Source organism: Scyliorhinus torazame, chromosome 19 (genome assembly GCF_047496885.1).
Source record: "Scyliorhinus torazame isolate Kashiwa2021f chromosome 19, sScyTor2.1, whole genome shotgun sequence".
NCBI classification, from domain to species: Eukaryota; Metazoa; Chordata; class Chondrichthyes; order Carcharhiniformes; family Scyliorhinidae; genus Scyliorhinus; species Scyliorhinus torazame.
This window is the reverse complement of record NC_092725.1, coordinates 25,081,210-25,225,078: the sequence shown is the minus strand read 5'-3', so window position 1 is coordinate 25,225,078 and position 143,869 is coordinate 25,081,210. Positions and strand designations below refer to the sequence as shown.

Genomic DNA, 143,869 nt, shown 5'->3' with positions numbered 1-143,869 from the left:
CCGATGCAACCATCGAACCGGAGACGAGCGAAGAGGGTGACGGGCGGCTTGCGGCGGCTGCAGTCGCAGGTGGAGGAGTCCACCAGCGTCCAGGAGCTGGGAGTGGTGCCGGTCATGCGTGCCACCCAGGCCGACACCGCACGGGTGGCGTCCACGGTGGAGGCAATGGGTGCGACGGTGTCACACATGGGGAACGGTTTGCGAGGCCTGGGGCTTTCCGTGCAGGCGGCGTCTATGGCCCAGGACATGGCTGCCCTCTCACAGGAGGCCATGAGCCAGCGCCAGCGGCAGATGGCAGAGGCGCTCAACGCCATAGCCCAGTCTCAGCAGGCCATGGCCCAGTCTCAGCAGGCCATAGCCCAGTCTCTGCAGGCCATGGCCCAGTCTCAGCAGGCCATAGCCCAGTCTCTACAGGCCATCGCTGAGGGCATCGGCGCCAGTGCCCATGTGCTAGCCGGCGTCGCACAGTCACAGACAAGGATTGCCAACTCCCTGAGCTCCATGGCTGCAAACCTGCAGACCCTTGTCGATACCAGCACGGGCCTCCATGATTGGCAGCGCCAGATGTCGGGGGGGGGGGGGGGCGCGGATGGCTAGTCCGTTCGCATCCCCCACCCATGTAGAGGCCTGGGGGCCATCGGGCACCCCAAGGGAGGAGGAGGTGCTCGGGCCCATTCCGGATCCCATTGTAGGGGAGGTCCCGGAACACCTCAACACCTCGGGCTCCCCCCCTTCTGTCCCAGGTGCATCGGGTGGGCAGGGCAAGAGAGGCTGGCAGCTCGCCATCCCAGTCGCCCGGGCCGCAGCCTGGCCCATCTAGGCCAGGGCGCCCCAGGAAACGGCCGCCAAAGGGATCCAGTGTCAGAGGGCAGGAATCACAGGAGTCCACTTCCAGTTCTGCTGTACCGTCTGGGGAACCACGTAGACGTAGTCAAAGGGCCCGTAAGGCCAAACAATTAGACACTGAGTAAGTTGGCACGGTGCAGGGCACAGATAAGGTTTAGGGGCTAGGGCACGTGCATGAACTCCTTTGGTTATTAAAGTAAATGTTACACCTACCGAAGCTGCCTTTGTGCTCTGTCCAAAGTGTGCGGGCGTGCCATGTACGTTGAGCGCAAGTGTGTGTGTGAGGGGTGGTCTTACCTCAGCCCCAGGTGAGTCTGCCCCCTTCCCCCTGGGCCGCCATCAACATCCCCCCGGGCAGAGGACGGGACCGTGCGCTGCAGTGTCACAGCCGCATGCAGGGATGGTCCGGGTGGATGGTGGTACTGTGGCCATGGGTCAGACATAGTCCAACGATGTGGAGCCAGGAGCTCACCGCAGGGCGGGTTGTCATCATCCTCCATGGCCTGCAATAGACACGCGTCCACCCGCAACTGTGTGAGCCCGTCCGTTGTGCCGCAGGTGGATCGGCAATGGGGGGGGGTGGTGTGCATGCGGGTGGGGTGGGTGGGGTTGGGGAGGGGGGTGAGGGTGCTGGGTGGGAGGATGGGCGTGGGTGGTCTGGTGTTGCCATGGTGTGCGGTCTGTGGCCATACTACCCGATTCCCAGGCCCATCTAGTGTTGCTCTTTTTAGCCTTAGTTTATTAGCTCTGATTATGTCACCTTTGCTCACAAGTCGCCAGGTATCTTTCTGATATCGCCACGTGGTTCAAGCTCAAGTAATGATTAATAAGTCAGCACACCGCTTAGTAAGATTGAAATCAACGGTCATTTATTATGTACAGCAATAGATACTTACACAATAATCCTACTATCTATATCGAAACCTACCACTACTGGCCAATACTTAACTTTAGGAAGGGCCCACCAGGTCAGGGAAACGAATGGCTTATCGAATCGGATCTGGCCCGCGAGATTCAAAAGGCTGATACGGGTCGATGGCTAGGAGTCTTTATCGGGTAGCGATCGCTGGAGTCAGACTTACTGTTTCTGGTCGATGCTCTTGCGAAGGTTGCGAGCAGGAGAAGAAGGGAGAGAGAGAGAGATCGGAACTTGGCCCCTCACTTTATAGGGCCCAGGGGCTTCCCGCCTCTCGGGGCGGACCTTGACCCTGAGTCCCAAGTGATTGGACGTGTTCCCAATCACTGGGTTCGATATGCTCCAATAACGGGCCGATTCCTCGATCGGGGGATGGTCGTTCACTTGTCTTTGTTTTGACCACTGCAGGCGCCGAGAGGTCTGGCCCGGCATTCAATTGCTAATATGTTGCAATTGTTCCCGGGGATAGCCGATTAAACTGCAGATGTCTGGGTTGATGTGCTGCTAATAGTCTTGAGTATCGATCTGGGCCGACTTCCCCAGAGCCGAATACGCTATTCTGTCTGCAGCTGTCCGTTTGTGTCCTGTTGGCTGCTTTTCCCATCAGCCTTTTCGGTTAGCCATTTTAAATCGGGTTTTGGCCAAATTAATAGGGAACCAGCCATTTTAGGTGGCTACAGAACCTCCTTGTGATCCTAATGCGAAGCGTGAAGGATCACATAAATTTTGTCCTTTCCGTTCCCTGACCGGGCGGGGGGGGGGGGGGGGGGGGGGGTGGCGACACCTCCTACATGGCCACTATTCTGACCCTAGCTATGCACAAAAATTTACCTAAACAATTTTTGAGGGCGCTCTGTCAGGCAGGGGCATGTATCTAAAAAATAAAAAATTGGAACCTCTAATTTTACCTAAATACACTCATTACACATTGCATCATCCTATCTCTCTAAAACATACAACAACAATCATAACATTCCATATATTCTTTCCTGGCTTGGCAGTCAAGCTCAGGATCATACATTTTTTCTTGTTATAGGTAGTTTTGTACATCTTTTATTTTCAGGAAAGCGCAAGTGCTTGTTCTTTATTTTTGTATTATAGGTCGCGGGGGTCTGGAGTCTGGTCATACCCGAACATAGGGGATTGGATCCGATATACCGGGTTCGAGCGCGGTACGCTCTCCTTCTCCATTTGCGGAGGCGCATAGTCTGTACTGCACAGCAGAGCATGGCCAACGCTAACAGTGCCTCAATGACGTACGATAAGGAGTACCAAGTTATGAACTTGGCACACCAGGATAGTGCAGCGGCGCTGGTGACTGGGCCCTCGGTACTGCAGGGCAGTGAAACATTAACGGCAGGGGGGGTTTGTAGTGATGGGGTCCGCGTTCCCGCGCAACCAAATGTCCAGTATAAAAATCTTGATCACGATGAAAGAAGTCCTCATGGCTTCTTTTTCTGTCTTTGTGTTCTCTGTTTTCTCCTGGAGCTTCTGGAGTTCTGTAAGACAAGCATAGTATCTGTAACTACCTTGGTATAATATCCGGTGTGTCAGTGTGTCTGTCCTGCGGGGCCAATTATTCCCTTATAATTGGTCACTATATGTGACTCCCTCATTTTTTTTTCCAAAACAAATGTTAGGACACGGCACACTTCCCAATGGTGGACCAGTGCTAGGTTTATCATCCAAATGTCCCTGGATGTAAATAGCATGAGGCAGCAACCCAAGGGTCGCCTAAATAAATAAAACTGTTTTTGAAAGGAAACGGTCGAATGAGGTGCGTATGAGCCGCGACGGGTAAGATTTGGATGAAGTCCCCGGGTAGGACGGCTACCAATACCGTATCTCCCCTACCCAAGCGTTTTTGACCAACGGGGGCTCCCCAGGCAGGGCGGGTCTCACGCCGTTTCTCCACTGCCTGAGCAACCGACAAGAACGGGCAAAAATGTAGTCATCGTGGTGGGGTTGCTGCTGTGATTCTCCCGTCAAATCAGATCGGGCATCTCTATCAGCCTGTCCCGTGCCCGCTAGCCCAGCCGGTAACGGTGGACAGCCACCCGCCCATGTCTAGCCCGTCTGCCCTGACCATTGCCCCCATCCCCCTCATCTGGGGAGGACTGCGCCTCTTCCTGCTGCTCCTCCACTCCGCCCTCCTCTGCCTGCAGCACATCGCCCCTCTGCTGGGCTATGTTGTGCAGGACGCAGCACACCACAATGATGCGGCCGACCCTATCTGACCGGTACTGGAGGGCGCCCCCAGAGAGGTCCAGGCACCTGAAACGCATCTTCAGCACGCCAAAGCACCTCTCTATCACTCCCCTTGTCGCTACATGGGCATCATTGTAGCGGTTCTCCATCTCATTGCGTGGCCTCCGTATCGGCGTCATCAGCCACGATTGCAATGGGTAGCCCCTGTCGCCCAGCAACCAGCCCCTCAGCCAGGGATGGTGTCCCTCGTACATGCCGGGGATGTATGACCGCGACAACACGTATGAGTCGTGTACACTGCCCGGGTAACGGGCGCAGACGTGCAGGATCATCATGCGGTGGTCGCAGACCACCTGTATGTTCATCGAATAGGTCCCCTTCCTATTGGTGAACATGGCCCTGTTATCTGCAGGTGGCCGCACAGCGACGTGCATCCCATCGATCGTGCCCTGGACCATGGGGAACCCGGCCACAGCAGAGAAGCCCACGGCCCGGGCATCTTGGCTGGCCCGGTCCACAGGGAAGCGGATGTAGCGGTGCGCCATGGCATATAGGGCATCTGTCACTGCCCGGATGCACCGATGTCTGCGATATGCCGGACAGGTCCCCACTCGGTGCCTGGAATGACCCCGTGGCATAAAGGTTCAGGGCCACCGTAACCTTGACGGACACGGGGAGAGGGTGCCCCCGCCAGTGCCACGCGGTGACAGGTGTGCCAGCAGGTGGCAGATGTGTGCCACGGTTTCCCGGCTCATCCGGAGTCCCCTCCTGCATTCCCAGTCCGTGAGGTCCTGGTATGACTGCCGGGGCCGGTACACACGGGGCGCCCTCGGGTGCCTCCGTTGCCGTGGGGCCGCGACGTCCTCCTCCCCCTCCTCGTCCTGTCGGTCAGGTGTCCCTCCAGCCTGGGCGGCTGCCGCCTGCCCCTCTAGAACATAGAACATAGAACATAGAACAATACAGCGCAGTACAGGCCCTTCGGCCCACGATGTTGCACCGAAACAAAAGCCATCTAACCTACACTATACCATTATCATCCATATGTTTATCCAATAAACTTTTAAATGCCCTCAATGTTGGCGAGTTCACTACTGTAGCAGGTAGGGCATTCCACGGCCTCACTACTCTTTGCGTAAAGAACCTACCTCTGACCTCTGTCCTATATCTATTTCCCCTCAGTTTAAAGTTATGTCCCCTCGTGCCAGCCATATCCATCCGCGGGAGAAGGCTCTCACTGTCCACCCTATCCAACCCCCTGATCATTTTGTATGCCTCTATTAGGTCTCCTCTTAACCTTCTTCTCTCCAACGAAAACAACCTCAAGTCCATCAGCCTTTCCTCATAAGATTTTCCCTCCATACCAGGCAACATCCTGGTAAATCTCCTCTGCACCCGCTCCAAAGCCTCCACGTCCTTCCTATAATGCGGTGACCAGAACTGTACGCAATACTCCAAATGCGGCCGTACCAGAGTTCTGTACAGCTGCAACATGACCTCCCGACTCCGGAACTCAATCCCTCTACCAATAAAGGCCAACACTCCATAGGCCTTCTTCACAACCCTATCAACCTGGGTGGCAACTTTCAGGGATCTATGTACATGGACACCTAGATCCCTCTGCTCAGCCACACTTTCAAGAACTTTACCATTAGCCAAATATTCCGCATTCCTGTTATTCCTTCCAAAGTGAATCACCTCACACTTCTCTACATTAAACTCCATTTGCCACCTCTCAGCCCAGCTCTGCAGCTTATCTATATCCCTCTGTAACCTGCTACATCCTTCCACACTATCGACAACACCACCGACTTTAGTATCGTCTGCAAATTTACTCACCCACCCTTCTGCGCCTTCCTCTAGGTCATTGATAAAAATGACAAACAGCAACGGCCCCAGAACAGATCCTTGTGGTACTCCACTTGTGACAGAACTCCATTCTGAACATTTCCCATCAACCACCACCCTCTATCTTCTTTCAGCTAGCCAATTTCTGATCCATATCTCTAAATCACCCTCAATCCCCAGCCTCCGTATTTTTTGCAATAGCCTACCGTGGGGAACCTTATCAAACGCTTTGCTGAAATCCATATACACCACATCAACTGCTCTACCCTGGTCTACCTGTTCAATCACCTTCTCAAAGAACTCAATAAGGTTTGTGAGGCATGACCTACCCTTCACAAAGCCATGCTGACTATCCCTGATCATATTATTCCTATCTAGATGATTATAAATCTTGTCTCTTATAATCCCCTCCAAGACTTTACCCACTACAGACGTGAGGCTCACCGGTCTATAGTTGCCGGGGTTGTCTCTGCTCCCCTTTTTGAACAAAGGGACCACATTTGCTGTCCTCTGGCACTATTCCTGTAGCCAATGATGACATAAAAATCAAAGCCAAAGGTCCAGCAATCTCTTCCCTGGCCTCCCAGAGAATCCTAGGATAAATCCCATCAGGTCCCGGGGACTTATCTATTTTAAGCCTGCCCAGAATTGCCAACACCTCTTCCCTACGTACCTCAATGCCATCTAATCTATTTACCTGGAGCTCAGCATTCTCCTCCACAACATTATCTTTTTCCTGAGTGAATACTGACGAAAAATATTCATTTAGTATCTCGCCTATCTCTTCAGACTCCACACACAATTTCCCATCCCTGTCCTTGACTGGTCCTACTCTTTCCCTAGTCATTCGCTTATTCCTGACATACCTATAGAAAGCTTTTGGGTTTTCCTTGATCCTTCCTGCCAAATACTTCTCATGTCCCCTCCTTGCTCGTCTTAGCTCTCTCTTTAGATCCTTCCTCGCTACCTTGTAACTATTCATCGCCCCAACCGAAACTTCACACTTCATCTTCACATAGGCCTCCTTCTTCCTCTTAACAAGAGATTCCACTTCCTTGGTAAACCACGGTTCCCTCGCTCGACGCCTTCCTCCCTGTCTGACCGGTACATACTTATCAAGAACACGCAGTAGCTGATCCTTGAACAAGCCCCACTTATCCAGTGTGCCCAACACTTGCAGCCTACTTCTCCACCTTATCCCCCCAAGTCACGTCTAATGGCATCATAATTGCCCTTCCCCCAGCTATAACTCTTGCCCTGCGGTGTATACTTATCCCTTTCCATCATTAACGTAAACGTCACCGAATTGTGGTCACTGTCCCCAAAGTGCTCTCCTACCTCCAAATCCAACACCTGGCCTGGTTCATTACCCAAAACCAAATCCAACGTGGCCTCGCCTCTTGTTGGCCTGTCAACATATTGTTTCAGGAAACCCTCCTGCACACACTGTACAAAAAACGACCCATCTATTGTACTCGAACTATATCTTTTCCAGTCAATATTTGGAAAGTTAAAGTCTCCCATAATAACTACCCTGTTACTTTCGCTCATATCCAGAATCATCTTCGCCATCCTTTCCTCTACATCCCTAGAACTATTAGGAGGCCTATAAAAAACTCCCAACAGGGTGACCTCTCCTTTCCTGTTTCTAACTTCAGCCCATACTACCTCGGAAGAAGAGTCCCCATCTAGCATCCTCTCCGCCACCGTAATACTGCTCTTGACTAGCAGCGCCACACCTCCCCCTCTTTTGCCTCCTTCTCTGAGCTTACTAAAACACCTAAACCCCGGGACCTGCAACATCCATTCCTGTCCCTGCTCTATCCATGTCTCCGAAATGGCCACAACATCGAAGTCCCAGGTACCAACCCATGCTGCCAGTTCCCCTACCTTGTTTCGTATACTCCTGGCATTGAAGTAGACACACTTCAAACCACCTACCTGAACACTGGCCCCCTCCTGCGACGTCAAATCTGTGCTCCTGACCTCTATACCCTCATTCTCCCTTACCCTAAAACTACAATCCAGGTTCCCATGCCCCAGCTGCATTAGTTTAAACCCCCCCCAAAGAGCACTAACAAATCTCCCCCCCAGGATATTTGTGCCCCTCAGGTTCAGATGTAGACCATCCTGTCTGTAGAGGTCCCACCTTCCCCAGAAAGAGCCCCAGTTATCCAGAAATCTGAATCCCTCCCGCCTGCACCATCCCTGTAGCCACGTGTTTAAATGCTCTCTCTCCCTATTCCTCATCTCACTATCACGTGGCACAGGCAACAACCCAGAGATAACAACTCTGTTTTTTCTAGTTCTGAGCTTCCATCCTAGCTCCCTGAAAGCCTGCCTGACCTCCTTGTCCCCTTTCCTACCTATGTCGTTAGTGCCAATGTGGACCACGACTTGGGGCTGCTCCCCCTCCCCCCTAAGGACCCGGAAAACACGATCCGAGACATCACGTACCCTTGCACCTCTGCGGCAGCCTGCGCCGCCTCTCCGGCACACTCCTCCTCCTCCTCCTCCTCCTCATCCAGGGCAACATGGACATGAGCGGCTGCCACCACGGCGGCCAACATCGCTGGATGATCGGAAAACATGACGGCCTGGTGGGGGGGAGGGGGGTTTGGAAACGACGACATGTCATCATTGCCCATACCCCCTCCTCACCCCAGCCAGGTGCCAGGTGGCATGGACCGCATGGGCGCGACTGTTGGAGTCTGGCACCTGGCCAGGTGGACAAACTCACTTGCCCTCGCACCCCCATTCCCCGGCACGGACCCCGTCTGTCCCGCACCACCCCGTCCCCCTTCCCGGCACACCCCCCCCCCCCCCACGGCCCCATCCCCAACACGCACCTCCCCGTCCCCCTCCCCGGCGCCCCCGTCCCCCCGTCCCCCTCCTTGGCACGCACCCCCCCCCCCACGGCCCCATCCCCGACACGCACCTCCCCGTCCCCCTCCCCGGCGCCCCCGTCCCCCCGTCCCCCTCCTTGGCACACACCCCCCCCCCCCACGGCCCCATCCCCGACACGCACCTCCCCGTCCCCCTCCCCGGCGCCCCCGTCCCCCCGTCCCCCTCCTTGGCACGCACCCCCCCCCCCACGGCCCCATCCCTGACACGCACCTCCCCGTCCCCCTCCCCGGCACCCCCCCGTCCACCCGTCCCCCTCCCCGTCACGCACCCCCCCCCCACGGCCCCATCCCCGACACGCACCTCCCCGTCCCCCTCCCCGGCGCCCCCGTCCCCCCGTCCCCCTCCCTGGCACGCACCCCCCCCCCCGTCCCCCTCCCTGGCACGCACCCCCCCCACGGCCCCATCCCTGACACGCACCTCCCCGTCCCCCTCCCCGGCACCCCCCGTCCACCCGTCCCCCTCCCCGGCACGCACCCCCCCGTCCCCCTCCCTGGCACGCACCCCCCCCACGGCCCCATCCCTGACACGCACCTCCCCGTCCCCCTCCCCGGCACCCCCCGTCCACCCGTCCCCCTCCCCGGCACGCACCCCCCCGTCCCCCTCCCCGGCAACCCCCCATCCACCCGTCCCCCTCCCTGGCACGCACCCCTCCCCCCCCGGGGCCCCATCCCCGCCACGCACCTCCCCATCCCCCTCCCCAGCACGCACCCCCCCCCCGTCCCCCTCCCCGGCACGCACCCCCCCCCCCCCCACGGCCCCATCCCCGACACGCACCTCCCCGTCCCCCTCCCCGGCAACCCCCATCCACCCGTCCCCCTCCCCGGCACGCACCTCCCCGTCCCCCTCCCTGGCACGCACCCCCCCCCCCCCCCCGGGGCCCCATCCCCGCCACGCACCTCCCCATACCCCTCCCCAGCACGCACCCCCCCCCCACCCGGCCCCATCCCCGGCACGCACCCCCCCGTCCCCCTCCCCCGGCACGCACCCCCCCGTCCCCCTACCCGGCACGCACCCCCACCACGGCCGCATCCCCAGCACGCACCCCCATCCCCCCACCTCCCCCCCCCCCCCCCGGCCCCATCCACGGCACCCCCACCCCCAGCCCCATCCCCGGCCCCCTCCCCGGCACGCACCCCCCCCCCCCCCCGGCCCCATCCCCGGCACGCACCCCCCTCCCCCCCGCCCCCCTCCCCGGCACGCACCCCCTCCCCCCCCGTCCCCCTCCCCGGCACGCAGCTCCCCGTCCCCCTCCCCGGCACACACCCCCCCCCCGGCCCCATCCCCGGCACGCACCCCCCTCCCCCCCCCCGTCCCCCTCCCCGGCACGCACCCCTTCCCCCCCCCGCCCCCCTCCCCGGCACGCAGCTCCCCGTCCCCGGCACTCACCCCCCCTCCCGGGACTCCCCCAGAGCCCACCCCACTCTAATCCCCCCCTCCCCCCGCACACTCATACACACACAACCCTACACACACCTCTCCCCCACCCACACAGACTGCGGCCACGCCATCACCTCTCCAGCGCAAACCCCCCAGGTGGGCAGCGGGGGCGGGATTCACGACGGCCCACGGGGATTCTCCGACCCGGTGGGGGGTCGGAGAATCGCGCCCCACATCTCCCAGTTGGGTGTGCGGCCGGATGCGGACAAGGTAGCTGCCATCACCGCCATGAAAACACCAGAGGACAGGAAGGCGGTCCTCCGATTTCTGGGCATGGTCAATCTTTTAGGGAAATTCATCCCTAACCTCGCCTCTCACACCACGGCTCTCAGGAACCTGGAGCGAAATTCTCCTACCCGCCCCGCCACATTTCTGCCCCGACCGGCCGGCGGGAGTCTCCGTTACACCGGCCGACCAATGGGGTTTCCCATTGTGGGGCAGCCCCACGCCGTCGGGAAACCCCCGGGATCCGGCAAAACGGAGACTCCAGCCGGCGGAGAATGACGACCCTGGTCAGGAAGACGACAGGCTTCCAATGGCCCCCTGCCCACGAGCGCGAATGGAGAGAACTCAAAACCAAACTGACCACGGCCCCGGTCTTAGCTTTCTTTGATCCAGCAAAGGAGACCAAAATTTCGACCGATGCCAGTCACTCCGGCATTGGGGCAGTGCTCCTGCAACGTGATGAGGCCTCATCATGGGCCCCCATTGCAGATGCGTCACGTGCGATGACCCCCACGGAGCAGCGCTACGCGCAGATAGAAAAGGAGTGCCTGGGCCTTCTGACCGGTGTGGTTAGGTTTCACGATTATGTCTACGGACTTCCTCAATTCACCGTCGAGACCGACCATCGCCCGCTGGTCAAAATAATACAGAAAGACTTGAACGACATGACGCCTCGCCTCCAGCGTATTCTTCTCAAGCTCCGGCGATACGACATCTAGCTGGTATACACCCCAGGCAAGGACCTCATCATTGCCGACGCTCTCTCCAGGGCAGTCAACACTCCATGTGACCCAGCGGGATTTGTCTGCCAGGTTGACGCCCATGTGGCATTCGCGGCCTCCAATCTACCTGCCTCGGATGAACGCCTCGTCCAAATTCACTGCGAGACGGCGGCTGACCCCTTGCTACAGCGTGTCATGCGCCACCTAACGGACGGGTGGCTCAAGGGCCAATGCCCTCAGTTCTATAACGTCAGAGATGATCTGGCGGTAGTAGACGGGGTTCTTCTAAAACTGGACCGCATTGTCATCCCGCATAGCATGCGCCAGCTTGTCCTGGAACAACTACACGAGGGCCACCTTGGTGTGGAAAAGTGCCGCCGACGGGCCCGAGAGGCAGTGTACTGGCCCGGCATTAATGAGGACATAGCCAACACAGTGCTCAACTGCCCCACTTGTCAGCGCTTCCAGCCGGCCCAACCACGCGAGACCCTGCAACCCCATGAGTTGGCCACGTCACCATGGACCAAGGTGGGCATCGACCTGTTCCACGCGCTGGGCAGGGACTATGTCCTGATCGTGGACTACTTTTCGAATTACGACCTCACCTCGTCTGCAGTCATTCGTGCCTGTAAGGACACCTTTGCTGGACACGGCATCCCGCTCAAGGTTATGTCGGACAATGGCCCCTGCTTCACCAGCCAGGAATGGTCCAACTTTGCCAGGTGGTACAATTTTGCCCATGTGACGTCCAGTCCCCTGTACCCCCAATCCAACGGCAAAGCGGAGAAGGGGGTACATATAGTCAAACGGCTCCTATGCAAGGCTGCCGATGCTGGGTCCGATTTCTACCTTGCCTTGCTGGCCTATCGCTCCGCCCCGCTATCCACTGGCCGGTCGCCAGCCCAGTTACTCATGGGTCGTACCCGGAGGATGACGGTGCCGTCCATCCATGTCCCAGACCTCGACCACGTTCCGGTCCTTCGCCGGATGCAGCTGCCTCGTGCACAGCACAAGGCGGCTCATGACTCCCGTGCAGCTGATCTCCCTGCTCTGGCTCCAGATGACAACGTCCGCGTCCATCTTCCGGGTGGGGGCTGGTCTGCGACTGCTGTTGCCCTTCGGCAGGTGGCCCCCCGCTCGTTCCTGGTTCGGCTACCGGATGGCTCTATTCTGCGCCGCAGTCGACGCGCCCTTCGTCTCGTTCCACGCTCGCTACATGATCCTTCACTGTCGCCTCGCCCTCCTGCTGACCCTGCCACGGACTATGCAGAGCTCCCTGTCACTCTGCCTCCCCCTGACTCTGACGCAGTCCAGCCCGCTCCTGAACCGGCGGCTCTCGCCCCACCCTTGAGGCGGTCAACCAGAATTCGTCGCCCACCTCAGAGACTAAATTTATGAACTTTTCGAACTTATGGACTCTCTGAATTGTTTTGTTGCTTTGTTTGATCGTTTCCCTGGTTTGTATATAGTGTTGATCTCGTTACTCTTGTTGCATACTGCTTCTCTGCACCAGGCACCTTCCCATGTAAATAGCTTAGTTCTCACGTACGTAGTCCTGTAAATATGTCTTCGCACCCCACACGTAGTTAGGAACATTCTCACCACACATTATTTATTGCCACACACATACATTCTTTTATAAAAGGGGGGATGTCATAATATACACCAGTATATCATGGTGCAGACACACACACTGATGGACACACAGCGGGACCAATCAACACACACAACACCGCAGCCAATCACCAGTTAGAGCACACTCACTATAAAGACAGGGGGCATCAGAGTTCCCGCTCAATCGGGATGCAGCCTCCTACAAGGACAGAGCTTACAGCTTACAGCACAGATCTTCACCATGTGCTGAGTGCATAGACTGGTTCGGACAGTGTGGTGATACACCACTGTACTTTCCTACCATTGTACATAGTTATATAATAGTTGTGTGTAACGTGGCCCTGTAATCCTGTGTATGGTACTGTGTATTGTACTGTAGCTCTGTAGAGGTTCGGTCACCTGTATGTAACCTGACCTGGCCACGGAGAGCTCCGCCTTGGCCTCTCCCCCGGGAGTTAGGTATAAGACCCAACTTGTCTGGGGTAGTCTGTGTCGGGTAAGCTTCCTATGTAGTGTATTAAAGCTTGGTTAAAGTCTCACATGTCTTTGTGGTTCTTGACGCTTAGTGCATCAGACAGGCATAGGTCTTTAGTTTAATCTAACATCGTGTTAACCCACAGTGAAAGTATGTTCAACAGTTTCTAACTTAATAAAATAGTGTTGCACTATTTTACGTGTTGGTGGCCGGTATGTGTTCCCCGGATCCAGAGCACCCAACACAACACCGGGGATAGGGTGGAAGTGAGGGTTTAATTGGGTCGGTGCAGACTCAATGGGCCGAATAGCCTTCTTGTGCACTGCGTGTTCTATTCTGAGGCAACACTGTTGATAGGAAACAGGAAGTGAAGGTTGTGGCCAGGGTGTCTCTCAATTAATGCATGTTCTTATTCATAACAGAAATCCCCCTGAGAGAGAGGGGGCTGAGAGACACCAGTCAGTGTACAGATATCTCCCTGAGAGAGAGGGGACTGAGAGACACCAGTCAGTGTACAGATATCTCCCTGAGAGAGAGAGGGGAACGAGAGACAGCAGTCAGTGTACAGATATCTCCCTGAGAGAGAGAGGGGACTGAGAGACACCAGTCAGTGTACAGATATCTCCCTGAGAGAGAGAGGGGACTGAGAGACACCAGTCAGTGTACAGATATCTCCCTGAGAGAGAGGGGACTGAGAGACACCAGTCAGTGTACAGATATCTCCCTGAGAGAGAGGGGACTGAGAGACACCAGTCAGTGTACAGATATCTCCCTGAGAGAGAGGGGGCTGAGAGACACCAGTCAGTGTACAGATATCACCCTGAGAGGGAGGGGGCTGAGAGACACCAGTCAGTGTACAGATATCTCCCTGAGAGAGGGGACTGAGAGACACCAGTCAGTGTACAGATATCTCCCTGAGAGAGAGAGGACTGAGAGTCACCAGTCAGTGTACAGATATCTCCCTGAGAGAGAGAGGGGGGACTGAGAGACACCAGTCAGTGTACAGATATCTCCCTGAGAGAGAGAGGACTGAGAGTCACCAGTCAGTGTACAGATATCTCCCTGAGAGAGAGAGGGGGGACTGAGAGACACCAGTCAGTGTACAGTTATCTCCCTGAGAGAGAGGGGACTGAGAGACAGCAGTCAGTGTACAGATATCTCTCTGAGAGAGAGAGGGGACTGAGAGACACCAGTCAGTGTACAGATATCTCCCTGAGAGAGAGAGGGGACTGAGAGACAGCAGTCAGTGTACAGATATCTCTCTGAGAGAGAGAGGGGACTGAGCGACACCAGTCAGTGTACAGATATCTCCCCGAGTGAGAGAGGACTGAGAGACAACAGTCAGTGTACAGATATCTCCCTGAGAGAGAGGGGACTGAGAGACACCAGTCAGTGTGCAGATATCTCCCTGAGAGAGAGAGGGGACTGAGAGACAGCAGTCAGTGTACAGATATCTCTCTGAGAGAGAGAGAGGGGACGGAGAGACACCAGTCAGTGTACAGATATCTCCCTGAGAGAGAGGGGACTGAGAGACACCAGTCCGTGTACAGATATCTCCCAGAGAGAGAGGGGACTGAGAGACACCAGTCAGTGTGCAGATATCTCCCCGAGTGAGAGAGGACTGAGAGACACCAGTGAGTGTACAGATATCTCCCTGAGAGAGGACTGAGAGACACAAGTCAGTGTACAGATATCTCCCTGAGAGAGAGAGAGGGGACTGAGAGACACCAGTCAGTGTACAGATATCTCCCTGAGAGAGAGGGGTCTGAGAGACACCAGTCAGTGTACAGATATCTCCCTGAGAGAGAGAGGGGACTGAGAGACACCAGTCAGTGTACAGATATCTCCCTGAGAGAGAGGGGACTGAGAGACACCAGTCAGTGTACAGATATCTCCCTGAGAGAGAGAGTGGACTGAGAGACACCAGTCAGTGTACAGATATCTCCCTGAGTGAGAGGGGACTGAGAGACACCAGTCAGTGTACAGATATCTCCCTGAGAGAGAGAGGGGAGTGAGAGACACCAGTCAGTGTACAGATATCTCCCTGAGAGAGAGAGGGGACTGAGAGACACCAGTCAGTGTACAGATATCTCCCTGAGAGAGAGGGGACTGAGAGACACCAGTCAGTGTACAGATATCTCCCTGAGAGATAGAGCGAGAGGGGACTGAGAGACACCAGTCAGTGTACAGATATCTCCCTGAGTGAGAGGGGACTGAGAGACACCAGTCAGTGTACAGATATCTCCCTAAGAGAGAGGGGGGACTGAGAGACACCAGTCAGTGTACAGATATCTCCCTGAGAGAGAGGGGACTGAGAGACACCAGTCAGTGTACAGTCATCTCCCTGAGAGGGAAAGGGGACTGAAAGACACCAGTCAGTGTACAGATATCACCCTGAGAGAGAGTGGACTGAGAGACACCAGTCAGTGTACAGATATCTCCCTGAGAGAGAGTGGACTGAGAGACACCAGTCAGTGTACAGATATCTCCCTGAGAGAGAGGGGGGACTGAGAGACACCAGTCAGTGTACAGATATCTCCCTGAGAGAGAGAGGGGACTGAGAGACACCAGTCAGTGTACAGATATCTCCCTGAGAGAGAGGGGGGACTGAGAGACACCAGTCAGTGTACAGATATCTCCCTGAGAGAGAGGAGACTGAGAGACACCAGCCAGTGTACAGATATCTCCCTGAGAGAGAGAGAGGGGACTGAGAGACACCAGTCAGTGTACAGATATCTCCCTGAGAGAGAGAGGGGTCTGAGAGACACCAGTCAGTGTACAGATATCTCCCTGAGAGAGAGAGAGGGGACTGAGAGACACCAGTCCGTGTACAGATATCTCCCTGAGAGAGAGAGAGGGGACTGAGAGACACCAGTCAGTGTACAGATATCTCCCTGAGAGAGAGAGGGGTCTGAGAGACACCAGTCAGTGTACAGATATCTTCCTGAGGGAGAGGGGACTAAGGACACCAGTCAGTGTACAGATATCTCCCTGAGAGAGAGAGAGGGGACTGAGAGACACCAGTCAGTGTACAGATATCTTCCTGAGGGAGAGGGGTCTAAGGACACCAGTCAGTGTACAGATATCTCCCTGAGAGAGAGAGAGGGGACTGAGAGACACCAGTCAGTGCACAGATATCTCCCTGAGAGAGAGAGAGAGAGGACTGAGAGACAACAGTCAGTGTACAGATATCTCCCTGAGAGAGAGAGAGGACTGAGAGACACGAGTCAGTGTACAGATATCTCCCTGAGTGAGTGGACTGAGAGACACCAGTCAGTGTACAGACATCTCCCTGAGAGAATGAGGGGATCGAGACACCAGTCAGTGTACAGATATCTCCCTGAGAGAGGGAGGGGACTGAGAGACACCAGTCAGTGTACAGATATCTCCCTGAGAGAGTGGGGACTGAGAGACACCAGTCAGTGTGCAGACATCTCCCTGAGTGAGGGAGGGGACTGAGAGACACCAGTCAGTGTACAGATATCACCCTGAGAGAATGAGGGGATCGAGACACCAGTCAGTGTACAGATATCTCCCTGAGAGAGGGAGGGGACTGAGATACACCAGTCAGTGTACACATATCTCCCAGAGAGAGAGAGGGGACTGAGAGACACCAGTCAGTGTACAGATATCTCCCTGAGGGAGGGAGGGGACTGAAAGACACCAGTCAGTGTACAGATATCTCCCTGAGAGGGAGAGGGGACTGAGAGACACCAGTCAGTGTACAGATATCTCCCTGAGAGAGAGAGGGGACTGAGAGACACCAGTCAGTGTACAGATATCTCCCTGAGTGAGAGGGGACTGAGAGACACCAGTCAGTGTACAGATATCTCCCTGAGAGAGAGGGGACTGAGAGACACCAGTCAGTGTACAGTCATCTCCCTGAGAGGGAAAGGGGACTGAAAGACACCAGTCAGTGTACAGATATCACCCTGAGAGAGTGGACTGAGACATACCAGTCAGTGTACAGATATCTCCCTGAGAGAGAGGGAACTGAGAGACACCAGTCAGTGTACAGATATCTCCCTGAGAGAGAGGGGGGACTGAGAGACACCAGTCAGTGTACAGATATCTTCCTGAGGGAGAGGGGACTAAGGACACCAGTCAGTGTACAGATATCTCCCTGAGAGAGAGAAAGGGGACTGAGAGACACCAGTCAGTGTACAGATATCTCCCTGAGAGAGAGAGAGAGAGGACTGAGAGACACCAGTCAGTGTACAGATATCTCCCTGAGAGAGAGAGAGGACTGAGAGACACCAGTCAGTGTACAGATATCTCCCTGAGTGAGGGGACTGAGAGACACCAGTCAGTGTACAGATATCTCCCTGAGAGAGAGAGGGGACTGAGAGACACCAGTCAGTGTACAGATATCTCCCAGAGAGAGAGAGGGGACTGAGAGACACCAGTCAGTGTACAGATATCTCCCTGAGAGAGAGGGGACTGAGAGACACCAGTCAGTGTACAGTCATCTCCCTGAGAGGGAAAGGGGACTGAAAGACACCAGTCAGTGTACAGATATCACCCTGAGAGAGTGGACTGAGAGATACCAGTCAGTGTACAGATATCTCCCTGAGAGAGAGGGAACTGAGAGACACCAGTCAGTGTACAGATATCTCCCTGAGAGAGAGGGGGGACTGAGAGACACCAGTCAGTGTACAGATATCTTCCTGAGGGAGAGGGGACTAAGGACACCAGTCAGTGTACAGATATCTCCCTGAGAGAGAGAAAGGGGACTGAGAGACACCAGTCAGTGTACAGATATCTCCCTGAGGGAGGGAGGGGACTGAAAGACACCAGTCACTGTACAGATATCTCCCTGAGAGAGAGGTGACAGTCAGTGCACAGATATCTCCCTGAGAGAGAGAGAGAGAGGACTGAGAGACACCAGTCAGTGTACAGATATCTCCCTGAGAGAGAGAGAGGACTGAGAGACACCAGTCAGTGTACAGATATCTCCCTGAGTGAGGGGACTGAGAGACACCAGTCAGTGTACAGATATCTCCCTGAGAGAGAGAGGGGACTGAGAGACACCAGTCAGTGTACAGATATCTCCCAGAGAGAGAGAGGGGACTGAGAGACACCAGTCAGTGTACAGATATCTCCCTGAGGGAGGGAGGGGACTGAAAGACACCAGTCACTGTACAGGTATCTCCCTGAGAGAGAGGTGACTGAGAGACACCAGTCAGTGTACAGATATCTCCCTGAGAGAGAGAGGGGACTGAGAGACACCAGTCAGTGTACAGATATCTCCCTGAGAGAGAGGGGACTGAGAGACACCAGTCAGTGTACAGATGTCTCCCTGAGAGAGAGAGAGGACTGAGAGTCACCAGTCAGTGTACAGATATCTCCCTGAGAGAGAGAGAGGGGACTGAGAGACACCAGTCAGTGTACAGATATCTCCCTGAGAGAGAGAGGGGTCTGAGAGACACCAGTCAGTGTACAGATATCTTCCTGAGGGAGAGGGGACTAAGGACACCAGTCAGTGTACAGATATCTCCCTGAGAGAGAGAGAGGGGACTGAGAGACACCAGTCAGTGTACAGATATCTTCCTGAGGGAGAGGGGTCTAAGGACACCAGTCAGTGTACAGATATCTCCCTGAGAGAGAGAGAGGGGACTGAGAGACACCAGTCAGTGCACAGATATCTCCCTGAGAGAGAGAGAGAGAGGACTGAGAGACAACAGTCAGTGTACAGATATCTCCCTGAGAGAGAGAGAGGACTGAGAGACACCAGTCAGTGTACAGATATCTCCCTGAGTGAGTGGACTGAGAGACACCAGTCAGTGTACAGACATCTCCCTGAGAGAATGAGGGGATCGAGACACCAGTCAGTGTACAGATATCTCCCTGAGAGAGGGAGGGGACTGAGAGACACCAGTCAGTGTACAGATATCTCCCTGAGAGAGTGGGGACTGAGAGACACCAGTCAGTGTGCAGACATCTCCCTGAGTGAGGGAGGGGACTGAGAGACACCAGTCAGTGTACAGATATCACCCTGAGAGAATGAGGGGATCGAGACACCAGTCAGTGTACAGATATCTCCCTGAGAGAGGGAGGGGACTGAGAGACACCAGTCAGTGTACACATATCTCCCAGAGAGAGAGAGGGGACTGAGAGACACCAGTCAGTGTACAGATATCTCCCTGAGGGAGGGAGGGGACTGAAAGACACCAGTCAGTGTACAGATATCTCCCTGAGAGGGAGAGGGGACTGAGAGACACCAGTCAGTGTACAGATATCTCCCTGAGAGAGAGAGGGGACTGAGAGACACCAGTCAGTGTACAGATATCTCCCTGAGTGAGAGGGGACTGAGAGACACCAGTCAGTGTACAGATATCTCCCTGAGAGAGAGGGGACTGAGAGACACCAGTCAGTGTACGGTCATCTCCCTGAGAGGGAAAGGGGACTGAAAGACACCAGTCAGTGTACAGATATCACCCTGAGAGAGTGGACTGAGAGATACCAGTCAGTGTACAGATATCTCCCTGAGAGAGAGGGAACTGAGAGACACCAGTCAGTGTACAGATATCTCCCTGAGAGAGAGGGGGGACTGAGAGACACCAGTCAGTGTACAGATATCTTCCTGAGGGAGAGGGGACTAAGGACACCAGTCAGTGTACAGATATCTCCCTGAGAGAGAGCGAGGGGACTGAGAGACACCAGTCAGTGTACAGATATCTCCCTGAGAGAGAGAAAGGGGACTGAGAGACACCAGTCAGTGCACAGATATCTCCCTGAGAGAGAGAGAGAGAGGACTGAGAGACACCAGTCAGTGTACAGATATCTCCCTGAGAGAGAGAGAGGACTGAGAGACACCAGTCAGTGTACAGATATCTCCCTGAGAGAGAGAAAGGGGACTGAGAGACACCAGTCAGTGCACAGATATCTCCCTGAGAGAGAGAGAGAGAGGACTGAGAGACACCAGTCAGTGTACAGATATCTCCCTGAGAGAGAGAGAGGACTGAGAGACACCAGTCAGTGTACAGATATCTCCCTGAGTGAGGGGACTGAGAGACACCAGTCAGTGTACAGATATCTCCCTGAGAGAGAGAGGGGACTGAGAGACACCAGTCAGTGTACAGATATCTCCCAGAGAGAGAGAGGGGACTGAGAGACACCAGTCAGTGTACAGATATCTCCCTGAGAGAGAGGGGACTGAGAGACACCAGTCAGTGTACAGTCATCTCCCTGAGAGGGAAAGGGGACTGAAAGACACCAGTCAGTGTACAGATATCACCCTGAGAGAGTGGACTGAGAGATACCAGTCAGTGTACAGATATCTCCCTGAGAGAGAGGGAACTGAGAGACACCAGTCAGTGTACAGATATCTCCCTGAGAGAGAGGGGGGACTGAGAGACACCAGTCAGTGTACAGATATCTTCCTGAGGGAGAGGGGACTAAGGACACCAGTCAGTGTACAGATATCTCCCTGAGAGAGAGAAAGGGGACTGAGAGACACCAGTCAGTGTACAGATATCTCCCTGAGGGAGGGAGGGGACTGAAAGACACCAGTCACTGTACAGATATCTCCCTGAGAGAGAGGTGACAGTCAGTGCACAGATATCTCCCTGAGAGAGAGAGAGGACTGAGAGACACCAGTCAGTGTACAGATATCTCCCTGAGAGAGAGAGGGGACTGAGAGACACCAGTCAGTGTACAGACATCTCCCTGAGAGAATGAGGGGATCGAGACACCAGTCAGTGTACAGATATCTCCCTGAGAGAGAGGGGACTGAGAGACACCAGTCAGTGTACAGATGTCTCCCTGAGAGAGAGAGGGGACTGAGAGACACCAGTCAGTGTACAGATATCTCCCTGAGAGAGAGAGGGGACTGAGAGACACCAGTCAGTGTACAGATATCTCCCAGAGAGGAGACTGAGAGACACCAGTCAGTGTACAGATATCTCCCTGAGAGAGAGGGGACTGGGAGACACCAGTCAGTGTACAGATATCTCCCTGAGAGTGAGGGGACTGAGAGACACCAGTCAGTGTACAGATATCTCCCTGAGCGAGGGAGGGGACTGAAAGACACCAGTCAGTGTACAGATATCTCCCTGAGAGAGAGCGGACTGAGAGACACCAGTCAGTGTACAGATATCTCCCTGAGAGAGAGGGGACTGAGAGACACCAGTCAGTGTACAGATATCTCCCTAAGAGAGAGGAGACTGAGAGACACCAGTCAGTGTACAGATATCTCCCGGAGAGAGAGGGGACTGAGAGACACCAGTCAGTGTACAGATATCTCCCTGAGAGAGAGTGGACTGAGAGACACCAGTCAGTGTACAGATATCTCCCTGAGAGAGAGAGGACTGAGAGACACCAGTCAGTGTACAGATATCTCCCTGAGAGAGAGGGGACTGAGAGACACCATTCAGTGTACAGATATCTCCCTGAGAGAGAGGGGGGACTGAGAGACACCAGTCAGTGTACAGATATCTCCCTGAGAGAGAGGGGACTGAGAGACACCAGTCAGTGTACAGATATCTCCCTGAGAGAGAGCGGACTGAGAGACACCAGTCAGTGTACAGATATCTCCCTGAGACAGAGGGGACTGAGAGACACTAGTCAGTGTACAGATATCTCCCTGAGAGAGAGGGGACTGAGAGACACCAGTCAGTGTACAGAAATCTCCCTGAGAGAGAGAGGGGACTGAGAGACACCAGTCAGTGTACAGATATCTCCCTGAGAGAGAGGGGGGACTGAGAGACACCAGTCAGTGTACAGATATATCCCTGAGAGAGAGGGGACTGAGAGACACCAGTCAGTGTACAGATATCTCCCTGAGAGAGAGCGGACTGAGAGACACCAGTCAGTGTACAGATATCTCCCTGAGAGAGAGGGGACTGAGAGACACTAGTCAGTGTACAGACATCTCCCTGAGAGAGAGCGGACTGAGAGACACCAGTCAGTGTACAGATATCTCCCTGAGAGAGGGGGGACTGAGAGACACCAGTCAGTGTACAGATATCTCCCTGAGAGAGAGGGGACTGAGAGACACCAGTCAGTGTACAGATATCTCCCTGATAGAGAGGGCACTGAGAGACACCAGTCAGTGTACAGATATCTCCCTGATAGAGAGGGCACTGAGAGACACCAGTCAGTGTACAGATATCTCCCTGATAGAGAGGGGACTGAGAGACACCAGTCAGTGTGCAGATATCTCCCTGAGAGAGAGAGAGAGGACTGAGAGACACCAGTCAGTGTACAGATATCACCCTGAGAGAGAGGAGACTGAGAGACACCAGTCAGTGTACAGATATCTCCCTGAGAGAGAGGGGACTGAGATACACCAGTCAGTGTACAGATATCTCCCCGAGTGAGAGAGGACTGAGAGACACCAGCCAGTGTACAGATATCTCCCTGAGAGAGAGGGGACTGGGAGACACCAGTCAGTGTACAGATATCTCCCTGAGAGAGAGAGGGGACTGAGAGACACCAGTCAGTGTACAGATATCTCCCTGAGAGAGAGAGGGGACTGAGAAACACCAGTCAGTGTACAGATATCTCCCTGAGAGAGAGGGGACTGAGACACCAGTCAGTGTACAGATATCTCCCTGAGAGAGAGGTGACTGAGAGACACCAGTCAGTATACAGATATCTCCCTGAGAGAGAGGACTGAGAGACACCAGTCAGTGTACAGATATATCCCTGAGAGAGGCGGGACTGAGAGACACCAGTCAGTGTACAGATATCTCCCTGAGAGATTGAGAGAGAACTGAGAGACACCAGTCAGTGTACAGATATCTCCCTGAGAGAGAGAGAGGGGACTGAGAGACACCAGTCAGTGTACAGATATCTCCCTGAGAGAGAGGGGTCTGAGTGACACCAGTCAGTGTACAGATATCTCCCTGAGAGAGAGGAGACTGAGAGACACCAGTCGGTGTACAGATATCTCCCTGGGTGAGGGGACTGAGAGACACCAGTCAGTGTACAGACATCTCCCTGAGAGAATGAGGGGATCGAGACACCAGTCAGTGTACAGATATCTCCCTGAGAGAGAGGGGACTGAGAGACACCAGTCAGTGTACAGATGTCTCCCTGAGAGAGAGAGAGGACTGAGAGTCACCAGTCAGTGTACAGATATCTCCCTGAGAGAGAGAGGGGACTGAGAGACACCAGTCAGTGTACAGATATCTCCCTGAGAGAGAGAGGGGACTGAGAGACACCAGTCAGTGTACAGATATCTCCCAGAGAGGAGACTGAGAGACACCAGTCAGTGTACAGATATCTCCCTGAGAGAGAGGGGACTGGGAGACACCAGTCAGTGTACAGATATCTCCCTGAGAGAGAGGGGACTGAGATACACCAGTCAGTGTACAGATATCTCCCCGAGTGAGAGAGGACTGAGAGACACCAGCCAGTGTACAGATATCTCCCTGAGAGAGAGGGGACTGGGAGACACCAGTCAGTGTACAGATATCTCCCTGAGAGAGAGAGGGGACTGAGAGATACCAGTCAGTGTACAGATATCTCCCTGAGAGAGAGAGGGGACTGAGAAACACCAGTCAGTGTACAGATATCTCCCTGAGAGAGAGGGGACTGAGACACCAGTCAGTGTACAGATATCTCCCTGAGAGAGAGGTGACTGAGAGACACCAGTCAGTATACAGATATCTCCCTGAGAGAGAGGACTGAGAGACACCAGTCAGTGTACAGATATATCCCTGAGAGAGGCGGGACTGAGAGACACCAGTCAGTGTACAGATATCTCCCTGAGAGAGAGAGAGAGAACTGAGAGACACCAGTCAGTGTACAGATATCTCCCTGAGAGAGAGAGAGGGGACTGAGAGACACCAGTCAGTGTACAGATATCTCCCTGAGAGAGAGGGGTCTGAGAGACACCAGTCAGTGTACAGATATCTCCCTGAGAGAGAGGAGACTGAGAGACACCAGTCGGTGTACAGATATCTCCCTGGGTGAGGGGACTGAGAGACACCAGTCAGTGTACAGACATCTCCCTGAGAGAATGAGGGGATCGAGACACCAGTCAGTGTACAGATATCTCCCTGAGAGAGAGGGGACTGAGAGACACCAGTCAGTGTACAGATGTCTCCCTGAGAGAGAGAGAGGACTGAGAGTCACCAGTCAGTGTACAGATATCTCCCTGAGAGAGAGAGGGGACTGAGAGACACCAGTCAGTGTACAGATATCTCCCTGAGAGAGAGAGGGGACTGAGAGACACCAGTCAGTGTACAGATATCTCCCAGAGAGGAGACTGAGAGACACCAGTCAGTGTACAGATATCTCCCTGAGAGAGAGGGGACTGGGAGACACCAGTCAGTGTACAGATATCTCCCTGAGAGAGAGGGGACTGAGAGACACCAGTCAGTGTACAGATATCTCCCTGAGCGAGGGAGGGGACTGAAAGACACCAGTCAGTGTACAGATATCTCCCTGAGAGAGAGCGGACTGAGAGACACCAGTCAGTGTACAGATATCTCCCTGAGAGAGAGGGGACTGAGAGACACCAGTCAGTGTACAGATATCTCCCTAAGAGAGAGGAGACTGAGAGACACCAGTCAGTGTACAGATATCTCCCGGAGAGAGAGGGGACTGAGAGACACCAGTCAGTGTACAGATATCTCCCTGAGAGAGAGTGGACTGAGAGACACCAGTCAGTGTACAGATATCTCCCTGAGAGAGAGAGGACTGAGAGACACCAGTCAGTGTACAGATATCTCCCTGAGAGAGAGAGGACTGAGAGACACCAGTCAGTGTACAGATATCTCCCTGAGAGAGAGAGGACTGAGAGACACCAGTCAGTGTACAGATATCTCCCTGAGAGAGAGGGGACTGAGAGACACCAGTCAGTGTACAGATATCTCCCTGAGAGAGAGAGGGGACTGAGAGACACCAGTCAGTGTACAGATATCTCCCTGAGAGAGAGAGGACTGAGAGACACCAGTCAGTGTACAGATATCTCCCTGAGAGAGAGGGGGGACTGAGAGACACCAGTCAGTGTACAGATATCTCCCTGAGAGAGAGCGGACTGAGAGACACCAGTCAGTGTACAGATATCTCCCTGAGAGAGAGGGGACTGAGAGACACCAGTCAGTGTACAGATATCTCCCTGAGAGAGAGGGCACTGAGAGACGCCAGTCAGTGTACAGATATCTCCCTGAGCGAGAGGAGACTGAGAGACACCAGTCAGTGTACAGATATCTCCCCGAGTGAGAGAGGACTGAGAGACACCAGCCAGTGTACAGATATCTCCCTGAGAGAGAGGGGACTGGGAGACACCAGTCAGTGTACAGATATCTCCCTGAGAGAGAGAGGACTGAGAGACACCAGTCAGTGTACAGATATCTCCCTGAGAGAGAGAGGGGACTGAGAGACACCAGTCAGTGTACAGATATCTCCCTGAGAGAGAGAGGGGACTGAGAAACACCAGTCAGTGTACAGATATCTCCCTGAGAGAGAGGGGACTGAGACACCAGTCAGTGTACAGATATCTCCCTGAGAGAGAGGTGACTGAGAGACACCAGTCAGTATACAGATATCTCCCTGAGAGAGAGGACTGAGAGACACCAGTCAGTGTACAGATATATCCCTGAGAGAGGCGGGACTGAGAGACACCAGTCAGTGTACAGATATCTCCCTGAGAGAGAGAGAGAGAACTGAGAGACACCAGTCAGTGTACAGATATCTCCCTGAGAGAGAGAGAGGGGACTGAGAGACACCAGTCAGTGTACAGATATCTCCCTGAGAGAGAGGGGTCTGAGAGACACCAGTCAGTGTACAGATATCTCCCTGAGAGAGAGGGGACGGAGAGACACCAGTCAGTGTGCAGATATCTCCCTGAGAGAGAGAGGGAACTGAGAGACACCAGTCAGTGTACAGATATCTCCCTGAGAGAGAGAGGGGACTGAGAGACACCCGTCAGTGTACAGATATCTCCCTGAGAGAGAGAGTGGACTGAGAGACACCAGTCAGTGTACAGATATCTCCCTGAGAGACAGAGGGGACTGAGAGACACCAGTCAGTGTACAGATATCTCACTGAGAGAGAGAGAGGGGACTGAGAGACACCAGTCAGTGTACAGATATCTCCCTGAGAGAGAGGGGACTGAGAGACACCAGTCAGTGTACAGATATCTCCCTGAGTGAGAGGGGACTGAGAGACACCAGTCAGTGTACAGATATCTCCCTGAGAGAGAGAGGGGAGTGAGAGACACCAGTCAGTGTACAGATATCTCCCTGAGAGAGAGGGGGGACTGAGAGACACCAGTCAGTGTACAGATATCTTCCTGAGGGAGAGGGGACTAAGGACACCAGTCAGTGTACAGATATCTCCCTGAGAGAGAGCGAGGGGACTGAGAGACACCAGTCAGTGTACAGATATCTCCCTGAGAGAGAGAGGGGACTGAGAGACACCAGTCAGTGTACAGATATCTCCCTGAGAGAGAGGGGACTGAGAGACACCAGTCAGTGTACAGATGTCTCCCTGAGAGAGAGAGAGGACTGAGAGACAGCAGTCAGTGTACAGATATCTCCCTGAGTGAGGGGACTGAGAGACACCAGTCAGTGTGCAGATATCTCCCTGAGAGAGAGAGAGGACTGAGAGACACCAGTCAGTGTACAGATATCTCCCTGAGTGAGGGGACTGAGAGACACCAGTCAGTTTGCAGATATCTCCCTGAGAGAGAGAGGACTGAGAGACACCAGTCAGTGTACAGATATCTCCCTGAGAGAGAGAGGGGACTGAGAGACACCAGTCAGTGTACAGATATCTCCCTGAGAGAGAGAGAGGGGACTGAGAAACACCAGTCAGTGTACAGATATCTCCCTGAGAGAGAGGGGACTGAGACACCAGTCAGTGTACAGATATCTCCCTGAGAGAGAGTTGACTGAGAGACACCAGTCAGTATACAGATATCTCCCTGAGAGAGAGGACTGAGAGACACCAGTCAGTGTACAGATATATCCCTGAGAGAGGCGGGACTGAGAGACACCAGTCAGGGTACAGATATCTCCCTGAGAGAGAAAGAGGGGACTGAGAGACACCAGTCAGTGTACAGATATCTCCCTGAGAGAGAGGGGTCTGAGAGACACCAGTCAGTTTACAGATATCTCCCTGAGAGAGAGAGGGGACGGAGAGACACCAGTCAGTGTGCAGATATCTCCCTGAGAGAGAGAGGGAACTCAGAGACACCAGTCAGTGTACAGATATCTCCCTGAGAGAGAGAGGGGACTGAGAGACACCCGTCAGTGTACAGATATCTCCCTGAGAGAGAGAGTGGACTGAGAGACACCAGTCAGTGTACAGATATCTCCCTGAGAGACAGAGGGGACTGAGAGACACCAGTCAGTGTACAGATATCTCACTGAGAGAGAGAGAGGGGACTGAGAGACACCAGTCAGTGTACAGATATCTCCCTGAGAGAGAGGGGACTGAGAGATACCAGTCAGTGTACAGATATCTCCCTGAGTGAGAGGGGACTGAGAGACAACAGTCAGTGTACAGATATCTCCCTGAGAGAGAGGGGAGTGAGAGACACCAGTCAGTGTACAGATATCTCCCTGAGAGAGAGGGGGGACTGAGAGACACCAGTCAGTGTACAGATATCTCCCTGAGAGACAGAGGGGACTGAGAGACACCAGTCAGTGTACAGATATCTCACTGAGAGAGAGAGAGGGGACTGAGAGACACCAGTCAGTGTACAGATATCTCCCTGAGAGAGAGGGGACTGAGAGACACCAGTCAGTGTACAGATATCTCCCTGAGAGAGAGAGAGGGGACTGAGAGACACCAGTCAGTGCACAGATATCTCCCTGAGAGAGAGAGAGGACTGAGAGACACCAGTCAGTGTACAGATATCTCCCTGAGAGAGAGAGAGGACTGAGAGACACCAGTCAGTGTACAGATATCTCCCTGAGTGAGGGGACTGAGAGACACCAGTCAGTGTACAGACATCTCCCTGAGTGAGGGAGGGGACTGAGAGACACCAGTCAGTGTACAGATATCTCCCTGAGAGAGTGGGGACTGAGAGACACCAGTCAGTGTACAGACATCTCCCTGAGCGAGGGAGGGGACTGAGAGACACCAGTCAGTGTACAGATATCTCCCTGAGAGAGAGGGTACTGAGAGACACCAGTCAGTGTACAGATATCTCCCTGAGAGAGGGGACTGATAGACACCAGTCAGTGTACAGATATCTCCCTGAGAGAGAGAGGGGACTGATAGACACCAGTCAGTGTACAGATATCTCCCTGAGAGAGTGGGGACTGATAGACACCAGTCAGTGTACAGATATCTCCCGGAGAGAGAGAGGGACTGAGAGACACCAGTCAGTGTACAGATATCTCCCTGAGAGAGAGGGGACTGAGAGACACCAGTCAGTGTACAGATATCTCCCTGAGAGAGAGGGGACTGAGAGACACCAGTCAGTGTACAGATATCTCCCTGAGAGAGAGGGGGGACTGAGAGACACCAGTCAGTGTACAGATATCTCCCTGAGAGAGAGGGGGGACTGAGAGACACCAGTCAGTGTACAGATATCGTAAAACAGGATAAGACATTAGGGTTTGTTAGAGTGGCAAAGGAAAGCCCAAGGGAAGCGAAGGAGGTGCAAAAGATTGTACAGCCTGTTCAAGAAGTAATTGTTAAGAAGGTGCCAGATGACTTCAAAGAATTTACTTGTGTGGGTCAGGAGGAACAGGTAAAGAAGTCACAATTTTAAGAGATACAGGGGCTAGTCAATCTTTAATGGTAAGAGATGAGGAATTATGTAGTTTGGGAAGAATGTTGCCAGAAAAGGTGGTGATATGTGGAATTCAGGGTGAGAGGTGTAGCTTTCCATTATATAAGGTAAGGTTATTATGTAAGGTTGGAAAGTCCAGTGAAGAGTGGTGAAGTGGTAGTAGGAGTAATAGAGAAACTATCTTGTCCAGGAATACAGTTTATCTTGGGAAATGATACAGCTGGATCGCAGTTGGGAGTGATGCCTACTGTGGTTGATAAGCCAGACAACTGAAGTGTTGAAGGACGAATATCCTGGGATTTTTCCGGATTGTGTAGTAACCCAGTCGCAAAGTCACAGGTTAAGACAAGAGGAGAAATCAAAGGGTGAAGATGCGTTGAAGTGCAATTATCAGAAACGATTTTTGATCAGATTGTTGAAAAAGAACAAGAACAGGTGGAGGATGAGGCGGATATTTTTAGTTCAGGAAAAGTGGCGGAGTTACAACTGAAAGATATAGAAATAAAACGGATATATCAGAAAGCATATACGGCAGAGGAATCTGAGAGTATGCCAGAGTGTTATTAGCGTAAAAATGATGACTTGATGAGAAAATAGGGACCTTTACAGATGCAGGCGGATGAAAAGTGGGCAGAAGTTCATCAAGTAGTATTGCCAGTAGGGTATATAAAGGAGGTGTTGCGAGTTGCACATGAGGTACCAGTGGGAGGTCATTTAGGAATAAGGAAAACTCAGGCTAAAATCCAAAAACATTTTTATTGGCCTGGACGACATAAAGATGTAGTTAAATTTTGTCAATCATGTCACACATGTCAAGTGATAGGGAAACCTCAAGCAGTGATAAAGCCAGCGCCCTTAATACCCATTCCAGCATTTGAGGGACCTTTTACAAGGGTCTTAATTGATTGTGTAGGACTGCTTCCTAAAACAAAAAGTGAGACTCACAGGAGAGACTCAGACAGGTGTAGGTGACAGTCAGGGTAACTGGCGTGGAATAAGGACAACCTCACTGGTTAGACATAAACAGTGAGACTTGTTCCCTCTCTCTTGCGAAGCTGCCCCAGTGCGACACGTCGGGGTATAGTTTCAACACCAAGAGAGACACACGTAGTTATCTGTGACCCCCAACACCAGTCTGTTGTGCCTCCTATGCCTGTGTGAGGGAGAGTCGGAGGGTCAGTACTAAGGCAGCGCAGCACTGTCAGAGGGTCAGTACTGCGGGAGTGCCGCAGTGTCGGAGGGTCAGTACTGAGGGAGCACCGCACTGTCGGAGAGTCAGTACTGAGGGAGCGCCGCACTGTCAGAGGGTCAGTACTGAGGGAGCGCCACACTGTCGGAGGGTCAGTACTGCGGGAGTGCCGCAGTGTCGGAGGGTCAGTACTGAAGAGCACCGCACTGTCGGAGAGTCAGTACTGAGGGAGCGCCGCACTGTCAGAGGGTCAGTACTGAGGGAGTGCCGCACTGTCGGAGGGTCAGTGCTGAGGGAGTGCTGCACTGTCAGAGAGTCAGTACTGAGGGAGTGCCGCACTGTCAGAGGGTCAGTACTGAGGGAGCGCCGCACTGTCAGAGAGTCAGTACTGAGGGAGTGCCGCACTGTCGGAGGGTCAGTACTGAGGGAGCGCCACACTGTCAGAGGGTCAGTACTGAGGGAGCGCCGCACTGTCGGAGCGTCAGTGCTGAGGGAGCGCTGCACTGTCGGAGGGTCAGTGCTGAGGGAGCGCCGCACTGTCAGAGGGTCAGTACTGAGGGAGCGCCGCACTGTCAGAGAGTCAGTACTGAGGGAGTGCCGCCCTGTCGGAGGATCAGTACTGAGGGAGCGCCGCACTGTCAGAGGGTCAGTACTGAGGGAGCACCGCACTGTCGGAGGGTCAGTACTGAGGGAGCACCGCACTGTCGGAGAGTCAGTACTGAGGGAGCGCCGCACTGTCAGAGGGTCAGTGCTGAAGGAGAGCCGCACTGTCAGAGAGTCAGTACAGAGGGAGTGCCGCACTGTCGGAGGATCAGTACTGAGGGAGCGCCGCACTGTCAGAGGGTCAGTACTGAGGGAGCGCCGCACTGCCGGAGGGTCAGTACTGCGGGAGTGCCACAGTGTCGGACGGTCAGTACTGAGCGAGCGCCGCACTGTCAGAGGGTCAGTGCTGAAGGAGCGCCGCACTGTCAGAGAGTCAGTACTGAGGGAGTGCCGCACTGTCGGAGGATCAGTACTGAGGGAGCGCCGCACTGTCAGAGGGTCAGTACTGAGGGAGCGCCGCACTGTCGGAGTGTCAGTACTGCGGGAGTGCCGCAGTGTCGGAGGGTCAGTACTGAGGGAGCGCCGCACTGTCAGAGGGTCAGTGCTGAAGGAGCGCCGCACTGTCAGAGAGTCAGTACTGAGGGAGTGCCGCACTGTCGGAGGATCAGTACTGAGGGAGCGCCACACTGTCAGAGGGTCAGTACTGAGGGAGCGCCGCACTGTCGGAGGGTCAGTGCTGAGGGAGCGCCGCACTGTCGGAGGGTCAGTGCTGAGGGAGCGCCGCACTGTCAGAGGGTCAGTACTGAGGGAGCGCCGCACTGTCAGAGAGTCAGTACTGAGGGAGTGCCGCCCTGTCGGAGGATCAGTACTGAGGGAGCGCCGCACTGTCAGAGGGTCAGTACTGAGGGAGCACCGCACTGTCGGAGGGTCAGTACTGAGGGAGCACCGCACTGTCGGAGAGTCAGTACTGAGGGAGCGCCGCACTGTCAGAGGGTCAGTGCTGAAGGAGCGCCGCACTGTCGGAGGATCAGTACTGAGGGAGCGCCGCACTGTCAGAGGGTCAGTACTGAGGGAGCGCCGCACTGTCGGAGGGTCAGTACTGCGGGAGTGTCGGAGGGTCAGTACTGAGCGAGAGCCGCACTGTCAGAGGGTCAGTGCTGAAGGAGCGCCGCACTGTCAGAGAGTCAGTACTGAGGGAGTGCCGCACTGTCGGAGGATCAGTACTGAGGGAGCGCCGCACTGTCAGAGGGTCAGTACTGAGGGAGCGCCGCACTGTCGGAGGGTCAGTGCTGAGGGAGCGTCGCACTGTCGGAGGGTCAGCGCTGAGGGAGCGCCGCACTGTCAGAGGGTCAGTACTGAGGGAGCGCCGCACTGTCAGAGGGTCAGTGCTGAGGGAGCGCTGCACTGTCGGAGGGTCAGGGCTGAGGGAGCGCCGCACTGTCAGAGGGTCAGTGCTGAAGGAGCGCCGCACTGTCGGAGGGTCAGTACTGAGGGAGTGCCGCACTGTCGGAGGATCAGTACTGAGGGAGCGCCGCACTGTCAGAGGGTCAGTACTGAGGGAGCGCCGCACTGTCAGAGGATAAGTACTGAGGGTGCGCCGCACTGTCGGAGAGTCAGTACTGAGGGAGCGCCGCACTGTCAGAGGGTCAGTGCTGAGGGAGCGCCGCACTGTCGGAGGGTCAGTGCTGAGGGAGCGTCGCACTGTCGGAGGATCAGCGCTGAGGGTGCGCCGCACTGTCAGAGGGTCAGTACTGAGGGAGCGCCGCACTGTCAGAGGGTCAGTGCTGAGGGAGCGCTGCACTGTCGGAGGGTCAGGGCTGAGGGAGCGCCGCACTGTCAGAGGGTCAGTGCTGAAGGAGCGCCGCACTGTCGGAGGGTCAGTACTGAGGGAGTGCCGCACTGTCGGAGGATCAGTACTGAGGGAGCGCCGCACTGTCAGAGGGTCAGTACTGAGGGAGCGCCGCACTGTCAGAGGATAAGTACTGAGGGTGCGCCGCACTGTCGGAGAGTCAGTACTGAGGGAGCGCCGCACTGTCGGAGGATCAGTACTGAGGGAGCGCCACACTGTCAGAGGGTCAGTGCTGAGGGAGCGCCGCACTGTCAGAGGGTCATTACTGAGGGAGTGCCGCACTGTCGGAGGGTCAGTACTGAGGGAGTGCCGCAGTGTCGGAGGGTCAGTGTTGAGGGAGCACCGCACTCTCGGAGAGTCAGTACTGACGGAGTGCCGCACTGTCTGAGGGTCAGTACTGAGGGAGCGCCGCGCTGTCAGAGGGTCAGTACTAAGGGAGCGCCGCACGGTCGGAGGGTCAGTACTGAGGGAGCGCCGCAATGTCGGCGGGTCAGTACTGAGGGAGTGCCGCACTGTCAGAGGGTCAGTACTGAGGGAGTGCTGCACTGTCGGAGGGTCAGTACTGAGGGAGCACCGCACTGTCGGAGGGTCAGTACTGAGGGAGCGCCGCAATGTCGGAGGGTCAGTACTGAGGGAGCGCCGCACCGTCAGAGGGTTAGTACTGAGGGAGCGCCGCACTGTCGGAGGGTCAGTACTGAGGGTGTGCCGCACTGTCGGAGGATCAGTACTGAGGGAGCGCCGCACTGTCGGAGGGTCAGTACTGAGGGAGCGTCGCACTGTCGGAGGGTCAGTACTGAGGGAGCGCCGCACTGTCGGAGAGTCGGTACTGAGGGAGCGCCGCACTGTCGGAGGGTCAGTAATGAGGGAGCGCCACACTGTCAGAGGGTCAGTACTGAGGGAGTGCTGCACTGTCGGTCAGAACTGAGGGAGCGCTGCACTGTCAGAGGGTCAGTACTGAGGGAGTGCCGCACTGTCGGAGGGTCACTACTGAGGGAGCGCCGCAATGTCGGAGCGTCAGTACTGAGGGAGCGCCGCAATGTCGGAGGGTCAGTACTGAGGGAGCGCCGCACTGTCAGAGGGTCAGTACTGAGGGAGTGCTGCACTGTCGGAAGGTCAGTACTGAGGGAGTGCCGCACTGTCAGAGGGTCAGTACTGAGGGAGCACCGCACTGTCAGAGGGTCAGTACTGAGGGAGCGCCGCACTGTCGGAGGGTCACTACTGAGGGAACGCCGCAATGTCGGAGGGTCAGTACTGAGGGAGCACCGCACTGTCAGAGGGTCAGTACTGAGGGAGTGCTGCACTGTCGGAGGGTCAGTACTGAGGGAGTGCTGCACTGTCGGAGGGTCAGTACTGAGGGAGTGTCGCACTGTCCGAGGGTCAGTACTGAGGGAGCGCTGCACTGTCAGAGGGTCAGTACTGAGGGAGCACCGCACTGTCAGAGGGTCAGTACTGAGGGAGTGTTGCACTGTCGAAGGGTCAGTACTGAGGGAGTGTTGCACTGTGGGAGGGTCAGTGCCGAGGGAGCTCCGCATTGTTGGAGGGTCAGTACTGAGAGAGCGCCGCCCTGTCGGAGGGTCAGTACTGAGGGAGCGTCGCACTGTCAGAGGGTCAGTACTGAGGGAACGCCGCACTGTCGGAGGGTCAGCACTGATGGGGTGCCACATTGTGGGAGGGCTAGTACTGATGTAGCACCGCACTGTCGGAGGGTCAGTACTGAGGGAGCGCTGCACTGTCGGAGGGTCAGTACTGAGGGAGCGCCGCACTGTCTGAGGGGCAGTACTGAGGGAGCGCCGCACTGTCGGAGGGGCAGTACTTGATGTGTTGGGTGCTCTGGATCCGTGGAACACATACAGGCCACCAACACTTAAAATAGTACAACACTATTTTATTAAGTTAGAAACTGTTGAACATACTTTCACTGTGGGTTAACACGATGTTAGATTAAACTAAAGACCTATGCCTGTCCGAGCCAGTCTATGCACTCAGTACATGGTGAAGATCTGTGCTGTAAGCTGTAAGCTCTGTCCTTGTAGGAGGCTGCATCCCGAATGAGCGGGAAAACTGATGCCCTCTGTCTTTATAGTGCGTGCGCTCTAACTGGTGATTGGCTGCGGTGTTGTGTGTGTTGATTGGTCCCACTGTGTGTCCATCTATGTGTGTGTCTGGACCGTGATATACTGGTGTATATCATGACATTCCCCCCTTTTTATAAAAGAATGTATGTGTGTGGCAATAAATCATGTGTAGTGAGAATATTCCTACGTGTGGGGTGCGAAGACATATTTACAGGACTATGTACATGAGAACTAAGCTATTTACATGGGAAGGTGCCTGGTGCAGAGAAGCAGTATGCAACAAGAATAACAAGATCAACACTATATACAAACCAGGGAAACGATCAAACAAAGCAACAAAACAATTCAGAGAGTCTATAAGTCCGCAAAGTTCATAAATTAAGTCTCTGAGGTGGGCGACGAATTCTGGTTGACCGCCTCAAGGGTGGGTCGAGAGCCGCCGGTTCAGGAGCGGGCTGGACTGCGTCAGAGTCAGGGGGAGGCAGAGTGACAGGGAGCTCTGCATAGTCCGTGGCAGGGTCAGCAGGAGAGCGAGGCGACACTGGAAGATCGCGTAGCGAGCGTGGAACGAGACGAAGGGCGCGTCGATTGCGGCACAGAATAGAGCCATCCGGTAGCCGAACCAGGAACGAGCGGGGGGCCACCTGCCGAAGGACAACAGCAGTCGCAGACCAGCCCCCATCCGGAAGATGGACACGGACGTTGTCATCTGGAGCCAGAGCAGGGAGATCAGCTGCACGGGAGTCATGAGCCGCCTTGTGCTGTGCACGAGGCAGCTGCATCCGGCAAAGGACCGGAACGTGGTCGAGGTTTGGGACATGAATGGACGGCACCGTCATCCTCAGGGTACGACCCATGAGTAACTGGGCTGGGGGCAGGCCAGTGGACAGTGGGGCCGAGTGATAGGCCAGCAAGGCAAGGTAGAAATCAGACCCAGCATCGGCAGCCTTGCAGAGGAGCCGTTTGACGATATGTACCCCCTTCTCCGCTTTGCCATTGGATTGGTGGTACAGGGGACTGGATGTCACCTGGGCAAAATTGTACCGCCTGGCAAAGTTGGACCATTCCTGGCTGGCGAAGCAGGGGCCATTGTCCGACATGACCATAGCATTTAGAGAGACAAGGACTGATTCGGGGCAGTCAGCATGGCTTTGTGCGTGGAAAATCATGTCTCACAAATTTGATTGAGTTTTTTGAGGGGGTGACCAAGAAGGTAGATGAGGGCAGTGCAGTAGACGTTGTCTACATGGACTTTAGCAAAGCCTTTGACAAGGTACCGCATGGTAGGTTGTTGCAGAAGGTTAAGGGTGATCCAGGGTGAGGTTGCCAATTGGATTCAAAATTGGCTGGACGACAGAAGACAGAGGGTGGTTGTAGAGGGTTGTTTTTCAAACTGGAGGCCTGTGACCAGTGGTGTGCCTCAGGGATCGGTGCTGGGTCCACTGTTATTTGTGATTTATATTAATGATTTGGATGAGAATTTAGGAGGCATGGTTAGTAAGTGATTGGTGGCACAGTGGATAGTGAAGAAGGTTATCTAGGATTGCAACGGGATGTTGATCAATTAGGCCAGTGGGCCGACGAATGGCAAATGGAGTTGAATTTAGATAAATGTGAGGTGATGCATTTTGGCAGATCGAATCAGGCCAGGACCTACTCAGTTAATGGTATGGTGTTGGGGAGAGTTATAGAACAAAAAGATCTAGGAGTACAGGTTCACAGCTCCTTGAAGGTGGAGTCGCAGGTGGACAGGGTGGTGAAGAAGGCATTCGGCATGCTTGGTTTCATTGGTCAGAACATTGAATACAGGAGTTGGGACGTCTTGTTGAAGTTGTACAAGACATTGGTACGGCCACACTTGGAATACTGTGTGCAGTTCTGGTCACCCTATTATAGAAAGGATATTATTAAACTAGAAAGAGTGCAGAAAAGATTTACTAGGATGTTGCCGGGACTTGATGGTTTGAGTTATAAGGAGAGGCTAGATAGACTGGGACTATTTTCCCCTGGAGCGTAGGAGGCTTAGGGGTGATCTTATAGAGGTCTATAAAATAATGAGGGGCATAGATAAGGTAGATAGTCAACATCTTTTCCCAAAGGTAGGGGAGTCTAAAACTAGAGGGCATAGGTTTAAGGTGAGAGGGGAGAGTTTCAGAAGGGCCCAGAGGGGCAATTTCTTCACTCAGAGGGTAGTGAGTGTCTGGAATGTGCTGCCAGAGGTAGTAGTAGAGGCGGGTACAATTGTGTCTTTTAAAAAACATTTAGATAGTTACATGGGTAAGAGGGGTATGGAGGGTTATGGGCCAAGTGCGGGCAACTGGGACTAGCTTAATGGTAAAAACTGGGCGGCATGGACTGGTTGGGCCGAAGGGCCTGTTTCCATGCTGTAAGCTTCTATGATTCTATGATTCTATAACCGTGAGCGGGATGCCGTGTCGAGCAAATGTTTCTTTACAGGCACAAATGACTGCAGACGAGGTTGTGCAACCGTATCACCTCCGGGTAATTCGAAAAGTAGTCCACGATCAGGACATAGTCTCTACCCAGTGCGTGGAACAGGTCGATGCCCACCTTGGTCCATGGTGACGTGACCAACTCATGGGGCTGCAGGGTCTCACGTGGTTGGGCCGGCTGGAAGCGCTGATAAGTGGGGCAGTTGAACACTGTGTTGGCGATGTCCTCATTAATGCCGGGCCAGTACACTGCCTCTCGGGCCCGTCGGCAGCACTTTCCACGCCAAGGTGGCCCTCGTGTAGTTGTTCCAGGACAAGCTGGCGCATGCTATGCGGGATGACAATGCGGTCCAGTTTTAGAAGAACCCCGTCTACTACCGCCAGATCATCTCTGACATTATAGACCTGCGGGCATTGGCCCTTGAGCCACCCGTCCGTTAGGTGGCGCATGACACGCTGTAGCAAGGGGTCAGCCGCCGTCTCGCGGCGAATTTGGACGAGGCGTTCATCCGTGGCAGGTAGATTGGAGGCCGCGAATGCCACATGGGCGTCAACCTGGCAGACAAATCCCGCTGGGTCACATGGAGCGTTGACTGCCCTGGAGAGAGCGTCAGAACATAGAACATAGAACATAGAACAATACAGCGCAGTACAGGCCCTTCGGCCCACGATGTTGCACCGAAACAAAAGCCATCTAACCTACACTATACCATTATCATCCATATGTTTATCCAATAAACTTTTAAATGCCCTCAATGTTGGCGAGTTCACTACTGTAGCAGGTAGGGCATTCCACAACCTCACTACTTTTTGCGTAAAGAACCTACCTCTGACCTCTGTCCTATATTTATTACCCCTCAGTTTAAAGTTATGTCCCCTCGTGCCAGCCATTTCCATCCGCGGGAGAAGGCTCTCACTGTCCACCCTATCCAACCCCCTGATCATTTTGTATGCCTCTATTAAGTCTCCTCTCAACCTTCTCTCCAACGAAAACAACCTCAAGTCCATCAGCCTTTCCTTATAAGATTTTCCCTCCATACCAGGCAACATCCTGGTAAATCTCCTCTGCACCCGCTCCAAAGCCTCCACGTCCTTCCTATAATGCGGTGACCAGAACTGTACGCAATACTCCAAATGCGGCCGTACCAGAGTTCTGTACAGCTGCAACATGACCTCCTGACTCCGGAACTCAATCCCTCTACCAATAAAGGCCAACACTCCATAGGCCTTCTTCACCACCCTATCAACCTGGGTGGCAACTTTCAGGGATCTATGTACATGGACACCTAGATCCCTCTGCTCATCCACACTTTCAAGAACTTTTCCATTAGCCAAATATTTCACATTCCTGTTATTCCTTCCAAAGTGAATCACCTCACACTTCTCTACATTAAACTCCATTTGCCACCTCTCAGCCCAGCTCTGCAGCTCATCTATATCCCTCTGTAACCTGCTACATCCTTCCACACTATCGACAACACCACCGACTTTAGTATCGTCTGCAAATTTACTCACCCACCCTTCTGCGCCTTCCTCTAGGTCATTGATAAAAATGACAAACAGCAACGGCCCCAGAACAGATCCTTGTGGTACTCCACTTGTGACTGAACTCCATTCTGAACATTTCCCATCAACCACCACCCTCTGTCTTCTTTCAGCTAGCCAATTTCTGATCCACATCTCTAAATCACCCTCAATCCCCAGCCTCCGTATTTTCTGCAATAGCCTACCGTGGGGAACCTTATCAAACGCTTTGCTGAAATCCATATACACCACATCAACTGCTTTACCCTCATCTACCTGTTCAGTCACCTTCTCAAAGAACTCGATAAGGTTTGTGAGGCATGACCTACCCTTCACAAAGCCATGCTGACTATCCCTGATCATATTATTCCTATCTGGATGATTATAAATCTTGTCTCTTATAATCCCCTCCAAGACTTTACCCACTACAGACGTGAGGCTCACCGGTCTATAGTTGCCGCGGTTGTCTCTGCTCCCCTTTTTGAACAAAGGGACCACATTTGCTATCCTCCAGTCCTCTGGCACTATTCCTGTAGCCAATGATGACATAAAAATCAAAGCCAATGGTCCAGCAATCTCTTCCCTGGCCTCCCAGAGAATCCTAGGATAAATCCCATCAGGTCCCGGGGACTTATCTATTTTCAGCCTGTCCAGAATTGCCAACACCTCTTCCCTACATACCTCAATGCCATCTAATCTATTTACCTGGAGCTCAGCATTCTCCTCCACAACATTATCTTTTTCCTGAGTGAATACTGACGAAAAATATTCATTTAGTATCTCGCCTATCTCTTCAGACTCTACACACAACTTCCCATCCCTGTCCTTGATTGGTCCTACTCTTTCCCTAGTCATTCACTTATTCCTGACATACCTATAGAAAGCTTTTGGGTTTTCCTTGATCCTTCCTGCCAAATACTTCTCATGTCCCCTCCTTGCTCGTCTTAGCTCTCTCTTTAGATCCTTCCTCGCTACCTTGTAACTATCCATCGCCCCAACTGAAACTTCACACCTCATCTTCACATAGGCCTCCTTCTTCCTCTTAACAAGAGATTCCACTTCTTTGGTAAACCACGGTTCCCTCGCTCGGCACCTTCCTCCCTGCCTGACCGGTACATACTTATCAAGAACACGCAGTAGCTGATCCTTGAACAAGCCCCACTTATCCAGTGTGTCCAACACTTGCAGCCTACTTCTCCACCTTATCCCCCCCAAGTCACGTCTAATGGCATCATAATTTCCCTTCCCCCAGCTATAACTCTTGCCCTGCGGTGTATACTTATCCCTTTCCATCCTTAACGTAAACGTCATCGAATTGTGGTCACTGTCCCCAAAGTGCTCACCTACCTCCAAATCCAACACCTGGCCTGGTTCATTACCCAAAACCAAATCCAATGTGGCCTCGCCTCTTGTTGGCCTGTCAACAAACTGTGTCAGGAAACCCTCCTGCACACACTGTACAAAAAACGACCCATCTAATGTACTCGAACTATATCTTTTCCAGTCAATATTTGGAAAGTTAAAGTCTCCCATAATAACTACCCTGTTACTTTTGCTCTTATCCAGGATCATCCTCGCCATCCTTTCCTCTACATCCCTAGAACTATTTGGAGGCCTATAGAAGACTCCCAACAGTGTGACCTCTCCTTTCATGTTTCTAACCTCAGCCCATACTACCTCGGAAGATGAGTCCCCATCTAGCATCCTCTCCGCCACCGTAATACTGCTCTTGACTAGCAGCGCCACACCTCCCCCTCTTTTGCCTCCTTCTCTGAGCTTACTAAAACACCTAAACCCCGGAACCTGCAACATCCATTCCTGTCCCTGCTCTATCCTTGTCTCCGAAATGGCCCAGGTACCAACCCATGCTGCCAGTTCCCCTACCTTATTTCGTATACTCCTGGCATTGAAGTAGACACACTTCAAACCACCTACCTGAACACTGGCCCCCTCCTGCGACGTCAAATCTGAGCTCCTGACCTCTATACTCTCATTCTCCCTTACCCTAAAACTACAATCCAGGTTCCCATGCCCCTGCTGCATTAGTTTAAACCATCATTAGAAATGATGAGGTCTTTGCCTGGGGTGTATACCAGCTGGAAGTCGTATCGTCGGAGCTTGAGAAGAATACGCTGGAGGCGAGGCGTCATGTCGTTCAAGTCTTTCTGTATTATATTGACCAGCGGGCGATGGTCGGTCTCGACGGTGAATTGAGGAAGTCCGTAGACATAATCGTGAAACTTAACCACACCGGTCAGAAGGCCCAGGCACTCCTTTTCTATCTGCGCGTAGCGCTGCTCCATGGGGGTCATCGCACGGGACACATATGCAACGGGGACCCATGATGAGGCCTCATCACGTTGAAGGAGCACTGCCCCAATGCTGGAGTGACTGGCATCGGTTGAAATTTTGGTCTCCTTTGCTGGATCAAAGAAAGCTAAGACCGGGGCCGTGGTCAGTTTGGTTTTGAGTTCTCTCCATTCGCGCTCGTGGGCAGGGAGCCATTGGAAGTCTGTCGTCTTCCTGACCAGGTTCCTGAGAGCCGTGGTATGAGAGGCGAGGTTAGGGATAAATTTCCCTAAAAAATTGACCATGCCCAGAAATCGGAGGACCGCCTTCTTGTCCTCTGATGTTTTCATAGCTGTGATGGCAGCTACCTTGTCCGCATCCGGCCGCACACCCAACTGGGAGATATGGTCCCCGAGGAACTTCCGTCTGACCAAAAGAGCATTTGGCACTGTTGAGGCGGAGGCCATGCTCATGTATACGTCTGAATACGCGCTGGAGGCGACTAACATGCTCCTGCGGGGTGGTGGACCAAATGATTATGTCATCGACATAGACGCGAACACCTTCAATGCCTTCCATCATTTGTTCCATAATCCTATGGAACACTTCTGATGCAGATATGATCCCGAACGGCATCCTGTTGTAACAATATCTGCCAAAGGGGGTGTTAAATGTGCAAAGTTTCCTGCTGGATTTGTCGAGCTGGATTTGCCAGAATCCTTTTGAGGCATCGAGTTTGGTGAAGAGCTTGGCGCGAGCCATCTCACATGTGAGCTCTTCGCGCTTGGGAATTGGATAATGCTCCCTCATGATATTGCGATTCAGATCCTTGGGATCAATGCAAATTCTCAATTCGCCGGAAGGCTTTTTTACACATACCATGGAACTGACCCAGTCGGTCGGTTCCGTGACTTTGGAAATCACTCCTTGGTTCTGGATGTCCTGCAGCTGCTGCTTGAGGCGGTCCTTAAGGGGTGCTGGGACCCTGCGAGGTGCGTGCACCACAGGCGTGGCATTCTGTTTTAATAAAATCTTGTAGGTGTACGGGAGCGTGCCCATGCCCTCGAAGACGTCGTGGTACTGGTTGATAATGGCATCGAGCTGCGCCCTGAAGTCAGTGTCCTGAAAGGCAGACCCGTCAGCAGGAGAGAGAGAGAGTGAACTCTCTGAACTAGGTTCAACAGCTTGCAGCCTGCGGCCAAGCAGGGAGGCTTTCCAGGAGCCCACGATTTCAAAGGAAAGGATGGCTTTGCGTGACCTGTGCGTCACTTCGAGCTGACACGAGCCGCTGGCAGCAATGGCATTGCCATTATAATCTAATAGCTGGCAGGCTGATGGGAGGATGGCTGGTTTGACACGAAGGCTTTGGAGGTCAGACCGCGCAATGAGATTGGCGGAGGCACCAGTGTCCAGGCAGAATCGTATTTGGGACCGGTTGACCGTAAGGGTGGCACACCACTCATCGTCTGGATCGATGCTGTATACCGGTAGAGGCTGGATTCTTTGCTTCGGGGACACCCTGTTTTTTGTAACCATACCGACTCGAAAAGGCACCTTCGGGTCCTCGGTGTCAATAACGGGTAGTCGGTCCGCATCGGACTCGGTGACCGTGGGTTGAATGGCCCGGACATTCCTGCGAGGCTGGCTGGAGCGACGAGAGTTGGCAGGCTGAGCTGATCTGCATAAAGCAGCAGAGTGGCCAAGTTTGCCCCATCTCGGGCATCGTCGGGATTTGGCAGGACATTGCCGCTTTAAGTGGGCAGAGCCACAGTTGCCGCACGTTGTAACATCAGTACGCTCACTGCGCCACCGCGCATGCACAGTGCGGTCGTACGTGGTGCGAGCCTGCGCAGTACGTTCGTCAACGTCGCCGTCCCGTTCGGTGTGTACAAGCGTGGGAGTCCGCGAAAAGCGGGCGAAATGGCCGCCCTCATCCAGGCTGAGGCCCTGGAGTTACTCGATTGCTTGGACCCGTTCTGCCTTGTGGGGACCTTGCCGCACCGCTTCAGCCGCTTGGATGTGGGAATACCGACTAGTGGCGTGTTCGTGTAGCACGCAGGTCTCGATGGCGGTCGCTAGGGGGAGCTGCTTTACTTTGAGGAGCTGCTGGCGTAGGGGGTCCGACTGAACACCGAAAACGATCTGGTCGCGTATCATGGAGTCGGAGGTGGGCCCGTAATTACAGGACTGCGCAAGGATGCGGAGGTGGGTGAGAAAGGATTGGAAAGGTTCATCCTTACCCTGCAAACGCTGTTGGAATACATAGCGCCCGAAACTTTCATTCACCTCAATGTCGCAGTGACTGTCAAACTTAAGGAGGACCGTCTTGAATTTTGATTTATCTTCATCATCAGCAAAGGAGAGAGAATTGAAAATGTGGATGGCATGTTCCCCGGCCGTGGATAGGAAGAGACCGATCTTCCTGGTGTCTGAGGCAGCTTCCCGGTCTGTGGCTTGCAGGTAGAGTTGGAAGCGTTGTTTGAATATCTTCCAGTTGACCCCGAGGTTACCGGTGATGCGGAGCGATGGCGGCGGCGGGCGGACGCTGTCCATTTTGCAGGATGGCTGTATGCTGGTGGAAGGCAGATCACTTGCAGGTAGGTCTCAGAAGTTCTAATATCCCTCAACTCCTGGTACCATGATGTGTTGGGTGCTCTGGATCCGGGGAACATATACCGGCCACCAACACTTCAAATAGTACAGCACTATTTTATTAAGTTAGAAACTGTTGAACATACTTTCACTGTGGGTTAACACGATGTTAGATTAAACTAAAGACCTATGCCTGTCCTAACCAGTCTATGCACTCAGCACACGGTGAAGATCTGTGCTGTAAGCTGTAAGCTCTGTCCTTGTAGGAGGCTGCATCCCGAATGAGCGGGAACTCTGATGCCCCCTGTCTTTATAGTGAGTGTGCTCTAACTGGTGACTGGCTGTGATGTTGTGTGTGTTGGTTGGTCCCACTGTGTGTCCATCAGTGTGTGTGTCTGCACCATGATATACTGGTGTATATTATGACAGTACTGATGGAGTGACGTTGCGAATTCCTGAGCGTCTCTCTCTCTCTCTTTCTCTCTCTCTCTGTCTCAGTGTCTCTTTCTCTCTCTAAGTATCACTGTCTCTTTCCGTCTCTTTCTCCCTTAATCTCTTTCGGAATGCGTTCCGAAAGCTAGTGATTTAAAACAAACCTGTTGGACTTTAACGTGGTGTTGCAAGACTTCATGCTGTCGTTTGAAAGACTTCGGAAAGTAATGAACCATTGCTTTCCATCAAGGCTGTTTTGTCATCACTTCCTGTGTGGTTACCCCGTCAACTCAGCTTTTCTCCACTCCATCTTCCAGCGAGCGAGAAAGAGAGAGGGGGAAAGAGAGAGAGACAGAGACACAGAGAGGGAGAGGGAGAGAGAAAGGGAGATAGGGAGGGAGGGGTGGAGACAGAGAGAGAGAGACAGAGAGAGAGAGAGACAGAGAAAGACAGAGAGAGAGAGAGAGAGAGACAGAGAGAGAGAGAGACCACTGAGAAAGGGACACAGGGAGGGAGAGAGAGAGACAGAGAGAGAGAGAGAGAGAGAGACAGAGAGAGAGGCCAGAGAGAGAAAGGGAGACAGAGAGGAAGGGATAGAGACAAGAGAGAGAGAGAGAGATGGAGAGAGAGAGAATCAATGCAAACAATTGAATGACAGACCGGAGTTCAATCCCTGCTTTGCCCCTGGCCATCTCTCCCTCTCTCTCAGTAGACTGCTCCCTCCGCTCCTTCGCTGGGCCTGCCCCCCGGAGACTGCCCTCTCTACCAGGTGATGTATATCAGTGTTGTCAGTGAGCACCCGGGCCCTGGGCTGTGAGGTGCAGCAGTCGGCCAGGTCTGGGCTGGGACACACTCACACACTCACTCACACACACACTCACTCACACTCACACACACTCACACTCACACACTCACTCACGCTCACACACACACTCACTCACACACACACTCACACACACTCACACTCACACACACACTCACTCACTCACAAACTCACTCACACAGTCACTCACTCACTTTCACACACACACACTCTCAAACTCAATCTTTCTCACACACTCACACTCAATCTCTCACACTCTCTCTCACACACGCTCACACTCATGCCTTTGCTCACACTGTCTTTCACTCACACTCTCTCGCACACTCTCACAGGCTCTCAAACTCACTAATTTTCTCCCACTCTCACTCACACATTCACTCACACCCTCTGAAACTCACGCATTCCCTCACACTCTCTCACGCACACTCTCACTCACACACACTCTCTCTCACACACTCTCTCACTCACACACACACTCTCACTCACACACACTCTCTCACACATACTCTCACTCACACACACTCTCACTCACACACTCTCTCACTCACACACACACTCTCACTCACACACACTCTCACTCACACACACTCTCTCTCACACACTCTCTCACTCACACACACACTCTCACTCACACACACTCTCTCACTCACACACACTCTCTCTCACACACACTCTCTCTCACACTCACACTCTCACACACACACTCTCACTCTCACACTCTCTCACTCACACACACTCTCACTCACACACACTCTCTCTCTCACACATACTCTCACTCACACACACTCTCTCACACACACACTCTCACTCACACACACACTCTCACTCACACACACTCTCACTCTCACTCACACACACTCTCACTCACACACACTCTCTCACACATACTATCACTCACACACACTCTCTCTCACACACACACTCTCTCTCACGCACACTCTCACTCACACACACTCTCTCTCACACACTCTCTCACTCACACACACTCACACTCACACACACTCTCACACACACACTCTCACTCACACACACTCTCTCTCTCACACACACACTCTCACTCACGCACACTCTCTCACTCACACACACTCTCTCTCACACTCACACTCTCTCACACACACTCTCACTCTCACACACTCACTCACTCATACACTCACTCACACACACTCTCACTCTCACACACTCTCTCACTCACACACACTCACTCACTCATACACTCACTCACACACACTCTCACTCTCACACACTCTCTCACTCACACACACTCTCTCTCACTCACACACACACTCTCACTCACACACACACTCTCACTCACACACACTCTCACTCTCACACACTCTCACTCACACACACTCTCACTCACACACACTCTCTCTCACACATACTATCACTCACACACACTCTCTCTCTCACACACACACTCTCTCTCACGCACACTCTCACTCACACACACTCTCTCTCACACACTCTCTCACTCACACACACTCACACTCACACACACTCTCACACACACACTCTCACTCACACACACTCTCTCTCTCACACACACACTCTCACTCACACACACTCTCTCACTCACACACACTCTCTCTCACACTCACACTCTCTCACACACACTCTCACTCTCACACACTCTATCACTCACACACTCTCACTCTCACACACTCTCTCACTCACACACACTCACTCACTCATACACTCACTCACACACTCTCTCACTCACACACACTCACTCACTCATACACTCACTCACACACACTCTCACTCTCACACACTCTCTCACTCACACACACACTCTCTCACTCACACACTCTCTCTCACTCACACACACACTCTCACTCACACACACTCACTCTCACACACTCACGCACACTCTCTCTCACACACACTCTCTCTCTCACACACTCTCTCTCACTCATACACACACTCACACTCACACACTCTCTCTCACTCACATACACACTCTCACTCACACACACTCACTCTCACACACTCTCTCTCACTCACACACACTCTCTCTCTCACACACACTCTCTCTCACTCACACACTCTCACTCACTCACACACACACTCTCTCACTCTCACACACTCACACTCACACTCATACTCTCTCAGACTAATGCATTTCCTCACACTCACTTTCGCCCACACACCACGTTCTCATACACTCACACTCACTCATACTCTCTCTCACACACACTCTCATACACTCTCAAACTCACTAATACTCTCACACACAGACACTCATTCTCTCACACACACACTCTCTGACACACACACAGATGCACTCTCATGCACTCTCACACAAAGTCTCATACACACTCAAACTCACTCATTCTCTTTCACTCACACACGCATTCACACTCAGACACACACTCACACACTAACTTATACACACATTCATACACACACTCTCACTCACATACACACATTCTCACACATACTCTCACGTACTCTCAAACTCACTCATTCGCTCACCAACTCACTTATTCTCTCATACTCACACACAGATTCCCAAATACACATAAACACTCAATCTCTCACACTCACACAGTCACACACACTCACACATGCTCTCATACTCTCTCAAACTCACGCATTCCCTCACACTCTCCTTCACTCTCACACATTCTCTGCCACACTCACAGTCTCATGTATTCCCTCAAACACTCTTTCACTCACACACTCAATCCCTCACACTCACACACACTCTCTCACACACTCATACACACGCTCTCACTCACATAGTCACACACACTCACATATACTCTCTCAGACTAACGCATTCCCTCACACTCTCTTTCACCCACACACTCCCCACGCACTCTGAAACTCACTCTCACACACACTCTCACACTCCGGCTTTCTCTCACACTCTCGTTCACACACTCTCACTCACAGGCTCTCACTCAAACAAACTCTCACTCCCCCCTCACACACATGCTAATTCACACCCTCACACACTCTAATTCACACGCACACACACTCGAATTCACGCACGCACTCTCTAATTCACACCTTCACACACACTCTCATTCACACACACACTCACACCCTCACACACACACATTCTAATCACTCTATTTCACACACACAGATTCCTGGCCGTTCAGACGGAGTGAATTATTCCCTTTGCGTGGTTGTGTATTCCGAGGGTCTCGATCACGATTGGTTTGATAATTCCTTTCAGAGAGTGATCTCAAGGAAGGAAGAGGACGTCGATTGAACGGACACAGACATACATCCAGGCGCGTGGATACTCCCCGACACTGATCATGGTTGCTCAGCAGGGGCAGGTGTACCTGGTGACTGGGGGCTGTGGATTCCTGGGCAGGCACCTGGTGAAGATGTTAGCCGAGCGGGAAGAGGGAATCTCAGAGATCCGGGTCTTTGACGTGCAGCTGGACAGAGAGCTGGAACGCTGGAGCACCGGTATGTACAAATCTCTGATTTCAGGATGGATACAGGGCCATGGGGAGAGAGCGGGACAGTGGGATTAGTTTGGGATTGATACAGGGCTACAGGGAGAGAGCGGGGCAGAGGGATTAGTTTGGGATTGATACAGGGCTATGGGGAGAGAGCGGGGCAGTGGGATTAGTTTGGGATTGATACAGGGCTATGGGGAGAGAGCGGGGCAGTGGGATTAGTTTGGGATTGATACAGGGCTACAGGGAGAGAGCGGGGCAGTGGGATTAGTTTGGGATTGATACAGGGCTATGGGGAGAGAGCGGGGCAGTGGGATTAGTTTGGGATTGATACAGGGCTACAGGGAGAGAGCGGGGCAGTGGGATTAGTTTGGGATTGATACAGGGCTATGGGGAGAGAGCGGGGCAGTGGGATTAGTTTGGGATTGATACAGGGCTATGGGGAGAGAGCGGGGCAGTGGGATTAGTTTGGGGATTGATACAGGGCTATGTGGAAAGAGCGGGGCAGTGGGATTAATTTGGGATTGATACAGGGCTATGGGGAGAGAGTGGGCAGTGGGATTAGTTTGAGTTTGATACAGGGCTACAGGGAGGGAGCGGGGCAGTGGGATTAGTTTGGGGATTGATACCGGGCTATGTGGAAAGAGCGGGGCAGTGGGATTAGTTTGGGATTGATACAGGGCTATGGGGTGAGAGTGGGGCAGTGGGATTAGTTTGGGGTTGATACAGGGCTATGGGGAGAGAGCGGGGCAGTGGGATTAGTTTGGGATTGATACAGGGCTATGGGGAGAGAGCGGGGCAGTGGGATTAGTTTGGGGTTGATACAGGGCTATGGGGAGAGAGCGGGGCAGGGGGATTAGTTTGGGGATTGATACCGGGCTATGTGGAAAGAGCGGGGCAGTGGGATTAGTTTGGGATTGATACAGGGCTATGGGGAGAGAGCGGGGCAGTGGGATTAGTTTGGGATTGACACAGGGCTACAGGGAGAGAGCGGGGCAGTGGGATTAGTTTGGCGTTGATACCGGGCTATGTGGAAAGAGCGGGGCAGTGGGATTAGTTTGGGGATTGATACAGGGCTATGGGGAGAGAGTGGGGCAGTGGGATTAGTTTGGGATTGACACAGGGCTATGGGGAGAGAGCGGGGCAGTGGGATTGATTAGTTTGGGATTGATACAGGGCTACGGGGAGAGAGCGGGGCAGTGGGATTAGTTTGGGATTGATGCAGGACTATGGGGAGAGAGCGGGACAGTGGGATTAGTTTAGGGATTGATACAGGGCTATGGGGAGAGAGCGGGGCAGTGGGATTAGTTTGGGGATTGATACAAGGTTATGGGGAGAGAGTGGGGCAGGGGGATTAGTTTGGGGATTGATACAGGGCTATGGGGAGAGAGTGGGGCAGTGGGATTAGTTTGGGATTGATGCAGGACTATGGGGAGAGAGCGGGGCAGTGGGATTAGTTTGGGATTAACACAGGGCTACGGGGAGAGAGTGGGGCAGTGGGATTAGTTTGGGGATTGATACAAGGTTATGGGGAGAGAGTGGGGCAGTGGGATTAGTTTGGGATTGATACAGGGCGATGGGGAGAGAGCGGGGAAGTGGATTCGTTTGGGATTGTTACAGGGCTACGGGGAGAGAGTGGGGCAGTGGGATTAGTTTGGGTATTGACACAGGGCTACAGGGAGACGGTGAGGCAGTGGGATTAGTTTGGGATTGATACAGGGCTATGGGGAGAGAGTGGGGCAGTGGGATTAGTTTGTGATTGACACAGGGCTACGGTGAGAGAGCGGGACAGTGGGATTAGTTTGGGATTGACACAGGGTTATGGGGAGAGAGCGGGGCAGTGGGATTAGTTTGGGGATTGACACAGGGCTATGGGGAGAGTGGGGCAGTGGGATTAGTTTGGGATTGTTACAGGGCTACGGGGAGAGAGTGGGGCAGTGGGATTAGTTTGGGGATTGACACAGGGCTATGGGGAGAGAGTGGGGCAGTGGGATTAGTTTGGGGATTGATACAGGGCGATGGGGAGAGAGCGGGGCAGTGGGATTAGTTTGGGATTCTTACTGGGCGATGGGGAGAGAGCGGGGCAGTGGGATTAGTTTGGGATTGTTACAGGGCTATGGGGAGAGAGTGGGGCAGTGGGATTAGTTTGGGGATTGACACAGGGCTATGGGGACGGAGTGGGACAGTGGGATTAGTTTAGGATTGACACCGGGCTATGGGGAGAGAGTGGGGCAGTGGGATTAGTTTGGGGATTGATACAGGGCGATGGGGAGAGAGCGGGGCAGTGGGATTAGTTTGGGATTGTTACAGGGCTATGGGGAGAGAGCGGGGCAGTGGGATTAGTTTGGGGATTTACACAGGGCTATGGGGAGAGAGTGGGGCAGTGGGATTAGTTTGGGGATTGATACAGGGCGATAGGGAGAGAGCGGGGCAGTGGGATTAGTTTGGGATTGTTACAGGGCTACGGGGAGAGAGCGGGGCAGTGGGATTAGTTTGGGGATTGATACAAGGTTATGGGGAGAGAGTGGGGCAGTGGGATTAGTTTGGGATTGGTACAAGGTTATGGGGAGAGAGTGAGGCAGTGGGATTAGTTTGGGATTGATTCAGGGCTATGGGGAGAGAGTGGGGCAGTGGGATTAGTTTGGGATTGATACAGGGAGAGAGTAGGGCAGTGGGATTAGTTTGGGATTGATACAGGGCTATGGCGAGAATGGGTCAGTAGGATTAGTTTGGGGATTGATACAGGGCTATGGGGAGAGAGCAGGACAGTGGGATTAGTTTGGGATTGATACAGGCCTTTGGGGAGAGTGGAACAGTGGGATTAGTTTGGGGATTGGTACAGGGCTATGGGGAGAGAGCGGGGCAGGGGGATTAGTTTGGAGATTGATACAGGGCTATGGGGAGGGTGCGGGAGAGTGGGATTAGTTTGAGATTGATACAGGGCTGTGGGGAGAGAGGGGGCAGTGGGATTAGTTTGGGATTGACACAGGGCTATGAGAGAAAGGGGGACAGTGGGATTAGTTTCAGGATTGATACAGGGCTATGGGGAGAAAGTGGGGCAGTGGGATTAGTTTGGGGATTGATACAGGGCTATGGGGAGAGAGTGGGGCAGGAAGATTAGTTTCGGGATTGATACAGGGCGTGAGGAGAGTGGGGCAGTGGGATTAGTTTGGGGATTGGTACAGAGCTGTGGGGAGAGGGCGAGGCAGTAGGATTAGTTTGGGGATTGGTACAGGGCTGTGGGGAGAGAGCGGGGCAGTGGGATTAGTTTGGGGATTGATACAGCGCTATGGGGAGAGAGCGGGGCAGTGGGATTAGTTGGGATTTATATGGTGCTATGGGGAGAGAGTGGGGCAGTGGGATTAGTTTGGGATTGATACAGGGCTATGGGGAGAGAGCGGGGCAGTGGGATTAGTTTGGGGATTGATACAGCGCTATGGGGAGAGAGCGGGGCAGTGGGATTAGTTGGGATTTATATGGCGCTATGGGGAGAGAGTGGGGCAGTGGGATTAGTTTGGGATTGATACAGGGCTATGGGGAGAGAGCGGGGCAGTGGGATTAGTTTGGGATTGCTACAGGGCTAAGGGGAGAAAACGGGGCAGTGGGATTAGTTTGGGGATTGATGCGGGGCTATGGGGAGAGCGGGACAGTGGGATTAGTTTGGGATTGATACAGGTGTTATGGGCGAGGCGTTTTCAGAGCTGCAAAATGTATCATGGAGTTCAACCAACCTCCCCCTTTAATGCTATTGTTGCTTTACCGAGCACACGGCTTGTTCTCCAGGTGTGGGATTACAATTATGGACACGTGGGTTTTTAAACACAAAACAATTCCCTGAACTCAATTTAACCTTTTAAATAAACATTGGATCATTTAACACCCCTTACTTCAAAGATAATCCCCCAAAATAATACAACACTAAATAATCCTTCAGTTATTCAGAGAGATCTGGGAGTTCAGGTCCATTGTACCCTGAAGGTAGCAACGCAGGTCGATAGAGTGGTCAAGAAGGCATACAGCATGCTGGCCTTCATCGGACGGGGTATTGAGTACAAGAGTCGGCAGGTCATGTTACAGTTTTGAGGACTTTGGTTAGGCCACATTTGGAATACTGCGTGCAGTTCTGGTCGCCACATTACCAGAAGGATGTGGATGCTTTCGGGAGGGTGCAGAGGAGGTTCACCAGGATGTTGCCTGGTATGGAGGGTGCTAGCTATGAAGAAAGGTTGAGTAGATTAGGATTGTTTTCGTAGGAAAGATGGAGGTTGAGGGGGGACCTGATTGAGGTCTACAAAATTATGAGAGGTATGGACAGCGTGGATAGCAACAAGCTTTTTCCAAGAGTAGGGGTGTCAATTACAAGGGGTCACGATTTCAAGGTGAGAGGGGGAAAGTTTAAGGGAGATGTGCGTGGAAAGTTTTTTATGCAGTGGGTGGCGGGTGCCTGGAACGCTTTGCCAGCGGAGGTGGTAGAGGCGGGCACGATAGCATCATTTAAGATGCATCTAGACGGATATATAAACGGGCGGGGAACAGAGGGAATTGATCTTTGGAAAATAAGTGACAGGTTTAGATAAAGGATCTGGATCAGCGCAGGCTGGGAGGGCCGAAGGGCCTGTTCCTGTGCTGTAATTTTCTTTGTTCTTTGTTCTTTTGTTCTTATTCCTTTCAACATTCAAGAGACTTCACACCTTTAAACATAAACACATCTGGTTAAAGGCATTACTGTTATGAGTTTAAATCACCCAAATGATCCAGAGATAGTCTTTCATGGCAGAGATCACAGCAGATCCAGCTCACTGCAAACACAGACACACCCAAGCTCTTTTCCTCAAAACTGCAACTAAAACTGCAAAATGGCTGAGCTAAAAACCCAGCTCCACCCACACTCTGACATCATTGCATTTCTTAAAGGTACATTGCGTAAACATCCATTTCTTAAAGGCACTCTCACATGACACCTCCCCCCAAGAAAAAAAATAAACCATCAACTTCAAGATGGTTTCATTTTCACTTTTGCACCATCCACTAAGAAATGTACACAGTAAATATGCCTGTTCATTTTTAGAGAAAATCAACACATGCAAACAGGTATGATAATATAGTCCATTTTTCTTTGTTCTTCTTCCTCCAACCGAAATCCTTCTCGATTGACAGTCTCTTTGAACAAAGTCTCTGCACAATCAATCCATTCCTCTACTCCTCGGCATTTCTCTTTAGAATCAGATACTTTAGTTCAATCTGACCACAGAGTCCCTTGCAATTCTCCAATACAGGAACATTGGTTATCACAGCCTTCAGGCAGTCAAATGCCTGTTGAAAGTCCGCTGTCCATTGAAATTTTTTACGTTTCTTCAGCAATTCCATCAGTGGAGTAATCACGCAACAAAACTTTTGCACAGCTGTTCGATCAAATTCACTCATGTTAAGAAATCGTATTATTTCCCTTCGCTTGGAGGGTATCGGAAACTCCTCAAGGAAAGTGATTTGGGATTCTCCAAATTCATTTTCGCCTCGGTTCATCACCAAAGCCTGAAGTCGATCGAAGAACTCCACATGATGTTTTAAATGTTCTTTCCATGTCTGGAAGTTGTAAATAAAAGCAGATTTTCCCAATTTCTCAATGCAATCCTTCAAATGCGGGATTGGATATGAGTCCGTTCTTGTAACTGCATTCACCTTTCGATAGTCCACACACAACCGTTGGGTACCGTCTGGTTTAGGTACCATCGCTATGGGTGAGCTCCATTGGCTGCAACCCACTTCAATTATGCCATTTTTAAGCATACTCTCAATCTCTCTGTTAACCTGTGCCAATTTCAAAAGGTTAAGTCTATATGGATGTTGTTTGATTGGAACAGCATTTCCCACATCTACATCATGTATAGCCATTTTAGTACTTCCCAATTTATCTCCACAAACTTGCCCATGTGATATCAATAACTCTTTCAGGTCAGTTCGTTTTTCCTCTGGAAGGTAACTTAACAATTTTTAAGAACATCCTCATCTTCCAATTTAATTTGAGGTATGTCAAATTCACAGTCATCTGGATTTGGTTCGTCACTTTGAGTTAGAATCATTAAAACCTCCTTTTTCTCTCCTTCCCTTTCAAAGTATCTTTTAAGCATATTCACATGACACACTCGGTGAGTCTTCCTTCTATCTGGTGTTTTTACCACATAATTCATCTCACTTAATTTCCATTCAATCTGATACGGTCCACAAAACCTAGCTTTTAAAGGCTCCCCTACCACTGGTAACAACACTAAAACTTTATCCCCACTGGCAAAACTACAAACTTTCGATTTCTTGTCCGCTACCTGTTTCATCACATTTTATGCAACTTTCAAATGTTGTCGAGCCAATTCACCTGCTCTATTTAATCGTTTCCTCAAATTTGACACGTAATCCATTAGTGTAATTTCCGATTTCTCACCCACCAATTTTTCCTTAATCAATTTAAGTGGTCCTCTTACCTCATGACTAAAAATTAGTTCAAAAGGACTAAATTTGGTGGACTCATTAGGTGCATCCCTAATTGCAAACAATACGAATGGAATTCCTTTCTCCCAATCCTCTGGATAATCTTGACAATACGCCCTCAACATTGTCTTTAATGTCTGATGCCACCTTTCTAACGCTCCCTGCGATTCTGGATGGTACACAGTTGATTTAAATTGTTTTATTCCTAAGCTATCCATAACTTCTTTGTATAACTTTGAAGTAAAATTCGATCCTTGATCCGATTGTATTTCTGTGGGTAGTCCATAGCTAGTAAAGAATTTAAGTAACTCCTCCACAATCCTTTTAGCTGTAATATTACGTACTGGAATGGCCTCTGGAAACCTAGTAGACACATCCATTATAGTCAAAAGATATTGATTCCCACTTTTTGTTTTAAGAAGCGGTCCTACACAATCGATTAGGACCCTTGTAAAAGGTTCCTCAAATGCTGGGTTTCCCTATCACTTGACATGTGTGACATGATTGACAAAATTTAACTACATCTTTATGTAGTCCAGGCCAATAAAAATGTTTCTGAATTTTAGCTTGAGTTTTCATTATTCCCAAATGACCTCCCACTGGTACCTCATGTGCAACTCGCAACACCTCCTTTCTATACCCTACCGGCAATACTACTTGATGAACATCTGCCCACTTTTCATCCGCCTGCATATGTACAGGTCTCCATTTTCTACATCTTTCTGTTGTAACTCCGCCAATTTTCCTGAACTAAAAATATCCGCCTCATCCTCCACTTCTTGTTCTTTTTCAACCATCTGATCAAAAATTGTTTCTGATAATTGAACTTCAACTTCATCTTCACTCTTTGATTTCTCCTCTTGTTTTAACCTGTGACTTTGCGACTGGGTTACTACACAATCCGGAAAAATCCCAGGATATTCGTCCTTCAACCCTTCAGTTGACTGATTTTCCATTGGCTTATCAACCACAGTAGGCATCACTCCCAACTGCGATCCAGTTATATCATTACCCAAGATAAACTGTATTCCTGGACAAGATAGTTTGTCTATTACTCCCACTACCACTTCACCACTCTTCACTGGACTTTCCAACCTTACCTTATGTAATGGAACGCTACTCCTCTCACCCTGAATTCCACATATTACCACCTTTTCTGGCAACATTTTTCCCAAACTACATAATTCCTCATCTCTTACCATTAAAGATGGACTAGCCCCTGTATCTCTTAAAATTGTGACTTCTTTACCTGCTCCTCCTGATACTCATGTAAACTTTACCCACACAAGTAAATTCTTTAAAGACATCTGTCACCTTCTTAACAATTACTTCTTGATCAGGCTGTACAATCGTTTGCACCTCCTTCGCTTCCCTTGGGCTTTCCTTTACCACTCTAACAAACCCCACTTATCCTGTGTTACCACATCAGCCTTCCCAGTGCTTTTCTTCAACCACCAACACTGTGACTTTACATGGCCTAGTTTATTGCAGTGAAAACATCTGAAACTTTTCATTTCTTTTCCACCCTCCTGGATTTCATTTTTAATCTGAGGTACACTCTCTTTGTTGTCTCCCATCAGATCACCTTTACCTTTACCACGTGAGTATTTCTCATGTCCCCAGTTTCTATCCCTCACCGGCTGAAACTGATGTCGGAAACCAATCTTTGATTGATGAACCTTTCATAACCTTTTCTAAACCTTTGTCTGTAAGCTTCAGGCACTAGCTCACATGCACTTAAGATGGATTTCTTCACCTCCTCATACGTCCCAGATACCTCCTCCGGTAGTGATGCAAACACTTCACTAGCTCTACCTACCAGCTTTGTTTGAATCAGTAACACCCACATGTCCTGTGGCCATTTCATTTGTTTAGCTACCTTCTCAAATGAAATGAAAAAGGCTTCCACTTCCTTCTCGTCAAACCTTGGCAATGCTTGGACATATTTAAATAGATTCCCACCAAGCCTTCGACTATGACGCTCTTTCTCACTATCCTCATAACTATCATCCAACTGTACGTTTCCCTTTACGTCTGCCAATTTTAACTGATTGTCATGTTTCAGGGCCATTTTCTGAAGTTCAAACTCCCTCTCTTTATCTTTTTCCCTGATCTGTATCTCCCTTTCTTTTTCTTTTTGTTCTGCTAGGGCTATTCTTTCTTTTCTCCTCTCTTCTCTCTCCTTTTCTTTTTCCTCTCTCTCTCTTTCTCTCTCTTTTTCCCCTCTCTCTTTCTCGTATTGAAGCCGCTTTAATTCTTTCTCATGTTCCATTTGTTTAATTTGCAACTGAATTTTTGCCATTTCCAATGAGTCAAACTCTATCTCAGGCAACTTTAAATGCTTCGCCACTGCCATAACTACCTCATCTTTTTGCATTTTGTCAGGTAATGTTAACTGCAGTGTTTTTGCCAGACCCAACAGCCTGCATTTAGTCTCTGCCCGTAAGGTACTGCGTGTGACAGTCTCCACCCCCAAAAACGTCTGAGCCTCTGAAAGAGCAATTGTCCACAACAGTCTCCCCACTTAAACTAAAATATCACACCGTAAAAGCAACAATCCTTCACTGTCTTTAAGTTCACAAAAGCCAATCCAATAGATAGACTTTTATCCCGGACGAGCCCCCAATTGTTATGGGAGAGGCGTTTTCCGAACCCCAAAATGTATCATGGAGTTCAACCAACCTCCCCCTTTAATGTATTGTTGCTTTAGAAGCACACTGCTTGTTCTCCAGGTGTGGTATTACAATTATGGACACGTGTTTTTTTAAACACAAAACAATGTTTATTTCATGAACTCAACTTAACCTTTTAAATAAACATTGGATCACTTAACACCCCTTACTTCAAAGATAATCCCTTATAATAATACAACACTAAATAATCCTTCAGTTATTCCTTTCAACATCCAAGAGACTTAACACCTTTAAACATAAACACATCAGGTTAAAGGCTTTACTATTATGAGTTTAAATCACCCAAATGATCCTGAGATAGTCTTTCATGGCAGAGATCACAGCAGATCCAGCTCACTGCAAACACAGGCACACCCAAGCTCTTTTCCTCAAAACTGCAACTAAAACTGCAAAATGGCTGAGCTAAAAACCCAGCTCCACCCACACTCTGACATCACTGCATTTCTTAAAGGTACATTGCGTAAACATCCAATTCTTAAAGGCACTCTCACATGATACAGGTCTGTGGGGAGAGCGGGACAGTGGGATTAGTTTGGGATTGATACAGGGCTGTCGGGAGAGCGGGACAGTGGGATTAGTTTGGGATTGATACAGGGCTGTGGGGAGAGCGGGACAGTGGGATTAGTTTGGGGATTGATACAGGGCTATGGGGAGAGAGCGGGGCAGTGGGATTAGTTTGGGATTGATACAGGGCTGCGGGGAGAGCGGGACAGTGGGATTAGTTTGGGGATTGATACAGGGCTGTGGGGAGAGCGGGACAGTGGGATTACTTTGGGATATGGACTCCTGTTTTGCAGTTTATCTTTTTCTTTCTCTCTGCCCTGATAAGACACAGTCACCGTGACAATGATACAGGGAGATGTCACAGACCGTGACCAATTGATAAGAGCGACTGCGGGTGTTGATGTCATCATGCACGTGGCCAGTATAGTCGATGTGTTCAACAGCATTCCAGAGGCCACAATGCAGAAGGTGAATGTCCAAGGTAAGACCCTGAGGGAGCGCCGCACTGTCAGAGGGTCAGTACTGAGGGAGTGCCGCACTGTCAGAGGGTCAGTACTGAGGGAGCACCGCACTGTCAGAGGGCCAGTACTGAGGGAGCACCGCACTGTCAGATGGTCAGTACTGAGGGAGTGCCGCACTGTCAGAGGGTCAGTACTGAGGGAGTGCCGCACTGTCAGAGGGTCAGTACTGAGGGAGTGTCGCACTGTCAGAGGGTCAGTGCTGAGGGAGCACCGCACTGTCAGAGGGTCAGTACTGAGGGAGTGCCGCACTGTCAGAGGGTCAGTACTGAGGGAGTGCCGCACTGTCAGAGGGTCAGTACTGAGGGAGTGCCGCACTGTCAGAGGGTCAGTAGTGAGGGAGCGCCGCACTGTCGGAGGGTCAGTACTGAGGGAGGTCTGCACTGTCGGAGGGTCAGTACTGAGGGAGCTCTGCACTGTCAGAGGGTCAGTACTGAGGGAGCTCTGCACTGTTGGAGGGTCAGTAGTGAGGGAGTGTTGCCCTTTCCGAGGGTCAGTAATGAGGGAGCGCCGCACTGTCAGAGGGTCAGTACTGAGGGAGCTCTGCACTGTCAGAGGGTCAGTACTGAGGGAGAGCCGCACTGTCAGAGGGTCAGTACTGAGGGAGCTCTGCACTGTCGGAGGGTCAGTAATGAGGGAGTGTTGCCCTATCCGAGGGTCAGTAATGAGGGAGCGCCGCACTGTCAGATGGTCAGTACTGAGGGAGCTCTGCATTGTCGGAGGGTCAGTACTGAGGGAGTATTGCCCTATCTGAGGGGCAGTACTGAGGGAGTGCCGCACTGTCAGAGGATCAGGGCTGAGGGAGAGCCACACTGTCGGAGGGTCAGTACTGAGGGAGCGCCGCACTGTCGGAGGGTCAGTACTGAGGGAGCGCCACACTGTCGGAGGGTCAGTACTGAGGGAGTGCCGCACTGTTGGAGAGTCAGTATTGAGGGAGCGCCACACTGTCGGAGGGTCAGTGCTGAGGGAGCGCCGCACTGTCGGAGGGCCAGTTCTGAGGGAGAGCCGCACTGTCGGAGGGTCAGTGCTGAGGGAGCGCCGCACTGTCAGATGGTCAGTACTGAGGGAGTGCCGCACTGTCAGAGGGTCAGTACTGAGGGAGTGCCGCACTGTCAGAGGGTCAGTACTGAGGGAGTGTCGCACTGTCAGAGGGTCAGTGCTGAGGGAGCACCGCACTGTCAGAGGGTCAGTACTGAGGGAGTGCCGCACTGTCAGAGGGTCAGTACTGAGGGAGTGCCGCACTGTCAGAGGGTCAGTACTGAGGGAGTGCCGCACTGTCAGAGGGTCAGTAGTGAGGGAGCGCCGCACTGTCGGAGGGTCAGTACTGAGGGAGGTCTGCACTGTCGGAGGGTCAGTACTGAGGGAGCTCTGCACTGTCAGAGGGTCAGTACTGAGGGAGCTCTGCACTGTTGGAGGGTCAGTAGTGAGGGAGTGTTGCCCTTTCCGAGGGTCAGTAATGAGGGAGCGCCGCACTGTCAGAGGGTCAGTACTGAGGGAGCTCTGCACTGTCAGAGGGTCAGTACTGAGGGAGAGCCGCACTGTCAGAGGGTCAGTACTGAGGGAGCTCTGCACTGTCGGAGGGTCAGTAATGAGGGAGTGTTGCCCTATCCGAGGGTCAGTAATGAGGGAGCGCCGCACTGTCAGATGGTCAGTACTGAGGGAGCTCTGCATTGTCGGAGGGTCAGTACTGAGGGAGTATTGCCCTATCTGAGGGGCAGTACTGAGGGAGTGCCGCACTGTCAGAGGATCAGGGCTGAGGGAGAGCCACACTGTCGGAGGGTCAGTACTGAGGTAGCGCCGCACTGTCGGAGGGTCAGTACTGAGGGAGCGCCACACTGTCGGAGGGTCAGTACTGAGGGAGCGCCGGACTGTCGGAGGGTCAGTGCTGAGGGAGTGCCGCACTGTTGGAGAGTCAGTACTGAGGGAGCGCCACACTGTCGGAGGGTCAGTGCTGAGGGAGCGCCGCACTGTCGGAGGGTCAGTGCTGAGGGAGCGCCGCACTGTCGGAGGGTCAGTGCTGAGGGAACACCGCACTGTCGGAGGGTCAGTACTGAGGGAGTGCCGCACTGTCGGAAGCTCAGTGCTGAGGGAGCGCTGCAGTGTCGGAGGGTCAGTACTGAGGGAGCGCCGCACTGTCCGAGGGTCAGTACTGAGAGAGTGCCGCACTGTCGGATAGTCAGTACTGAGGGGGCACCACACTGTTGGAGGGTCAGTACTGAGGGAGCGCTGCACTGTCGGAGAGTCAGTACTGAGGGAGCGCCGCACTGTCGGATGGTCAGTACTGAGGAAACGCAGCACTGTCGGAGGGTCAGTACTGAGGGAGTGCCATACTGTCGGAGGGTCAGTACTGAGAGAGTGCCGTACTGTCGGAGGGTCAGTGCTGAGGGAACGCCGCACTGTCGGAGAGTCAGTATTGAGAGAGTGCCGCACTGTCGGAGAGTCAGTACTGAGGGAACGCCGCACTGTCGGAGGGTCAGTACTGAGGAAACGCAGCACTGTCGGAGGGTCAGTACTGAGGGAGTGCCGCACTGTCCGAGGGTCAGTACTGAGGGAGTGCCGCACTGTTGGAGAGTCAGTATTGAGGGAGCGCCGCATTGTCGGAGGGTCAGTGCTGAGGGGGCGCCACACTGTCCGAGGGTCAGTACTGAGGGAGTGGTGCACTGTCCGATGGTCAGTACTGAGGGAGTGGTGCACTGTCCGAGGGTCAGTGCTGAGAGAGTGTTGCACTGTCCGAGGGTCAGTGCTGAGGGAGTGCCGCACTGTCGGAGAGTCAGTACTGAGGGAACGCCGCACTGTCGGAGGGTCAGTACTGAGGAAACGCAGCACTGTCGGAGGGTCAGTACTGAGGGAGTGCCGCACTGTCCGAGGGTCAGTACTGAGGGAGTGCCGCACTGTTGGAGAGTCAGTATTGAGGGAGCGCCGCATTGTCGGAGGGTCAGTACTGAGGGAGTGCCGCACTGTCCGAGGGTCAGTACTGAGGGAGTGGTGCACTGTCCGATGGTCAGTACTGAGGGAGTGGTGCACTGTCCGAGGGTCAGTGCTGAGAGAGTGTTGCACTGTCCGAGGGTCAGTGCCTAGGGAGTGTTGCACTGTCCGAGGGTCAGTACTGAGGGAGCGCCGCACTGTCGGAGAGTCAGTACTGAGAGAGTGCCGCACTGTCGGAGGTCAGTACTGAGGGAGCCCCGCACTGTCCGAGGGTCAGTACTGAGGGAGTGTTGCACTGTCGGAGGGTCAGTACTGAGGGAGCGCCGCATTGTCAGTGGGTCAGTACTGAGGGAGCCCCGCACTGGCCGAGGGTCAGTACTGAGGGAGTGTTGCACTGTCGGAGGGTCAGTACTGAGGGAGTGTTGCACTGTCTGAGGGTCAGTACTGAGGGTGCGCCTCACTGTCCGAGGGTCAGTACTGAGGGAACGCCGCATTGTCAGAGGGTCAGTACTGAGAGTTATGGGCCAGGGCATAGAAACTCCAAAGTATATTATGACGTCTACCTGACCTACAACCTCTTTGTTGAATTTGGCTGGGATGAGCACGAGCCTTTCCTTCAGGTGTGATTCATCAGTCTCCCCACTTGAATCAAAACAAGCTTTATTCTATGAACTTAGTTAACAAATATATATATCAACAAACAGAAACATATTTCATCAATTACAAACATACCCCAGAGTAGAGGGGTCAATTACTAGGGGGCATAGGTTTAAGGTGAGAGGGGCAATGTTTAGAGGAGATGTACGAGGCAAGTTTTTTACGCAGAGGGTAATGGGTGCCTGGAACTCGCTGCCGGAGGAGGTGGTGGAAGCAGGGACGATAGTGACATTTAAGGGGCATCTTGACAAATACATGAATAGGATGGGATTAGAGGGATACGGACGCAGGAAGTGTAGAAGATTGTAGTTTAGTCGGGCAGTATGGTCGGCACGGGCTTGGAGGGCCGAAGGGCCTGTTCCTGTGCTGTACATTTCTTTGTTCTTTGTTATAAAGACCCGACACAGCTGCAGTAATCTATGTATAACACTTAATGAATTCCCCCTTAACTGTTCCAATTCATAAACAAATCCAATAAACCAAAAACCTCTATTCCAGGGGGTGGCCCAGCACTCTGCATTCTCACTTGCATAAGACTGGCTTTTCCTGAGATTCTGATCCCGTCTCACCAGCAGGTTTAAACCCTTCTGGAAAGCAAACTATATCTTTTAAATTACCAAAGCAGGTGGCTATAACCAATGGTTCTTTTACTGCAACAACTCTTAAAACAAAAATATAGAGAGGCAGGAAAAAACACTTCTTTCTACTTCGGAGACCACAGCAGTCAAACTGAAAATGAAACTTAAAAAAAAACAACTCAGACACAGCTCAGCTCCACCCACGCAATGACATCACTGAACCAATGTAATAAGACAAAAACCTTTCTTAAAGGGGTACTCCCATGTCTTGAGGGAGTGTCGCACTGTCGGCGGGTCAGTAGGTCGGAGGGTCAGTACTGAGGGCGTGCCGCACTGTCAGAGGGTCAGTACTGAGGGAGTGTCGCACTGTCAGAGGGTCAGTACTGAGGGAGCGCCGCACTGTCGGTGGGTCAGGGCTGAGGGAGCAACGCACTGTCAGAGGGTCAGTACTGAGGGAGTGCCGCACTGTCAGAGGGTCAGTACTGAGGGAGCACCGCACTGTCAGAGGGCCAGTACTGAGGGAGCACCGCACTGTCAGATGGTCAGTACTGAGGGAGTGCCGCACTGTCAGAGGGTCAGTACTGAGGGAGTGCCGCACTGTCAGAGGGTCAGTACTGAGGGAGTGTCGCACTGTCAGAGGGTCAGTACTGAGGGAGCACCGCACTGTCAGAGGGTCAGTGCTGAGGGAGCACCGCACTGTCAGAGGGTCAGTACTGAGGGAGTGCCGCACTGTCAGAGGGTCAGTACTAAGGGAGTGCCGCACTGTCAGAGGGTCAGTACTGAGGGAGTGCCGCACTGTCAGAGGGTCAGTAGTGAGGGAGCGCCGCACTGTCGGAGGGTCAGTACTGAGGGAGGTCTGCACTGTCGGAGGGTCAGTACTGAGGGAGCTCTGCACTGTCAGAGGGTCAGTACTGAGGGAGCTCTGCACTGTTGGAGGGTCAGTACTGAGGGGGTGTTGCCCTTTCCGAGGGTCAGTAATGAGGGAGCGCCGCACTGTCAGAGGGTCAGTACTGAGGGAGCTCTGCACTGTCAGAGGGTCAGTACTGAGGGAGAGCCGCACTGTCAGAGGGTCAGTACTGAGGGAGCTCTGCACTGTCGGAGGGTCAGTAATGAGGGAGTGTTGCCCTATCCGAGGGTCAGTAATGAGGGAGCGCCGCACTGTCAGATGGTCAGTACTGAGGGAGCTCTGCATTGTCGGAGGGTCAGTACTGAGGGAGTGTTGCCCTATCTGAGGGTCAGTACTGAGGGAGTGCCGCACTGTCAGAGGATCAGGGCTGAGGGAGAGCCACACTGTCGGAGGGTCAGCACTGAGGGAGCGCCGCACTGTCGGAGGGTCAGTACTGAGGGAGCGCCACACTGTCGGAGGGTCAGTACTGAGGGAGTGCCGCACTGTTGGAGAGTCAGTATTGAGGGAGCGCCACACTGTCGGAGGGTCAGTGCTGAGGGAGCGCCGCACTGTCGGAGGGCCAGTTCTGAGGGAGAGCCGCACTGTCGGAGGGTCAGTGCTGAGGGAGCGCCGCACTGTCGGAGGGTCAGTACTGAGGGAGCGCCGCACTGTGGGAGGGTCAGTACTGAGGGAGTGCCGCACTGTCGGAGGGTCAGTACTGAGGGAGCGCCGCACTGTCCGAGGGTCAGTACTGAGGGAGTGCCGCACTGTTGGAGAGTCAGTATTGAGGGAGCGCCACACTGTCGGAGGGTCAGTGCTGAGGGAGCGCCGCACTGTCGGAGGGTCATTGCTGAGGTAGCGCCGCACTGTCGGAGGGTCAGTACTGAGGGAGTGCCGCACTGTCGGAGGGTCAGTACTGAGGGAGCGCCGCACTGTCGGAGGGTCAGTACAGAGGGAGTGCCGCACTGTCGGGGGGTTAGTTCTGAGGGAGAGCCGCACTGCCGGAGGGTCAGTGCTGAGGTAGCGCCGCACTGTCGGAGGGTCAGTACTGAGGGAGTGCCGCACTGTCGGAGGGTCAGTACTGAGGGAGCGCCGGACTGTCGGAGGGTCAGTGCTGAGGGAGTGCCGCACTGTTGGAGAGTCAGTACTGAGGGAGCGCCACACTGTCGGAGGGTCAGTGCTGAGGGAGCGCCGCACTGTCGGAGGGTCAGTGCTGAGGGAGCGCCGCACTGTCGGAGGGTCAGTGCTGAGGGAACACCGCACTGTCGGAGGGTCAGTACTGAGGGAGTGCCGCACTGTCGGAAGCTCAGTGCTGAGGGAGCTCTGCAGTGTCGGAGGGTCAGTACTGAGGGAGCGCCGCACTGTCCGAGGGTCAGTACTGAGAGAGTGCCGCACTGTCGGATAGTCAGTACTGAGGGGGCGCCGCACTGTCGGAGGGTCAGTACTGAGGAAACGCAGCACTGTCGGAGGGTCAGTACTGAGGGAGTGCCATACTGTCGGAGGGTCAGTACTGAGAGAGTGCCGTACTGTCGGAGGGTCAGTGCTGAGGGAACGCCGCACTGTCGGAGAGTCAGTATTGAGAGAGTGCCGCACTGTCGGAGAGTCAGTACTGAGGGAACGCCGCACTGTCGGAGGGTCAGTACTGAGGAAACGCAGCACTGTTGGAGGGTCAGTACTGAGGGAGTGCCGCACTGTCCGAGGGTCAGTACTGAGGGAGTGCCGCACTGTTGGAGAGTCAGTATTGAGGGAGCGCCGCACTGTCGGAGGGTCAGTGCTGAGGGGGCGCCACACTGTCCGAGGGTCAGTACTGAGGGAGTGGTGCACTGTCCGATGGTCAGTACTGAGGGAGTGGTGCACTGTCCGAGGGTCAGTGCTGAGAGAGTGTTGCACTGTCCGAGGGTCAGTGCTGAGGGAGTGTTGCACTGTCCGAGGGTCAGTACTGAGGGAGCGCCGCACTGTCGGAGAGTCAGTACTGAGAGAGTGCCGCATTGTCGGAGGGTCAGTGCTGAGGGAGCGCTGCACTGTCAGAGGGTCAATGCTGAGGGAGAGCCGCACTGTCTGAGGGTCAGGGCTGAGAGAGCGCCGCACTGTCGGAGGGTCAGTGCTGAGGGAACGCCGCACTGTTGGAGAGTCAGTACTGAGGGAGCGCCGCACTGTCGGAGGGTCAGTACTGAGGGAGTGCCGCACTGTCGGAGGTCAGTACTGAGGGAGCCCCGCACTGTCCGAGGGTCAGTACTGAGGGAGTGTTGCACTGTCGGAGGGTCAGTACTGAGGGAGCGCCGCATTGTCAGTGGGTCAGTACTGAGGGAGCCCCGCACTGTCCGAGGGTCAGTACTGAGGGAGTGTTGCACTGTCGGAGGGTCAGTACTGAGGGAGTGTTGCACTGTCTGAGGGTCAGTACTGAGGGAGCGCCTCACTGTCCGAGGGTCAGTACTGAGGGAACGCCGCATTGTCAGAGGGTCAGTACTGAGAGTTATGGGCCAGGGCATTGAAACTCCAAAGTATATTATGACGTCTACCTGACCTACAACCTCTTTGTTGAATTTGGCTGGGATGAGCACGAGCCTTTCCTTCAGGTGTGATTCATCAGTCTCCCCACTTGAATCAAAACAAGCTTTATTCTATGAACTTAGTTAACAAATATATATATCAACAAACAGAAACATATTTCATCAATTACAAACATACCCCAGAGTAGAGGGGTCAATTACTAGGGGGCATAGGTTTAAAGTGAGAGGGGCAATGTTTAGAGGAGATGTACGAGGCAAGTTTTTTACGCAGAGGGTAATGGGTGCCTGGAACTCGCTGCCGGACGAGGTGGTGGAAGCAGGGACGATAGTGACATTTAAGGGGCATCTTGACAAATACATGAATAGGATGGGAATAGAGGGATACGGACGCAGGAAGTGTAGAAGATTGTAGTTTAGTCGGGCAGCATGGTCGGCACGGGCTTGGAGGGCCGAAGGGCCTGTTCCTGTGCTGTACATTTCTTTGTTCTTTGTTATAAAGACCCGACACAGCTGCAGTAATCTATGTATAACACTTAATGAAGTCCCCCTTAACTGTTCCAATTCATAAACAAATCCAATAAACCAAAAACCTCTATTCCAGGGGGTGGCCCAGCACTCTGCATTCTCACTTGCATAAGACTGGCTTTTCCTGAGATTCTGATCCCGTCTCACCAGCAGGTTTAAACCCTTCTGGAAAGCAAACTATATCTTTTAAATTACCAAAGCAGGTGGCTATAACCAATGGTTCTTTTACTGCAACAACTCTTAAAACGAAAATATAGAGAGGCAGGAAAAAACACTTCTTTCTACTTCGGAGACCACAGCAGTCAAACTGAAAATGAAACTTAAAAAAAAACAACTCAGACACAGCTCAGCTCCACCCACGCAATGACATCACTGAACCAATGTAATAAGACAAAAACCTTTCTTAAAGGGGTACTCCCATGTCTTGAGGGAGTGTCGCACTGTCGGCGGGTCAGTAGGTCGGAGGGTCAGTACTGAGGGCGTGCCGCACCGTCAGAGAGTCAGTACTGAGGGAGTGCCGCACTGTCGGAGAGTCAGTACTGAGAGAGTGCCGCACTGTCGGAGGGTCAGTGCTGAGGGAACGCCGCATTGTCGGAGAGTCAGTACTGAGGGAGTGCCGTACTGTCAGAGTCAGTACTGAGGGAGCGCCGCACTGTCGGAGGGTCAGTACTGAGGGAACGCCGCACTGTCGGAGGGTCAGTACTGAGGGAGTGCCGCACTGTCCGAGGGTCAGTACTGAGGGAGTGCCGCACTGTTGGAGAGTCAGTATTGAGGGAGCGCCGCACTGTCGGAGGGTCAGTGCTGAGGGGGCGCCACACTGTCCGAGGGTCAGTACTGAGGGAGTGGTGCACTGTCCGATGGTCAGTACTGAGGGAGTGGTGCACTGTCCGAGGGTCAGTGCTGAGAGAGTGTTGCACTGTCCGAGGGTCAGTGCTGAGGGAGTGTTGCACTGTCCGAGGGTCAGTACTGAGGGAGCGCCGCACTGTCGGAGAGTCAGTACTGAGAGAGTGCCGCACTGTCGGAGGGTCAGTGCTGAGGGAGCGCTGCACTGTCAGAGGGTCAATGCTGAGGGAGAGCCGCACTGTCTGAGGGTCAGGGCTGAGAGAGCGCCGCACTGTCGGAGGGTCAGTGCTGAGGGAACGCCGCACTGTTGGAGAGTCAGTACTGAGGGAGCGCCGCACTGTCGGAGGGTCAGTACTGAGGGAGTGCCGCACTGTCGGAGGTCAGTACTGAGGGAGCCCCGCACTGTCCGAGGGTCAGTACTGAGGGAGTGTTGCACTGTCGGAGGGTCAGTACTGAGGGAGCGCCGCATTGTCAGTGGGTCAGTACTGAGGGAGCCCCGCACTGTCCGAGGGTCAGTACTGAGGGAGTGTTGCACTGTCGGAGGGTCAGTACTGAGGGAGTGTTGCACTGTCTGAGGGTCAGTACTGAGGGAGCGCCTCACTGTCCGAGGGTCAGTACTGAGGGAACGCCGCATTGTCAGAGGGTCAGTACTGAGAGTTATGGGCCAGGGCATAGAAACTCCAAAGTATATTATGACGTCTACCTGACCTACAACCTCTTTGTTGAATTTGGCTGGGATGAGCACGAGCCTTTCCTTCAGGTGTGATTCATCAGTCTCCCCACTTGAATCAAAACAAGCTTTATTCTATGAACTTAGTTAACAAATATATATATCAACAAACAGAAACATATTTCATCAATTACAAACATACCCCAGAGTAGAAGGGTCAATTACTAGGGGGCATAGGTTTAAGGTGAGAGGGGCAAAGTTTAGAGGAGATGTACGAGGCAAGTTTTTTACGCAGAGGGTAATGGGTGCCTGGAACTCGCTGCCGGAGGAGGTGGTGGAAGCAGGGACGATAGTGACATTTAAGGGGCATCTTGACAAATACATGAATAGGATGGGAATAGAGGGATACGGACGCAGGAAGTGTAGAAGATTGTAGTTTAGTCGGGCAGCATGGTCGGCACGGGCTTGGAGGGCCGAAGGGCCTGTTCCTGTGCTGTACATTTCTTTGTTCTTTGTTATAAAGACCCGACACAGCTGCAGTAATCTATGTATAACACTTAATGAATTCCCCCTTAACTGTTCCAATTCATAAACAAATCCAATAAACCAAAAACCTCTATTCCAGGGGGTGGCCCAGCACTCTGCATTCTCACTTGCATAAGACTGGCTTTTCCTGAGATTCTGATCCCGTCTCACCAGCAGGTTTAAACCCTTCTGGAAAGCAAACTATATCTTTTAAATTACCAAAGCAGGTGGCTATAACCAATGGTTCTTTTACTGCAACAACTCTTAAAACGAAAATATAGAGAGGCAGGAAAAAACACTTCTTTCTACTTCGGAGACCACAGCAGTCAAACTGAAAATGAAACTTAAAAAAAAACAACTCAGACACAGCTCAGCTCCACCCACGCAATGACATCACTGAACCAATGTAATAAGACAAAAACCTTTCTTAAAGGGGTACTCCCATGTCTTGAGGGAGTGTCGCACTGTCGGCGGGTCAGTAGGTCGGAGGATCAGTACTGAGGGCATGCCGCACTGTCAGAGAGTCAGTACTGAGGGAGTGCCGCACTGTCGGAGGGTCAGTACTGAGGGAGTGCCGCAATGTCAGAGAGTCAGTACTGAGGGAGTGCCGCACTGTCGGAGGGTCAGTGCTGAGGGAGCGCCGCACTGTCAGAGGGTCAGTGCTGAGGGAGCGCCACACTGTCAGAGGGTCAGTACTGAGGGAGTGCCGCATTGTCGGAGGGTCAGTGCTGAGGGAGCGCCGCACTGTCCGAGGGTCAGTACTGAGGGAGCGCTGCACTGTTGGAGGGTCAGTGCTGAGCAAGAGCCGCACTGTCTGAGGGTCAGTACTGAGGGAGCGCCGCACTGTAGGAGGTTCAGTACTGAGGGAGCACCGCACTGTTGGAGGGTCAGTACTGAGGGAGCGCCGCACTGTCAGAGGGTCAGTACTGAGGGAGCGCCGCACTTTCAGAGGGTCAGTACTGAGGGAGTGCTGCACTGTTGGAGGGTGAATACTGAGGGAGCGCAGCACTGTCAGAGGGTCAGTACTGAGGGAGTGCCGCACTGTCAGAGGGTCAGTACTGAGGGAGTGCTGCACTGTCAGAGGGTCAGTACTGAGGGAGCGCCGCACTGTCAGAGGGTCAGTACTGAGGGAGCGCTGCACTGTTGGAGGGTCAGCACTGAGGGAGCGCCGCACTGTCGGAGGGTCAGGGCTGAGGGAGCGCCGCACTGTCAGAGGGTCAATACTGAGGGAGGGCCGCACTGTCGGAGGGTCAATACTGAGGGCGCGCCACACTGTCGGAGGGTCAGGGCTGAGGGAGTGTCGCACTGTCAGAGGGTCAGTACTGAGGGAGTGTTGCACTGTCAGAGGGTCAGTACTGAGGGAGGGCCACACTGTCAGAGGGTCAGTACTGAGGGTGCGCTGCACTGTCCGAGGGTCTGTACCGAGGGAGCGCCGCACTGTCGGAGGGTCAGTGCTGAGGGAGTGCCGCACTGTCGGAGGGTCAGTACTGAGAGAGCGCCGCACTGTCAGAGGGTCAGTGCTGAGGGAACGCCGCATTGTCAGAGGGTCAGTACTGAGAGTTATGGGCCAGGGCATAGAAACTCCAAAGTATATTATGACGTCTACCTGACCTACAACCTCTTTGTTGAATTTGGCTGGGATGAGCACGAGCCTTTCCTTCAGGTGTGATTCATCAGTCTCCCCACTTGAATCAAAACAAGCTTTATTCTATGAACTTAGTTAACAAATATATATATCAACAAACAGAAACATATTTCATCAATTACAAACATACCCCAGAGTAGAAGGGTCAATTACTAGGGGGCATAGGTTTAAGGTGAGAGGGGCAAAGTTTAGAGGAGATGTACGAGGCAAGTTTTTTACGCAGAGGGTAATGGGTGCCTGGAACTCGCTGCCGGAGGAGGTGGTGGAAGCAGGGACGATAGTGACATTTAAGGGGCATCTTGACAAATACATGAATAGGATGGGAATAGAGGGATACGGACGCAGGAAGTGTAGAAGATTGTAGTTTAGTCGGGCAGCATGGTCGGCACGGGCTTGGAGGGCCGAAGGGCCTGTTCCTGTGCTGTACATTTCTTTGTTCTTTGTTATAAAGACCCGACACAGCTGCAGTAATCTATGTATAACACTTAATGAATTCCCCCTTAACTGTTCCAATTCATAAACAAATCCAATAAACCAAAAACCTCTATTCCAGGGGGTGGCCCAGCACTCTGCATTCTCACTTGCATAAGACTGGCTTTTCCTGAGATTCTGATCCCGTCTCACCAGCAGGTTTAAACCCTTCTGGAAAGCAAACTATATCTTTTAAATTACCAAAGCAGGTGGCTATAACCAATGGTTCTTTTACTGCAACAACTCTTAAAACGAAAATATAGAGAGGCAGGAAAAAACACTTCTTTCTACTTCGGAGACCACAGCAGTCAAACTGAAAATGAAACTTAAAAAAAACCAACTCAGACACAGCTCAGCTCCACCCACGCAATGACATCACTGAACCAATGTAATAAGACAAAAACCTTTCTTAAAGGGGTACTCCCATGTCTTGAGGGAGTGTCGCACTGTCGGCGGGTCAGTAGGTCGGAGGATCAGTACTGAGGGCATGCCGCACTGTCAGAGAGTCAGTACTGAGGGAGTGCCGCACTGTCGGAGGGTCAGTACTGAGGGAGTGCCGCAATGTCAGAGAGTCAGTACTGAGGGAGTGCCGCACTGTCGGAGGGTCAGTGCTGAGGGAGCGCCGCACTGTCAGAGGGTCAGTGCTGAGGGAGCGCCACACTGTCAGAGGGTCAGTACTGAGGGAGTGCCGCATTGTCGGAGGGTCAGTGCTGAGGGAGCGCCGCACTGTCCGAGGGTCAGTACTGAGGGAGCGCTGCACTGTTGGAGGGTCAGTGCTGAGCAAGAGCCGCACTGTCTGAGGGTCAGTACTGAGGGAGCGCCGCACTGTAGGAGGTTCAGTACTGAGGGAGCACCGCACTGTTGGAGGGTCAGTACTGAGGGAGCGCCGCACTGTCAGAGGGTCAGTACTGAGGGAGCGCCGCACTTTCAGAGGGTCAGTACTGAGGGAGTGCTGCACTGTTGGAGGGTGAATACTGAGGGAGCGCAGCACTGTCAGAGGGTCAGTACTGAGGGAGTGCCGCACTGTCAGAGGGTCAGTACTGAGGGAGTGCTGCACTGTCAGAGGGTCAGTACTGAGGGAGCGCCGCACTGTCAGAGGGTCAGTACTGAGGGAGCGCTGCACTGTTGGAGGGTCAGCACTGAGGGAGCGCCGCACTGTCGGAGGGTCAGGGCTGAGGGAGCGCCGCACTGTCAGAGGGTCAATACTGAGGGAGGGCCGCACTGTCGGAGGGTCAATACTGAGGGCGCGCCACACTGTCGGAGGGTCAGGGCTGAGGGAGTGTCGCACTGTCAGAGGGTCAGTACTGAGGGAGTGCCGCACTGTCAGAGGGTCAGTACTGAGGGAGGGCCACACTGTCAGAGGGTCAGTACTGAGGGTGCGCTGCACTGTCCGAGGGTCTGTACCGAGGGAGCGCCGCACTGTCGGAGGGTCAGTGCTGAGGGAGTGCCGCACTGTCGGAGGGTCAGTACTGAGAGAGCGCCGCACTGTCAGAGGGTCAGTGCTGAGGGAGTGCCGCACTGTCGGAGGGTCAGTACTGAGGGAGCGCCGCACTGTCAGAGGGTCAGTACTGAGGGACCATTGTACTGCTGAGGGTCATGTTCACCCCTGTTTACTCATGTACTGAATAATGCTCTCGCTTTCAGGCACGCATCATGTGATTGAGGCTTGTGTAGCCAATGGCGTCCGGCGCTGTGTCTACACGAGTAGTATGGAGGTTGTCGGTCCGAACAGTCGACGGGAGCACTTTGTAAGGTAATAGAGTGGGAGTTAACCTAGGTAGACGTCTAAGCTTTGAGATGCTCAGTACTGACCCTCTGACAGTGCAGCGCTCCCACAGTACTGACCCTCCGACAGTGCGGTGCTCCCTCAGTACTGACCCTCTGACAGTGCGGCGCTCCCTCAGTACTGACCCTCTGACAGTGCGGCACTCCCTCAGTACTGACCCTCCGACAGTGCGGTGCTCCCTCAGTACTGACCCTCTGACAGTGCGGCGCTCCCTCAGTACTGACCCTCCGACAGTCCGGCGCTCCCTCAGTACCGACCCTCCGACAGTGCGGCACTCCCTCAGCACTGACCCTCCGACAGTGCAGCGCTCCCTCAGTACTGACCCTCCGACAGTGCAGCGCTCCCTCAGTACTGACCCTCTGACAGTGCGGTGCTCCCTCAGTACTGACCCTCTGACAGTGTGGCACTCCCTCAGTACTGACCCTCCGACAGTGCAGCGCTCCCTCAGTACTGACCCTCTGACAGTGCGGCGCACCCTCAGTACTGACCCTCTGACAGTGCGGCACTCCCTCAGTACTGACTTTCTGACAGTGCGGCACTCCCTCAGTACTGACCCTCTGACAGTGCGGCAATCCCTCAGCAGTGACCCTCCGACAGTGCGGCACTCCCTCAGTACTGACCCTCTGACAGTGCGGCACTCCCTCAGTACTGACCCTCTGACAGTGCGGCACTCCCTCAGTACTGACCCTCTGATAGTGCAGCGCTCCCTCAGTACTGACCCTCTGACAGCGCGGCACTCCCTCAGTACTGACCCTCTGACAGTGCGGCACTCCCTCAGTACTGGCCCTCCGACAGTGCGGCGCTCTCTCAGTACTGACCCTCTGACAGTGCGGCACTCCCTCAGTACTGGCCCTCCGACAGTGCGGCGCTCTCTCAGTACTGACCCTCTGACAGTGCAGCGCGCCCTCAGTACTGACCCTCTGACAGTGCGGCGCTCCCTCAGTACTGACCCTCTGACAGTGCGGCACTCCCTCAGTACTGGCCCTCCGACAGTGCGGCGCTCCCTCAGTACTGACCCTCTGACAGTGCGGCACTCCCTCAGTACTGACCCTCTGACAGTGCGGCACTCCCTCAGTACTGACCCTCTGATAGTGCAGCACTCCCTCAGTACTGACCCTCTGACAGTGCGGCACTCCCTCAGTACTGACCCTCTGACAGTGCGGCACTCCCTCAGTACTGACCCTCTGACAGTGCGGCGCTCTCTCAGTACTGACCCTCTGACAGTGCGGCGCTCCCTCAGTACTGACCCTCCGACAGTGCGGTGCTCTCTCAGTACTGACCCTCTGACAGTGCAGCGCTCCCTCAGTACTGACCCTCTGACAGTGCGGCACTCCCTCAGCACTGACCCTTATGCAGTCCAGACCAATAAAAATATTTTAATAATATTAATCTTTATTAGTGTCACAAGTAGGCTTACATTAACACTGCAATGAAGTTACTGTGAAAAGCCCCTCGTCGCCACATTCCGGCGCCTGTTCGGGTACACGGAGGGAGAATTCAGAATGTCCAAATTACCGAACAGAACGTCTTTCGGGACTTGTGGGAGGAAACAGGAGCTCCCGGAGGAAACCCACACAGACACGGGGAGAATGTGCAGACTCTGCACAGACAGTGACCCAAGCAGGGAATCAAACCTGGGACCCTGGTGCTGTTAAACAACAGTGCTAACCACTGTGTTTTGTATATTCGCTTGAGTTTTCCTTACTCCTCAATGACCCCCTACTGGAACCTCATGCACTATCCGCAAAATCTGCTTTCTATAACCCAATGATAATACCAGTTGATTAACTTCTGCCCATCCCATCTGTAAAGATTTCCATTTTCTCATTAATACATTATTTTTAATGTAATACCACTCTGTATGCACTCAGATTCTATTTCAGTATATGCTTTCTGATACAACTGCTTTATCTCTGAATCTTTCAGGTGTAATTCAACCAACTTTCTTGAACTAAAGATATCCACTTCATCCACCACCCTATCCTTGTTGTTTCCTAACCATTTGATCTAACCTGGTTTCCAACAATTAACCTCAGCCTCCCTATCGTTACTCCTCAAGTTCTCTTCCTCCTGTCTCAACTTGTGGCTTTGTGATCTTGTCACTGCACATTCAGGAAACACCCAGGATATACTTCTGGCAACACCTCCGTTTTCTGAATTTCCACTGGCTTTTCAACCACGGTAGGCTGCACTTCCACCTGTGATCCAGCTATATCATTACCCAGGATAAATTGTAGCTCTGAAAAATGCAATTTTTCTATTACTCGAACCACCACTTCACCACTTTTCACCGGACGCTCTAACCTTACCTTCAGTAATGGCACACTACTGATCTCCCCACTAATTCCACATATTACCACCTTTTCTGGCAATACTTCTTCCAAACTATTTATCTCCTCATCTCTCACCATTAAAGACTGACTTGCTCCTGGATCCCTTAAGATATTAATCTCCATACCGACACATGAGTAAACCTTACTCTCACAATAAAATCCTTAAACAGTTCTGGTACCTGCTTATTCACCAACCTCTGAACAGTTTGTACGCTCTGTGGAATGTCTTCACATCGGAAAATGGTTTATTTCTCCCACTTTAATAAACCCCACTGGCGTATCCTGTTTTACTGATTCTGTGTTCCCAGTACTTTTCTTAAGCCTCCTACACTGCGACTTTACATGTCCAACTTTATTACAATGGAAACATTTAAGTTTTATTATCTCTCTTCCAATATCATAGGTTTCCTTTTTAACCTGAGAAAAACCCTCCTCAAGATCACCAACTAAATCTCCTTTAGGTGGCACAGTACCACAGTGGTTAGCACAGTTGGTTCACAGCTCCAGGGTCCCAGGTTCGATTCCCGGCTTGGGTCACTGTCTGTGCGGAGTCTGCACGTTCTCCCCGTGTCTGCGTGGGTTTCCTCCCACAGTCCAAAACACATGCAGGTTAGGTGGATTGACCACGATAAATTGCCCTTAGTGTCCAAAAAAGGTTAGATGGGGTTACTGGGTTACGGGGATAGGATGAGGTGTGGGGTGCTCATTCCAAGGGTCGGTGCAGACTCAATGGGCCGCATGGCCTCCTTCTGCATTGTAAATTCTATATCTATGTCTTTGCCTTGACCACCTATGGATTTCTCATTTCCCCAGTTTCTATCCTTCGCAGATTGAAACTGATGTTGAAAATCAGACTTTGCTTTGTGGCCAAATTCAAAATCATCTGCCTTTTCTGCTGCTGGTCTAGCAGTTTCAATTCTTTGCTGTTCCACATGAGTTCTCGTTACTGCGTGAAGTGAACCTTTAAACCCTTCCAAAATACTCGTTTCCCTAACAGCGTCATACGTTTTGTCTGTTTTAAATGCTCTTACCCACCTATTAAAATTATTTTGCTTAATCCTTTCGAATTCTATACATGTCTGACCAGGTTCTTTCCTTCGATTTCTAAACATCTGTCTGTGAATGTCTGGCATTAGTTTGTATGCGCTTAATATGGTTGTTCTCGCCTCATCATCATCCATAGATACCTCCTCTGATAGTGATGCAAACATTTCATTTGCGCTATCTACTAACTTTGTTTGAACTAATATTACCCACACGGTCTTTGGCCAATTCAATTGTTTAGCCACTTTCTCAAATTAGATTTTTTTAAAAGGCTTCAACATCTTTCTCATCAAATCCTGGCAGTGCTTGGATATATTTAAACATATCCTGGCTAAGCTTTTCCCTCGGAAGGGTTTCTCATCCCTCTAGACTTTCCTCAGCTTCTACCTTTAAATCCAACATTTCCCGTTGATGTTCTCTTTGCCGTTCCAGTTTCCGAAGTTCAAATTCTCTCTCCTTTTCCTTTGCTTCTGCCAATTGCCAATCTCTCTTTTCCCTTATCCCTTTCTTCCTTTGCTAATCTCTTCATTTCTAACTCGAGGGTCATCATTTCCATTCCCTTTTGAAAAGTCCTCTCTCTCTCTTTCCTTTTCTTCTATTTCCAATTCCTTCAGCTCTATTTCTTTCTCTTTATCTTTTGCTTGCGTTTCTAATTGTTTAATTTGTCGTTGAATTTTAGCAAATTCTCATGATTCAGGCTGTGTCTCCAGGAAATTTAAACGCTGAGCTCTTGCTTGTAGTATATCTACCTTCTCCACTCCTTCATATTCATTCAACTGCAGCTGCTCCTCCAAACCGAAGTGTTGACTTCAGTCTCCCTTTCCAAACCTGCCCGAGTAATCTCTTCCACAACCAGGAAAAGCTTTACAACTGACAGAGCCATTTACAGACACTCCCTGTTTAACCTTCAAAACCTGAAATAAAGCAACCACTCCACACACACTCACTGTCTTTGAGTTGAATAATCTCAAACCAAACAAGGAATTCTACTTTAAAATCCCGGACGAGCCCCCAATTTTATTGCGATCCCAGACCAGACTTTAACAGCGGCTAGGATACTGGGCAGAATCCCCAAGATATTATTTTATTTTGTCAGACTATCAGGAAAGGATTCCTGAGTGAGAAATCAGGAGTGATTTCAGGAAGCAATAGGGATATGGTAGATTAAAATAAACTTTATTTCTAACACAGTATTAAAATATATTTAACGTGCAGTTCTGGTCGCCACATTATCAGAAGAATGTGGATGCTTTAGCGAGAGTGCAGAGGAGGTTCACCAGGATGTTGCCTGGTATGGAGGGTGCTAGCTATGAAGAAAGGTTGAGTAGATTGGGATTGTTTTTGTTGGAAAGACAGAGGTTGAGGGGACCTGATTGAGGTCTACAAAATTATGAGAGGTATGGACAGGGTGGATAGCAACAAGCTTTTTCCAAGAGTGGGGGTGTCAATTACAAGGGGTCGCGATTTCAAGGTTAGAGGGGGAAAGTTTAAGGGAGATGTGCGTGGAAAGTTTTTTACGCAGAGGGTGGTGGAACGCTTTGCCAGCGGAGGTGGTTGAGGCGGGCACGATAGCATCATTTAAGATGCATCTAGACAGATATATGAACAGGCGACTTCCGGGTGCGGAGATGACCAGCTAAGTCGCACGTTTCAGCAGCTCCCGGTGGAACAGACTTTTGGGCTCTTAATAAGAGCCCCAATGGCAATTTTAACGGCTAAAAGTACTGTGCGGTAAACCAGAAGGGAATCCCCCCTGGATACGGATGGAAAAAGGAGAGGAAAGTGGCCGGATTGCGGTGGATCCTTTAGAGCAGCGGCAAGGAAGGCAAGCAAAAACCAAGATGGCGTCGGAAGGTGGCAGTTTAATATGGGGCCCTGAACAACACGAGTTTTTGAAACGCTGCGTGGAAGAGCTTAAAAAGGAAATGAAGAAGGAGCTGTTGGCCCCGATATTACAGGCGATTGAAGGGCTAAAAGATGAGCAAAAGACCCAGGAGCGGGAGCTTCGGGTCGTGAAGGCAAAGGCTGCCGAGAACGAGGACGATATACAGGGCCTGGTGGTGAAGATGGAGATGCACGAGGCACACCATAAACGATGTGTGGAAAGGCTGGAGGTGCTGGAGAATAATGCGAGGAGGAAGAATTTAAGGATTCTTGGTCTTCCTGAAGGTGCAGAAGGGGCGGACGTCGGGGCATATGTGAGCACGATGCTGCACTCATTAATGGGAGCGGAGGCCCCGACGGGTCCGTTGGAGGTGGAGGGAGCATACCGAGTGATGGCGCGAGGACCGAGAGCAGGAGAAATTCCCAGAGCCATAGTGGTGAGATTCCTCCGTTTTAAGGACAGAGAGATGGTCCTCAGATGGGCAAAGAAAACTCGGAGCAGTAGGTGGGAGAACGCGGTGATCCGCGTTTATCAAGACTGGAGTGCGGAGGTGGCGAGAAGGAGGGCAAGCTTTAATCGGGCCAAGGCGGTGCTTCATAAAAAGAAGATCAAATTTGGAATGCTGCAGCCGGCAAGACTATGGGTCACATATCAAGGGAAGCACCACTACTTTGAAACGGCGGACGAGGCGTGGACTTTTATTGTGGAAGAGAAATTGGAATAAGCGGGTTATTAAAAAAGAACGTTTGAGACAAAGTGGTGGGGCGAATATGGGGGGCGAAGAGGGGGGAAAAAGGGGGGAGAGATGATTTTTATGTTGTTAATCCTGCGACCCGGTAACTTTTCTCTCTTCCACAGGTTGTGGGGGAGGGAGGAAGGGAGGTGGAGGAGCTGGGGGCGTTGGCCATTGGGGGCGAGGCCAAAAGGGAAGCGCGGGCTTTGTTCCCGCGCTATGGTAATCATGGCGGGAATAGGGAAGCAGGAAGGAGGGGGCGTCGCACGGTGCGAGCCGAGGTCACGGGGGGAAGCCGAGATCGGCCAGAGTTTGCTGACTTCTGGGAGCAACATGGGGGGTGTAACTACGCTAGTAGGGGATCTAGTGGGGGGGGGGGAGGGGGGATTTACTGGGTAAAAATCCCCCATCCCAGCATGCTGCTGGGGAGAAGGGGGAGCTGGTATGGGATGGGGTGGGCGGGGAGGGAGGGCACCGCCTGGGGGGGACACAGCTGCGTGGGAACCGGGTGAGGAGCTGGATAAAAGGGGATGGCTAATCGACAAGGGGGGGGGGGGGTAAAGAGCCCCCCAACCCGGCTGATCACGTGGAATGTGAGAGGGCTGAACGGGCCGATAAAGAGGGCACGGGTACTCGCACACCTTAAGAAACTTAAGGCAGACGTGGTTATGTTACAGGAGACGCATTTGAAACTGATAGACCAGGTTAGACTACGCAAAGGATGGGTGGGGCAGGTGTTTCATTCGGGGCTAGATGCGAAAAACAGGGGGGTGGCTATACTAGTGGGGAAGTGGGTAATGTTTGAGGCAAAGACCATAGTGGCGGATAGTGGGGGCAGATACGTGATGGTGAGTGGCAAATTACAGGGAGAGGCGGTGGTCTTAGTGAACGTATATGCCCCGAACTGGGATGATGCCAACTTTATGAGGCGCATGTTAGGACGTATCCCGGACCTAGAGGTGGGGAAGTTGGTAATGGGTGGAGATTTTAACACTGTGCTGGAACCAGGGCTGGACAGATCGAGGTCCAGGACTGGAAGGAGGCCGGCAGCAGCCAAGGTGCTTAAAGACTTTATGGAGCAGATGGGAGTAGTAGACCCCTGGAGATTTAGTAGACCTAGGAGTAAGGAGTTTTCGTTTTTCTCCTATGTCCACAAAGTTTATTCGCGAATAGACTTTTTTGTTTTGGGAAGGGCGTTGATCCCGAAGGTGAGGGGGACGGAGTATATGGCGATAGCTATTTCGGATCACGCTCCACACTGGGTGAACTTGGAGATAGGGGAGGAAAAAGAACGGCGTCCACCCTGGAGAATGGACATGGGACTAATGGTGGATGAGGGGGTGTGTCTCAGGGTGAGAGGGTGTATTGAAAAGTACTTGGAACTCAATGATAATGGAGAGGTCCAGGTGGGAGTGGTCTGGGAGGCGCTGAAGGCAGTGGTTAGAGGGGAGCTGATATCAATCAGGGCACATAAAGGAAAGCAGGAGAGTAGGGAACGGGAGCGGTTGCTGCAAGAACTTCTGAGGGTGGACAGGCAATATGCGGAGGCACCGGAGGAGGGACTGTACAGGGAAAGGCAAAGGCTACACGTAGAATTTGATTTGCTGACAACGGGTACTGCAGAGGCACAGTGGAGGAAGGCACAGGGTGTACAGTACGAATATGGGGAGAAGGCGAGCAGGTTGCTGGCCCACCAATTGAGGAAAAGGGGAGCAGCGAGGGAAATAGGGGGAGTGAGGGATGAGGAGGGAGAGATGGAGCGGGGAGCGGAGAGAGTGAATGGAGTGTTCAAGGCATTCGATGAAAGATTATATGAAGCTCAGCCCCCGGATGGGAAGGAGAGAATGATGTGTTTTCTGGACCAGCTGGAATTTCCTAAGGTGGAGGAGCAGGAGAGGGTGGGACTGGGAGCACAGATCAAAATGGAGGAAGTAGTGAAAGGAATTAGGAGCATGCAGGCGGGGAAGGCCCCGGGACCGGATGGATTCCCAGTTGAATTTTACAGGAAATATGTGGACTTGCTCGCCCCGCTACTGATGAGAACCCTTAATGAGGTTAGGGAAAGGGGACAGCTGCCCCCGACTATGTCGGAGGCAACGATATCGCTTCTCCGAAAGAAGGAAAAAGGCCCGCTGCAATGCGGGTCCTATAGGCCTATTTCCCTCCTGAATGTAGACGCTAAGATTCTGGCCAAGGTAATGGCAATGAGGATAGAGGATTGTGTCCCGGGGGTGGTCCATGAGGACCAAACTGGGTTTGTGAAGGGGAGACAGCTGAATACGAATATACGGAGGCTGCTAGGGGTAATGATGATGCCCCCACCAGAGGGGGAAGCGGAGATAGTGGAGATGGATGCCGAGAAAGCATTTAATAGAGTGGAGTGGGATTATTTGTGGGAGGTGTTGAGGAGATTTGGCTTTGGAGATGAGTATATTAGATGGGTACAGCTGCTGTATAGGGCCCCGATGGCGAGCGTGGTCACGAATGGACGGGGGTCTGCGTATTTTCGGCTCCATAGAGGGACAAGGCAGGGATGTCCTCTGTCCCCATTATTGTTTGCACTGGCGATTGAGCCCCTGGCAATAGCATTGAGGGGTTCCAGGAAGTGGAGGGGAGTACTCAGGGGAGGAGAAGAACACCGGGTATCTCTGTCTGCGGACGATTTGTTGTTGTATGTGGTGGACCCGGCGGAGGGGATGCCGGAGATAATGCGGATACTTGGGGAGTTTGGAGAATTTTCAGGATATAAACTGAACATGGGGAAAAGTTAGTTGTTTGTGGTGCATCCAGGGGAGCAGAGCAGAGAAATAGAGGACTTACCGCTGAGGAAGGTAACAAGGGACTTTCGCTACTTGGGGATCCAGATAGCCAAGAATTGGGGTACATTGCATAGGTTAAATTTAACGCGGTTGGTGGAACAGATGGAGGAGGACTTCAAGAGATGGGACATGGTATCCCTGTCGCTGGCAGGGAGGGTGCAGGCGGTTAAAATGGTGGTCCTCCCGAGATTCCTCTTTGTGTTTCAGTGCCTCCCGGTGGTGATCACGAAGGCTTTTTTCAAAAGGATTGAGAAGAGTATCATGAGTTTTGTGTGGGCCGGGAAGACCCCGAGAGTGAGGAAGGGATTTTTGCAGCGTAGTCGGGATAGGGGGGGGGCTGGCACTACCGAGCCGAAGTGAGTACTACTGGGCCGCCAATATCTCAATGGTATGTAAGTGGATGGGAGAAGAGGAGGGAGCGGCGTGGAAGAGATTGGAGAGGGCGTCCTGCAGGGGGACTAGCCTACAAGTTATGGTGATGGCCCCATTGCCGTTCTCACCAAAGAAATACACCACAAGCCCGGTGGTGGTGGCTACTCTGAAAATTTGGAGGCAGTGGAGACGGCATAGGGGAAAGACGGGAGCCTCGGTGCTGTCCCCGATAAGAAATAACCATAGGTTTGCTCCGGGGAGAATGAATGGGGGATTTGGAACATGGCAAAGAGCAGGAGTAACACAATTGAGAGCTCTGTTTGTAGATGGGACGTTTGCGAGTCTGGGAGCGCTGACTGAAAAATATGGGTTGCCCCAAGGGAATGCATTCCGGTATATGCAACTGAGGGCTTTTGCGAGGCAACAGGTGAGGGAATTCCCGCAGCTCCCGACGCAGGAGGTGCAGGACAGAGTGATCTCAAAGACATGGGTGGGGGACGGTAAGGTATCAGACATATATACGGAAATGAGGGACGAGGGGGAGATTATGGTAGATGAGCTGAAAGGGAAATGGGAAGAAGAGCTGGGGGAGGAGATTGAGGAGGGGCTGTGGGCTGATGCCCTAAGTAGGGAAAACTCATCGTCCTCGTGTGCCAGGCTAAGCCTGATACAATTTAAGGTGTTACACAGGGCGCATATGACTGGAGCACGGCTCAGTAAATATTTTGGAGTAGAGGATAGGTGTGCGAGATGCTCGAGAAGCCCAGCGAATCACACCCACATGTTCTGGTCATGTCCGGCACTACAGGGGTTTTGGGTGGGGGTGACAAAGGTGCTTTCGAAGGTGGTGGGGGTCCAGGTCGAACCAAGCTGGGGGTTGGCTATATTTGGGGTTGCACAAGAGCCGGGAGTACAGGAGGCGAGAGAGGCCGATGTTTTGGCCTTTGCGTCCCTAGTAGCCCGGCGCAGGATACTGTTGATGTGGAAGGAAGCCAAGCCCCCGGGTGTGGAGACCTGGATAAATGACATGGCAGGGTTTATAAAGCTGGAACGGATTAAGTTCGTCCTAAGGGGATCGGCTCAAGGGTACACCAGGCGGTGGCAACCGTTCGTCGAATACCTCACAGAAAGATAGAGGGAATAGAAAAGAGGAAGACAGCAGCAGCAACCCAGGGCCGGGGGGGGGGGGGGGGGGGGGGGGGAACCAGAAGGATTCTCAGGGATGTTAGTGTATAAGTATAATATGTATAGCTTGTTGTTATAGGTAATTGTATACTGGACTGCTGAATTGTATTTTTGGAGGGTATTTATTTGGGACAAGGCAGTTGCCATTTAGTTTTGTTTTTTAATTTTGATGTTGTTTATATATTATTTATTTCTTGTTTAAAAAACTGGCCATTGTTATTTATATTGTTATATTACTGTGTAAAAGATACACAATGTACTGTTATGGTTGGCCAAAAATTTTGAATAAAATATATTATTAAAAAAAAGATATATGAACAGGCGGCGAACAGAGGGAAGTAGATCCTTGGAAAATAGGCGACATGTTTAGATAAATGATCTGGATCGGCGCAGGCTGTGGGGGCCGAAGGGCCTGTTCCTGTGCTGTCATTTTCTTTGTTCTTTCTTTGTTCTATCACACCAGAAAATAATTACCCCTTAATCAATACTACTCAACACAGTGAATATAATACCCTTAATTGCTATCTTTATTCCTACTTAAAAAACAAGAAATAAACCCATTCATCTCTCAATGCACATTAACTGCCAATGACACATGGGAATACTTGCTTCGCTGAGATGTTCTGTGAGAAAGAAAGATCTTTTGACACTGGTTTTAAGACAAGATCTGACTCCTGCCAGACCCATGCAGAAACTCTGGCTGTATGTCTACAGAAGATGCTTTTCAGCTTGTTTTAGCCCCCTCTTGTCCTCAGACAGGTCTGCACAGCTTGAAAGATTGTTCATCTCTTTTTAACTGAACTGCAGTAAGAAAAGAACTGCTCAATTTCTGGTCATAGCTTCATTCAGCTCACAACTGAACTGTTTCCTGCAAAATGCCTGATGCCTTAACTCCACCCAGCAATTCCATCATCTTACCATGAAATCTAATCAACGCCACAGGGAATTCCCTTTAACCATAGAAACCTTCATTAGCCCACGTCTTTTACGGTGGTTTAATTGCACCAAAATATACTTACCTTTCAAACTAAGATTTCTTCTCAAACATGCCTGCGGCAATCACACACACTAACCCAGGATTCTAACCCTGACTTCACCAAATCCCAACAATACAATATATCTGAACTTCCGCTCTTAATCACACCGGTGTTTAGAGATCTTTGGGCTCTCGGGGAATTGAGGGATAATGGGGGCGGGCGGTAGAGTGAGTTGAAACAAAAGGAAAGCCTTGAATGCATTGATTAACAGAGCAGGATCGAGGGACTGAATGGCCTCCCCCGACCCTATTTCTTGCAATTTACTCTTTGTCTGGTTCAGAGGGAATGAAGAAAGCAGCTACAACACCCTCCACGAGGTTCCCTACACCCGGACCAAGGCAGCGGCTGAGAAGGTCATCCTGGAAGCTAACGGGATTCAGGTGAGTCACTTCAACGCAGCAGCGGGAGAGCCCTCACGAGTCTCCCCTTCTCTTTCAAAGGGGTCCCTGACGTAGAGACTCCCTCTTTAACAGGGTCCCTGACGGAGAGACTCCCTCTTTATCAGGGTCCCTGACGGAGAGACTCCCTCTTTAACAGGGTCCCTGACGGAGAGATTCCCTCTTTAACAGGGGTCCCTGACAGAGAGACTCCCTCTTTAACAGGGGTCCCTGACGGAGAGACTCCCTCTTTAACAGGAGTTCCTGATGGAGAGACTCCCTCTTTAACAGGGGTCCCTGACGGAGAGACTCCCTCTTTAACAGGGGTCCCTGACGGAGAGACTCCCTCTTTAACAGGGGTCCCTGACGGAGAGACTCCCTCTTTAACAGGGGACCCTGACGGAGAGACTCCCTCTTTAACAGGGGTCCCTGACGGAGAGTCTCCCTCTTTAACAGGGTCCCTGACGGAGAGACTCCCTCTTTAACAGGGGTCCCTGACGTAGAGACTCCCTCTTTAACAGGGTCCCTGACGGAGAGACTCCCTCTTTAACAGGGTCCCTGACGGAGAGACTCCCTCTTTAACAGGGTCCCTGACGGAGAGACTCCCTCTTTAACAGGGGTCCCTGACAGAGAGACTCCCTCTTTAACAGGGTCCCTGCCGGAGATACTCCCTCTTTACTCCCTGTGCCACGTGCCAGTGAGGCTAGAAATAGGAAGATAGAGCAGCTAAACACGTGGCTAAACAGCTGGTGTAGGAGGGAGGGTTTCCGTTATCTGGACCACTGGGATCTCTTCCGGGGCAGGTGTGACCTGTATAAGAAGGACGGGTTGCATCTAAACTGGAGAGGCATAAATATCCTGGCCGCGAGGTTTGCTAGTGTCACACGGGAGGGTTTAAACTAATATGGCAGGGGGGTGGGCACGGGAGCAATAGGTCAGAAGGTGAGAGCATTGAGGGTGAACTAGGGAATAGGGACAGTGGGGCTCTGAGGCAGAGCAGACAGGGTAAAGTTGCTGAACACAGCGGGTCTGGTGGCCTGAAGTGCATATGTTTTAATGCAAGAAGTATTATGGGTAAGGCAGATGAACTTAGAGCTTGGATTAGTACTTGGAACTATGATGTTGTTGCCATTACAGAGACCTGGTTGAGGGAAGGGCAGGATTGGCAGCTAAACATTCTAGGATTTAGATGTTTCAGGCGGGATAGAGGGGGATGTAAAAGGGGTGGCAGAGTTGCGCTACTGGTTAGGGAGAATATCACAGCTGTACTGCGGGAGGACACCTCAGAGGGCAGTGAGGCTATATGGGTAGAGATCAGGAATAAGAAGGGTGCAGTCACAATGTTGGGGGTTTACTACAGGCCTCCCAACAGCCAGCGGGAGATAGAGGAGCAGATAGGTAGACAGATTTTGGAAAAGAGTAAAAACAACAGGGTTGTGGTGATGGGAGACTTCAACTTCCCCAATATTGACTGGGACTCACTTAGTGCCAGGGGCTTAGACGGGGCGGAGTTTGTAAGGAGCATCCAGGAGGGCTTCTTAAAACAATATGTGGACAGTCCAACTAGGGAAGGGGCGGTACTGGACCTGGTATTGGGGAATGAGCCCGGCCAGGTGGTAGATGTTTCAGTAGGGGAGCATTTCGGGAACAGTGACCACAATTCAGTAAGTTTTAAAGTGCTGGTGGACAAGGATAAGAGTGGTCCTAGGATGAGTGTGCTAAATTGGGGGAAGGCTAATTATAACAATATTAGGCGGGAACTGAAGAACCTAGATTGGGGGTGGATGTTTGAGGGCAAATCAACATCTGACATGTGGGAGGCTTTCAAGTGTCAGTTGAAAGGAATTCAGGACCGGCATGTTCCTGTCAGGAAGAAGGATAAATACGGCAATTTTCGGGAACCTTGGATAACGAGAGATATTGTAGGCCTCGTCAAAAAGAAAAAGGAGGCATTTGTCAGGGCTAAAAGGCTGGGAACAGACAAAGCCTGTGTGGAATATAAGGAAAGTAGGAAGGAACTTAAGCAAGGAGTCAGGAGGGCTAGAAGGGGTCACGAAAAGTCATTGGCAAATAGGGTTAAGGAAAATCCCAAGGCTTTTTACACGTACATAAAAAGCAAGAGGGTAGCCAGGGAAAGGGTTGGCCCACTGAAGGATAGGCAAGGGAATCTATGTGTGGAGCCAGAGGAAATGGGCGAGGTACTAAATGAATACTTTGCATCAGTATTCACCAAAGAGAAGAAATTGGTAGATGTTGAGTCTGGAGAAGGGTGTGTAGATAGCCTGGGTCACATTGAGATCCAAAAAGACGAGGTGTTGGGTGCCTTAAAAAATATTAAGGTAGATAAGTCCCCAGGGCCTGATGGGATCTACCCCAGAATACTGAAGGAGGCTGGAGAGGAAATTGCTGAGGCCTTGACAGAAATCTTTGGATCCTCACTGTCTTCAGGTAATGTCCCGGAGGACTGGAGAATAGCCAATGTTGTTCCTCTGTTTAAGAAGGGTAGCAAGGATAATCCAGGGAACTACAGGCCGGTGAGCCTTACTTCAGTGGTAGGGAAATTACTGGAGGGAATTCTTCGAGACAGGATCTACTCCCATTTGGAAGCAAATGGACATATTAGTGAGAGGCAGCATGGTTTTGTGAAGGGGAGGTCGTGTCTCACTAACTTGATAGAGTTTTTCGAGGAGGTCACTAAGATGATTGATGCAGGTAGGGTAGTGGATGTTGTCTATATGGACTTCAGTAAGGCCTTTGACAAGGTCCCTCATGGTAGACTAGTACAAAAGGTGAAGTCACATGGGATCAGGGGTGAGCTGGCAAGGTGGATACAGAACTGGCTAGGTCATAGAAGGCAGAGAGTAGCAATGGAAGGATGCTTTTCTAATTGGAGGGCTGTGACCAGTGGTGTTCCACAGGGATCAGTGCTGGGACCTTTGCTGTTTGTAGTATATATAAATGATTTGGAGAAAAATGTAACTGGTCTGATTAGCAACTTTGCAGACGCCACAAAGGTTGGTGGAATTGCGGATAGCGATGAGGACTGTCAGAGGATACAGCAGGATTTAGATTGTTTGGAGACTTGGGCGGGGAGATGGCAGATGGAGTTTAATCCGGACAAATGTGAGGTAATGCATTTTGGAAGGTTTAATGCAGGTAGGGAATATACAGTGAATGGTAGAACCCTCAAGAGTATCAAAAGTCAGAGAGATCTAGGAGTACAGGTCCACAGGTCACTGAAAGGGGCAACACAGGTGGAGAAGGTAGTCAAGAAGGCATACGGCATGCTTGTATTCATTGGCCGGGGCATTGAGTATAAGAATTGGCAAGTCATGTTGCAGCTGTATAGAAGCTTAGTTAGGCCACACTTGGAGTATAGTGTTCAATTCTGGTCGCAACACTACCAGAAGGATAGGGGTCTCTGGTGGAGGCTTTAGAGAGGGTGCAGAAGAGATTTACCAGAATGTTGCCTGGTATGGAGGGCATTAGCTAAGAGGAGCGGTTGAATAAACTCGGTTTGTTCTCACTGGAACGAAGGAGATTGAGGGGCGACCTGATAGAGGTCTACAAAATTATGAGGGGCATAGACAGAGTGGATAGTCAGAGGCTTTTCCCCAGGGTAGAGGGGTCAATTACTAGGGGGCATAGGTTTAAGGTGAGAGGGGCAAGGTGTAGAGTAGATGTACGAGGCACGTTTTTTACGCAGAGGGTAGTGGGTGCCTGAACTCGTTACCGGAGGAGGTGGTGGAAGCAGGGACGATAGTGACATTTAAGGGGCATCTTGACAAATACATGAAAAGGATGGGAATAGAGGGATACGGACCCAGGAAGTGTAGAAGATTGTAGTTTAGTCGGGCAGCATGGTCGGCACGGGCTTGCAGGGCCGAAGGGCCTGTTCCCGGGCTGTATTTTTCTTTGTTCTTTGTTCTTTGTTTAACAGGGGTCCCTGACGGAGAGACTCCCTCTTTAACAGGGGTCCCTGACGGAGAGACTCCCTCTTTAACAGGTGTCCCTGACGGAGAGACTCCCTCTTTAACAGGGGTCCCTGACGGAGAGACTCCCGCTTTAACATGGGTCCCTGACGGAGAGACTCCCTCTTTAACAGGGGTCCCTGACGGAGAGACTCCCTCTTTAACAGGGGTCCCTGACGGAGAGACTCCCTCTTTAACAGGGGTCCCTGACGGAGAGACTCCCCCTTTAACAGGGGTCCCTGACGGAGAGACTCCCTCTTTAACAGGGGTCCCTGACAGAGAGGCTCCCTCTTTAACAGGGGTGTCTGATGGAGAGACTCCCTCTTTAACAGGGGTCCCTGACGGAGAGACTCCCTCTTTAACAGTGTCCCTGACGGAGAGACTCCCTCTTTAACAGGGGTCCCTGACGGACAGACTCTCTCTTTAACAGGGGTCCCTGATGGAGAGACTCCCTATTTAACAGGGGTCGCTGACGGAGAGCCTCCCTCTTTAACAGGGGTCCCTGCCGGAGAGACTCTCTCTTTAACAGGGGTCCCTGACGGAGAGACTCCCTCTTTAACAGGGGACCCGGACGGAGAGACTCCCTCTTTAACAGGGGTCCCTGACGAAGAGACTCCCTCTTTAACAGGGGACCCAGACGGAGAGACTCCCTCTTTAACAGGGGTCCCTGACGGAGAGACTCCCTCTTTAACAGGGGTTCCTGATGGAGAGACTCCCTCTTTAACAGGGGTCCCTGATGGAGAAACTTCCTCTTTAACAGGGGTCCCTGACAGAGAGAATCCCTCTTTAACAGGGGTCCCTGACAGAAAGGCTCCCTCTTTAACAGGGGTCTCTGATGGAGAGACTCCCTCTTTAACAGGGGTCCCTGACGGAGAGACTCCCTCTTTAACAGGGTCCCTGAAGGAGAGACTCCCTCTTTAACAGGGCCCCTGACGGAGAGACTCCCTCTTTAACAGGGGTCCCTGACAGAGAGACTCCCTCTTTAACAGGGGTCCCTGACGGAGAGACTCCCTCTTTAACAGGTGTCCCTGACGGAGAGACCCCCTCTTTAACAGGGGTCCCTGATGGAGAGACTCCCTCTTTAACAGGGGTCCCTGACAGAGAGGCTCCCTCTTTAACAGGGTCCCTGACGGAGAGACACCCTCTTTAACAGGGGTCCCTGACGGAGAGACTCCCTCTTTAACAGGGATCCCTGAAGGGGAGACTCCCTCTTTAACAGGGATCCCTGATGGGGAGACTCCCTCTTTAACAGGGGTCCCTGATGGGGAGACTCCCTCTTTAACAGGGGTCCCTGACGGAGAGACTCCCTCTTTAACAGGGGTCCCTGATGGAGAGGCTCCCTCTTTAACAGGGGTCCCTGACGGAGAGACTCCCTCTTTAACAGGGCCCCTGACGGAGAGACTCCCTCTTTAACAGGGCCCCTGACGGAGAGATTCCCTCTTTAACAGGGGTCCCTGACGGAGAGACTCCCTCTTTAACAGGGGTCCCTGACGGAGGGACTCCCTCTTTAACAGGGGTCCCTGACAGAGAGACTCCCTCTTTAACAGGGGTCCCTGACGGAGAGGCTCCCTCTTTAACAGGGGTCCCTGACGGAGGGACTCCCTCTTTAACAGGGTCCCTGACGGAGAGACTCCCTCTTTAACAGGGGTCCCTGACGGAGAGACTCCCCCTTTAACAGGGGTCCCTGACGGAGAGACTCCCTCTTTAACAGGGGTCCCTGACGGAGAGACTCCCTCTTTTTCAAGGGTCCCTGCGGAGATAATCCCTCTTTAACAGAGGTCCCTGACAGAGAGACTCCCTCTTTAACAGGGGTCCCTGACGTAGAGACTCCCTCTTTAACAGGGTCCCTGACGGAGAGACTCCCTCTTTATCAGGGTCCCTGACGGAGAGACTCCCTCTTTAACAGGGTCCCTGACGGAGAGACTCCCTCTTTAACAGGGGTCCCTGACAGAGAGACTCCCTCTTTAACAGGGGTCCCTGACGGAGAGACTCCCTCTTTAACAGGAGTTCCTGATGGAGAGACTCCCTCTTTAACAGGGGGCCCTGACGGAGAGACTCCCTCTTTAACAGGGGTCCCTGACGGAGAGTCTCCCTCTTTAACAGGGTCCCTGACGGAGAGACTCCCTCTTTAACAGGGGTCCCTGACGGAGAGACTCCCTCTTTAACAGGGGTCCCTGACGTAGAGACTCCCTCTTTAACAGGGTCCCTGACGGAGAGACTCCCTCTTTAACAGGGTCCCTGACGGAGAGACTCCCTCTTTAACAGGGTCCCTGACGGAGAGACTCCCTCTTTAACAGGGGTCCCTGACAGAGAGACTCCCTCTTTAACAGGGTCCCTGCCGGAGATACTCCCTCTTTACTCCCTGTGCCACGTGCCAGTGAGGCTAGAAATAGGAAGATAGAGCAGCTAAACACGTGGCTAAACAGCTGGTGTAGGAGGGAGGGTTTCCGTTATCTGGACCACTGGGATCTCTTCCGGGGCAGGTGTGACCTGTATAAGAAGGACGGGTTGCATCTAAACTGGAGAGGCATAAATATCCTGGCCGCGAGGTTTGCTAGTGTCACACGGGAGGGTTTAAACTAATATGGCAGGGGGGTGGGCACGGGAGCAATAGGTCAGAAGGTGAGAGCATTGAGGGTGAACTAGGGAATAGGGACAGTGGGGCTCTGAGGCAGAGCAGACAGGGTAAAGTTGCTGAACACAGCGGGTCTGGTGGCCTGAAGTGCATATGTTTTAATGCAAGAAGTATTATGGGTAAGGCAGATGAACTTAGAGCTTGGATTAGTACTTGGAACTATGATGTTGTTGCCATTACAGAGACCTGGTTGAGGGAAGGGCAGGATTGGCAGCTAAACATTCCAGGATTTAGATGTTTCAGGCGGGATAGAGGGGGATGTAAAAGGGGTGGCAGAGTTGCACTACTGGTGAGGGAGAATATCACAGCTGTACTGCGGGAGGACACCTCAGAGGGCAGTGAGGCTATATGGGTAGAGATCAGGAATAAGAAGGGTGCAGTCACAATGTTGGGGGTTTACTACAGGCCTCCCAACAGCCAGCGGGAGATAGAGGAGCAGATAGGTAGACAGATTTTGGAAAAGAGTAAAAACAACAGGGTTGTGGTGATGGGAGACTTCAACTTCCCCAATATTGACTGGGACTCACTTAGTGCCAGGGGCTTAGACGGGGCGGAGTTTGTAAGGAGCATCCAGGAGGGCTTCTTAAAACAATATGTGGACAGTCCAACTAGGGAAGGGGCGGTACTGGACCTGGTATTGGGGAATGAGCCCGGCCAGGTGGTAGATGTTTCAGTAGGGGAGCATTTCGGGAACAGTGACCACAATTCAGTAAGTTTTAAAGTGCTGGTGGACAAGGATAAGAGTGGTCCTAGGATGAGTGTGCTAAATTGGGGGAAGGCTAATTATAACAATATTAGGCGGGAACTGAAGAACCTAGATTGGGGGTGGATGTTTGAGGGCAAATCAACATCTGACATGTGGGAGGCTTTCAAGTGTCAGTTGAAAGGAATTCAGGACTGGCATGTTCCTGTCAGGAAGAAGGATAAATACGGCAATTTTCGGGAACCTTGGATAACGAGAGATATTGTAGGCCTCGTCAAAAAGAAAAAGGAGGCATTTGTCAGGGCTAAAAGGCTGGGAACAGACAAAGCCTGTGTGGAATATAAGGAAAGTAGGAAGGAACTTAAGCAAGGAGTCAGGAGGGCTAGAAGGGGTCACGAAAAGTCATTGGCAAATAGGGTTAAGGAAAATCCCAAGGCTTTTTACACGTACATAAAAAGCAAGAGGGTAGCCAGGGAAAGGGTTGGCCCACTGAAGGATAGGCAAGGGAATCTATGTGTGGAGCCAGAGGAAATGGGCGAGGTACTAAATGAATACTTTGCATCAGTATTCACCAAAGAGAAGAAATTGGTAGATGTTGAGTCTGGAGAAGGGTGTGTAGATAGCCTGGGTCACATTGAGATCCAAAAAGACGAGGTGTTGGGTGTCTTAAAAAATATTAAGGTAGATAAGTCCCCAGGGCCTGATGGGATCTACCCCAGAATACTGAAGGAGGCTGGAGAGGAAATTGCTGAGGCCTTGACAGAAATCTTTGGATCCTCACTGTCTTCAGGTAATGTCCCGGAGGACTGGAGAATAGCCAATGTTGTTCCTCTGTTTAAGAAGGGTAGCAAGGATAATCCAGGGAACTACAGGCCGGTGAGCCTTACTTCAGTGGTAGGGAAATTACTGGAGGGAATTCTTCGAGACAGGATCTACTCCCATTTGGAAGCAAATGGACATATTAGTGAGAGGCAGCATGGTTTTGTGAAGGGGAGGTCGTGTCTCACTAACTTGATAGAGTTTTTCGAGGAGGTCACTAAGATGATTGATGCAGGTAGGGTAGTGGATGTTGTCTATATGGACTTCAGTAAGGCCTTTGACAAGGTCCCTCATGGTAGACTAGTACAAAAGGTGAAGTCACATGGGATCAGGGGTGAGCTGGCAAGGTGGATACAGAACTGGCTAGGTCATAGAAGGCAGAGAGTAGCAATGGAAGGATGCTTTTCTAATTGGAGGGCTGTGACCAGTGGTGTTCCACAGGGATCAGTGCTGGGACCTTTGCTGTTTGTAGTATATATAAATGATTTGGAGGAAAATGTAACTGGTCTGATTAGCAACTTTGCAGACGCCACAAAGGTTGGTGGAATTGCGGATAGCGATGAGGACTGTCAGAGGATACAGCAGGATTTAGATTGTTTGGAGACTTGGGCGGGGAGATGGCAGATGGAGTTTAATCCGGACAAATGTGAGGTAATGCATTTTGGAAGGTTTAATGCAGGTAGGGAATATACAGTGAATGGTAGAACCCTCAAGAGTATCAAAAGTCAGAGAGATCTAGGAGTACAGGTCCACAGGTCACTGAAAGGGGCAACACAGGTGGAGAAGGTAGTCAAGAAGGCATACGGCATGCTTGTCTTCATTGGCCGGGGCATTGAGTATAAGAATTGGCAAGTCATGTTGCAGCTGTATAGAAGCTTAGTTAGGCCACACTTGGAGTATAGTGTTCAATTCTGGTCGCAACACTACCAGAAGGATAGGGGTCTCTGGTGGAGGCTTTAGAGAGGGGGCAGAAGAGATTTACCAGAATGTTGCCTGGTATGGAGGGCATTAGCTATGAGGAGCGGTTGAATAAACTCGGTTTGTTCTCACTGGAACGAAGGAGATTGAGGGGCGACCTGATAGAGGTCTACAAAATTATGAGGGGCATAGACAGAGTGGATAGTCAGAGGCTTTTCCCCAGGGTAGAGGGGTCAATTACTAGGGGGCATAGGTTTAAGGTGAGAGGGGCAAGGTGTAGAGTAGATGTACGAGGCACGTTTTTTACGCAGAGGGTAGTGGGTGCCTGAACTCGTTACCGGAGGAGGTGGTGGAAGCAGGGACGATAGTGACATTTAAGGGGCATCTTGACAAATACATGAAAAGGATGGGAATAGAGGGATACGGACCCAGGAAGTGTAGAAGATTGTAGTTTAGTCGGGCAGCATGGTCGGCACGGGCTTGCAGGGCCGAAGGGCCTGTTCCCGGGCTGTATTTTTCTTTGTTCTTTGTTCTTTGTTTAACAGGGGTCCCTGACGGAGAGACTCCCTCTTTAACAGGGGTCCCTGACGGAGAGACTCCCTCTTTAACAGGTGTCCCTGACGGAGAGGCTCCCTCTTTAACAGGGGTCCCTGACGGAGAGACTCCCACTTTAACATGGGTCCCTGACGGAGAGACTCCCTCTTTAACAGGGGTCCCTGACGGAGAGACTCCCTCTTTAACAGGGGTCCCTGACGGAGAGACTCCCTCTTTAACAGTGTCCCTGACGGAGAGACTCCCTCTTTAACAGGGGTCCCTGACGGACAGACTCTCTCTTTAACAGGGGTCCCTGATGGAGAGACTCCCTCTTTAACAGGGGTCGCTGACGGAGAGACTCCCTCTTTAACAGGGGTCCCTGACGGAGAGACTCCCTCTTTAACAGGGTCCCTGACGGAGAGACTCCCTCTTTAACAGGGGACCCGGACGGAGAGACTCCCTCTTTAACAGGGGTCCCTGACGTAGAGACTCCCTCTTTAACAGGGTCCCTGACGGAGAGACTCCCTCTTTAACAGGGTCCCTGACGGAGAGACTCCCTCTTTAACAGGGTCCCTGACGGAGAGACTCCCTCTTTAACAGGGGTCCCTGACAGAGAGACTCCCTCTTTAACAGGGGTCCCTGACGGAGAGACTTCCTCTTTAACAGGGGTCCCTGACGGAGAGACTCCCACTTTAACATGGGTCCCTGACGGAGAGACTCCCTCTTTAACAGGGGTCCCTGACGGAGAGACTCCCTCTTTAACAGGGGTCCCTGACGGAGAGACTCCCTCATTAACAGGGGTCCCTGACGGAGAGACTCCCCCTTTAACAGGGGTCCCTGACGGAGAGACTCCCTCTTTAACAGGGGTCCCTGACAGAGAGGCTCCCTCTTTAACAGGGGTGTCTGATGGAGAGACTCCCTCTTTAACAGGGGTCCCTGACGTAGAGACTCCCTCTTTAACAGGGTCCCTGACGGAGAGACTCCCTCTTTAACAGGGTCCCTGACGGAGAGACTCCCTCTTTAACAGGGTCCCTGACGGAGAGACTCCCTCTTTAACAGGGGTCCCTGACAGAGAGACTCCCTCTTTAACAGGGGTCCCTGAAGGAGAGGCTCCCTCTTTAACAGGGTCCCTGACGGAGAGACTCCCTCTTTAACAGGGGTCCCTGACGGAGAGACTCCCTCTTTAACAGGGATCCCTGATGGGGAGACTCCCTCTTGAACAGGGATCCCTGATGGGGAGACTCCCTCTTTAACAGGGGTCCCTGATGGGGAGACTCCCTCTTTAACAAGGGTCCCTGACGGAGAGACTCCCTCTTTAACAGGGGTCCCTGATGGAGAGGCTCCCTCTTTAACAGGGGTCCCTGACGGAGAGACTCCCTCTTTAACAGGGTCCCTGACGGAGAGACTCCCTCTTTAACAGGGTCCCTGACGGAGAGACTCCCTCTTTAACAGGGTCCCTGACGGAGAGACTCCCTCTTTAACAGGGGTCCCTGACAGAGAGACTCCCTCTTTAACAGGGTCCCTGCCGGAGATACTCCCTCTTTACTCCCTGTGCCACGTGCCAGTGAGGCTAGAAATAGGAAGATAGAGCAGCTAAACACGTGGCTAAACAGCTGGTGTAGGAGGGAGGGTTTCCGTTATCTGGACCACTGGGATCTCTTCCGGGGCAGGTGTGACCTGTATAAGAAGGACGGGTTGCATCTAAACTGGAGAGGCATAAATATCCTGGCCGCGAGGTTTGCTAGTGTCACACGGGAGGGTTTAAACTAATATGGCAGGGGGGTGGGCACGGGAGCAATAGGTCAGAAGGTGAGAGCATTGAGGGTGAACTAGGGAATAGGGACAGTGGGGCTCTGAGGCAGAGCAGACAGGGTAAAGTTGCTGAACACAGCGGGTCTGGTGGCCTGAAATGCATATGTTTTAATGCAAGAAGTATTATGGGTAAGGCAGATGAACTTAGAGCTTGGATTAGTACTTGGAACTATGATGTTGTTGCCATTACAGAGACCTGGTTGAGGGAAGGGCAGGATTGGCAGCTAAACATTCCAGGATTTAGATGTTTCAGGCGGGATAGAGGGGGATGTAAAAGGGGTGGCAGAGTTGCACTACTGGTGAGGGAGAATATCACAGCTGTACTGCGGGAGGACACCTCAGAGGGCAGTGAGGCTATATGGGTAGAGATCAGGAATAAGAAGGGTGCAGTCACAATGTTGGGGGTTTACTACAGGCCTCCCAACAGCCAGCGGGAGATAGAGGAGCAGATAGGTAGACAGATTTTGGAAAAGAGTAAAAACAACAGGGTTGTGGTGATGGGAGACTTCAACTTCCCCAATATTGACTGGGACTCACTTAGTGCCAGGGGCTTAGACGGGGCGGAGTTTGTAAGGAGCATCCAGGAGGGCTTCTTAAAACAATATGTGGACAGTCCAACTAGGGAAGGGGCGGTACTGGACCTGGTATTGGGGAATGAGCCCGGCCAGGTGGTAGATGTTTCAGTAGGGGAGCATTTCGGGAACAGTGACCACAATTCAGTAAGTTTTAAAGTGCTGGTGGACAAGGATAAGAGTGGTCCTAGGATGAGTGTGCTAAATTGGGGGAAGGCTAATTATAACAATATTAGGCGGGAACTGAAGAACCTAGATTGGGGGTGGATGTTTGAGGGCAAATCAACATCTGACATGTGGGAGGCTTTCAAGTGTCAGTTGAAAGGAATTCAGGACTGGCATGTTCCTGTCAGGAAGAAGGATAAATACGGCAATTTTCGGGAACCTTGGATAACGAGAGATATTGTAGGCCTCGTCAAAAAGAAAAAGGAGGCATTTGTCAGGGCTAAAAGGCTGGGAACAGACAAAGCCTGTGTGGAATATAAGGAAAGTAGGAAGGAACTTAAGCAAGGAGTCAGGAGGGCTAGAAGGGGTCACGAAAAGTCATTGGCAAATAGGGTTAAGGAAAATCCCAAGGCTTTTTACACGTACATAAAAAGCAAGAGGGTAGCCAGGGAAAGGGTTGGCCCACTGAAGGATAGGCAAGGGAATCTATGTGTGGAGCCAGAGGAAATGGGCGAGGTACTAAATGAATGCTTTGCATCAGTATTCACCAAAGAGAAGAAATTGGTAGATGTTGAGTCTGGAGAAGGGTGTGTAGATAGCCTGGGTCACATTGAGATCCAAAAAGACGAGGTGTTGGGTGTCTTAAAAAATATTAAGGTAGATAAGTCCCCAGGGCCTGATGGGATCTACCCCAGAATACTGAAGGAGGCTGGAGAGGAAATTGCTGAGGCCTTGACAGAAATCTTTGGATCCTCACTGTCTTCAGGTAATGTCCCGGAGGACTGGAGAATAGCCAATGTTGTTCCTCTGTTTAAGAAGGGTAGCAAGGATAATCCAGGGAACTACAGGCCGGTGAGCCTTACTTCAGTGGTAGGGAAATTACTGGAGGGAATTCTTCGAGACAGGATCTACTCCCATTTGGAAGCAAATGGACATATTAGTGAGAGGCAGCATGGTTTTGTGAAGGGGAGGTCGTGTCTCACTAACTTGATAGAGTTTTTCGAGGAGGTCACTAAGATGATTGATGCAGGTAGGGTAGTGGATGTTGTCTATATGGACTTCAGTAAGGCCTTTGACAAGGTCCCTCATGGTAGACTAGTACAAAAGGTGAAGTCACATGGGATCAGGGGTGAGCTGGCAAGGTGGATACAGAACTGGCTAGGTCATAGAAGGCAGAGAGTAGCAATGGAAGGATGCTTTTCTAATTGGAGGGCTGTGACCAGTGGTGTTCCACAGGGATCAGTGCTGGGACCTTTGCTGTTTGTAGTATATATAAATGATTTGGAGGAAAATGTAACTGGTCTGATTAGCAACTTTGCAGACGCCACAAAGGTTGGTGGAATTGCGGATAGCGATGAGGACTGTCAGAGGATACAGCAGGATTTAGATTGTTTGGAGACTTGGGCGGGGAGATGGCAGATGGAGTTTAATCCGGACAAATGTGAGGTAATGCATTTTGGAAGGTTTAATGCAGGTAGGGAATATACAGTGAATGGTAGAACCCTCAAGAGTATCAAAAGTCAGAGAGATCTAGGAGTACAGGTCCACAGGTCACTGAAAGGGGCAACACAGGTGGAGAAGGTAGTCAAGAAGGCATACGGCATGCTTGTCTTCATTGGCCGGGGCATTGAGTATAAGAATTGGCAAGTCATGTTGCAGCTGTATAGAAGCTTAGTTAGGCCACACTTGGAGTATAGTGTTCAATTCTGGTCGCAACACTACCAGAAGGATAGGGGTCTCTGGTGGAGGCTTTAGAGAGGGGGCAGAAGAGATTTACCAGAATGTTGCCTGGTATGGAGGGCATTAGCTATGAGGAGCGGTTGAATAAACTCGGTTTGTTCTCACTGGAACGAAGGAGATTGAGGGGCGACCTGATAGAGGTCTACAAAATTATGAGGGGCATAGACAGAGTGGATAGTCAGAGGCTTTTCCCCAGGGTAGAGGGGTCAATTACTAGGGGGCATAGGTTTAAGGTGAGAGGGGCAAGGTGTAGAGTAGATGTACGAGGCACGTTTTTTACGCAGAGGGTAGTGGGTGCCTGAACTCGTTACCGGAGGAGGTGGTGGAAGCAGGGACGATAGTGACATTTAAGGGGCATCTTGACAAATACATGAAAAGGATGGGAATAGAGGGATACGGACCCAGGAAGTGTAGAAGATTGTAGTTTAGTCGGGCAGCATGGTCGGCACGGGCTTGCAGGGCCGAAGGGCCTGTTCCCGGGCTGTATTTTTCTTTGTTCTTTGTTCTTTGTTTAACAGGGGTCCCTGACGGAGAGACTCCCTCTTTAACAGGGGTCCCTGACGGAGAGACTCCCTCTTTAACAGGTGTTCCTGACGGAGAGGCTCCCTCTTTAACAGGGGTCCCTGACGGAGAGACTCCCACTTTAACATGGGTCCCTGACGGAGAGACTCCCTCTTTAACAGGGGTCCCTGACGGAGAGACTCCCTCTTTATCAGGGGTCCCTGACGGAGAGACTCCCTCTTTAACAGTGTCCCTGACGGAGAGACTCCCTCTTTAACAGGGGTCCCTGACGGACAGACTCTCTCTTTAACAGGGGTCCCTGATGGAGAGACTCCCTCTTTAACAGGGGTCGCTGACGGAGAGACTCCCTCTTTAACAGGGGTCCCTGACGGAGAGACTCCCTCTTTAACAGGGTCCCTGACGGAGAGACTACCTCTTTAACAGGGGACCCGGACGGAGAGACTCCCTCTTTAACAGGGGTCCCTGACGTAGAGACTCCCTCTTTAACAGGGTCCCTGACGGAGAGACTCCCTCTTTAACAGGGTCCCTGACGGAGAGACTCCCTCTTTAACAGGGTCCCTGACGGAGAGACTCCCTCTTTAACAGGGGTCCCTGACAGAGAGACTCCCTCTTTAACAGGGGACCCTGACGGAGAGACTCCCTCTTTAACAGGGGTCCCTGACGGAGAGACTCCCACTTTAACATGGGTCCCTGACGGAGAGACTCCCTCTTTAACAGGGGTCCCTGACGGAGAGACTCCCTCTTTAACAGGGGTCCCTGACGGAGAGACTCCCTCATTAACAGGGGTCCCTGACGGAGAGACTCCCCCTTTAACAGGGGTCCCTGACGGAGAGACTCCCTCTTTAACAGGGGTCCCTGACAGAGAGGCTCCCTCTTTAACAGGGGTGTCTGATGGAGAGACTCCCTCTTTAACAGGGGTCCCTGACGTAGAGACTCCCTCTTTAACAGGGTCCCTGACGGAGAGACTCCCTCTTTAACAGGGTCCCTGACGGAGAGACTCCCTCTTTAACAGGGTCCATGACGGAGAGACTCCCTCTTTAACAGGGGTCCCTGACAGAGAGACTCCCTCTTTAACAGGGGTCCCTGACGGAGAGACTCCCTCTTTAACAGGGGTCCCTGACGGAGAGACTCCCACTTTAACATGGGTCCCTGACGGAGAGACTCCCTCTTTAACAGGGGTCCCTGACGGAGAGACTCCCTCTTTAACAGGGGTCCCTGACGGAGAGACTCCCTCTTTAACAGGGGTCCCTGACGGAGAGACTCCCCCTTTAACAGGGGTCCCTGACGGAGAGACTCCCTCTTTAACAGGGGTCCCTGACAGAGAGGCTCCCTCTTTAACAGGGGTCCCTGACGGAGAGACTCCCTCTTTAACAGTGTCCCTGACGGAGAGACTCCCTCTTTAACAGGGGTCCCTGACGGAGAGACTCCCTCTTTAACAGGGGTCCCTGACGGAGAGACTCCCTCTTTAACAGGGGACCCGGACGGAGAGACTCCCTCTTTAACAGGGGTCCCTGACGGAGCGACTCCCTCTTTAACAGGGGACCCGGACGGAGAGACTCCCTCTTTAACAGGGGTCCCTGACGAAGAGACTCCCTCTTTAACAGGGGACCCAGACGGAGAGACTCCCTCTTTAACAGGGGTCCCTGACGGAGAGACTCCCTCTTTAACAGGGGTTCCTGATGGAGAGACTCCCTCTTTAACAGGGGTCCCTGATGGAGAGACTCCCTCTTTAACAGGGGTCTCTGACGGAGAAACTTCCTCTTTAACAGGGGTCCCTGACGGAGAGAATCCCTCTTTAACAGGGGTCCCTGACAGAAAGGCTCCCTCTTTAACAGGGGTCTCTGATGGAGAGACTCCCTCTTTAACAGGGGTCCCTGACGGAGAGACTCCCTCTTTAACAGGGTCCCTGAAGGAGAGACTCCCTCTTTAACAGGGTCCCTGACGGAGAGACTCACTCTTTAACAGGGGTCCCTGACGGAGAGACTCCCTCTTTAACAGGTGTCCCTGACGGAGAGACCCCCTCTTTAACAGGGGTCCCTGACGGAGAGACTCCCTCTTTAACAGGGGTCCCTGATGGAGAGGCTCCCTCTTTAACAGGGGTCCCTGACGGAGAGACTCCCTCTTTAACAGGGGACCCGGACGGAGAGAATCCCTCTTTAACAGGGGTCCCTGACAGAAAGGCTCCCTCTTTAACAGGGGTCTCTGATGGAGAGACTCCCTCTTTAACAGGGGTCCCTGACGGAGAGACTCCCTCTTTAACAGGGTCCCTGAAGGAGAGACTCCCTCTTTAACAGGGTCCCTGACGGAGAGACTCACTCTTTAACAGGGGTCCCTGACGGAGAGACTCCCTCTTTAACAGGTGTCCCTGACGGAGAGACCCCCTCTTTAACAGGGGTCCCTGACGGAGAGACTCCCTCTTTAACAGGGGTCCCTGATGGAGAGGCTCCCTCTTTAACAGTGGTCCCTGACGGAGAGACTCCCTCTTTAACAGGGGACCCGGACGGAGAGACTCCCTCTTTAACAGGGGTCCCTGACGGAGCGACTCCCTCTTTAACAGGGGACCCGGACGGAGAGACTCCCTCTTTAACAGGGGTCCCTGACGAAGAGACTCCCTCTTTAACAGGGGACCCAGACGGAGAGACTCCCTCTTTAACAGGGGTCCCTGACGGAGAGACTCCCTCTTTAACAGGGGTTCCTGATGGAGAAACTTCCTCTTTAACAGGGGTCCCTGACGGAGAGAATCCCTCTTTAACAGGGGTCCCTGACAGAAAGGCTCCCTCTTTAACAGGGGTCTCTGATGGAGAGACTCCCTCTTTAACAGGGGTCCCTGACGGAGAGACTCCCTCTTTAACAGGGTCCCTGAAGGAGAGACTCCCTCTTTAACAGGGTCCCTGATGGGGAGACTCCCTCTTTAACAGGGGTCCCTGACGGAGAGACTCCCTCTTTAACAGGGTCCCTGACGGAGAGACTCCCTCTTTAACAGGGGTCCCTGACAGAGAGACTCCCTCTTTAACAGGGGTCCCTGACGGAGAGACTCCCTCTTTAACAGGAGTCCCTGACGGAGAGACTCCCTCTTTAACAGGGATCCCTGATGGGGAGACTCCCTCTTGAACAGGGATCCCTGATGGGGAGACTCCCTCTTTAACAGGGGTCCCTGATGGAGAGGCTCCCTCTTTAACAGGGGTCCCTGACGGAGAGACTCCCTCTTTAACAGGGTCCCTGACGGAGAGACTCCCTCTTTAACAGGGGTCCCTGACGGAGAGACTCCCTCTTTAACAGGGGTCCCTGACGGAGAGACTCCCTCTTTAACAGGGGTCCCTGACGGAGAGACTCCCTCTTTAACAGGGGTCCCTGAAGGAGAGGCTCCCTCTTTAACAGGGTCCCTGACGGAGAGGCTCCCTCTTTAACAGGGGTCCCTGACGGAGAGACTCCCTCTTTAACAGGGTCCCTGACGGAGAGACTCCCTCTTTAACAGGGGTCCCTGACGGAGAAACTCCCTCTTTAACAGGGATCCCTGATGGGGAGACTCCCTCTTGAACAGGGATCCCTGATGGGGAGACTCCCTCTTTAACAGGGGTCCCTGATGGCGAGACTCCCTCTTTAACAGGGGTCCCTGACGGAGAGACTCCCTCTTTAACAGGGTGCCCTGACGGAGAGGCTCCCTCTTTAAAAGGGGTCCCTGACGGAGAGACTCCCTCTTTAACAGGGCCCCTGACGGAGAGATTCCCTCTTTAACAGGGGTCCCTGACGGAGAGACTCCCTCTTTAACAGGGGTCCCTGACGGAGGGACTCCCTCTTTAACAGGGGTCCCTGACAGAGAGACTCCCTCTTTAACAGGGCCCCTGACGGAGAGACTCCCTCTTTAACAGGGGTCCCTGACGGAGAGACTCCCTCTTTAATAGGGTCCCTGACAGAGAGACTCCCTCTTTAAAAACTGTCCCTGACGTAGAGACTCCCTCTTTAACAGGGGTCCCTGACGGAGAGACTCCCTCTTTAACAGGGGTCCCTGAAGGAGAGACTCCCTCTTTAACAGGGGTCCCTGACAGAGAGACTCCCTCTTTAACAGGGCCACTGACGGAGAGACTCCCTCTTTAACAGGGTCCCTGATGGAGAGACTCCCTCTTTAACAGGGTCCCTGATGGAGAGACTCCCTCTTTAACAGGGGTCCCTGACGGAGAGACTCCCTCTTTAACAGGGGTCCCTGACAGAGAGACTCCCTCTTTAACAGGGTCCCTGACAGAGAGCCTCCCTCTTTAACAGGGGTCCCTGACGGAGAGACTCCCTCTTTAACAGGGCCACTGACAGGGAGACACCCTCTTTAACAGGGATCCCTGACGGAGAGGCTCCCTCTTTAACAGGGATCCCTGACGGAGAGGCTCCCTCTTTAACAGGGGTCCCTGCGGAGATACTCCCTCTTTTTCAAGGGTCCCTGCGGAGATACTCCCTCTTTAACAGAGGTCCCTGACAGAGAGACTCCCTCTTTAACAGGGGTCCCTGCGGAGATACTCCCTCTTTTTCAAGGGTCCCTGCGGAGATACTCCCTCTTTAACAGAGGTCCCTGACAGAGAGACTCCCTCTTTAACAGGGGTCCCTGCGGAGATACTCCCTCTTTTTCAAGGGTCCCTGCGGAGATACTCCCTCTTTAACAGAGGTCCCTGACGGAGAGACTCCCTCTTTAACAGGGGTCCCTGACGGAGAGACTCCCTCTTTAACAGGGGTCCCTGACAGAGAGACTCCCTCTTTAACAGGGGTCCCTGCGGAGATACTCCCTCTTTTACAAGGGTCCCTGCGGAGATACTCCCTCCTTAACAGAGGTCCCTGACAGAGAGACTCCCTCTTTAACAGGGGTCCCTGACGGAGAGACTCCCTCTTTAACAGGGGTCCCTGACAGAGAGACTCCCTCTTTAACAGGGGTCCCTGACGGAGAGACTCCCTCTTTAACAGGGGTCCCTGACGGAGAGACTCCCTCTTTAACAGGGGTCCCTGCGGAGATACTCCCTCTTTTTCAAGGGTCCCTGACGGAGAGACTCCCTCTTTAACAGCGGTCCCTGACGGAGAGACTCCCTCTTTAACAGGGGTCCCTGACGGAGAGACTCCCTCTTTAACAGGGGTCCCTGACTGAGAGATTCCCTCTTTAACAGGGGTCCCTGACGGAGAGACTCCCTCTTTAACAGGGGTCCCTGACGGAGTGACTCCCTCTTTAACAGGAGTTCCTGACTGAGAGACTCCCTCTTTAACAGGGTCCCTGACGGAGAGACTCCCTCTTTAACAGGGATCCCTGATGGGGAGACTCCCTCTTTAACAGGGTCCCTGACGGAGAGACTCCCTCTTTAACAGGTGTCCCTGACGGAGAGACTCCCTCTTTAACAGGGATCCCTGATGGGGAGACTCCCTCTTTAACAGGGTCCCTGACGGAGAGACTCCCTCTTTAACAGGGGTCCCTGACAGAGAGACTCCCTCTTTAACAGGGGGTCCCTGACGGAGAGACTCCCTCTTTAACAGGGGTCCCTGACAGAGAGACTGCCTCTTTAACAGGGGTCCCTGACGGAGAGACTCCCTCTTGAACAGGGATCCCTGACTGAGAGACCCCCGCTTTAACAGTGTCCCTGACGGAGAGACTCCCTCTTTAACAGGGGTCCCTGACGGAGAGACTCCCTCTTGAACAGGGATCCCTGACTGAGAGACCTCCGCTTTAACAGTGTCCCTGACGGAGAGACTCCCTCTTTAACAGGGGTCCCTGACGGAGACTCCCTCTTTAACAGGGGTACCTGACGGTGAGACTCCCTCTTTAACAGGGGTCCTTGCGGAGATACTCCCTCTTTAACATGGGTCCCTGACGGAGAGACTCCCTCTTTAACAGGGTCCCTGACGGAGAGACTCCCTCTTTAACAGGGGTCCCTGACGGAGTGACTCCCTCTTTAACCGGAGTTCCTGACTGAGAGACTCCCTCTTTAACAGGAGTTCCTGACGGAGAGACTCCCTCTTTAACAGGGGTCCCTGATGGGGAGACTCCCTCTTTAACAGGGGTCCCTGACGGAGAGACTCCCTCTTTAACAGGGGTCCCTGACGGAGAGACACCCTCTTTAACAGGTGTCCCTGACGGAGAGACTCCCTCTTTAACAATGTCCCTGACGGAGAGACTCCCTCTTTAACAGGGGTCCCTGACTGAGAGACTCCCTCTTTAACAGGGGTGCCTGACGGAGAGACTCCCTCTTTAACAAGGGTCCCTGACAGAGAGACTCCCTCTTTAACAGGGGTCCCTGACTGAGAGACTCCCTCTTTAACAGGGTCCCTGACGGAGAGACTCCCTCTTTAACAGGGGTCCCTGACTGAGAGATTCCCTCTTTAACAGGGGTCCCTGACTGAGAGACTCCCTCTTTAACAGGGTCCCTGACGGAGAGACTCCCTCTTTAACAGGTGTCCCTGACAGAGAGACTCCCTCTTTAACAGGGGTCCCTCACAGAGAGACTGCCTCTTTAACAGGGGTCCCTGACGGAGTGACTCCCTCTTTAACAGTGTCCCTGACGGAGAGACTCCCTCTTTAACAGGGGTCCCTGACGGAGACTCCCTCTTTAACAGGGGTACCTGACGGAGAGACTCCCTCTTTAACAGGGGTCCTTGCGGAGATACTCCCTCTTTAACATGGGTCCCTGACGGAGAGACTGCCTCTTTAACAGGGGTCCCTGACGGAGAGACTCCCTCTTTAACAGGGTCCCTGACGGAGAGACTCCCTCTTTAACAGGGGTCCCTGACGGAGAGACTCCCTCTTTAACAGGGTCCCTGACGGAGAGACTCCCTCTTTAACAGGGTCCCTGACAGGGAGACTCCCTCTTTTACAGGGGTCCCTGACGGAGAGTCTCCCTCTTTAACAGGGGTACCTGACGGAGAGACTCCCTCCTTAACAGGGGTCACTGACGGAGAGACTCCCTCTTTAACAGGGGTCCCTGACGGAGAGACTCCCTCTTTAACCGGGTCCCTGACGGAGAGACTCCCTCTTTAACAGGGTCCCTGACGGAGAGACTCCCTCTTTAACAGGGGTCCCTGACGGAGAGACTCCCTCTTTAACAGGGGTCCCTGACTGAGAGACTCCCTCTTTAACCGGGTCCCTGACGGAGAGACTCCCTCTTTAACAGGGTCCCTGACGGAGAGACTCCCTCTTTAACAGGGGTCCCTGACGGAGAGACTCCCTCTTTAACAGGGGTCCCTGACGGAGAGACTCCCTCTTTAACAGGGTCCCTGACGGAGAGACTCCCTCTTTAACAGGGTCCCTGACGGGGAGACTCCCTCTTTAACAGGGGTCCCTGACGGAGAGACTCCCTCTTTTACAGGGGTCCCAGATGGAGAGACTCCCTCTTTAACAGGGGTCCCTGACTGGGAGACTCCCTCTTTCACAGTGGTCCCTGACAGAGAGATTCCCTCTTTCACAGGGTCCCTGACAGAGAGACTCCCTCTTTAACAGGGGTCCCTGACGGAGAGACTCCCTCTTTAACAGGGGTCCCAGACTGAGAAACTCCCTCTTTAACAGGGTCCCTGACGGAGAGACTCCCTCTTTAACAGGGTCCCTGACGGAGAGACTCCCTCTTTAACAGGGGTCCCTGATGGAGAGGCTCCCTCTTTAACAGGGGCCCCTGACGGAGAGACTCCCTCTTTAACAGGGTCCCTGATGGAGAGACTCCCTCTTTAACAGGGGTCCCTGACTGAGAAACTCCCTCTTTAACCGGGTCCCTGACGGAGAGACTCCCTCTTTAACAGGGGTCCCTGACTGAGAGATTCCCTCTTTAACAGGGGTCCCTGACGGAGAGACTCCCTCTTTAACAGAGGTCCCTGACGGAGAGACTCCCTCTTTAACAGGGTCCCTGATGGAGAGACTCCCTCTTTAACAGGGGTCCCTGACGGAGAGACTCCCTCTTTAACAGGGGTCTCTGACGGAGAGACTCCCTCTTTAACAGAGGTCACTGACGGAGAGACTCCCTCTTTAACAGGGGTCCCTGACGGAGAGACTCCCTCTTTAACAGGGGTCCCTGACGGAGTGACTCCCTCTTTAACAGGAGTTCCTGACTGAGAGACTCCCTCTTTAACAGGGTCCCTGACGGAGAGACTCCCTCTTTAACAGGGGTCCCTGATGGGGAGACTCCCTCTTTAACAGGGGTCCCTGACGGAGAGACTCCCTCCTTAACAGGGGTCCCTGACTGAGAGATTCCCTCTTTAACAGGGGTCCCTGACTGAGAGACTCCCTCTTTAACCGGGTCCCTGACGGAGAGACTCCCTCTTTAACAGGGGTCCCTGACTGAGAGATTCCCTCTTTAACAGGGGTCCCTGACTGAGAGACTCCCTCTTTAACAGGGTCCCTGACGGAGAGACTCCCTCTTTAACAGGTGTCCCTGACAGAGAGACTCCCTCTTTAACAGGGGTCCCTGACAGAGAGACTGCCTCTTTAACAGGGGTCCCTGACGGAGAGACTCCCTCTTTAACAGTGTCCCTGACGGAGAGACTCACTCTTTAACAGGGGTCCCTGACGGAGACTCCCTCTTTAACAGGGGTACCTGACGGAGAGACTCCCTCTTTAACAGGGGTCCTTGCGGAGATACTCCCTCTTTAACATGGGTCCCTGACGGAGAGACTGCCTCTTTAACAGGGGTCCCTGACGGAGAGACTCCCTCTTTAACAGGATCCCTGATGGAGAGACTCCCTCTTTAACAGGGGTCCCTGACGGAGAGACTCCCTCTTTAACAGGGTCCCTGACGGAGAGACTCCCTCTTTAACAGGGTCCCTGACAGGGAGACTCCCTCTTTTACAGGTGTCCCTGACGGAGAGTCTCCCTCTTTAACAGGGGTACCTGACGGAGAGACTCCCTCCTTAACATGGGTCACTGACGGAGAGACTCCCTCTTTAACAGGGGTCCCTGACGGAGAGACTCCCTCTTTAACAGGGGTCCCTGACGGAGAGACTCCCTCTTTAACAGGTGTCACTGACGGAGAGACTCCCTCTTTAACAGGGGTACCTGACGGAGAGACTCCCTCTTTAACAGGTGTCCCTGACGGAGAGACTCCCTCTTTAACAGGGGTCCCAGACGGAGAGACTCCCTCTTTAAACACTGTCGCTGACGGAGAGTCTCCCTCTTTAACAGGGGTCCCTGACTGAGAGACTCCCTCTTTAACCGGGTCCCTGACGGAGAGACCCCCTCTTTAACAGGGTCCCTGACGGAGAGACTCCCTCTTTAACAGTCGTCCCTGACGGAGAGACTCCCTCTTTAACAGTGGTCCCTGACGGAGAGACTCCCTCTTTAACAGGGTCCCTGACGGAGAGACTCCCTCTTTAACAGGGTCCCTGACGGGGAGACTCCCTCTTTAACAGGGGTCCCTGACGGAGAGACTCCCTCTTTTACAGGGGTCCCAGATGGAGAGACTCCCTCTTTAACAGGGGTCCCTGACTGGGAGACTCCCTCTTTCACAGTGGTCCCTGACAGAGAGATTCCCTCTTTCACAGGGTCCCTGACAGAGAGACTCCCTCTTTAACAGGGGTCCCTGACGGAGAGACTCCCTCTTTAACAGGGGTCCCAGACTGAGAAACTCCCTCTTTAACAGGGTCCCTGACGGAGAGACTCCCTCTTTAACAGGGTCCCTGACGGAGAGACTCCCTCTTTAACAGGGGTCCCTGATGGAGAGGCTCCCTCTTTAACAGGGGCCCCTGACGGAGAGACTCCCTCTTTAACAGGGTCCCTGATGGAGAGACTCCCTCTTTAACAGGGGTCCCTGACTGAGAAACTCCCTCTTTAACCGGGTCCCTGACGGAGAGACTCCCTCTTTAACAGGGGTCCCTGACTGAGAGATTCCCTCTTTAACAGGGGTCCCTGACGGAGAGACTCCCTCTTTAACAGAGGTCCCTGACGGAGAGACTCCCTCTTTAACAGGGTCCCTGATGGAGAGACTCCCTCTTTAACAGGGGTCCCTGACGGAGAGACTCCCTCTTTAACAGGGGTCTCTGACGGAGAGACTCCCTCTTTAACAGAGGTCACTGACGGAGAGACTCCCTCTTTAACAGGGGTCCCTGACGGAGAGACTCCCTCTTTAACAGGGGTCCCTGACGGAGTGACTCCCTCTTTAACAGGAGTTCCTGACTGAGAGACTCCCTCTTTAACAGGGTCCCTGACGGAGAGACTCCCTCTTTAACAGGGGTCCCTGATGGGGAGACTCCCTCTTTAACAGGGGTCCCTGACGGAGAGACTCCCTCCTTAACAGGGGTCCCTGACTGAGAGATTCCCTCTTTAACAGGGGTCCCTGACTGAGAGACTCCCTCTTTAACCGGGTCCCTGACGGAGAGACTCCCTCTTTAACAGGGGTCCCTGACTGAGAGATTCCCTCTTTAACAGGGGTCCCTGACTGAGAGACTCCCTCTTTAACAGGGTCCCTGACGGAGAGACTCCCTCTTTAACAGGTGTCCCTGACAGAGAGACTCCCTCTTTAACAGGGGTCCCTGACAGAGAGACTGCCTCTTTAACAGGGGTCCCTGACGGAGAGACTCCCTCTTTAACAGTGTCCCTGACGGAGAGACTCCCTCTTTAACAGGGGTCCCTGACGGAGACTCCCTCTTTAACAGGGGTACCTGACGGAGAGACTCCCTCTTTAACAGGGGTCCTTGCGGAGATACTCCCTCTTTAACATGGGTCCCTGACGGAGAGACTGCCTCTTTAACAGGGGTCCCTGACGGAGAGACTCCCTCTTTAACAGGATCCCTGATGGAGAGACTCCCTCTTTAACAGGGGTCCCTGACGGAGAGACTCCCTCTTTAACAGGGTCCCTGACGGAGAGACTCCCTCTTTAACAGGGTCCCTGACAGGGAGACTCCCTCTTTTACAGGTGTCCCTGACGGAGAGTCTCCCTCTTTAACAGGGGTACCTGACGGAGAGACTCCCTCCTTAACATGGGTCACTGACGGAGAGACTCCCTCTTTAACAGGGGTCCCTGACGGAGAGACTCCCTCTTTAACAGGGGTCCCTGACGGAGAGACTCCCTCTTTAACAGGTGTCACTGACGGAGAGACTCCCTCTTTAACAGGGGTACCTGACGGAGAGACTCCCTCTTTAACAGGTGTCCCTGACGGAGAGACTCCCTCTTTAACAGGGGTCCCAGACGGAGAGACTCCCTCTTTAAACACTGTCGCTGACGGAGAGTCTCCCTCTTTAACAGGGGTCCCTGACTGAGAGACTCCCTCTTTAACCGGGTCCCTGACGGAGAGACCCCCTCTTTAACAGGGTCCCTGACGGAGAGACTCCCTCTTTAACAGTCGTCCCTGACGGAGAGACTCCCTCTTTAACAGTGGTCCCTGACGGAGAGACTCCCTCTTTAACAGGGTCCCTGACGGAGAGACTCCCTCTTTAACAGGGTCCCTGACGGGGAGACTCCCTCTTTAACAGGGGTCCCTGACGGAGAGACTCCCTCTTTTACAGGGGTCCCAGATGGAGAGACTCCCTCTTTAACAGGGGTCCCTGACTGGGAGACTCGCTCTTTCACAGTGGTCCCTGACGGAGAGACTCCCTCTTTCACAGTGGTCCCTGACGGAGAGACTCCCTCTTTTACAGGGGTCCCAGATGGAGAGACTCCCTCTTTAACAGGGGTCCCTGACTGGGAGACTCCCTCTTTCACAGGGTCCCTGACAGAGAGACTCCCTCTTTCACAGTGGTCCCTGACGGAGAGACTCCCTCTTTCACAGGGTCCCTGACAGAGAGACTCCCTCTTTAACAGGGGTCCGTGATGGAGAGACTCCCTCTTTAACAGGGGTCCCAGACTGACAAACTCCCTCTTTAACAGGGGTCCCTGACAGAGAGACTCCCTCTTTAACAGGGCCCCTGATGGAGAGACTCCCTCTTTAACAGGGCCCCTGATGGAGAGACTCCCTCTTTAACAGGGTCCCTGATGGAGAGACTCCCTCTTTAACAGGGGTCCCAGACTGAGAAACTCCCTCTTTAACAGGGTCCCTGACGGAGAGACTCCCTCTTTAACAGGGGTCCCAGACTGAGAAACTCCCTCTTTAACAGGGGTCCCTGACAGAGAGATTCCCTCTTTAACAGGGTCCCTGATGGAGAGACTCCCTCTTTAACAGGGCCCCTGACGGAGAGATTCCCTCTTTAACAGGGTCCCTGATGGAGAGACTCCCTCTTTAACAGGGGTCCCTGACGGAGAGCCTCCCTCTTTAACAGGGGTCTCTGACGGAGAGACTCCCTCTTTAACAGGGCCCCTGACGGAGAGACTCCCTCTTTAACAGGGGTCCCTGACGGAGAGACTCCATCTTTAACAGGGGTCCCTGACGGAGAGACTTCCTCTTTAACAGGGGTCCCAGACTGAGAAACTCCCTCTTTAACAGGGTCCCTGATGGAGAGACTCCCTCATTAACACGGGTCCCTGACGGAGAGACACCCTCTTTAACAGGGGTCCCTGACGGAGAGACTCCCTCTTTAACAGAGGTCCCTGACGGATAGACTCCCTCTTTAACAGGGTCCCTGATGGAGAGACTCCCTCTTTAACAGGGGTCCCTGACGGAGAGACTCCCTCTTTAACAGGGGTCTCTGACGGAGAGACTCCCTCTTTAACAGAGGTCACTGACGGAGAGACTCCCTCTTTAACAGGGGTCCCTGACGGAGAGACTCCCTCTTTAACAGGGGTCCCTGACGGAGTGACTCCCTCTTTAACAGGAGTTCCTGACTGAGAGACTCCCTCTTTAACAGGGTCCCTGACGGAGAGACCCCTCTTTAACAGGGGTCCCTGATGGGGAGACTCCCTCTTTAACAGGGGTCCCTGACGGAGAGACTCCCTCTTTAACAGGGGTCCCTGACTGAGAGATTCCCTCTTTAACAGGGGTCCCTGACTGAGAGACTCCCTCTTTAACAGGGTCCCTGACGGAGAGACTCCCTCTTTAACAGGGGTCCCTGACTGAGAGATTCCCTCTTTAACAGGGGTCCCTGACTGAGAGACTCCCTCTTTAACAGGGTCCCTGACGGAGAGACTCCCTCTTTAACAGGTGTCCCTGACAGAGAGACTCCCTCTTTAACAGGGGTCCCTGACAGAGAGACTGCCTCTTTAACAGGGGTCCCTGACGGAGAGACTCCCTCTTTAACAGTGTCCCTGACGGAGAGACTCCCTCTTTAACAGGGGTCCCTGACGGAGACTCCCTCTTTAACAGGGGTACCTGACGGAGAGACTCCCTCTTTAACAGGGGTCCTTGCGGAGATACTCCCTCTTTAACATGGGTCCCTGACGGAGAGACTCCCTCTTTAACAGGGGTCCCTGACGGAGACTCCCTCTTTAACAGGGGTACCTGACGGAGAGACTCCCTCTTTAACAGGGGTCCTTGCGGAGATACTCCCTCTTTAACATGGGTCCCTGACGGAGAGACTGCCTCTTTAACAGGGGTCCCTGACGGAGAGACTCCCTCTTTAACAGGGTCCCGGATGGAGAGACTCCCTCTTTAACAGGGGTCCCTGACGGAGAGACTCCCTCTTTAACAGGGTCCCTGACGGAGAGACTCCCTCTTTAACAGGGTCCCTGACAGGGAGACTCCCTCTTTTACAGGGGTCCCTGACGGAGAGTCTCCCTCTTTAACAGGGGTACCTGATGGAGAGACTCCCTCCTTAACAGGGGTCACTGACGGAGAGACTCCCTCTTTAACAGGGGTCCCTGACGGAGAGACTCCCTCTTTAACAGGGGTCCCTGACGGAGAGACTCTCTCTTTAACAGGTGTCACTGACGGAGAGACTCCCTCTTTAACAGGGGTACCTGACGGAGAGACTCCCTCTTTAACAGGTGTCCCTGACGGAGAGACTCCCTCTTTAACAGGGGTCCCAGACGGAGAGACTCCCTCTTTAAACACTGTCGCTGACGGAGAGTCTCCCTCTTTAACAGGGGTCCCTGACTAAGAGACTCCCTCTTTAACCGGGTCCCTGACGGAGAGACTCCCTCTTTAACAGGGTCCCTGACGGAGAGACTCCCCCTTTAACAGGGGTCCCTGACGGAGAGACTCCCTCTTTAACAGTGGTCCCTGACGGAGAGACTCCCTCTTTAACAGGGTCCCTGACGGAGAGACTCCCTCTTTAACAGGGTCCCTGACGGGGAGACTCCCTCTTTAACAGGGGTCCCTGACGGAGAGACTCCCTCTTTTACAGGGGTCCCAGATGGAGAGACTCCCTCTTTAACAGGGGTCCCTGACTGGGAGACTCCCTCTTTCACAGTGGTCCCTGACGGAGAGACTCCCTCTTTCACAGGGTCCCTGACAGAGAGACTCCCTCTTTAACAGGGGTCCGTGATGGAGAGACTCCCTCTTTAACAGGGGTCCCAGACTGAGAAACTCCCTCTTTAACAGGGGTCCCTGACAGAGAGCTTCCCTCTTTAACAGGGTCCCTGATGGAGAGACTCCATCTTTAACAGGGGTCCCTGACGGAGAGACTCCCTCTTTAACAGGGGTCCCTGACGGAGAGTCTCCCTCTTTAACAGGGGTCCCTGACGGAGAGACTCCCTCTTTAACAGGGTCCCTGATGGAGAGACTCCCTCTTTAACAGGGGTCCCTGACGGAGAGAATCCCTCTTTAACAGGGTCCCTGATGGAGAGACTCCCTCTTTAACAGGGGTCCCTGACGGAGAGAATCCCTCTTTAACAGGGGTCTCTGACGGAGAGACTCCCTCTTTAACAGAGGTCCCTGACGGAGAGACTCCCTCTTTAACAGGGGTCCCTGACGGAGAGACTCCCTCTTTAACAGGGGTCCCTGACGGAGAGACTCCCTCTTTAACAGGGGTCCCTGACGGAGAGACTCCCTCTTTAACAGAGGTCCCTGACGGAGAGAATCCCTCTTTAACAGGGTCCCTGATGGAGAGACTCCCTCTTTAACAGGGTCCCTGATGGAGAGACTCCCTCTTTAACAGGGGTCCCTGACGGAGAGAATCCCTCTTTAACAGGGGTCCCTGACGGAGAGACTCCCTCTTTAACAGGGGTCCCTGACGGAGAGACTCCCTCTTTAACAGGGGTCCCTGACGGAGAGACTCCCTCTTTAACAGGGGTCCCTGACGGAGAGAATCCCTCTTTAACAGGGGTCCCTGACGGAGAGACTCCCTCTTTAACAGGGGTCCCTGACGGAGAGACTCCCTCTTTAACAGGGGTCCCTGACGGAGAGACTCCCTCTTTAACAGGGGTCCCTGACGGAGAGACTCCCTCTTTAACAGAGGTCCCTGACGGAGAGACTCCTTCTTTAACAGGGGTCCCTGACGGAGAGACTCCCTCTTTAACAGGGGTCCCTGACGGAGAGACTCCCTCTTTAACAGGGGTCCCTGACGGAGAGACTCCCTCTTTAAACTGGATCGTTGATATATCTGCTCCTCCTTTCACGCACCCATCTGTGGTTCGGCCAGCAGTGGGAAGACACCAGCCAGTAATTACCAATGGTTACCGGGAGTTGTCGAAGCCTGAGCTTCAGGCCCCAGGAGGCCCTGCCAGGCTGTGAAAGGAGTGAGAGAGATTGTGGAGGCGGGGAGGTTGTATGGGGTGGGTGGCAGAGGGTGGTGGGGGGGGCGGGCGTTGGGTGATCATGACTGCTGAAGCTCTCCCGAACTTTTCCCCAGGTTTCAGGAGGTGGCAAGCTGGCTAGCTGTGCACTAAGACCAATGGGAATCTACGGCGAAGGGTGTGCCTTGCTGAGGGGGATTTACGGAAAGGCCTTGAAGCTTGGAGGCCGCCTGTTTCGACTTGGGCCGCGCACTGTGCAATCAGGGCGAGTGTATGTGGGTAAGTCCCAGGAATAATGCCCAGCAGCATCGGGAAATGTGCAGGACCACTTTACTATGTTACTATATACACCCTGACACACAGCCTCTGCACCCCCTCCTCCAAAATGTTCTTACAATGGCATTCATGCAGCTGCTGTTTGTGGATGGGCTGAGTGGCCTTCTCCTGTCCCACATCTACCTGTGGAACAGAAAGGTGTTTGAGGACCTCGATGGGCAGGGTGTGGGTGGGGCTGTAGTATGTGGGCATCAGGGGCTATGTGCTGACATCTCTTGCTCCCCCATTTCCTCCCTCTAGGGAATGTGGCCTGGATGCATCTGCTAGCTGCCAGAGGCCTGAAGGAGAAGCCAGGGCTGGTGGGCGGCCAGGTCTATTATTGCAGTGACGGGTCGCCAGACAGGAGTCACATGGATTTCAACATGGAGCTGCTGGGGCCATGCGGGGTGCGGCTGATCGGCCAGAAGAGGCCGGTGCTGCCCTACATCTTCATCTACATGCTGGCGGCCCTGGCCGAGCTCCTCCAGCTGGTCCTGCGGCCCTTCTGCACATTTGCACCTTATCTCAACCGCTACACACTGGCCCTGGGCTCGACCACCTTCACTGTCTGCACGGACAAGGCGACCCGGCACTTTAGCTATCGCCCCCTGTACTCCTGGGAGCAGAGCAAGGATCGGACTGTCCGGTGGCTGCTGTCACTCCCTCAGGCGGATCAGGAAGCAAAACGCTGCTGAGGGTGAGCGCCTTATATCGGACTCTCTCTCTCTACTGACTCCGCTCTGTGTTTTCGATCAGACTCTCTCTCTGTACTGTCTAGGGGTAGACACGTAAACGACTGTGTGTAATTATGACATTCTCCACTCAGGGTAGATTGGTAAAGGTGTGTGTGTAATTCTGATATTCTCCACTAGGGGTAGATTGGTAAAGGTGTGTGTGTAATTCTGACATTCTCCATTAGGGGGGGGGATTGGTAAAGATTTGTGTGAAATTCTGACAATCACCACTAGGGGGGGTTGGTAAAGGTGTGTGTGTAATTCTGACATTCCCCACTAGAGGGGGGGGGGATTGGTAAAGATTTGTGTGACATTCTGATATTCTCCACTAGGGGGGAGATTGGTAAATGCGTGTGTGTGATTCTGACATTCTCCATTAGGGGGGGATTGGTAAAGATTTGAGTGAAATTCTGACATTCTCCACTGGGGGGAGATTGGGAAAGATGTGTGTGTGATTCTGACATTCTCCACTAGGGGGTAGATTGGTAAAGGTGTGTGTGTAATTCTGACATTCCCCACTAGAGGGGGAGATTGGTGAAGGTGTGTGTAATCCTGACATTCTCCACTAGGGCATAGATTGGTAAAGGGGTGTGTGTGATTCTGACATTCACCACTCGGGGGAGATTGGTAAAGATCTGTCTGTAATTCTCACATTCCCCACTAGGGGGTAGATTGGTATATGTGTGTGTGTAATTCTGACATTCCCCACTGGAATGGGAGATTGGTAAAGGTGTGTGTGTAATTCTGACATTGCCCACTAGAGGGGAGATTGGTGAAGGTGTGTGTGTGATTCTGACATTCTCCACTCGGGGAGATTGATAAAGATCTGTCTGTAATTCTGACATTCCCCACTAGGGGGTAGATTGGTAAATGTGTGTGTGTATTTCTGACATTCCCCACTAGAGGGGGAGATTGGTGAAGATGTGTCTGTAATTCTGACATTCTCCATTAGGGGGAGATTGGTACAGGTGTGTGTGTAATTCTGAAATTCCCCACTAGAGGGGGAGATTGGTGAAGGTGTGTGTGTGATTCTGACATTCTCCATTAGGGGTAGATTGGTAAAGGTGTGTGTGTGATTCTGACATTCTCCACTCGGGGGGGGGGGATTGGTAAAGTTGTGTGTGTGATTCTAACATTCCCCACTAGGGGGGGATTTTGGTAAAGGTGTGTGTGTAATTCTGACATTCTCCACTAGGGGGGAGATTGGTAAAGGTGTGTGTGTAATTCGGACATTCTGCAGTGGAGTTGATTGGTAAAGGTGTGTGTGTGATTCTGACATTCTCCACTAGGGGGGGAGATTGGTAAAGTTGTGTGTGTGATTCGAACATTCCCCACTTGGGGGAGATTTTGGTAAAGGTGTGTGTGTAATTCTGACATTCTCCACTCGGGGGGAGATTGGTAAAGGTGTGTGTGTGATTCTGACATTCTCCACTAGGGGGGAGAGTGGTAAAGGTGTGTGTGTGATTCTGACATTCTCCACTAGGGGGGAGATTGGTAAAGGTGTGTGTGTGATTCTGACATTCTCCACTCGGGGGGGAGATTGGTAAAGTTGTGTGTGTGATTCTAACATTCCCCACTAGGGGGGGATTTTGGTAAAGGTGTGTGTGTAATTCTGACAATCTCCACTAGGGGGGAGATTGGTAAAGGTGTGTGTGTAATTCGGACATTCTGCAGTGGAGTTGATTGGTAAAGGTGTGTGTGTGATTCTGACATTCTCCACTAGGGGGGAGATTGGTAAAGTTGTGTGTGTGATTCGAACATTCCCCACTTGGGGGAGATTTTGGTAAAGGTGTGTGTGTAATTCTGACATTCTCCACTAGGGGGGAGATTGGTAAAGGTGTGTGTGTGATTCTGACATTCTCCACTAGGGGGGAGAGTGGTAAAGGTGTGTGTGTGATTCTGACATTCTCCACTAGGGGGGAGATTGGTAAAGGTGTGTGTGTGTTTCTCTTCTTTTCTTTACAAATTTAGAGTACCCAATTATTTTTTTCCCAATGAAGGGGGAATTTAGCGTGGCCAATCCACCTCACCTGCACATCTTTGGGTTGTGAGGGTGATACCAACGCAAACAGGGGGAGAATGTGCAATCTCCACACGGACAGTGACCCCAGGGCCGGGATTAGAACCCAGATCGTCAGCGCCGCAGTCCCACTGCTAATCATTGCACCACGTGCCGCCCCGTGTGTGTGTAATTCTGACATAACCAACTAGGGGGAAGTTTGGCAAAAAGTCTGTGTGTGACTCTGACATTCCCCACTAGGGGGCAGATTGGTAAAGGTGTGAGTGTAAATCTGACGTTCTCCAGTAGGGGGGGGGAAGTTTGGTAAAGGTGATTTTGATATTCTCCACTCGGGGGGAGATTGGTAAATGCGTGTGTGTGATTCTGACATTCTCCACTAGGGGGGGGGGGGAGATTGGTAAAGGTGTGTGAGTGTGTGTGTGATTCTGATATTCTCCACTAGGGGGGAGATTGGTAAATGTGTGTGTGTAACTTTGACATTCTCCACTAGGGGGGAAATTGGTAAAGGTGTGTGTGTGTGATTCTGATATTCTCCACTAGTGGGTAGATTGGTAAAGGTTTGTGTGTGATTCTGACATTCTCCACTAGGGGGGAGATTGGTAAAGTTGTGTGTGTAATTCTGACATTCTCCACTAAGGGTGAGATTGGTAAAGGTGTGTGTGTAATTCTGACATTCTCCACTAGGGGGGAGATTGGTAAAAGTGTGTGTGTAATTCTGACATTCTCCACTAAGGGGGAGATTGGTAAAGGTGTTTGTGTGTGATTCTGATATTCTCCACTAGGGGGGAGATTGGTAAAGGTGTGTGTGTGATTCTGACATTATCCACTAGGGGGAGATTGGTAAAGGTGTGTGTTATTCTGACATTCTCCACTAGGGAGAGATTGGTAAAGGTGTGTGTGTGATTCTGACATTCTCCACTCGGGGGAGATTGTTAAAGGTCTGTCTGTAATTCTGACATTCCCCTCTAGGGGGTAGATTGGTAAACATGTGTGTGTAGTTCTGACATTCCCCACTAGAGGGGGAGATTGGTGAAGATCTGTCTGTAATTCTGACATTCCCCACTAGGGCGTAGATTGGTAAACGTGTGTGTGTAATTGTGACATTCTCCATTAGGGGTAGATTGGTAAAGGTGTGTGTGTGAGTCTGACATTCTCCACTAGGGGGGAGATTGGTAAAGGTGTGTGTGTAATTCTGACATTCTCCATTAGGGGGAGATTGGTAAAGGTGTGTGTGTGATTCTGAAATTCTTCACGAGGGAGGAGATTTTTTAAACGTTTGTGTGTGATTCTGACATTCTCCACTCGGGGGAGATTGTTAAAGGTCTGTCTGTAATTCTGACATTCCCCACTAGGGGGTAGATTGGTAAACGTGTGTGTGTAATTCTGACATTCCCCACTAGAGGGGAGATTGGTGAAGGTGTGTGCGTGATTCTGACATTCTCCACTAGGGGTAGATTGGTAAAGGTGTGTGCGTGATTCTGACATTCTCCACTAGGGATGATTGGTAAAGGTGTGTGCGTGATTCTGACATTCTCCACTAGGGGTAGATTGGTAAAGGTGTGTGTGTGATTCTGATATTCTCCACTAGGGGGGAGATTGGTAAAGGTGTGTGCGTGATTCTGACATTCTCCACTAGGGGTGATTGGTGAAGGTGTGTGTGTGATTCTGACATTCTCCACTAGGGGGGAGATTGGTAAAGGTATATGTGTAATTCTGACATTCTGCAGTGGAGCCGATTGGTAAAGGTGTGTGTGTGATTCTGAAATTCTCCTTTAGGGGGAGGTTGGTAAAGGTGTGTGTGTAAGTCTCTTCTTTTCTTATAAATTTAGAGTACCCAATTATTTTTTTCCCAATTAAGGGGGAATTTAGCGTGTCCAATCGACCTCACCTGCACATCTTTGGGTTGTGGGGGTAAAAGCAATGCAAACGGGGAGAATGTGCAACCTCCACACGGACAGTGACCCCAGGGCCGGGATTAGAACCCAGATCGTCAGCGCCGCAGTCCCACTGCTAACCATTGCACCACATGCCGCCCCGGTTGTGTGTAATTCTGACATTCCCCACTAGGGGGTAGTTTGGTAAAAGTCTGTGTGTGATTCTGACATTCCCCACTAGAGGGGCAGATTGGTAAAGGTGTGTGTGTGATTCTGACATTCTCCACTAGGGGGTAGATTGGTAAAGGTGTGTGTGTAAATCTGACGTTCACCACTAGGGGAGCGGGGGACTGGTAAAGGTGTGTGTGTGATTCTGATATTCTCCACTAGGGGGAGATTGGTAAAGGTGTGTGTGTGATTCTGACATTCTCCACCGGGGGGGGAGATTGGTAAATGTGTGTGTGTAATTCTGACATTCTCCACTCGGGGGGAGATTGGTAAAGGTGTGTGTGCGATTCTGATATTCTCCACTGGGGGGAGATTGTAAAGGTGTGTGTGTGATTCTGACATTCTCCACTAGGGGGGAGATTGGTAAAGATGTGTGTGTGATTCTGACATTCTCCACTAGGGGGAGATTGGAAAATGTGTGTGTGTGATTCTGACATTCTCCACTACGGCGGAGGTTGGTAAAGGTGTGTGTGTGATTCTGACATTCTCCACTAAGGGGGAGATTGGTAAAGGTGTGTGTGTGATTCTGATATTCTCCACTAGGTGGGAATTTGGTAAAGGTATGCGTGTGATTCTGATATTCTCCACTGGGGGGGAGATTGGTAAAGGTATGCGTGTTATTCTGACATTCCCCACAAGGGGGGAGATTGGTAAAGGTGTGTGTGTGATTCTGACATTCTCCACTAGGGGGGGAGATTGGTAAAGGTGTGTGTGTGATTCTGACATTCTTCACTGGGGGGGAGATTGGTAAAGGTATGCGTGTGATTCTGACATTCCCCACAAGGGGGGGAGATTGGTAAAGGTGTGTGTGTGATTCTGACATTCTCCACTAGGGGGGGAGATTGGTAAAGGTGTGTGTGTGATTCTGACATTCTCCACTCGGGGGAGATTGTTAAAGGTCTGTCTGTAATTCTGACATTCCCCACTAGGGGGTAGATTGGTAAACGTGTGTGTGTAATTCTGACATGCCCCATTAGAGGGGAGATCGGTGAAGGTGTGTGCGTGATTCTCACATTCTCCACTAGGGGGGGAGATTGGTAAAGGTGTGTGTGTGATTCTGACATTTTCCACTAGGGGGAGATTGGTAAAGGTGTGTGTGTGATTCTGACATTCCTCACTAGGGGGGAGATTGGTAAAGGTGTGTGTGTGATTCTGACATTCTCCAGCAGAAGACAGTGTTGAACAAAATCTGGATGTGTTGATCTTTGCAACGTCTGCACAGTGAGTTTAGAATAGAGACATGCGTACAGAATAGAAGCAGGAGGAGGCCATTCGGCCCTTCGAACGTCCCCGCCATTCATTATGATCATGGCTGATCATCAAATTCAATTCCCTGATCCCGCCTTCCCCCCAAATCCCTTGATCCCTTTAACCCCAAGAGCTATATCTAATTCCTTTTTGAAATTACACAACATTTTGGCCTCAACTACTTTTTGTGGGAGTGAATTCCACAGATTCACCGCTCGCTGGGTGAAGAAATTTCTCCTCATCTCAGTCCTAAAAGGTTTACCCCTTATCCTCAAACAATGACCCCTAGTTCTGGACTCCCCCACCATCGGGAACATTCTTTCTGAATCTGCCCTGTCTAACCCTGTTAGCGTTGAATAAGTTTCTATGAGATCCCCTCTCACACGGGCGGGACAATGGCGCAGTGGTTAGCACTGCTGCCTCGCGGCCTGGATTCGATCCCGGCCCCGGGTCACTGTCCATGTGGAGTTTGCACATTCCCCTCATGTCTGTGGTGGATCTCATCAACACAACCCAAAAAGATGTGCAGGGTCGGTGAATTGGCCACGCTAAATTGCCTTAATTGGAAAATAAGAATTGGGTACTCTAAATTTATAAAAAATAAAAGACATCCCCTCTCACGCTTCTAAACCCCAATGAATATAATCCTAACTGAATTTGTTCCTTTCCTACTTCCTGCACAGTGCTAAGTCTATCCTCTTCGTTCTCACTTCTCAATGATCATTGTGGAAATGTGCACTCCTTTTGGGAACTTAGGAACATAGGAATTAGGAGCAGAGGTTGGCAATTGAGCACCTTGAACCTGCTCCGCCATTTAATCAGATCATGGCTGATGTCTTCCTGGTCTCAAATCCACTTCCCTACCTCTTCCCCATCTCCCTTAAACCTGTTTTTTAAATCGGAAACGTATCTGTCTCCTTCTTGAAACCATTTAACGGCTCTGATTCCACCGCACTATAGGGGCAGCAAGTTCCTCAAATTCACCACCCTCTGCGAGAAGTAGTTCCTCCTTGAAGAGGTAGAATTCCGAACGGACTACAGAAGATACAAAATGGATGCCGCCTGATATAAAATGGACTCTGTCAATGATCTTGACCCTATGTCATTATCAGTGTCTGCTGCTGAAGTAGTGAAGCTTTGTGCAAAACAAGTGATCCACAACTAGATACACCCGGAGAGACAATGAGCCGTTGGCAACCTTTGCCCAATGTCGGTATTCTTAGCTATTTGTAACTGACAAAGGGGCCCCAAGTTAAGGAACTAGCAAGGAATGAGGAAGGACATGTTTCAACGTGGCTGGACTATTGACCCCATGACTTTATGTAACCATTATCTATGTAATGAATTGATTGGGTAAGGCAAACTGCCAATTAGAGGCTATAGGAGCTAACTTGAAGCCATTTATGGCATTGAAGATGCATGTTATGAGTTGTGACGCGAACAGAATTGATTGGGTATATGTAAATGTGAATGCAAATTGATTCCGCTTCCCTTCTGTATATTAACCCAGTGCGACCTCAGCTCAGGCGAGAAAAGATGATGCACAGACCGTGGGGGTCAAAGGCCTTTTCTCCCAGACCTCTGAAAATTAATAAATTGCTTCTTTACTCACTCAAAGGTCTATTCCTGAATATTTTCACCTACGTCCTCATCTCCGTTTTAAATCTACCGCCTTTCAACTTCTACCTGTGGCCTCTGGTTGCCTCACAAGGGGGAACATTTGGTCCACGTTTACTTTATCAATCCTTCTTTGTATTTTATACACCTCGATCAGATCCCCGCTCATCCTTCTAAACTCCAGCGAGTATAATCCCAAACTGTTTAATCTCTCCTCAAACGCCAACCCGTTCATCCCCGGAATCAATCTGGTGGACCTCCTCTGAACTGCCTCCAATGCCACCACATCCTTCCTCAAATAAGGAGACCAAAACTGGACACAATCCTCCAGATGTGGTCTCACCAACACCCTATACAATGTTAAGTAATACATAGAACATAGAACATAGAAAATACAGCACAGAACAGGCCCTTCGGCCCACGATGTTGTGCCGAACCTTTGTCCTAGATTAATCATAGATTATCATTGAATTTACAGTGCAGAAGGAGGCCATTCGGCCCTTTGAGTCTGCACCGGCTCTTGGAAAGAGCACCCTACCCAAACTCAACACCTTCACCCAACACCAAGGGCAATTTGGACATTAAGGGCAATTTATCATTGGCCAATTCACCTAACCTGCACATCTTTGGATTGTGGGAGGAAACCGGAGCACCCGGAGGAAACCCACGCAGACACGGGGAGGACGTGCAGACTCCGCACAGTCAGTGACCCAAGCCGGAATCGAACCTGGGACCCTGGAGCTGTGAAGCAATTGTGCTATCCACAATGCTACCGTGCTGCCCTTGAGAACAAATAAATCTACACTATATCATTTAACCGTAATCCATGTACCTATCCAATAGCTGCTTGAAGGTCCCTAATGTTTCCGACTCAACTACTTCCACAGGCAGTGCATTCCATGCCCCCACTACTCTCTGGGTAAAGAACCTACCTCTGATATCCCTCCTATATCTTCCACCTTTCACCTTAAATTTATGTCCCCTTGTAATGGTTTGTTCCACCCGGGGAAAAAGTCTCTGACTGTCTACTCTATCTATTCCCCTGATCATCTTATAAACCTCTATCAAGTCGCCCCTCATCCTTCTCCGTTCTAATGAGAAAAGGCCTAGCACCCTCAACCTTTCCTCGTAAGACCTACTCTCCATTCCAGGCAACATCCTGGTAAATCTTCTTTGCACCTTTTCCAAAGCTTCCACATCCTTCCTAAAATGAGGCGACCAGAACTGTACACAGTACTCCAAATGTGGCCTTACCAAAGTTTTGTACAGCTGCATCATCACCTCACGGCTCTTAAATTCAATCCCTCTGTTAATGAACGCGAGCACACCATAGGCCTTCTTCACAGCTCTATCCACTTGAGTGGCAACTTTCAAAGATGTATGAACATAGACCCCAAGATCTCTCTGCTCCTCCACATTGCCAAGAACTCTACCGTTAACCCTGTATTCCGCATTCATATTTGTCCTTCCAAAATGGACAACCTCACACTTTTCAGGGTTAAACTCCATCTGCCACTTCTCAGCCCAGCTCTGCATCCTATCTATGTCTCTTTGCAGCCGACAACAGCCCTCCTTACTATCCACAACTCCACCAATCTTCGTATCATCTGCAAATTTACTGACCCACCCTTCAACTCCCTCATCCAAGTCATTAATGAAAATCACAAACAGCAGAGGACCCAGAACTGATCCCTGCGGTACGCCACTGGTAACTGGGATCCAGGCTGAATATTTGCCATCCACCACCACTCTCTGACTTCTATCGGTTAGCCAGTTCGTTATCCAACTGGCCAAATTTCCCACTATCCCATGCCTCCTTACTTTCTGCATAAGCCTACCATGGGGAACTTTATCAAATGCCTTACTAAAATCCATGTACACTACATCCACTGCTTTACCTTCATCCACATGCTTGGTCACCTCCTCAAAGAATTCAATAAGATTTGTAAGGCAAGACCTACCCCTCACAAATCCGTGCTGACTATCCCTAATCAAGCAGTGTCTTTCCAGATGCTCAGAAATCCTATCCTTCAGTACCCTTTCCATTACTTTGCCTACCACCGAAGTAAGACTAACTGGCCTGTAATTCCCAGGGTTATCCCTAGTCCCTTTTTTGAACAGGGGCACGACATTCGCCACTCTCCAATCCCCTGGTACCACCCCTGTTGACAGTGAGGACGAAAAGATCATTGCCAACGGCTCTGCAATTTCATCTCTTGCTTCCCATAGAATCCTTGGATATATCCCGTCAGGCCCGGGGGACTTGTCTATCCTCAAGTTTTTCAAAATGCCCAACACATCTTCCTTCCTAACAAGTATTTCCTCGAGCTTACCACTCTGTTTCACACTGTCCTCTCCAACAATATCGCCCCTCTCATTTGTAAATACAGAAGAAAAGTACTCATTCAAGACCTCTCCTATCTCTTCAGACTCAATACACAATCTCCCGCTACTGTCCTTGATCGGACCTACCCTCGCTCTAGTCATTCTCATATTTCTCACATATGTGTAAAAGGCCTTGGGGTTTTCCTTGATCCTACCCGCCAAAGATTGTTCATGCCCTCTCTTAGCTCTCCTAATCCCTTTCTTCAGTTCCCTCCTGGCTAACTTGTATCCCTCCAATGCCCTGTCTGAACCTTGTTTCCTCAGCCTTACATAAGTCACCTTTTTCCTCTTAACAAGACATTCAACCTCTCTTGTCAACCATGGTTCCCTCACTCGACCATCTCTTCCCTGCCTGACAGGGACATACATATCAAGGACACGTAGCACCTGTTCCTTGAACAAGTTCCACATTTCATTTGTGTCCTTCCCTGCCAGCCTATGTTCCGAACTCATGCACTTCAATTCTTGTCTGACAACATCGTATTTACCCTTCCCCCAATTGTAAACCTTGCCCTGTTGCACGTACCTATCCCTCTCCATTACTAAAGTGAAAGTCACAGAATTGTGGTCACTATCTCCAAAATGCTCCCCCACTAACAAATCTATCACTTGCCCTGGCTCATTACCCAGTACTAAATCCAATATTGCCCCTCCTCTGGTCGGACAATCTACATACTGCGTTAGAAAAGCTTCCTGGACACACTGCACAAACACCACCCCATCCAAACTATTTGATCTAAAGAGTTTCCACTCAATATTTGGGAAGTTAAAGTCGCCCATGACTACTACCCTATGACTTCTGCACCTTTCCAAAATCTGTTTCCCAATCTGTTCCTCCACATCTCTGCTACTATTGGGGGGCCTATAGAAAACTCCTAACAAGGTGACTGCTCCTTTCCTATTTCTGACTTCAACCCATACTACCTCAGTAGGCTGATACTCCTCGAACTGCCTTTCTGCAGCTGTTATACTATCTCTAATTAATAATGCCACCCCCCCACCTCTTTTACCACCCTCCCTAATCTTATTGAAACATCTATAACCAGGGACCTCCAACAACCATTTCTGCCCCTCTTCTATCCAAGTTTCCGTGATGGCCACCACATCGTAGTCCCAAGTACCGATCCATGCCTTAAGTTCACCCACCTTATTCCTGATGCTTCTTGCGTTGAAGTATACACACTTCAACCCCTCTCCGTTCCTGCAAGTCCTCTCCTTTGTCAGTGTTCCCTTCCCCACTGCCTCATTACACGCTTTCGCGTCCTGAATATCGGCTACCTTAGTTGCTGGACTACAAATCCGGTTCCCATTCCCCTGCCAAATTAGTTTAAACCCTCCCGAAGAGTACTAGAAAACCTCCCTCCCAGGATATTGGTGCCCCTCTGGTTCAGATGCAACCCGTCCTGCTTGTACAGGTCCCACCTTCCCCAGAATGCGCTCCAATTATCCAAATACCTGAAGCCCTCCCTCCTACACCATTCCTGCAGCCACGTGTTCAACTGCACTCTCTCCCTATTCCTAGCCTCGCTATCACGTGGCACCGGCAACAAACCAGAGATGACAACTCTGTCTGTCCTGGCTTTTAACTTCCAGCCTAACTCCCTAAACTTGTTTATTACCTCCACACCCCTTTTCCTACCTATGTCGTTGGTACCAATGTGCACCACGACTTCTGGCTGCTCCCCCTCCCCCTTAAGGATCCTGAAGACACGATCCGAGACATCCCTGGCCCTGGCACCCGGGAGGCAACATACCTTCCGGGAGTCTCGCTCGCGACCACAGAATCTCCTATCTATTCCCCTAACCATTGAATCTCCTACAACTATTGCTTTACTATTCTCCCCCCTTCCCTTCTGAGCCCCAGAGCCAGACTCAGTGCCAGAGACCTGGCCACTAGGGCCTTCCCCCGGTAGGTCATCCCCCCCAACAGCATCCAAAACGGTATACTTGTTTTGAAGGGGAACGGCCACGAGGGATCCCTGCACTTTCTGCCTGTTTGTTTTTTTCCCCCTGACTGTAACCCAGCTATTCTTGTCCTGTACCTTGGGTGTGGTTACCTCCTTGTAACTCTTCTCAATCACCCCCTCTGCCTCCCGGATGATCCGAAGTTCATCCAGCTTCAGCTCCAGTTCCCTAACACGGTCTTTGAGGAGCTGAAGTTGGGTGCACTTCCCGCAGGTATAGTCAGCGGGGACACCGGTGGTATCCCTCACCACCCACATCCTACAGGCGGAGCATGTAACTGGCCTAGCCTCCATCCCCTCTTACCTGACAGAATATAGCTGTCCTGTGGACTAACTAGATCTCCGCCCACCGACCCTGCTCCCAGTCAGCTACACTTTCTGTAAACTCCTGGCTCTCTTCGCACTCTTTGCGGAAATGTCGGAAACAAAATGAAAGGAGCGCCTTACTCCCTCCTCACCTAACTCCCTTGGTCACCAAACTCTCACTATCACACTCAAATGCACCAAATTCAGCACTCAGTGCAATTTGAAAACCCTCTTAATGGGTTAAGAGGCATTGCAATTAGTTGTCTCATTTATGTTAAGTATCCATTAATTGACACTGATATGTAAAGGGGCTTCAGGTGGCCTCTGGCAGGTGATGTATAGTTAGAGTTTTGTGCAAAGTCTGTTGGAATGAAATAAATGTGTGTTTGTGAAAAAGGAACAGAACTTTAGACTCTTCATATCACAGCAACTAAAATGTCTAACATACAATTGCAACAACACTTTTCTACCTTTATACTCCAGTCCTTTTGCAACTAACACTCCTGAACAGCCAGCATTCCAGACTGCCAACAATGCGCTGCGTGTGGTATAACCAGGGGAACATGGCAGGTTGTTCTAATATCCAAACTGCTTGGCAGTGAGAGTACCTTTAAGAAATGGGTGTTTATAAATGGGTGCGCATATAAATATCTGTAGTGTGTGTACCTTTAAGAACCTTTACTCCTGAAGTGATGTCAGAGAGGGGGTGGAGCTGGGTTGTCTGTCAGCTTTTTACTTTCGTTTTAGGCTGTTTGCTGCAGGGTGTGCTTTCGTTTTTTTTCAGTGTTGGAGCTGAAGCCAGACAGAGCAGGTGCACTGTTGTTCTCTCTGCCATGAAAAGACTATCTCTTGATCATTTGGTGAATTCAGAATTATAAATGTTCTCAGTAGTGAATGTAAACCTAATGTGCTTCTGGTAAAAGGTGTTTTAAGTCTTATGGATGTTAAAAGGAAAGCTTAAAGGATTACTTAGTGTTGTATTCTTTGGGGGTTGTATTTGAATTGATGGTTGCTAAGATGTTCACTGTATGTTTCAAAAAGGTTAACTTGAGTTCATAGGATAAACATTGGTTTGCTTTAAAAAAATACTTTTCCATTTCTGCTGTACCGCACCTGTAGAGTGGGCCGTGTGCTCCCCATACCACAATCTAGTAAAAGTTGTGGGTCAGGTGAACTCCATGATACACTTTGGGGTGCTCTAAACCCTGGCCCATAACATGTTCCATACATGTTTGCAATGGCCTCTTTAACCTGGCTGGAATTCAAAATGATTTATTAACCTGTCCCGATGGGATCCAGGGTTCCAATTAGTATACTTGACCAATTGTCTCCCACGTTACAACTTAAATGTTTGCAATGTCTTTGAATTGTTTCACTTATTGTATAACAGTTGTGTCTATATGATTGCAGCAAATAAAGTGAATTAAAGACAATCTTGTTGTGAGTTTGCTTAGCTAGTGTGTGAATCTTACTCCACATTTCCAATCAGAGATACAGATTGAGATAATAATAATCTTTCTTAGTGTCACAAGTAGGCTTACATTAACACTGCAATGAAGTTACTGTGAAAAGCCCCTAGTCGCCACATTCCGACACCTGTTCGGGTACACAGAGGGAGAATTCAGAATGTCCAATTCACCTGACAGCACATATTGGGGACTTGTGGGAGGAAACCGGAGCACCCGGAGGAAATCCACGCAGACACGGGGAGAACGTGCAGACTCCGCACAGCCAGTGACCCAAAGCGGAAATAGAACCTGGGACCCAGGTGCTGTGAAGCAACAGTGCTAACCTCTGTGCTACCGTGCTGACACCCCAGAACATTTTTGTATTGAACACCTCTTGTGGAGTGGAGAGAAGTGGGAAAGTTCTGATGTTAATTAATCTTTGATTCGTTCCTAAATATCTTCAAAATGTTTGCAGGTTCCAGCAGCCAGACTCCATCACATTGAAACGATTGGAAGGTGAGAAGGGACTGGAGATTAATCTCCAAATGAGACTTTGTGTCACTCCTCCTGGGTCGCCAGATCCTGGGGAAGTTGCTCTTTTTGTGGGATACATTTTAAAATCTGTGATGGAACAATTTTTCACAGGAAGTGCTCTGCCTGTGTGCAGAGAAGGATTTGTGCCGACAGAGGTTAGAGATTGCTGGTGTGCATGCGTGTGTTTCTGTGCATGTGTGTGTGTGTGTGTGTGTGTGTGTTTCTCATTGTGTGTGAGGCTGTGCGTGTGTGTGAGGCTGTATGTGTACATGCAAGGCTGTGTGTGCGTGCGAGGCTGTGTGTCTGTGTGTGTGAGGCTGTGTGTGTGTGTGTATGTGAGTGTGTGTGTGGGCATGTATATGTGTGTGTGTTTGTGTATATATGTGTGTGAGTGTATGCATGCGTGAGAGTGTGTTTGTGTGAGTGTGTGTGTGAAAGAGGGTGTATGTATGTGTGTGATGTGATTGTGTGTATGTTTTATGAGTGTGTGTATGTGAGTGTGTGTGTTTTTGCGTGTGAGTGTGTGTGTGTGTTTTTGAGTGAGTGTGTGTGAGTGAGGGTGAGTGAGTGTATGAGTTAGTCTGTGAGTGAGTGTGTGAGTAAGTGAGCATATGAGTGAGTGTGTGTGTGAATGAGTGAGAGAGAGTGTGTGTGAGTCAGTGTAAGTGAATGTGTGAGTGTGTGTGAGTGAATGTGTGTGTGAAAGAGTGTGTCTATGTGTGAGTGTGTGTGATGTGATTGTGTGTGTTTTTATGAGTGTGAATGTGTGTGAGTTAGTCTGTGAGTGAGTATGTCTGAGTGTGTGAGTGAATGTGTGTGTGTGAGTGAGTGTGTGAGTGAGTGTGAATCAATATGTAAGTGAGTGAGTGTGTGTGAGTAAGTGTAAGTGAATGTTTGAGTGAGTGAGAGTGCGAGTGAGTGAGCATGAGTGAGTGTGTGAGTGAAAGTGTGTGTGTGAGTGAGTGTGAGTGAGTGTGAATCAAAGTGTGAGTGAGTGAGTGTGTGTGTGAGTAAGTGTGAGTGAATGTTTGAGTGAGTGAGCGTGAGTGAGTGAGTGAGAGTGCGAGTGGGTGAGTGTGTGTGTGAGTAAGTGTGAGTGAGTGAAAGTGTGAGTGAGTGAGTGTGTGAGTGTGAGTGAATGTGCGTGAGTGAGTGAATTTTTGAGTGAGTGAGTGTGTGTGAGTGAACGTGTGAGTGAGTGAGTGTGTGAGTCAGTGTGTGTGTGAGTGTGAGTGAGTGTGAGTGAGTGTGTGAGTGTGAGTGAGTGTGAGTGAGTGTGAGTGAGTGTGTGAGTCAGTGTGTGTGTGAGTCAGTGTGTGTGTGAGTGTGAGTGAGTGTGAGTGAGTGTGAGTGAGTGTGTGTGAGTGTGTGAGTGAGTGTGTGAGTCAGTGTGTGTGTGAGTGTGAGTGAGTGTGTGAGTGTGAGTGAGTGAGTGTGAGTGAGTGTGTGAGTCAGTGTGTGTGTGAGTGAGTGTGTGAGTCAGTGTGTGTGTGAGTGTGAGTGAGTGTGAGTGAGTGTGTGAGTGAGTGCAATAATGAAAATTGCCAGTAACAGCTAATAGAATTGTGCAATAACTGTTGACCCATCCGGAGAGACACCCCCACCCCCCACCACCCCCGCCATCATGTTAACAAATAAAAAGCAAGTGAGTGTCCTTCCTCCTGTTCTTGTGTTTGTTCTGTATATTGTTCTGTGTATTATTCTGTGTATTGTTCTGTGTATTGTTCTGTTTATTGTTGTGTATATTGTTCTGTGCGTTGTTCTGTGTATTGTTCTGTATATTGTTCTGTATATTGTTCTGTGCGTTGTTCTGCGTATTGTTCTGTATATTGTTCCGTGTATTGTTCTGTGTATTGTTCTGTGTATTGTCCTGTATATTGTTCTGTGCGTTGTTCTGTGTATTGTTCTGTATATTGTTCTGTTTGTTGTTCTGTGCGTTGTTCTGTATATTGTTCTGTGTATTGTTCTGTATATTGTTCTGTGCGTTGTTCTGTGCATTGTTCTGTATATTGTTCTGTTTGTTGTTCAGTGCGTTGTTCTGTGTATTGTTCTGTATATTGTTCTGTGTATTGTTCTGTATATTGTTCTGTTTGTTGTTCTGTGTATTGTTCTGTGTATTGTTCTGTATATTGTTCTGTGCGTTGTTCTGTTTATTGTTCTGTATATTGTTCTGTTTGTTGTTCTGTGCGTTGTTCTGTGTATTGTTCTGTGTATTGTTCTGTATATTGTTCTGTGTATTGTTCTCTATATTGTTCTGTGCGTTGTTCTGTGTATTGTTCTGTATATTGTTCTGTTTGTTGTTCAGTGCGTTGTTCTGTGTATTGTTCTGTGTATTGTTCTGTATATTGTTCTGTGTATTGTTCTGTGTATTATTCTGTTTGTTGTTCTGTGCGTTGTTCTGTATATTGTTCTGTTCGTTGTTCCGTGTATTGTTCTGTATATTGTTCTGTTCGTTGTTCTGTGTACTGTTCTGTATATTGTTCTGTGCGTTGTTCCGTGTATTATTCTGTATATTGTTCTGTTTGTTGTTCTGTGCGTTGTTCTGTGTATTGTTCTGTATATTGTTCTGTTCATTGTTCCGTGCTTTGCTCTGTATATTGTTCTGTGCGTTGTTCTGTATATTGTTCTGTTGGTTGTTCAGTGCGTTGTTCTGTATATTGTTCTGTTTGTTGTTCTGTATATTGTTCTGTTCGTTGTTCCGTGTATTGTTCTGTATATTGTTCTGTGAGTTGTTCTGTATATTGTTCTGTTTGTTGTTCTGTGCGTTGTTCTGTGTATTGTTCTGTATATTGTTCTGTTCGTTGTTCTGTATATTGTTCTGTATATTGTTCTGTTCGTTGTTCTGTGTATTGTTCTGTATATTGTTCTGTTCGTTGTTCTGTATATTGTTCTGTTCGTTGTTCTGTGTATTGTTCTGTATATTGTTCTGTGCGTTGTTCTGTATATTGTTCTGTTCGTTGTTCTGTGTATTGTTCTGTATATTGTTCTGTGCGTTGTTCTGTATATTGTTCTGTTTGTTGTTCTGTGCGTTGTTCAGTGTATTGTACCGTGAATTGTTCTGTGCGTTGTTCTGTATATTGTTCTGTTTGTTGTTCTGTGCGTTGTTCTGTGTATTGTTCTGTTCGTTGTTCTGTATATTGTTCTGTTTGTTGTTCTGTGCGGTGATCTGTGTATTGTTCTGTGTATTGTTCTGTATATTGTTCTGTGTATTGTTCTGTATATTGTTCTGTATATTATTCTGTGCGTTGTTCTGTGTATTGTTCTGTATATTGTTCTGTTTGTTGTTCTGTTGGTTGTTCTGTGCGTTGTGCTGTGTTTTGTTCTGTGTATTATTCTGTATATTGTTCTGTATATTGTTCTGTATATTGTTCTGTGCGTTTTTCTGTGTATTGTTCTGTATATTGTTCTGTGCGTTGTTCTGTGCGTTCTGTGTATTGTTCTGTGTATTGTTCTGTGTATTGTTCTGTGTATTGTTCTGTATATTGTTCTGTATATTGTTCTGTGCGTTGTTCTGTGTGTTGTTCTGTGTATTGTTCTGTATATTGTTCTGTGCGTTATTCTGTGCGTTGTTCTGTGTATTCTGTGTATTGTTCTGTGTGTTGTTCTGTGTATTGTTCCGTGCATTGTTCCGTGTATTGCTCCATGCATTGTTCCGTGCATTGTTCCATGCGTTGTTCCGTGCATTGTTCCGTGTATTGTTCCGTGTATTGTTCCGTATATCGTTCCATGCATCGTTCCGTGTATCGTTCCGTGTATCGTTCCGTGTATCGTTCCTTGTATTGTTCCGTCTATTGTTCCGTGTTTTGTTCTGTGGATTGTTCTGTGTATTGTTCCATATATTGTTCCGTGTATTGTCCCATGTATTGTTCCCTGTATTGTTCCGTGTATTGTTCCGTGTTTTGTTCCGTGTTTTGTTCCCTGTATTGTTCCGTGTATTGTTCCCTGTATTGTTCCGTGTATTGATTCCTGTATTGTTCCGTGTATTGTTCCATCTATTGTTCCGTGTATTGTTCCGTGTATTGTTCCTTGTATTGTTCCATGTATTGTTCCGTGTATTGTTCCATGTATTGTTCCATGTATTGTTCCATGTATTGTTCCGTGTAGTGTTCCGTGTAGTGTTCCGTCTATTGGTCCGTGTTTTGTTCCGTGTATTGTACCGTCTATTGTTCCGTGTATTGTTCCGTGTATTGTTCCGTGTATTGTTCCGTGTATTGTTCCGTCTATTGGTCCGTGTTTTGTTCCGTGTATTGTTCCGTGTACTGTTCCATGTATTGTTCCGTGTATTGTTCCGTGTATTGTTCCATGTATTGTTCCATATATTGTTCCATGTATTGTTCCGTGCATTGTTACGTGTATTGTTCCGTGTATTGTTCCCTGTATTGTTCCGTGTATTGTTCCCTGTATTGTTCTGTGTAATGTTCCGTTATTGTTCCATGTATTGTTCCGTGTATTGTTCCGTGTATTGTTCCGCCTATTGGTCCGTGTTTTGTTCCGTGTATTGTTCCGTGTATTGTACCGTGTATCGTTCCGTGTATTGTTCCGTGTATTGTTCTGTGTACTGTTCCGAGTATTGTTCCGTGTATTGTTCCGTGCATTGTTCCGTGTATTGTTCCGTGTATTGTTCCATATATTGTTCCGTGTATTGGTCTGTGTATTGTTCGTGTATCGTTCCCTGTATTGTTCCATGTATTGTTCGCTGTATTGTTCCGTGTATTGTTCTCCCTACTGTTCCGTGTATTGTTCCCTTAATTGTTCCCTGTATTGCTCCGTGTATTGTTCTGTGTATTGTTCCCTGTATTGTTCCGTGTATTGTATCCTATATTGTTCCCTGTATTGTTCCGTGTATCGTTCCCTGTATTGTTCCCTGTATTGTCCCCTGTATTGTTCCGTGTATTGTTTCCTATATTGTTCCCTGTATTGTTCCGTGTATCGTTCCCTGTATTGTTCCCTGTATTGTTCCCTGTATTGTTTCGTGTATTGTTTCCTGTATTGCTCCATGTATTGTTCCGTGTATTGTTCCCTGTATTGTTCCGTGTATTATTCCCTGTATTGTTCCGTGTATTGTTCCCTGTATTGTTCCCTGTATTGTTCCGTGCATTGTTCCCTGTATTGTGCCCTGCATTGTTCCCTGTATTGTTCCCTGTATTGTTCCGTGTATTGTTCCCTGTATTGTTCCCTGTATTGCTCCGTGTATTGTTCCGTGTATTGTTCCCTGTATTGTACACTGTATTGTTCCCTGTATTGCTCCCTGTATTGGTTCGTGTATTGTTCCCTGTATTGTTCCCTGTATTGTTCCCTGTATTGCTCTGTGTATTGTTCCGTGTATTGTTCCGTGAATTGTTCCCTGTATTATTCCCTGTATTATTCCCTGTATTGTTCCGTGTATCGTTCCCTGTATTGTTCCGTGTATTGCTCCGTATTGCTCCCTGTATTGCTCCCTGTATTGGTTCGTGTATTGTTCCCTGTATTGTTCCGTGTATTGTTCCGTGTATTGTTCCCTGTATTGTTCACTGTATTGTTCCGTGTATTGTTCCCTGTATTGTTCCCTGTATTATTCCCTGTATTGTTCCGTGTATTGTTCCCTATATTATTCCCTATATTGTTCCCTGTATTATTCCCTGTATTGTTCTGTTTATTGCTCCCTGTATTGTTCCCTGTATTGCTCCCTGTATTGTTCCGTGTATTGTTCCCTGTACTGTTCCCTGTATTGCTCCCTGTATTGTTCCCTGTATTGTTCCCTGTATTGTTCCGTGTATTGTTCCGTGTATAGTTTCCTGTATTGGTTCGTGTATTGTTCCCTGTATTGTTCCGTGCATTGTTCCCTGTATTGTTCCCTGTATTGTTCCCTGTATTGTTCCGTGTATTGTTCCCTGTATTGTTCCCTGTATTGTTCCGTGTATTGTTTCCTATATTGTTTCCTGTATTGTTCCCTGTATTGTTCCCTGTATTGTTCCGTGTATTGTTCCGTGTATTGTTCCCTGTATTGTTCCATGTATTGTTCCCTGTATTATTCCCTGTATTGTTCCCTGTATTGTTCCCTGTATTATTCCCAGTATTGTTCCCTGTATTGTTCCCTGTATTATTCCCTGTATTGTTCCCTGTATTATTCCCTGTATTGTTCCCTGTATTGTTCCCTGTATTATTCCCAGTATTGTTCCCTGTATTGTTCCCTGTATTGTTCCCTGTATTTTTCGCTGGATTGTTCCCTGTATTGTTCCTTGTATTGTTCCCTGTATTGTTCCGTGAATTGTTCCCTGTATTGCTCCCTGTATTGTTCCCTGGATTGTTCCATGTATTGCTCCCTGTATTGTTCCTTGTATTGTTCCCTGTATTGTTCCCTGATTTGCTCCCTGTATTGTTCACTGGATTGTTCCGTGTATTGTTCCGTGTATTGTTCCCTGTATTGTTCCGTGAATTGTTCCCTGTATTGCTCCCTGTATTGTTCCCTGGATTGTTCCATGTATTGCTCCCTGTATTGTTCCGTGTGTTGTTCCATGTATTGTTCCCTGTATTGTTCCCTGTATTGTTCCCTGTATTGTTCCATGTATTGTTCCCTGTATTGTTCCGTGTAATGTTCCCTGTATTGTTCCGTGTATTGTTCCCTGTATTGTTCCGTGTAGTTCCCTGTATTGTTCCCTGTATTGCTCCCTGTATTGCTCCCTGTATTGTTCCCTGTACTGTTCACTGTGTTGTGCCCTGTATTGTTCCGTGTATTGTTTCCTGTATTGTTCCGTGTAATGTTCCCTGTATTGTTCCGTGTATTGTTCCCTGTATTGTTCCGTGTAGTTCCCTGTATTGTTCCCTGTATTGCTCCCTGTATTGCTCCCTGTATTGTTCCCTGTATTGTTCCCTGTATTGTTCCCTGTATTGTTCCATGTATTGTTTCCTGTATTGTTCCCTGTATTGCACCCTGTATTGCTCCCTGTATTGTTCCCTGTGTTGTTCACTGTATTGTTCCGTGTATTGTTCCGTGTATTGTTCCCTGTATTGTTCCCTGTATTGTTCCCTGTATTGTTCGTGTATTGTTCCCTGTATTGCTCCCTGTTTTGTTCCGTGTATTGTTCCCTGTATTGTTCCCTGTATTGTTCCGTGTATTGTTCCGTGTATTGTTCCCTGTATTGTTCCCTGTATTGTTCCGTGTATTGTTCCCTGTATTGTTCGGTGTATTGTTCCCTGTATTGGTCCCTGTATTGTTCGCTTTATTGTTCCGTGTATTGTTCCCTGTATTATTCCGTGTATTGTTCCCTGTATTGTTCCCAGTATTGTTCCGTGTATTGTTCCCTGTATTGCTCCCTGTATTGTTCCCTGTATTGTACCCTGTATTGTTCCCTGTATGATTCCCTGTATTGTTTCGTGTATTGTTCCCTAAATTGTTCTCTGTATTGTTCCGTGTGTTGTTCCCTGTACTGTTCCCTGTATTGTTCCATGTATTGCTCCCTGTATTGCTCCCTGTATTGTTCCCTGTACTGTTCACTGTGTTGTTCCCTGTATTGTTCCCTGTATTGTTCCCTGTATTGTTCCGTGTATTGTTCCGTGTATTGTTCCCTGTATTGTTCCCTGTATTGTTCCCTGTATTGTTCCGTCTATTGTTCCCTGTATTGCTCCCTGTATTGTTCCCTGTATTGTTCCCTGTATTGTTCCCTGTACTGTTCTCTGTATTGCTCCCTGTATTGTTCCCTGTATTGTTCCGTGTATTGTTCCCTGTATTGTTCCATGTATTGTTCCGTGTATTGTTCCGTGTATTGTTCCCTGTATTGTTCCCTGTATTGTTCCCTGTATTGTTCCGTGTATTGTTCCGTGTATTGTTCCCTGTATTGTTCCCTGTATTGTTCCCTGTATTGTTCCGTCTATTGTTCCCTGTATTGCTCCCTGTATTGTTCCCTGTATTGTTCCCTGTACTGTTCTCTGTATTGCTCCCTGTATTGTTCCCTGTATTGTTCCGTGTATTGTTCCCTGTATTGTTCCATGTATTGTTCCGTGTATTGTTCCGTGTATTGTTCCATGTATTGTTCCCTGTATTGTTCCCTGTATTGTTCCCTGTGTTGTTCCGTGTGTTGTTCCCTGTATTGTTCCCTGTATTGTTCCCTGTATTATTCCCTGTATTGTTCCCTGTATTGTTCCCTGTATTGTTCCCTGTATTGTTCCCTGTATTGTTCCGAGTATTGTTCCCTGTATTGTTCCATGTATTGCTCCCTGTATTGTTCCCTGTATTGTTCCGTGTATTGTTCCCTGTATTGTTCCCTGTATTGTTCCGTGTATTGTTCCGTGTATTGTTCCCTGTATTGTTCCGTGTATTGTTCCATGTATTGTTCCCTGTATTGTTCCGTGTATTGTTCCCTGTATTGTTCCATGTATTGCTCCCTGTATTGTTCCCTGTATTGTTCCTTGTATTGTTCCGTGAATTGTTCTGTATATTGTTCTGTGCGTTGTTCTGTGTATTGTTCTGTTTATTGTTCTGTGCGTTGTTCTGTGTATTGCTCCATGCATTGTTCCGTGCGTTGTTCCGTGCATTGTTCCGTGTATTGTTCCTTGTATTGTTCCGTGTATTGTTTCCTATATTGTTTCCTGTATTGTTCCCTGTATTGTTCCCTGTATTGTTCCGTGTATTGTTCCGTGTATTGTTCCCTGTATTGTTCCATGTATTGTTCCCTGTATTATTCCCTGTATTGTTCCCTGTATTGTTCCCTGTATTATTCCCAGTATTGTTCCCTGTATTGTTCCCTGTATTGTTCAGTGTATTGTTCCCTGTATTGTTCCGTGTATTGTTTCCTGTATTGTTCCCTATATTGTTCCGTGTATTGTTCCATGTAGTTCCCTGTATTGTTCCCTGTATTGCTCCCTGTATTGCTCCCTGTATTGTTCCCTGTACTGTTCCCTGTATTGTTCCCTGTATTGTTCCCTGTATTGTTCCGTGTATTGTTCCCTGTATTGTTCCCTGTATTGTTCCCTGTGTTGTTCCCTGTATTGTTCCGTGTATTGTTCCGTGTATTGTTCCCTGTATTGTTCCCTGTATTGTTCCCTGTATTGTTCCCTGTATTGTTCCCTGTATTGCACCCTGTATTGCTCCCTGTATTGTTCCCTGTGTTGTTCCCTGTATTGTTCCGTGTATTGTTCCGTGTATTGTTCCCTGTATTGTTGCCTGTATTGTTCCCTATATTGTTCGTGTATTGTTCCCTGTATTGCTCCCTGTTTTGTTCCGTGTATTGTTCCCTGTATTGTTCCGTGTATTGTTCCGTGTATTGTTCCCTGTATTGTTCCCTGTATTGTTCCGTGTATTGTTCCCTGTATTGTTCCCTGTTATTGTTCCCTGTATTGGTCCCTGTATTGTTCGCTTTATTGTTCCGTGTATTGTTCCCTGTATTGTTCCGTGTATTGTTCCGTGTATTGTTGCCTGTATTGTTCCCTGTATTGTTCCGTGTATTGTTCCGTGTATTGTTCCCTGTATTGTTCCGTGTATTGTTCCCTGTATTATTCCCTGTATTATTCCCTGTATTGTTCCGTGTATCGTTCCCTGTATTGTTCCGTGTATTGCTCCCTGTATTGCTCCCTGTATTGGTTCGTGTATTGTTCCCTGTATTGTTCCGTGTATTGTTCCGTGTATTGTTCCCTGTATTGTTCACTGTATTGTTCCGTGTATTGTTCCCTGTATTGTTCCCTGTATGATTCCCTGTATTGTTTCGTGTATTGTTCCCTAAATTGTTCTCTGTATTGTTCCGTGTGTTGTTCCCTGTACTGTTCCCTGTATTGTTCTATGTATTGCTCCCTGTATTGCTCCCTGTATTGTTCCCTGTACTGTTCACTGTGTTGTTCCCTGTATTGTTCCCTGTATTGTTCCCTGTATTGTTCCGTGTATTGTTCCGTGTATTGTTCCCTGTATTGTTCCCTGTATTGTTCCCTGTATTGTTCCGTCTATTGTTCCCTGTATTGCTCCCTGTATTGTTCCCTGTATTGTTCCCTGTATTGTTCCCTTCTCTGTATTGCTCCCTGTATTGTTCCCTGTATTGTTCCGTGTATTGTTCCCTGTATTGTTCCATGTATTGTTCCGTGTATTGTTCCGTCTATTGTTCCCTGTATTGCTCCCTGTATTGTTCCCTGTATTGTTCCCTGTATTGTTCCCTGTACTGTTCTCTGTATTGCTCCCTGTATTGTTCCCTGTATTGTTCCGTGTATTGTTCCCTGTATTGTTCCCTGTATTGTTCCCTGTATTGTTCCGTGTATTGTTCCGTGTATTGTTCCCTGTATTGTTCCCTGTATTGTTCCGTGTATTGTTCCGTCTATTGTTCCCTGTATTGCTCCCTGTATTGTTCCCTGTATTGTTCCCTGTATTGTTCCCTGTACTGTTCTCTGTATTGCTCCCTGTATTGTTCCCTGTATTGTTCCGTGTATTGTTCCCTGTATTGTTCCATGTATTGTTCCGTGTATTGTTCCGTGTATTGTTCCATGTATTGTTCCCTGTATTGTTCCCTGTATTGTTCCCTGTGTTGTTCCGTGTGTTGTTCCCTGTATTGTTCCCTGTATTGTTCCATGTATTGTTCCCTGTATTGTTCCGTGTATTGTTCCCTGTATTGTTTCATGTATTGCTCCCTGTATTGTTCCCTGTATTGTTCCGTGTATTGTTCCGTGTATTGTTCCCTGTATTGTTCCGTGTATTGTTCCGTGTATTGTTCCCTGTATTGTTCCGTGTATTGTTCCATGTATTGTTCCCTGTATTGTTCCGTGTATTGTTCCCTGTATTGTTCCATGTATTGCTCCCTGTATTGTTCCCTGTATTGTTCCTTGTATTGTTCCGTGAATTGTTCTGTATATTGTTCTGTGCGTTGTTCTGTGTATTGTTCTGTTTATTGTTCTGTGCGTTGTTCTGTGTATTGCTCCATGCATTGTTCCGTGCGTTGTTCCGTGCATTGTTCCGTGTATTGTTCCTTGTATTGTTCCGTGTATTGTTTCCTATATTGTTTCCTGTATTGTTCCCTGTATTGTTCCCTGTATTGTTCCGTGTATTGTTCCGTGTATTGTTCCCTGTATTGTTCCATGTATTGTTCCCTGTATTATTCCCTGTATTGTTCCCTGTATTGTTCCCTGTATTATTCCCAGTATTGTTCCCTGTATTGTTCCCTGTATTGTTCAGTGTATTGTTCCCTGTATTGTTCCGTGTATTGTTTCCTGTATTGTTCCCTATATTGTTCCGTGTATTGTTCCGTGTAGTTCCCTGTATTGTTCCCTGTATTGCTCCCTGTATTGCTCCCTGTATTGTTCCCTGTACTGTTCCCTGTATTGTTCCCTGTATTGTTCCCTGTATTGTTCCGTGTATTGTTCCCTGTATTGTTCCCTGTATTGTTCCCTGTGTTGTTCCCTGTATTGTTCCGTGTATTGTTCCGTGTATTGTTCCCTGTATTGTTCCCTGTATTGTTCCCTGTATTGTTCCCTGTATTGTTCCCTGTATTGCACCCTGTATTGCTCCCTGTATTGTTCCCTGTGTTGTTCCCTGTATTGTTCCGTGTATTGTTCCGTGTATTGTTCCCTGTATTGTTCCCTGTATTGTTCCCTGTATTGTTCGTGTATTGTTCCCTGTATTGCTCCCTGTTTTGTTCCGTGTATTGTTCCCTGTATTGTTCCGTGTATTGTTCCGTGTATTGTTCCCTGTATTGTTCCCTGTATTGTTCCGTGTATTGTTCCCTGTATTGTTCCCTGTTATTGTTCCCTGTATTGGTCCCTGTATTGTTCGCTTTATTGTTCCGTGTATTGTTCCCTGTATTGTTCCGTGTATTGTTCCGTGTATTGTTCCCTGTATTGTTCCCTGTATTGTTCCGTGTATTGTTCCGTGTATTGTTCCCTGTATTGTTCCGTGTATTGTTCCCTGTATTGTTCTCTGTATTGTTCCGTGTCTTGTTCCCTGTACTGTTCCCTGTATTGTTCCATGTATTGCTCCCTGTATTGTTCCCTGTACTGTTCACTGTGTTGTTCCCTGTATTGTTCCCTGTATTGTTCCCTGTATTGTTCCCTGTATTGCTCCCTGTATTGTTCCCTGTACTGTTCACTGTGTTGTTCCCTGTATTGTTCCCTGTATTGTTCCCTGTATTGTTCCGTGTATTGTTCCCTGTATTGTTCCCTGTATTGTTCCCTGTATTGCTCCCTGTATTGCTCCCTGTATTGTTCCCTGTGTTGTTCCTGTATTGTTCCGTGTATTGTTCCGTGTATTGTTCCCTGTATTGTTCCCTGTATTGTTCCGTGTATTGTTCCCTGTATTGTTCCCTGTATTGCTCCCTGTATTGCTCCCTGTATTGTTCCCTGTACTGTTCACTGTGTTGTTCCCTGTATAGTTCCCTGTATTGTTCCCTGTATTGTTCCCTGTATTGTTCCGTGTATTGTTCCCTGTATTGTTCCCTGTATTGTTCCCTGTATTGCTCCCTGTATTGCTCCCTGTATTGTTCCCTGTGTTGTTCCTGTATTGTTCCGTGTATTGTTCCATGTATTGTTCCCTGTATTGTTCCCTGTATTGTTCCCTGTATTGTTCCCTGTACTGTTCTCTGTATTGTTCCCTGTATTGCTCCCTGTATTGTTCCGTGTATTGTTGCCTGTAGTGTTCCGTGTATTGTTCCCTGTATTGCTCCCTGTATTGTTCCGTGTATTGTTCCCTGTATTGTTCCGTGTATTGCTCCCCGTTTTGTTCCCTGTATTGTTCCGTGTATTGTTCCCTGTATTGTTCCGTGTATTGCTCCCTGTTTTGTTCCCTGTATTGTTCCGTGTATTGTTCCCTGTATTGTTCCATGTATTGTTCCTTGTATTGTTCCGTGAATTGTTCTGTATATTGTTCTGTTTGTTGTTCTGTGTGTTGTTCTGTGTATTGTTCTGTATATTGTTCTGTGTGTTGTTCTGTGTATTGTTCTCTTTATTGTTCTGTGCGTTGTTCTGTGTATTGCTCCATGCATTGTTCCGTGCGTTGTTCCGTGCATTGTTCCGTGTATTGTTCCTTGTATTGTTCGTATATCGTTCCATGTATCGTTCCGTGTATCGTTCCGTGTATCGTTCCGTGTATTGATCCGTGTATTGTTCCCTGTATTGTTCCCTGTATTGTTCCATGTATTGTTCCCTGTATTGCTCCCTGTTTTGTTCTGTGTATTGTTCCCTGTATTGTTCCCTGTATTGTTCCCTGTATTGTTCCCTGTATTGTTCCCTGTATTGTTCCGTGTATTGTTCCCTGTATTGTTCCCTGTATTGCTCCCTGTATTGTTCCGTGTATTGCTCCCTGTATTGTTCCCTGTATTGTTCCCTGTATTGTTCCCTGTATTGTTCCGTGTATTGTTCCCTGTATTGCTCCCTGTTTTGTTCTGTGTATTGTTCCCTGTATTGTTCCCTGTATTGTTCCCTGTATTGTTCCGTGTATTGTTCCCTGTATTGTTCCGTGTATTGTTCCCTGTATTGTTCCCTGTATTGTTCCGTGTATTGTTCCGTGTATTGTTCCCTGTATTGTTCCCTGTACTGTTCCCTGTACTGTTCCCTGTATTGCTCCCTGTATTGTTCCCTGTATTGTTCCCTGTATTGTTCCGTGTATTGTTCCGTGTGTTGTTCCCTGTATTGTTCCGTGTATTATTCCCTGTATTGTTCGATGTATTGTTCCCTGTATTGTTCCCTGTATTGTTCCGTGTGTTGTTCCGTGTATAGTTTCCTGTATTGTTCCGTGTATTTTTCCCTGTATTGTTCCCTGTATTGTTCCGTGTATTGTTTCCTATATTGTTTCCTGTATTGTTCCCTGTATTGTTCGCTGTATTGTTCCGTGTATTGTTCCGTGTATTGTTCCCTGTATTGTTCCATGTATTGTTCCCTGTATTATTCCCTGTATTGTTCCCTGTATTGTTCCCTGTATTATTCCCAGTATTGTTCCCTGTATTGTTCCCTGTATTGTTCAGTGTATTGTTCCCTGTATTGTTCCGTGTATTGTTCCCTGTATTGTTCCCTGTATTTTTCGCTGGATTGTTCCCTGTATTGTTCCCTATATTGTTCCGTGTATTGTTCCGTGTATTGTTCCCTGATTTGCTCCCTGTATTGTTCACTGGATTGTTCCGTGTATTGTTCCGTGTATTGTTCCCTGTATTGCTCCCTGTATTGTTCCCTGGATTGTTCCATGTATTGCTCCCTGTATTGTTCCGTGTGTTGTTCCATGTATTGTTCCCTGTATTGTTCCCTGTATTGTTCCGTGTATTGTTCCCTGTATTGTTCCGTGTATTGCTCCCTGTTTTGTTCCCTGTATTGTTCCGTGTATTGTTCCCTGTATTGTTCCGTGTATTGCTCCCTGTTTTGTTCCCTGTATTGTTCCGTGTATTGTTCCCTGTATTGTTCCGTGTATTGTTCCCTGTATTGTTCCGTGTATTGCTCCCTGTTTTGTTCCCTGTATCGTTCCGTGTATTGTTCCCTGTATTGTTCCTTGTATTGTTCCGTGAATTGTTCTGTATATTGTTCTGTTTGTTGTTCTGTGTATTGTTCTCTTTATTGTTCCGTGCGTTGTTCCGTGCATTGTTCCGTGTATTGTTCCTTGTATTGTTCGTATATCGTTCCATGTATCGTTCCGTGTATCGTTCCGTGTATCGTTCCGTGTATTGATCCGTGTATTGTTCCCTGTATTGTTCCCTGTATTGTTCCATGTATTGTTCCCTGTATTGCTCCCTGTTTTATTCTGTGTATTGTTCCCTGTATTGTTCCCTGTATTGTTCCCTGTATTGTTCCCTGTATTGTTCCCTGTATTGTTCCGTGTATTGTTCCCTGTATTGTTCCCTGTATTGCTCCCTGTATTGTTCCGTGTATTGCTCCCTGTATTGTTCCCTGTATTGTTCCCTGTATTGTTCCCGCTTTGTTCCCTGTATTGTTCCCTGTATTGCTCCCTGTTTTGTTCTGTGTATTGTTCCCTGTATTGTTCCCTGTATTGTTCCCTGTATTGTTCCGTGTATTGTTCCCTGTATTGTTCCGTGTATTGTTCCCTGTATTGTTCCCTGTATTGTTCCGTGTATTGTTCCATGTATTGTTCCCTGTATTGTTCCCTGTACTGTTCCCTGTATTGTTCCCTGTATTGCTCCCTGTATTGTTCCCTGTATTGTTCCCTGTATTGTTCCGTGTATTGTTCCGTGTGTTGTTCCCTGTATTGTTCCGTGTATTATTCCCTGTATTGTTCGATGTATTGTTCCCTGTATTGTTCCCTGTATTGTTCCGTGTATTGTTCCGTGTATAGTTTCCTGTATTGT

General features: G+C 50.9%; 1 protein-coding gene across 3 annotated transcripts; it reads left to right on the top strand.

Annotated features, from left to right (window-relative positions):
• The first annotated feature begins 43,920 nt into the window (after nt 1–43,920).
• On the top strand, nt 43,921–122,475 carry LOC140396060 (3 beta-hydroxysteroid dehydrogenase type 7-like). 3 transcript variants are annotated; one of them, XM_072484155.1, is made up of 8 exons: nt 43,921–44,065; nt 47,852–48,093; nt 58,092–58,247; nt 72,164–72,272; nt 83,994–84,093; nt 114,083–114,245; nt 114,543–114,978; nt 121,346–122,475. In XM_072484155.1, the coding sequence occupies exons 2-7, from the start codon at nt 47,937–47,939 to the stop codon at nt 114,974–114,976; spliced, it is 1,119 nt and encodes a 372-aa protein (XP_072340256.1). In that variant the 5' UTR covers nt 43,921–44,065; nt 47,852–47,936; the 3' UTR covers nt 114,977–114,978; nt 121,346–122,475. The 3 variants fall into 3 exon arrangements, with proteins under 3 accessions (XP_072340256.1, XP_072340255.1, XP_072340254.1); XM_072484154.1 differs by lacking the exon at nt 43,921–44,065 and adding an exon at nt 44,469–44,610; XM_072484153.1 differs by lacking the exon at nt 43,921–44,065 and adding an exon at nt 44,474–44,610 and having other exon boundaries at nt 47,759–48,093.
• Nucleotides 122,476–143,869: the final 21,394 nt, after the last annotated feature.

What these genes read in the sequence shown, in the direction of transcription:
- LOC140396060 (XM_072484155.1), top strand. Translation starts at nt 47,937, where the DNA reads ATGGTTGCTCAGCAGGGGCAGGTGTACCTGGTGACTGGGGGCTGTGGA. An exon ending in CGACGGGAGCACTTTGTAAG is followed by an intron (nt 72,273 to 83,993) that starts GTAATAGAGTGG and finishes TGTCTGGTTCAG; the next exon opens with AGGGAATGAAGAAAGCAGCT. An exon ending in ATCAGGGCGAGTGTATGTGG is followed by an intron (nt 114,246 to 114,542) that starts GTAAGTCCCAGG and finishes TCCTCCCTCTAG; the next exon opens with GGAATGTGGCCTGGATGCAT.